A 135,018-nucleotide genomic window follows, 5' to 3' on the forward strand; every position below is an offset into this window, starting at 1 on the left:
TACGTTTAATGAAAACCCCAAATTCAGTATCTCAGAAATAAGACAATAGTGGGAAAAAAGTTGACTATTGTAACCTGATGTCACACTCGCATGTCTGGTGATTAGAATTCATAATCATATTCTACTTTATTGAGATGCACCTGTGTATTTTTTCATGTGAACTGCTGTGCTGAATGTCTCTACTGTGTATGAAAAACAGATCTTTTTTTTGTTTTTGTACAAAATAATCTTGTTTGTAGGTTGATATGTGAAACACTCCTCATCATCCATTGTTAGACTTGGTGGGTCAGTTGTTGAGTCTGAATCATGGTGTATACTATACGTGGGTGGAGAGTGAAGGCTGTTTCTCCTCAGGATGACTGAACACACTGGACCTCGTGATGGCACCAACTCAGCTTTTACAGGAACGAGCACAAACCATAAAAGGCAGATGACACGTTTAGGAACAGTGAGTAAACTATAGATCCAGAGCCTCATCACACCTCTCATTTCTGTATTCAAGCTTTGTTCAAATCATGAATGTCCATCATTTCAGCGGCTGGTTAAAAGGATAGTTAAACATTTTGGCAAATTGGCCTGTTGCCATAATCCCTCTAGTGATAGCAAGAGGTGCATTACCTTAATTGTCAGTGCAAGCTGATGGCTTATGGTATTTCCGGGTTTTCCTCATCAAATTCACAATCCAACAACTCCAAAACGCTCTGGTGGACAAGTTGTGACCTGCACATTCAACATATAATCTTGTAACATTTCGACACATGAAGCAAATACTCAGAACTACCTACTTGCGCTTTTGAAATCATTCTGCCGAGCAGCCGTGTTTGGAATGTAGTTCCGGCTATGCATATCCCTCTAAAACAACTCTGTCTGGTAACGTTGTGTTATTATCTCATAGCGTGGTGAATGTGCAGGTCACAACTTGTCCACCAGAGTGTTTTGGAGTTGTTGGATTGTGTATTTGATGAGTTTGATGAGGAAAACCCAGAAATACCATATGCCTCTGTAGCGTTAGCTGAGCAGCTCACGTCTCTGCCCCGCCGATCTAAAAAACAGCTTGCATCGAGAAATAAAGGTAACGAACCTACTGTTATGACTATAGGTATTATTGCAATTTGCCAAAATGTTGAACTATCCCTTTAAGGGATGGTTACTGTAGTGAGTGGAGCAGAGGTGAACCTGGATGTGACAGCATGACTCAGCTGTTAGTCAGTAGTTTTCCTGCTGAAGCATTTTTCCCTCCACACACCTCAGTCTGGATTCTAGATGTAGGGGAACACTGACATCATCTGCTGCTATCAAGTAGAACTCAAACAGAAAACAGTTTTCACCCAAAATATGAAACTGCAGGCCAAAATAGACCTGATGACTTGAAATGAAATGTTTTTCTTGGAGCCGACAGAGCTGGGATGTTCCAGCAGAGTGGCAGAGGGAGAAAGGATGATGATGTGGCAAAGAGCCTCAGCTCAGATTTAAAGTCCAGGGTGTAGACTGATCCAGTCACTTCCTCCATTCTCTTCCAGTCTCAGGCATCATGTGCACTATTGTTTTACCTTCACTCTGCTCCAACTCATCCCAAACCATCTGGTTTAGGTCAGGTGACTGATAACACTTTGGTTTTAATTAACACTTTTGTGTTTACTATCTGCACTTGTGCTCATAAGTTTACATCCCCTGGAAGAACTTGTAACTGTACCGTTCTTTAAGGAAAACATGAGTGATCAGACAAAACTAATTTCTCTCATTTTTAATGGGATTCTAATTAAACAGTTGAGACATCCCAAAATAACACAATCATTATTAAAAAAAAACTGATCATCAGAGAGTCAGACCAACATATTTTTGATGGTACCAGACTGTGGCTTGGTATCAACAGAACCCTCAATTCCCACTTTTATGACAGCTTGAACTCTGCTGATTGGTTTTCTTAAATCTCTGGAATCTCTCTTTTTATATCATTTTTTCTGTTTTATAAAGTTGAACAACCTTCTCCCTCAGGACTTTTGACAGTTCTTTTATTTCCCCATGGCTCAGAATCCAGCACAGTCAGTGCAGCAATGGATGAAATGAGCAGGTGTTTGTCAAGAGCCCAGAATCTCATTGACTTTTTATACACAGACACTAATTACTGAACCAAGTTCTAGGTGTGGACAGTTTCCCTGAGTAGCCATTTAAACCAGTCTGTGTCAGTCTGTGTGTTTATTATCAGGGTCAAACTCTGAGGGCATGTAAACTGTTGATCAGGGACATTCTGGTGTTTGCACTTCTGATTAGGATCCAAACAGATCAAACACAGTTGTGTGATAATAACCAGCCACTAACTCTGAATAAAAAAAGTTTTGTTGCATTATCAATTATATTTTCTGAAATGTAGCCAGTATTTCACAAATTCTACCAATATGTCAACTTTTGAGAACACCTGTATATCCATATGAGTCCTGGAAGTGATGGTGTGTCCTCCACAGAGCCCTGAGTCTGTCTGTCTCCATGAAGAGACAGGAGGACCAGAGGACGCCTCCATTACTCTCCTCCCAGCTGAGCTCCTCTAAAACCTCTACCTGGAGGAACTGATGCTGTTTTGAAGGCAAAGGCTGATCCCACCAAATACTGGTTTGATTTAGATTTCTCCTCTTGTTTATTTACTGCATTTTATTAACTGGTGAAAATAAACTATTAACTACATTTTCAAAGCATGCTTAGTTTAAAGCCTGTTTTTATACCTGCCTTAAATCGATAGTAGCATTTTTTTTAAAGTGGGGTTGTATGATCTACAAATAGCCCCTAAGTCCTTTAATTGCAGTAGAAGACTCTCTGCACTCCTCCCGTTAGCAACGCCAGCCCATAGCCCTGCCCAGAGATTTACAACATACAGTGTTGTGAACAGACCCAAAGAAACGGCCTATTTTCACGGCCTAAAAGAGGTTTTACCTGAAAAAAAATACACAGTTCCAGTTTTTATTTGGACCCAACCAAATGCTGATCGGCGGACGCTAACTTAATTCCAATAAAAAAGTTTTTCCCGCACTTTGAGTGGCTGGAAAAAATTATATTATAGCGAACAATGGAACTGTGTATTTTTTTTCAGGTAAAACCTCTTTTAGGCCGTGAAAATAGGCCGTTTCTTTGGGTCTGTTCACAACACTGTATGTTGTAAATCTCTGGGCAGGGCTATGGGCTGGCGTTGCTAACGGGAGGAGTGCAGAGAGTCTTCTACTGCAATTAAAGGACTTAGGGGCTATTTGTAGATCATACAACCCCACTTTAAAAAAAAAATGCTACTATCCCTTTAAACACAGTACCATATGTACAGTATATTTAAACTCTAAATCTACGATGCTGTCCCTGCACAGGCCGGTGTCTGCTCTCATGTGGGGGACGTAGTAAATGAGACAACACATGTAAGACCCTGAGCAGGTCCATGTGGTCCCTGCTGGGGGGGTGGGGGAGCTACAGGAGCAGCAGCCACAGTGAAGTGGTGCAACAGGTGGGAACTACATTTGTGGTGAGCTGACTGTGTCAAAAGGAAGTAAGTGTTCCTGTCTCACAGGACAGGTCCAGTCTGAAAACAGCACAGCCAGGGAACGTCTCCAGATTCCTGCTGAGTCACCGATGAGGATCTCCACAGAGTCATCCACACTTCACTCACACTCTGTCTCCACCTTTTTTTCAACTCTCTTTATTGATTTACATCATTTTGAACATAAAACATAACAGACAGTAATACAGACACCATACACGTTTACATATAAAGGTCATTTAAGTTGCATGTAGCCTATCTCAAAATGAAAAATAGACAGATGAAGGGGATTACTGGGGGAAAAAAATGTTATACATACACGTACACTCACAAAAAACCTAAACAAAGACAGTAATAATAAATAAATAAAATAAAAGTAAAAGTTCTGTCCTTCTATTGGGGGTTCAGAGTACTTCTAAACCTTGCCATCAGACGGTGTTGTGCTGTGGCTTTCTCCACCTTACTGTCAGTGAGTGAGGAGGTCAAGAGGTCAGAAGTGTGATGTCATGTTGTGTGAAGCAGAAGACACGTTGGACCTTATGGGTCAGACTGCTAGTGAGTTGTTTCTTACTGAGTCATCCAAGCTTTCTCCTGTGCCACGTCATGTCCTGAGTAATCATGAGTCAGCGTTTACAGGTAAGTGAACGTGTGAAGCAACAGAGTTTATAGAGTGATGACAGGTTTAACATGAAGGTATGAGACTGGTTCCACTGAAACTATCCGTTCTCTAATGTATGGGTGTGTGTGTGTGTGTGTGTGTGTCTCCATTGACAATCCGTCTCTGCCTGTGCTGTGGGACATGCCTGAACCTGTCCTCTTGACGCGGCTCCATGTGTAGAGCTGTGACATCAGAGTGAGTCAGCAGCAACACAGGAAGTGACTCCACCGCATCATCTAACCACCATCATTAAAATAGTTCAAATTCAAAAATTTTCAAATTCAAAACAACTTTATTAATCCCACAAGGGGCAATTCATTTTGAGCAGCAGGTTGTCATGGTTTGTATGGCCTACATGGCCCACAATAAATAGACAATAAATAGATAGTCAGTACAACACACATCAGACAACAACACGGAGCTCGAAATGGGTATAGTATTAAAAAAAAAATTACAAAAATAGACTCACATTACTACTCACTACTCACTACTCTACTCACATTAAAACCCTAACACTAACTGACACCAACCAGAGCATCACATCCACTAATCTATATGGAGGTTTTTCAAAGAGGAATAATGTCTATTCTCATGCCATTTTATTTACCTACCTCCTTTTACAAATTATTATTATATTGTAAATACTATTCATATCCTTATGAATAGTAAACTGAGTTTTTTCTTCTTCTGATATACATGTAACATTGGTATAAATAGTAGATGAGCTGACAGACAAATTAATTTCCCTTTGGGGATTAATAAAGTAATTTGTATTTGTATTGGAGCACCTGTCTGCTGTTGTTTGTAAAAAAAAACATTCTCAATAAAGTTCATTGAGAAAAAAAAACATAAAAATAAGATAATTAAAGCAGAAGTGAGTAATCCGGTCGTTTTCGCTAATGCTGCGTTCCAGGCAGGCTTTTGAAATCGTAAATTACAGCTTCAAGTCACAACTTACGACTTTGTAGCGTTCCAGGCAACCCACTCGTGTTTTTCCGACCTGTTTTACCGGTGAAAGTCACTATAACGGCCACTCGTAACTTCCGACCGGTGAACTCGTACCAGATCGAACTGGTACGACTTCACGGTCGGAAAAATACGAGTTTCCTTGAACGCACCATAACAGTCCTCGTCGCTACGTCACCACATTCACGGCGTTCCTTGGCTGCACACACAGCCCTGCCTTCCGTTCTCTCTCCTCATTGGATAAAAACTGTAGGATACGATAAATGTTTTCTCTTCAGCTCAGAGCAGAGCAGAGGGACTGACAGACCCGTGTTTCAGACCAAACACTCTATGTAAGTGATTGCTGTCGGAAGATATAACTATTTAAGACTTATATTAACACAAATATATCACTCACTTCTGCTTTAACTCCAGGTCAGAAAATTTTCTCAGAGACCACAACCAGCTTCACAGTTTGATAGAATGTAATCAATTTTAAGGATTTGACCCAGAGGAATAAATGATGATAAATCATCATCATCATCATCATCATCATCATCATCATCATGCAGGAAGCACAGACAGACTCTCTGGGTGGACATGTGTGGAGGTTTCTATTGGCTCATTACTCTGCACTAACTCGGGGACATAAATCATATATACATAAATACATCCATAGCCTATCTATATATCTATATACAGTATATGGATGTATTTGTGTATATATGCTCAGTAGGTTGGTCCTGTATTATCACCAGAGTCCCTGAAAACTGTTGGTCCCTTCTCAGTGTCGAATGGGAATCTTCAACATGAAATAATTATAATAATTATAATGCATTTTAGAAAAAGAAAAAATCTCACTCAAAGTACTACAAAGAGAATCATACTAACATTTCCTGTTGTTCTAATCTACACCGTCTCCTTGATGTGATAACGATCCACTCTGTCACTCATTTGCATACAGTGCATGTGCAGCAGCATGAAGGAGACCTGTGTGGAATGCAGGCCGACCTGCAGCGTGAGCCGAGTGCTGAACCAGTTCCCTTCCCTCTGATTCATCATGTGATCAGACTCAGACAGCAGAGCGGGTCAAGGTGCAGCTCCAGGGCCGGAGCCAATCCCAGCTGACAAAGGGCGAGGGCGTGGTGCCCCCGCTGCACAGCGCCGCCGACATGCACAGACATTCACACCTACAGGCGTTTCACACTCACCACACTCATGCTCCTGACATTTGGAGGGTTAAAGGGATAGTTCACCCAAAATTGAAATACTCCCCCTCATGTGGACTAAGGGCTGGGAGAAGTTTCAGAGTCCTCCGTGGCTTCTCTGAGTTACAGGGGGTCTCGGCGTAGCAGTGCATGTCCATACAACGGTTGCAAATGGATACCAACTGTCTTCGTAACAAAAAGACACACCAAAAAACATCCAAATACCTCCATGCTGCTCGTATGTAATGTCCGTCTTGTATTGAAGCCCCAAAATGCGAAATTGTCCTGAAAACAATTAAATAAGTCTATATTTCAAGCTTGTTTTGTAGCGGAAGCTTCTCGAAGCTCCTCTTCCCGGTGCGTCTTTTGGGAATTTGGACGAACCGGGAAGAGGAGCTTCCGCTACGAACAAGCTTGAAATATTAATATACTAAATTTTTTTCGGGACAATTTCGCATTTCGGGGCTTCAATACAAGACGGACATTACATACGAGCAGCATGGAGGTATTTGGATGTTTTTTGGTGTGTCTTTTTGTTACGAAGACAGTTGGTATCCATTTGCAACCGTTATATGGACATGCACTGCTACGCCGAGACCCCCTGTAACTCAGAGAAGCCACGGAGGACTCTGAAACTTCTCCCAGCCCTTAGTCCACATGAGGGTGAGTAGATAATGAGTGAAATTTCAATTTTGGGTGAACTATCCCTTTAATGACTTTTGTTTCTGTTGAGAAGCTTTAGGATGTGGGAGTGGCTGGTCTTCTTCTGCTCTGCTGCTGTCGGCTGTTGAATGTGAGCGACTGAAAACCAGTTTTCCCTGGATTCCAGCGATGGGAAGGAAAGTTAGTCAACTATCTGACCTTTACAAAGAAAACACTTCTCAAAGATCCACGGCTGAGGAGGTTGATCTCTTCTATACAAAACCACTCACTAATGATTCAGAAAATCATTAGCAAGAACAGCAGTGGTGAAAGTTTGGCCTGAATAATATGAAACTGGCCTGCACCTGCTTCAAATGAATCTTTTTTAAAGATATTTGGGAATGAAGTGAGGTAGATATCATAAAGGGCGGGAACCACCTGACACCTCCAGATAAATCTTCAACTGATGCGTGAAGCACTGATTCAAAAGAGGCCTGTCAGTCACTCAGCTGTAACCTGCAGGAGGCTCAGACACCAACAGTTTAACTTCACTTCAGTTTAAAGGGATAGTTCACCCAAAATTCAAATTCACTCATTATCTACTCACCCTCATGCTGACTAAGAGCTGTGAGAAGTTTCAGAGTCCTCCGTTCCTTCTCTGAGTTACGAGGGGGTCCGCGCAGCAGTATTTGTCCATATAATGGTTGTGAATGGATACCAACTTTCTTTGTCCAAAAAGACACACCAAAAAACATCCAAATACCTCCATGCTGCTCGTAATGTCCCTCTTGTATTGAAGCCCCAACATTAGAAATTGTTCCACCGGTCAGTGCAAATCACGCGAGATTTGCACTGACACAGGAAGAGCAGTGAACTGAGACACTGAGAGCTTCCGCTACAAACAAGTTTAAAATATAGACTTATTTAATTTTTTTTCTGAACAATTTCTCATGTCGGGGCTTCAATACAAGAGAGACATTACAGACGAGCAGTATGGAGGTATTTTAATGTTTTTTGGTGTGTCTTTTTGGACGAAGAAAGTTGGTATCCATTCACAACCATTATAGGGACAAATACTGCTGCACAGACCCCCCGTAACTCAGAGAAGGAACGGAGGACTCTGAAAATTCTCACAGCTCTTAGTTGACATGAGGGTGAGTAGATAATGAGTGAAATTTGAATTTTGGGTGAACTATCCCTTTAACATGATGGAGATTACTAGTCATTATATAAATGAGCCATGATTTAAATGTTGCTACGTCCAATAAACATTCAGACAGTGGAACTGTGACCAAGTAAAGAAAGTTTGTGGAGGGAGAGGAGATCAATACAATCCTGATCATTTAGTCTGAATATTCCACTCCACTCCAACATGGTGCTGCCACTGTCCAACAATCTGACAAGCTCGATTCCACACAGAAGAAGAAAGGCTGAACATGGTGTCTTGCACAGTATGTCCATGGAGGAAATGACAGAATGTTCTTATGAGGACATGTGGAATCCATGGAATGATTCCATAGAGAAGTGAGGGGACTATAGGGGACTCAATAATGCTAATGGCTGTAAAGACGTGGCTCACAATAATCCCTGTTTCCTGGTATTTGTAAATGTGTGTTCTGTTACAGAGACATGACATGATCTGGTTTTACATTTAGAGAAAGAAGAAATATCCAAGGCACTCACACAGTTAAAACGCCTTTATTTCTATGGTTTGGTCATGTTAACCTTATCCTTTTAAAGGTTAACATGACCAAGCCAGAGCAATAAAGGCTGTTTAAATGTTCACAGATATTTCTTCTTTTTCTACTAGCATCAGCTCCATCCAAAGAGCAGCTCAAAGAAAAGATGTTTGAGTCCAGAAAGTTCCTACACAGTCATTCTGTATTCACATTTTTTATTTTTTTATTTTTTGGCTTTTATGCCTTTATTTGATAGCCATAGTAGAGATAGACAGGAAAAGGAGAGGCAGAGAGAGGGGGAATGACATGCAGGAAATATCTGCCCGACGCGGGATTCAAACCGGGGACGCCTGCGTTGAGGACTGTAGCCTCTACATGGGGTGGCCTTAACCACTGCGCCACGCACCGCCCCATTCTGTATTCACATTTGTTCTAAAACGTGATCAGATCCTCATCAAAGTGACTGTGATAAACAAACACAATCTACTGTGACTAATAACAGACAGATCAGTGTCTGGAGCACAGACTAACAGCAGCTACCTGGACTCAGAAGCCACAGACCTGGGGTCAGTCAGTGTAAATGTGGTGTGAACCAGGCCTCACTGAGATCCCAGAGAGTGAGGAGGAGGAGGAGGAGGAGGAGGAGGAAGGTGGGGCTTGCTGCCTGCCTCATCTTGTCTCTCTCTCTTGTGTAACAGCCTCTCACTTTCTCTGAACTTTTCTCCATCGTTGGTGTGAAGCTCCTCACTCAGACCTCTGTGTCTCATGTGTCCATGTCCACAGGACACATCCATACAGAGTCCTCGTGTCCCCAAGCACCTAGTTCAAAATCCACAGTACAAAGTAAATAATAATGTGTGTGTGTGTGTGTGTGTGTGTGTGTGTGTGTGTGTGTGTGTGTGTGTGTGTGTGTGTGTGTGTGTGTGTGTGTGTGTGCGTGCGTGTGTGCTGCAGTGTTGATGAGTGACTCCATCAGGCCTGTCAGCAGCTCCATGCTGCAGCTGCTCCACCTGGTGGCCACATGTTGGAACTCCACTTCACTTCACTTCAGCTTTATTCAAATATGTGACTATAACAAACAAATAATAGGTGAACAGATGAACATAAAAGGACCATGAACAGAAAGTAACAACTGGTATACTGGTATATCCCCATACAATAATAAGTATATATGGGAAGATGTATGAATTTATTTAATCCCACACTCTAATTACAATACTGCCATATCTTTTTAGCTTCCTGAAAAATGTCATATAATTACTAACTTTATATACATACACATACATACTTCATGTAGGGACATACCCATACATACGTACACACACATTTTATATGATAAATTACTACATCTAAATATGAATAAAATATTAATATGAATATGAAATTATATATCAATATGTATACATACATAGATACTGCAGCCTAACTGCTTCATGGCTTCTCATGGTTCAGACCAGTAGATCCACATGTTTCAGTCTGTTCAGACAGTGGAAGAGAATCATCAGCTTCACTGACCGCAGCACTGACAGGACTCTAATCAGGAGATTTTCCTACTCTATCCTATCCCCTCGTGTTTCAGGTCACATCCCTGTTCATCAGTGTCATGTGAATTTGAACCATTTGTGTGAAATGTTGTCATAATTACTGCGTGAAGTGTTGAGTAATGGCTGAAACTGTAACCCTTGAATGTTTGAACCAGGGTGTGTGTCCATGACAACAGACCAACATCCAGCCAGCTCTCAGAGCAGCCTGATAGGCTAGGCTACATCCTGATACACCTGTCCTCCTTCTTCTAATGTAGAACCAGTCCAACCGGTCCAGGCTGGAGTGTGTTGTGTTGCCAGGTATGAACCCCCTTAGCAACAGGCAAGGCAAGGCAATTTTATTAGTATAGCCCGTTTTTACAAACAGTTTGTCTCAAAGGGCTTTACATGGCATCATAACAACATCCTCTGTCCTTAGACCCTCACATCCACTGAGGAGAAACTCCATGGAAAACCCTCAGTGTGCTGCAGCAGTGTTAGAAACAAAGAGCCAACATTTGTCCATCTAATGCACTAAATCTGCTGTGTCATAACAAACATACAGTATCTGCTCCTTCGTCTGACAACCCCTCCAAATAATCTGATCAGAGACCAGTCCCAGGAGGCTTTTTTTGTTTTTAAGGGATAGTTCACCCAAAATTCAAATTTCACTCATTATCTACTCACCCTCATGTCAACTAAGAGCTGTGAGAATTTTCAGAGTCCTTCTCTGAGTTACGGGGGGGGGTCTGCGCAGCAGTATTTGTCCATATAATGGTTGTCAATGGATACCAACTTTCTTCATCCAAAAAGACACACCAAAAAACATCCAAATACCTCCATACTGCTCGTCTGTAATGTCCCTCTTGTATTGAAGCCCCGACATGAGAAATTGTTCCGAAAAAATTAAATAAGTCTATATTTTAAGCTTGTTTGTAGCGGAAGCTCCCAGTGTCTCAGTTCACTGCTCTTCCTGTGTCAGTGCAAATCTCTTGTGATTTGCACTGACCAACAATTTCTCATGTTGGGGCTTCAATACATTCTCACAGCTCTTAGTTGACATGAGGGTGAGTAGATAATGAGTGAAATTTGAATTTTGGGTGAACTATCCCTTTAAGTATCAATGTGTCTGGTTTATTTATTTTTTAATTTTTTTTCATGTGTAGCCTACCTTTTTTTTCTTCTGTATTTTCTTTTCAGACAAATAAAGTTTATATGGTGCTGAGTGTGTTATTGTGTCAGGGGGAGACATTGCTCTGAAAAATTCAAACACAGGAAATAATTCTTTATTTTACTAAAACTTTATTTAAATGAAACAAGAAGCAGAAGTCATGTAGCTATATGACATCATACACAGGCCATGCTGCAGGAAGCGCCTCCATCTACTACAAATCATGGAAGAACACAGAGACCGTGGAACTGCTGATAAGCCCCACCCCCAAGAACAGTATTTCCAGGAATCCCCCTTTCTGATAGGTCAAGGGATTCCTGGGAAAACTGGACCCCAGGAGAGAGGAGGAGAAAGACGGGCGGTCAGTGAACTCTTCCTGCTCTGATGTCATCCTTCATCATCATCATCATCATCATCATCATCATCTAGCGTGGACCATTCACAGAGTTTTAAAGGAGTAATTCAAGGATTTCATTTCAACGCCTCACACATTTTTTTGGGGGTTGCCAGGTTGTGACGTGTCCCTGACAACCAGAATTTCTGTCCTCCGTCCCGAGCTACAGTGCTTCATCTCAGACTACCAACTGACCAGAGATGCAGCACTGCACCGTGGGCCGCAGGGAAGAGCAGGCGGCCGGTCCGGTCTGGTCTGGATCGGGACAGCTTGAGGTGAGACCGGCGTCTTCCTATCAGTACTTTGTCATTTCCAGGGTTTCCGCAGGTCATTAAAAAGCATTAAAAGTCATTAAAAATATATTTTGCTGAAATTAAGGCCTTAAATGGCATTAAAAGGCATTAAATTCGATTCTCAAAGGCATTAAAAAATTGATTTAAAAATGGATTGATTCATACAGTGAGATTTTGATATCATTACATCCCTATAGAGCACAAAGAGCCGAAAAATAGGGGGATTATATAGTTAATGTACAGTAAAATTAAACGTGGGTGAAGAAATTGAGAATTTTCTAAATTCATATTTTTAGGTGGTGGCAGGCTACTGTTGACTCTTTTTTTTTTTTATCGCTATCGGCAAAAATCAGAATCGGCAGGTCAGGCTTTTTAAAAATCAGTGATAGGCCAGAAAATTGCAGTCGGTGCACTCCTATTGGTGTGATAAACATGCAGAACCAAGTAATTGGGTGTGTGTATGTGTATATAGGTAAGTGTATGTACGCACACGTATAGTATTTGCAGTCACGGGCATTAAAAATGTTTGAAATGGCATTAAAAAGGGCATTAAAAAGCATTAAATTCGATTTGCTGGTACCTGCAGAAACCCTGATTTCAAATAAAACTTTATTCAACTTCAGTGAGCCCCTGCAGCCAGCTTTTTACACTGAGAGAGAGGTGTGGGGGGGCTCGGCCGTGGAAGCAGTAACACAAACATTTTGTTGGGGCGGGGTAAACAGGAAATAACTTGAACCCCCAGTAGACTCCCATAATACCCACTTCCTGTCCTGCTGCTGCTCCGTCTCACATTTCACATGCACACACACAACCACAATCATAGAGCGTGTGTGCATAGTTGTGTGTGTGTGCATGTGTGAATGTGTGTGTTATACTCACCTTTTGACTTCATCTTTGACATCTGAAACACAACACATACCCTTTATTAAATGAGACACAAACACACTGATCTCTTCTGACCTGTACTTCCTGTATTACAATACAACCAACAGCACACAGTGGTGGACGGACAGGACACGTCTCTGTCCTCTATGTCTCACAGTGGTTTCATCTGTTCTTCAGGCCTGGAGCTTATCACCATTATTATTTTTGGGGGCCACTGTATGCCTTTAAAAGCTCAGAGGCTATAAAGCAGCTACAGTCACATGATCTCATCATCATCGCCATTAAAGTGAACTTGTAGTTTGATTCAGCTCTGAGTACTGAGTATTAAACTCCCAAGTTTATGACTTACATTAAGACAAATCATTTTTGTATTACAAGTTTTGTCAAATGTTATGTTTAAATATGTAAATTAGGCAATATCTGATGAAATATGTACTAATATGCATACATTTCCAGAACTAAATTCTTCAGAAGTTTTTACTGAGAGGATTTTGGATATCTCTTTTTATCACTCTGTAATTGAAAAAATACTATCACCAACCCAAAAAAAAATCCAATTTCACCCTGTTTTTAGGATTCAAATGTTGTCAGGCTATGCATGATATATCAACAAACTCCTCTGTAAAAACCTTCAGAATATAGACAGGTTTGGTGTCTGTAAGTGCTGCTGAAGTGGAGATTTCTAGCTCAGAGTCTGAGTCTGAAAAACTCATTTTGAGAAAACAAAGACTTGTACTGTAAAATGTCATAGATTGTTAATGTAAATCATGCTTTTACGATTGGTTGCAGATGCGAAAGGAAATGACCATTTTTGGAGCAAAACAGTGTTTTTGCCTGTAGCGTCTCACCTTAAGTTATTCTTTGGGCGTTGCAGAGCACCTGATTCTCACCTGTGACATCATCCTGGGTCAGGCCTGAAATGAAATGAGATTTTTATTTATTTTATTTTTTATTGTATATTGCTATAGTTTTTTTATTTTGCCATTGTTACTGCTGTTCTTGTTTTTATCTATATGTTTTAATGGCTGAGAGAGAGCCAGGGCAGAGTGCATTTCACTACAGTGAATGTAGGCTACATTGTACAGACAAATAAACTCAACTGGAACTTGAACTTGAATATTGTGTAATTGCACAGTTGAAAACTTGTCAGCAACAGAAGAATTGTAAAATGATATCATTACTAAACACAATATTCTAGTATAAGGTATGAATATAAGAGACAGCATTGTGATGGAGCACGTGGTGTAAAACCTCCTGGAGATGCTGGTGTACATCCCATCCTGCAGCTATGGCAACATGTGATGCTGTTTTGTGGGTTGTGTGTTTATTTAGAGTCTAACCTGCAGCTCTGTCACCCAGGATTATTAGCAGGACTGCGAGGAACAGCCGGAGCTCAGGGACTTCAAAGCCTGGGCTGCGGAGAGAGAGTTTCCTGTGACCTCAGTAGGATGAGATGTTGTTGTTGTCGTCGGTAACAGGCCGCTCTGTTTGTCCCCGGCTTCGGCTGGGATGTGCACATTATTGATGTTGAACGATGTAGAGAGTGTCTCCTCTGCAGCAGCAACCTGTTGGAGGAACAGAGTGTTTTATGGAGCTTCTTTAAAATCAACTGGTTAACATGGATGTGTGTGAGCAGCAGTTTCTAGCCGGCTGTATCACTAACTCATCCAGAGGGGAGAGAGACATATAAAGACAGAGGAGAGGGAGAGGGAGAGGGAGAGGAGCCGGGTGTTTTCCAGGAATGTTCTGACTCGGCTGCAGCTGGAAACTCCCAGTCTGCCCATGTAAGGCCTGAGCCGGCCCTCAACTACTGGGGGATCATGGAAAATGGGATCGCTGCTTTGGATAAACATTCCCTCTTCCAGTCTGTGATCGCTCCCACTGATAGTCTGTCACCCCCCTCTCCCCCTCTCCCCATTCCCCCCCCCACACACACACACACACTCCCCCCACCTCCTCCTCCTCCTTCCAGCTGGCTACATACATTCCCTTTTCTAGTCACAGTGAGGAGAGACTCTCTTAAAAGGCAGCAGGCAGGGGGAGAGGATGGCTTTATCTCACCCAGTCCTTCTCCCTCTGCTCCAGGCTCAACAAGTCCATATTAAGAAGAAAGACTCTCTCTCTCTCTCTCTCTCTCTCTCTCACACACACACACACACACACACACACACACACATGCACACATACTCACTGAAAGAGAGAGAGAGAGACAGTAGGTCATGTCTCGGAGGAAGTGTTGCCCTTGTGTAAACCAAACTAACAAACAAATCTGCCTTCTCCCACCATCACTGTGTATGTGTATGTGTATGTGTGTGTATAACATGTGTGTGTGTGTGTGTGTGTGTGTGTGTGTGTGTGTGTGCGTGTTCTTCCTGCTTCTCAGATTCCTTCACTCCGTCTCCATAACGATCATCGTCATGCCGTGTGTAACTTTCTAACCGTTGCACAACAGTGCATGGTCTGCAGCTCCATTAGACTGGGAAGAGTCTGATCACATGATGGAGAGAAGCTGTGTTATCTACTGCTCTCTCTCTCTCTCTCTCTCTCTCTCTCTCTCTCTCTCTCTCTCTCTCTCTCTCTCTCTCTCTCTCTCTCTCTCTCTCTCTCTCTCTCTCTCTCTCTCTCCGGGGGATGTGAGGATGATCAGGTCATGAGTGGAGAGCAGACTGCTGCTTTCATGGCGGGGTTCTGCTGCAGCCTCACCACGGACGCACACAACTTCAAATTGTAAGCAGGGTATCCGCAGGGTCTTGAAAGGTATTAAAGGGATAGTTCACCCAAAATTCAAATTTCACTCATTATCTACTCACCCTCATGTCGACTAAGAGCTGTGAGAATTTTCAGAGTCCTCCGTCCCTTCTCTGAGTTACAGGGGGGTTCGCGCAGCAGTATTTGTCCATATAATGGTTGTCAACCAACTTTCTTCGTCCAAAAAGACACACCAAAAAACATCCAAATACCTCCATAGTTCTCGTCTGTAATGTCCCTCTTGTATTGAAGCCCCGACATGAGAAATTGTTCCACCGGGACACAGGAAGAGCAGTGAACTGAGACACTGGGAGCTTCCGCTACAAACAAGCTTAAAATATAGACTTATTTAATTTTTTTCAGAACAATTTCTCATGTCGGGGCTTCAATACAAGAGGGACATTACAGACGAGCAGTATGGAGGTATTTGGATGTTTTTTGGTGTGTCTTTTTGGACAAAGAAAGTTGGTATCCATTCACAACCATTATATGGACAAATACTGCTGCACGGACCCCCCCCCCCCGTAACTCAGAGAAGGAACGGAGGACTCTGAAAATTCTCACAGCTCTTAGTCGACATGAGGGTGAGTAGATAATGAGTGAAATTTGAATTTTGGGTGAACTATCCCTTTAAAAGGTGATAAATCAATTTTGGGAAAATTAAGACCCTTAACAAGTATTAAAAAGTATTTTCATGACATTTTGAAGGTACTTCAAGATTCCTGTATATATCCTGGTAAGTGATGTGATGTTTCTGAGCTGAAGACACTGTTGTCCAAGCTGTGATACAACATGAGACGTGTGTGGACAGAGGTGAGGATGTTGCTAGGAGACAGACTGTGATGGCTGGACCTGTTGTGTTTCTGTGTAGCTCTAGTTTACATGTGAATATAGTTTGTGTGGGATTCTGAACATGTGACATTAACCCTAACCCTAACACAACTGTGAACATCTGTACAGCATCTTCAAGATCCAGATGTTTATTGTCATATACATGCATTGGAATTCTGCCTACACATTAGAAAACACAATAAATATTTAAGATTAAAAAAAAGAAAGAAAAGAACAATCACATGTTCATAATATTTGTGTTACTGCCTGTACAATCAACACACACACACACACACACACACACACACACACACACAAGCACACACACATTGCCTGACTAACTCTTACGTTTTAAATGTATAGATGAGCTGAAGCTGATTTACATCCCATCAGGATCTCAGTGTCACAGTCACAGTCCAGCTACACACCACCAGGCCCCAGTGTGTGTGCGTGTGAGCGTGTGTGTGTGTGAGTGTGTGTTTAGACAGGCTGTGATAACAGTCAGAGCCATCTCTCCCCGTTGAGCCAAACATTGCCTAATATGGTCGTCTTTCTCTTTCCCCTCAGCTCTGTAAATCACACACAGGAAACCCTCTCTCCACTTCACCCCATCTGTCTGTCACACTAAATGTCTCTGGTACTCTCACACACACACACACGCACACACACGACACACACACACACACACACACACACACACACACACACACACACACACACACACACACACACACACACACACACACACATAAACACAGAGCGGAGTGACGCCTGTGTAATGTAGAGTCTAATTTGCTGGAAGTGAGGAGCTGCAGGACAAAGTCAAACAGTTAGATCCAGTCAGATGAACTGCTGCGGTGACGTGGAGTCCACACTCCGAACCAGGTCTAAGCAGAACCAGGTCTACAGAGAACCAGGTCTACAGAGAACCAGGTCTACAGAGAACCAGGTCTACGGAGACACAGCACATTAAAGCTGCTCTGAACATGGATCTTAGAATCAGTGACCAAACATGGCAATGCTGAGCAGCTGTGAGTCAAAGACTGGAGCTGGATCAGAGATCAGAGCGGCTATAGGAGGAGGGGGGGGGGGGGGGGGGTCTGACTTGTTGGTGGGAACCGAGGGAACCTATGAGGACTGGGACTGAGCCGGGGTAAAGTGTTCCCATGGTGGAAGTCTCAGAGGTCACAAGATGATGAGGACAAATCTGTGACCACACTGAAGGTTCTGGATCCACAGGGACCGGACCAGGGGGGGGACAGGGGTTCTTAAGGGTCTGGGGGCTGACAAGGTGCTGGACCTGTAGGTCCAGTCCAGAGGAGAGCAGAGATACACCATGAGGTACCGGGGGGGTACAGAGGCCAGTGCTGTCCCCCTCCCCCTCATTCTCCCATGTGAAATTGACCCAGGCAGTCCCGGTCTCCTGGTCCCAGGGGGACGGGGGGGGGGGGGGGGGGACTGGTATGAGTGTGTGTAGGGGTTATGTGAAAGTCCTCCTAACCCACTGCCCTTAAGACTTTTGACTGCTGGGTAAATAAATACAGCATTTCCTCCTCTCTCCCTATGGACACTTTCTCATGTCCATGTCCAGTACAGGACGGGACGGGACGGGACGGGACAGGACAGCAGGACCTCAGTCTGACACTTCTGATACATGAGCTTTAAAACCATGAACAACGCAGCAGGCGGCCTGTCAGGACCAGGACCAGGACCAGGAGCCAGCAACAAATAGAAGGTCCTGCTACATGGACCATGAGACACTGAGACACAGACTAGATCCTACAGTGCAGTGGTTCAGAGGTTCAGGTTAGAATCAAGTTTATGTATCAAAGTCAGCAAAGCGCATGTGAGTCTGAGTCTTTCAGTGTGTGTGTGTGTGTGTGTGTGCGTGTATGTGTGTGTGTGTCCTCTTACCTGATCTTCTTCACACCTCCTCCTCCTCCTCCTCCTCCTCCCTCTGGACACACAGGTGGATCTCTGTGGAAACACACATGTGTTGAGTGAGTGTGTTGGTAGATCTCTCAGAGCACCCCACCCTGCCCCCCCTGCCCCCACCCTGCCCCACCCTCCTGCTGCAGGAGTTACACTGTTTACACCACTGAGCAGCAAACACACACACACACACTTTGTGCTGCAGAAATATTTGCCTCCTTCCTCATCCCGGTAATCATCAGACCTTCCTCACTGACCCACTGCCCTGGTGCTGTTTGTGGCTCGGTGTGTGTTGTTCTGTCATTTATAATCCATATCTATATCTATATCTATATCTATATCTACTGTATATCTATACCCATACCCATACCCATATACATATACTGGTCAGACTAGTGCGGACTAGTGAGACCGATGCGTATGAAGTGATGAAGCCCCTTGGATAAGAGGCAAAACGTCTTCCTAGACAAATACAAGTCCAGTTGCCTACAATTCAATTTGAGAGAGAGATATACACATATAGCCTATATCATTGGTTCTCAAACTGTTTTACCTCAAGGACCCCTAAACTGACACACATTAGACCAGAAATACAGAAATATTTGTTTTCAGACTGAATAACGTTACTTTTTTTAGTCAGTGTAGGTTCAAATCAGTGCCAGTGGCAGGAACTTTTGGAAACATTTTAAGAAATCTCTGGAAGAAAAATGTAATATTTCTGGAAAACAACTGTGGTAAAAAAAAAATTGAGAAGAGTTGGGGACCCCCTTGAACCCACTCAAGGACCCCTGGGGGTCCCCGGACCCCACTTTGAGAACCACTGGCCTATATTCACAAAGATATCCCATATGTATGAACGGGTCAAATGATGTTGGTGTAAGTCTGAGATGAGTGATGCAGAGCTACAGTCACACACTGAACTCCTTTGACTAACTGTTTGTAAAAATGGACTATACTAATACAGATTGCCCTGCCTTGTCAAAGAGCAAGTTAGATTTTCTCTGTTTTTCCCCCCCTGACAGTCAGAACTCAGGTCTGAGAGTCACACTGAGTCACATTATCACAGTCTACATATGAGTGAGGAGGTCTCATGCTCTGAGCTGGACGTCTGTGTCCTGCTGGCTGCTGGACACCTGTCAGTGTGTTCAGAGGACAGCGTCCCAGACCAGAGGTGGACAGTAACAGAGTACATTTACTTGAGTACTGTACTTAAGTACATATCCAGAGGATTTGCACTTTACTTGAGTATTAGATTTCTTTGGTACTTATTACTCTTACTTGAATACATTTCCAAGACAAATATTTTTACTTTTACTCGAGATCAGTGCAGCTGCTTTCAAAGAGTTCATTCTCACAAACAAGAGTTAAAAGCTCCTTAAATTCATTTAGAAACAATTATAGTAATTCATTGATGTGAAAAATAAGAAATGTACTCTTACTCTTACTTTTACTTAAAGTACATTTAAAAGCAAGTACTTTTTTACTCTTACTCAAGTACCTAACATGTCGACTGAGCTACTTTTACTTGTAACGGAGTACATTTTGACCAGTAGTATTTGTAGTCTTACTCAAGTACTGGGGTGGAGTACTCTGTCCATCTCTGTCCGAGACCTCCTGACTCCGACCACACTGAAACACTGAAACACTGAGACACATCTAAGTACTAGACCCGTCCCCGTCCCCAGCGCTGGATGTGGATGTGGTCGTACCTGACTGAGCTGCTGCACCGCGACGTCTCCTCCTGTTGTCATCAGTCTGGCTGCTGCCTCACTTCTCCCAGCTGACTTCTCTCTTCACTATAAGGCTGGGTTTTTTTGTTTTTTGTTTTTTTTTTACTACAAGCTGCTGCTGCTGCTGCTGCTGCTGCTGCTGGAGATGATGATGATGATGAAATAGGAGCATTTCTCTGGAGCTCTCTGAAACTCTCTCTGACAGAACCTAAAAACAGTTTTCAGCTGAAAGGAGACAGAAATGAAGCAGCTGATCAGCGTGGGACACCCTCCTCTCTTTGTGTGTGTGTCTGTCTTATGAAGCAGATGCACTGCCAAGCCAAGCATTCCTCTCTTACCTTGTATGGTCACCGGGGGGGAGGGCCTTACACCAGGGAATGCCCCCTCCAGACATGACCGATCGGCTGATGTCAGAGCAAGACCAAGAAGCCTCGACTGGTGACCTGTAGAGTCCGTCTGGGAAAAGATGGAGGACGGAGGGAAAAAGGAGGGAATGGGAAGGGAGAGGGAGAAAAAGAGGGGAAGATTAGAAGAGAGTTGGGAGAGGAAGAGGAGAAAAGAAAGGAGGAAGGGAGGGGGGAGGGGGAGAGAGGAGGAGGGAAGAGGAGAGGGGAACAGAAGATGGGAAAAAAGGAGGAGTGTGTGTGTGTATGTGTGTGTGTCGGGTGGTATATTTTCCTCTGGTTAAAAAAAAACCTTTGACAATTTTCATATTTCTTCTAAATTTGGGCTTTTTCTGCATCAGGCAGCTGACTGGACGGCAAACAGAGATACCATGTCCATGTGGAAGCTATTACACTGCTGGGGGGGGGGGGGGGGCAGAGAGAGGGGGGGAGGGAGGGAGAGGAGGGAGAGAGAGGGAGGGGGTGGAAAGGGAGGGAGGAGATGGAGAGAGAGAGAGGGAGCAGGAAGAGAGCAATTATTTAGAGTAACATTGTTTAACTGCTTTCTCCCTCTTAAACACACACACACACACACACACACACACACACACACACTTAACTCTGTCTTTGTAAGGACTCCCATTGAAATGATACATTTCAAGTGAACAGAGACAGAAACAGGACAACTTGATGTCATTGATTGTTCCCTTGGTAACACAGTCTGAGGCCACTGCAAGGTCTAACGGCTGAAATCAGTGCATGATAGAGAGAGAGAGAGAGAGAGAGAGAGAGAGAGAGAGAGAGAGAGAGAGAGAGAGAGAGAGAGCGAGAGAGAGAGAGAGAGAGAGAGAGAGAGTTAGTGAAAAGTATTTTGTTTTTGAGAGAGGAATGTGTGTAGGAAAACTACACTAAAGACACACAAGCAGCTACAGGAGGGTGATTACAAAAGACGGTAACACTTTACAATAAAGGTCCATTAATTAACGTTAGGCTAGTACATTATTAAGCATTAATTAACTGTTTACAGATTATTATGTATTACTTAGGATTAGGAAAAACATTAATTAAAGGGATAATTCACCCAAAATTGAAATTTCTCATTATCTACTCCCCCTCATGTGGACTAAGGGCTGTGAGAAGTTTCAGAGTCCTCCGTGGCTTCTCTGAGTTACAGGGGGTCTCGGCGTAGCAGTGCATGTCCATATGACGGTTGCAAATGGATACCAACTGTCTTCGTAACAAAAAGACACACCAGAAAAAACATCCAAATACCTCCATGCTGCTCCTCTTCCCAGTTCGTCAAATTTGGACGAACCGGGAAGAGGAGCTTCGAGAAGCTTTGAGAAGCTTCCGCTACAAACAAGCTTGAAATATAGACTTATTTCATTTTTTTCGGGACAATTTCGCATTTCGGGGCTTCAATACAAGACGGACATTACATACGAGCAGCATGGAGGTATTTGGATGTTTTTTGGTGTGTCTTTTTGTTACAAAGACAGTTGGTATCCATTTGCAACCGTTATATGGACATGCACTGCTACGCCGAGACACCCTGTAACTCAGAGAAGCCACGGAAATTTGAATTTTGGGTGAACTATCCCTTTAATGTAGCCTATTAGTAAGCAGTTAATTAATGTTTACTACTCAAAGTTAGTTAATAAATTATTAAGTAATAATAAAAGTTGAACAATGTAATTAGTTATCATTATGTATGCATTAGCCTACTCAGCATTAATTAACACATTAGTTTATATATTAATGCTTAATAATGTACTAACTAACATTAATTAAGGGACCCTTATTGTAAAGTGTTACCCTAAAGACTGACAATAAACGATCAGTCAGTCAGTTTACAGGAGATCAAATGTCATTGATTAGAAGCAGAGACGTGTCAGTGACAGTGTAACGGATGTGCACTCACTCCACCCATAAAAGACGTGCTAACCAACCCACCAAGTGGTTGTCAACCTCTTGGCGAAGAGGTTAGCATCGTCGCCTCCGGTGCGGGAGGTCATGGGATCGAACCCCACCTTGGGCAGGCCGTGAGAAACACAACGCAGAGGGCCAGATATGACATCGGTTACAACAGCAGGCTGCTGAAATAACCTGTACAACCAGTCACACACACACACACACACACACACACCTCTTCTGAAGGTGACATGTCTATAACACAGACCTGAAAAAACAATGATAAATGACATATTCTTCATTAGAGGTGGACGGTATAAGCAGGAGGAATTCCATAAAGACACATGCATATTTTGGACCAGGTCCAAGGATCAGGATCAGAGTATGTGACCCTGTCCCACAGGGGACAACACCGACACCAAAGACATTTAGGTTTAGCTGTCTTTAAGCTGACAAGTGTCACTAGGTGTTGGACGTGTCTTATCAGCTGATGAGACCTGAGACGCATCACACCATTTTCAGGTTTTAACTGTGACGTCTGGAAAAACGGCCAAGGACAACCAGTCTTCTCTCTGTTAAGTTACCTGACAGAGTCTGTGTTGATGGTCCAATCAGCAGCCATACCAAAGACACATTTTTAAAGCTACAGTAAGTTTCTGACACTAACACTATTAAATAAATATCCAAATGATGAGTCACTGTTGGTCTATCAATGTTACATCTAAAGAAGTTCAGTCAGTTTACAGTGGACTGCAGGTGCTCTGTGCTGTCCCTGGTCTCACATCATCTGTCATAGAGGCACAGCACTGTCTTGTTATATTGAGTTGTAACCCTGGCAACAGCTGCCAGAACTGAACCAGCTGACCTGAGTGGTCTGTAACACTCACACTGCTGGTTTGGACTAAGATGTGCAGCAGCCAGGGGTTTAAATAAATTCAGAGATGTGATGTTTTGTGGTTCCGTCCCTCTGGACAGACTCCAGCTGATGCTAGGAGCTTGCCTTGGACTTTTCACGGACAGAGAGACCTCAGCTGATCTGAGCCAACAGTAACTTTGACTCTTTCTTCCTCAGAGATCCTACAGGGCCGTTGCTAGGAATTCTGGGCCCCCTTAAAGAATACTAAAGTGGGCCCCCTTTTTTTTCTTAGACTACCATTTTTTATTTAGCCTACTTTGTTCTGATGCTAATGCAGCATTACTATGAGTATTAGTCAGGGTCTTATGCAGAATAAATCAGTCATACAAAGATTAGACTACTGGGGTTTTTTGTGGGCCCCACTGGGCGCTGGGCCCCTAGAATTATCATCACATTTCTCCCGGCCCTGCAAAATAAAACGCACCCCCATACCAGCAACTCCAAAGTAAGACTCCATTAAACACTGAGCTGTAGCGAGACGCTAGCAACTTTACAAACCTGGTTCAGCCACAGGCAGGTTTTTATCAAGTCCTTTTCTTACCGGCTGAATTGAAAAATGGATGATTTCTCTCTCACATGCAGTGGAGTTAGAGTACACACTGCAGAACAGTGACGTGGTCATAAAAGATGTTGATGATGATGTTATGTGGCTTTTACCTGCCCCTTGTTATTTGACTGGGTGGACCTGTGGAAAACTGCACGTCCCCTGTTTCATGTTCAATCCTAGAGCTTCTGACATGTTCTGTAACATGCTGCTGTGACTTTTAAACCTATATTCTTGGCTTTCAGTCAGGCCCAAATTTAGGCTGTCTGATGGATGGCTGGAGCTGGAGCTGGAGCTCTTCAAAGCGTTTCCTCTAAAGTAAAGTATCATCTTTATTTTAGCACAGTGAAGAGGATTATTCAGACTCTCTGTCTGTTCTGTCTCACGTGTCTTAATAAGGTAATGTTTGGAGATGGTTCTCTGTTTACAGCAGCCCACAAGACCGGCCTATTAGCAATGACAGCCATGCATGGACACACATACACATGCACGCATTCGCAGCAGCACGCGCACACATTCACTCAGTCACACACACACACACACACACGTGCAGGCATGCGTGCACACACACACACACACACACACACACACACACACACACACACACACACACACACACACACACACACACACACACACACACACACACACACTTACGTACATTACTCTTTACTGAATGAACAGTGAGTCTCCATGAGGAGCTGCTCCCTCATATGGAAACTCTCTCTGCAGAAAGTCAACCCTGATGAGAAGCAAAAACCTGATCACTCTTCTAAGGTGAGTGACGGAGAGACAGGTCATAATGTCTCACATATTTATTCAAGACAACAACAACAACAACAACAACTGATCCTGCTAACCAGCATTAGTTTAGTTTAGTTTTTCTAGGATAATGTCAGATATGATCAGAGATGGACAGAGTACTCCACCCCTGTACTTGAGTAAGAGTACAATACTACTGGTCAAAATGTACTCTGTTACAAGTAAAAGTAGCTCAGTCGACATGTTACTGGAGTAAGAGTAAAAAAAGTACTTGCTTTTAAAGGTACTTAAGTATCCAAAAGTACATGCTTTTACAGTAAATGTACTTTAAGTAAAAGTAAGAGTAAGAGTAAATGTCTTATTTTTCACATCAATGAATTACTATAATTTTTCCTACATGAATTTAACCCTAGAACACTAACGTCGGGTGATTTTCACCCATGAAATATTGTTTCATAATTTTCATTATGTTGCTGTTGTCTGAGTTTCATGGGTCCCTGTGTAGCTTCATACTGCTCAGTGACGTCATTGAAGGTAGGCATGTTACCCTGCTGCCATCCCTAGTTTTTTCAGCAGGCACATGTTCGGGTGGATTTCACCCGACGTTAGTGTTTATGTATTAAATCTGGCGTCCGTTTCTGGTGATGCTGAAAATTTTTCTTTTTCCTTTTAACTCCACCAAATAAGTCTCAAATGTCCCACAAATGGGTGGTCTGAAGGACAAAGTCCCAGCTCCATTAGTTTTTTTTAAAGGAAGTTTTTGTTAAAAAAACAAAAAAAACCCACAAATTTTGGACATTTTTTTATGAGGTCACCATGATACCTTTTTTTCATTTTGTGAAACATTGTATAGTGGAAAATTAAGGAAGTGTACTTCAATTTGCCATGAATTGTTGTATTTTAATATACATTACTTAATATACTTTTTTAATATACTTTGATATTTTTTTATTGGTATATTATATCGGGTAAAAAATACCCGGCGTTAGTGATAATGTTACTATTTTAACGTTAGTGTTCTAGGGTTAAGAACCTTTTAACTCTACTTCACTCTTACTTTTCATCCTTCCTAGAAATTAACTTGAGTAAAAGTAAAAATATTTGTCTTGGAAATGTATTCAAGTAAGAGTAATAAGTACCAAAGAAATCTAATACTAAAGTAAAGTAAATCCTCTGGATATGTACTTAGGTAGGCTACTGTACTCAAGTAAATTTACTCTGTTACTGTCCACCACTGGATATGATGTGAAACCACATGCATGTACCTATTAGATGTCATAGTCACAAAAATCAGCCTCTACCTTCCACCACTCTGCATCACTTTGTTTCTGTCTATTCAAAGTGTAGCTGGTCTGTCTCCAGCAGAGGGCAGACACCGCTGATGGCTCTGTTCACAAAGCCCCAAAGTCTTACTCTTGTCCTTTTTTGTCCAGACCGGTCTGACTCTGACGTGCAGGATCGTCCACAGCGATGGCAGCGTCTCCTGGGGCCAGTTTGACTGTGGCTTAGTCACCACAAAGAGTCAGAGAGAAAGACTCCAATGGATTCTAGGTAAATTAAGACCTTTTCTCTGAACTCCTGACAATGACTGCAAGCCACATACATGTGTTATATGTAAATGTGTTGTTGGAGACTGGTCAGTGCAGGTGTATTTCTAAATAAATAAACTTGTATGAGCAACATGAAAACTGGAGCAACACTGCAACTGGTGTGAAGTCACATCTGATCTTAGAACAGGTGTCAGTCCTGCAGTTGGGGAAGATATTCAAAACAATCAACTGTGTGTGTGTGTGTGTGTGTGTGTGTGTGTGTGTGTGTGTGTGTGTGTGTGTGTGTGTGTGTGTGTGTGTGTGTGTGTGTGTGTGTGTGTGTGTGTGTGTGTGTGTGTGTGTGTGTGTGTGTATATATAGCTGTACATACACTGTATATCAAGGCTGCACAATATTAACATTGCGATATATTTCTTTTCCCGAGTGACCTGATGAAACGTTGTCCGCTTTATTATGATAGAATGAATTCAATTTTTTGATTGGGAGCAGTTACAGTGTTGCAAGTCTCTTTCTCTGTTTTTATCACATTTTTTGGACTCCACCTGGTAACATGATGTGCGTGTGTCTACCTCCCCTGATATATTTATTTCTTATATTAAGAAATACAATACATGTATATATTATGTACTTATACATATTTACACTCCCAATTGTAAAAATGAAACTGTCAAATGTCCTCTGTCTCCCTCTGAGTCTCACATGTATCACATCAAAACATAGTTGTAAATGACACATGTGGCCATCCAGACCAGACTGCAGAGACAAACCATCAAGTGTGATTGGTCCTCTCTGCTTCATCCAGACCAGGGAAGTGTGTAATCTGACTGTTAGCTGAACATTTACAGACCTATGACTACACAGTGCACAGGGCCACAGGGTTACACCACAATGCCTCATGTTTAGCCGCCACCTTATTCTCAGTAGAAGGAAAAGCAAAACTGTGATCTGGTGGACTGGAGGAGACCATCATGAAGAACTTACCCTGTGCTCATGTCTGGCTATACAACAATGTTCAATGTGAGGAAATGTTCTGGTTAATTTCAACATAAGGAACTTTACAACTGGCCTACCTCAGAAAACATCAGCTACATATTAAAGGTCCAGTCTGTAAAATGGGGGAAAACCAGCAAAGTGACGGTGGCCTCTGAGGACAAAAAAACTTTTGGTTTACCACGACTGTGACGACTGGGAGTATTTCAGGAGCATGGAGCGATGAGGTGAAGAACTAAACCATTTTACCATATGTCTGCTGTTTCCTCCTCCTTCTTCTTTGTTGGTTTATTTATGATCTGGAACTCTTGAAACGTGCTCTCTGATTGGCTGGATTTTCCATTCGGACTGCCGTACAAACATGGCGGCGCAAGATGGCGACACTCTCTAAAGCAAGACCCTTGTTATATGTATATATAAAAGAAAAATTATAAGGCTACGAAAACCAAACAAATTTAATTTTATAGTGATTATATACTTAAAGGGATAGTTCACCCAAAATTCAAATTTCACTCATTATCTACTCACCCTCATGTCGACTAAGAGCTGTGAGAATTTTCAGAGTCCTCCGTTCCTTCTCTGAGTTACGGGGGGGTCCGCGCAGCAGTATTTGTCCATATAATGGTTGTGAATGGATACCAACTTTCTTCATCCAAAAAGACACACCAAAAAACATCCAAATACCTCCATAGTGCTCGTCTGTAATGTCCGTCTTGTATTGAAGCCCCGACATGAGAAATTGTTCCACCGGTCATTTGCACTGACATAGGAAGAGCAGTGAACTGAGACACTGGGAGCTTCCGCTACAAACAAGCTTAAAATATAGACTTATTAAATTTATTTCGGAACAATTTCTTATGGGCTTCAATACAAGAGGGACATTACAGACGAGCACTATGGAGGTATATTTGGATTTGGTGTGTCTTTTTGGATGAAGAAAGTTGGTATCCATTCACAACCATTATGGACAAATACTGCTGGACCCCCCCGTAACTCAGAGAAGGAACGGAGGACTCTGAAAATTCTCACAGCTCTTAGTCGACATGAGGGTGAGTAGATAATGAGTGAATTTGAATTTTGGATGAACTATCCCTTTAAACAAATATATTCGTGGGTAGTATATTCAGAATTTGCCAATAATTGTCAGTTATTACACATTGGACCTTTAACAGTTTAACTAACAAGTTAAACATGAACAGATATTATAGCCTAACTGTTGTATAGATCTGTGAGGTGCAGGTGTAACGGAGGGATATATGGGTGCACCCAACTGCCGAGATTGACATCGGCTACACAGGCCTGTCTGGCCCTGTCCTCCCCTCCTCTCCTGACACAGACAGATAGCCACTTGATGCTACACCACAGTCACTGCTGATCATGGGTGCAGATCCCGGGGGGGACGGGGGGGACATGTCCCCCCCCCCAATTTCTGAAAAACATGAATTGTCCCCCCCCAATAAAAATACCCTTAAATGATTAAAAATTGATTAATGTATTTTCAGATTTCACATTTTTCACTTTTTAGATTCACACCTAAAAATAAATGATTGAAATGGTGAAATAATGTTTAACAAAAATATTTCTGACTCCACTTTCCATCAGTGGTCTCCTCCACTACAATGCAAATGAATGGGTAGTTTCTTACACAGATGCCGATGACATCAGCAGGCTTTAAAGAAACAACCCCCTCAATCTTAGGGCTTCATTTATTGATATTCATCCATATCAATTAATCATGCATAAAGTCCCATACACTGGGAGAAAAGGAAGATGGTGAGAAGAATTGGGGATCTGGGAAGGGGGAGGTGAAAAATAAGAACGTGAGTAGACATTACATGACCCTTAAAATGATGATTTACTAATATAACAGTTGAGTAAGCAGTGAAGTTGGCTGTTAAGGACAAATAAACGAGAAAGGTAAGCACAATAAATGATTCCCTGTGCAGTACTTTTTGAATGATATGGCCAGCCTCTACCAAGTTGTGATTTATGGTGGCAATATGAGTTGCATATACCGGCAAAAAAAAAAAAAACTTTTGTGCCCCCCCCCCATCGGATCTGCACCCCTGCTCCTGATCAATCTGACACATCCTCTGATGTCGCTGGCGTTGTGTGATCACTGCACATCGATTGGGAGCACATTTTCTGGCATCACCTCCGACCTCCACCTGTCTCTTTACTTTCATCACGCACGACTCTTATGTAACCAATCCTGTGGCTAATACACCATAAACATGTGTTGTGTAGAGGGAGTGTGAGGCTGTTCAGTGTCAAAGGAAGTCCAGCAGAGCAGCAGGAGGCTGTGGGCAGTTTCACTCTGTTTACATTCAGTGACAGCAGCACACCAGTTAGAACAGTGTGTTTGTGAGAGAGAGAGAAAGAAAGAGAGAAAGAGACTCCATCTTGCTGTACTCCAACTTGTCAAAGCAGGAAGAGCAGAGATTAGTGGATCCAGAATTAGAACGGTGTGTATAGGTAGACCTGCTCTGTCTCTGCAGCTGCCACAGTCGTGCTGCTCTCATCTGCTTTGCATCAACTTCACCATGACCGGTACGCTCACAGCACGTTCATTTAAAGCACTTTGACATTTACTGTACAGGTCTAACAGTAACATTTTAGTCAAGAAAGACATCACTAGTGAACAAAGATGCAGATGGTTCATATGAGGACTTCATCAGTCAGACAGAGCATAGGGAAACACACTTTATCTGACATTGACCTTATTTAACTTCATTTATAATAATCAGTCAGCGATGAAGTCCTGACTAGTTTATGTTAGGGTGAAAATTGTCTTAACATTGAATATTTACCTTTACTAACTGAAGTTGATATTGTGCCTTACTGACTAACAAATAAAACAGAACACCATTGTCTCACTGACTGATGAGATAGAGCTGAGCCTGTGTCTTTACACTGGAGACTGCAAAACTCCAGTCACATTATCAGAACTAACACTGAACATGAACATGAATATTCTCCACTTTGACAGTACTGATCAACACTGAATATATCTCACTGATGACTGTTTTATTAGACTGAGCACTTACTCATTTTACCCAATTAAACAAGTTAATCCTGCGTGGTGTGAAACATTTGCCTTTATGTAGGCTACCTGTTTATGCATTCACTTTAAAGGTACATTGTGTAAGAATTATAAGCGGTGCGGTTGTAGATCGCAAGCAACTCAGTCGTATGTTTCATGCTGCATTCACGTGAAATCGGGCTTAAGGCAGACGGACAACAGCCGCTGCAGGTAACGGCATAAACAAGCCTCTGTGTAAACAAGTGGTCCGTCAGGACGAAGCAAAACAATACACGTGACAATATGTTGTCATGGCGATGTCATATTGTTGACCTGACCCACGTTTTACCGTCTTTCTCTGGACTTCTGTGAGTAAAATGACATCTGGTTTGTTAGCGACGTCCTCACAGTCCTCACTGCGTTACCGCGGTGACTTTTCACAGACGCCACCTGGACCTGAGCCGACAGCTCCGGTGTCTCCGCTGAGTTTCCGTGGTTTCCTACCGTCACGCTGCCACTGAACGTAAAAACATGGCGACACCACATGGCAGCAGCACCGAGCTTACCCACTCCATGGAGATATGAATGATATGAACGGCTCATTCAGAGCTGAAAGGAACACTTCACTTTGTTGATAGGGGGGATTACTGGTTAATGAAAAACATACTTTTGAACAAAATAATCGATTTTCGTGAATAGATAACAGGAGAAGTTACACAATGTCCCTTTAAGTAGTAGTAAAGTTTAGTCTCATGTTTTAACTAACCTATTGTGTCTTATATTTTTGACTAACCCATTGAGTTATAATATAATGCAATGAGTAGGCTACCAGTAACCTGTTTGATCATTCAGAGGCAAAGTTGAGAGCACACAGAGCCACAGGGAAAGCAAAACATCTCCAAGGCCGAAGGGAGGAGAGGATGAGAGGCCTGTGAACTCTGCTGAATGCAGCATTGTGAGGAAGAGTTTTAATGGTCTGTATTATCTGCCCTGACCCCTCAGACACCTGGGATGGAAAGTTATGTCAGTGCAGGGAGGGTTTTGTTGTGTTTCAGGTCCAGAGGTTCGTGTGCTGGAGAGATGGGACCAGCCTGTGCCAGCCAGAGGGCACCAACGAAGGGAGGGCTAAGTTTAAACCACAGCCACTCCCCAACTGTTTCTGACCAATAAGAGTTAATTACACACACATAGTGCGAATTTTATTAAAATGAATGTAACGTTTTTGTCTTGAACAGATGACAGAGAATTCTTGCTGTCTTGGGATGGTGGTTGCAGCTAACTGCTTGCAGACTGCGATTTCCTGAACGGGAGAGTTTTATGTATCTGATTCCTTTGATGATCCAATTTAATAAATAGTTAACCGGAACGTCGTTGTTTGTCCTCTCTTGGAATAAACGCACACGAATGTCAGCTTTCCTGTTTTTTCATCCTGACATTTACCACTGGGATTTTCTGACCCCAGAGTAGTTGCAATGAAGGAAAAGACTGTGGAGATTCATGCTGGTTAAAAGATTCTAGTTCTGTGTGTTCCAGGTATCCTGCATGTTCTCTGTGCTGCATGTTTTCCTTTATGTTGTTCCTGCTGTGGGCACCTTATCTATTAGCTTTTTACCTCCCTGCATATAGTGACTGTTTAATTTCAGAACAGGTGAAATCTGGCAAGTACATAGAAATGGAAGGAGTCGATCCAAAGTGGCAGTCAGTGAATGATGACTTGCGGAAAACTATCTGTTACAGCATTTCATTTGACAAATGGGCCTCCAGCAAGAAGCAGCCCATCAGTTCATCCCACATGTGGAAGTAGAAAGGGTGAGTTAATGCAACAATATTTAATTTCACATATAGCAAAGTGTCAATTGTACATAATAGTCTGTGTGTCACACAGATATTATGGCCAAACGTATGAGTATACAATTGTTGTGTGAAAACAGCAGGATTCAGAATGAAGAGACATAAAAGAGGAGGGTACCTTGAGACTGTATAGGACAATCAACACCATGAAGAGACATTGGTAACACTGATAACTTAGTTTTCTTAATCATTTTATTTCTCTGTATTATTGTCAGTATCACCTATCAGAATTGATTTTGAGCTTGATCATATCACTTTTCCAAAGAAGTTTGGTCACATCTCTCCAATGTCCCACCAAACTGATGGTGGAAATGATGGTGGACTTTTATAAAACAATTTTATTAATTTATTTTATTTTATTTTTATTTTACTTTTTGCTTTATTGGTTTCATTTAACACACATTTGTCATTCTTTACTTGGCATTGTGTTATTTTATGAAAAATATGTCTTTTCTCTCTCAAGCATGTGAAGCCCTTCAGTCTCTACGGAAGAGGACAATTAGCCTACTAAACCCCAAAGTTCAAAGACACAAACACTTTCCAAATGCCTCAAATAAACTAAATACTAAAATACTAAATACTCTACTGTCATGAGTTCTGAGGGACAATTACATTAATTTACAGTATGCAATTATTTATTTACTATACATTGTTTGGTTATTCTTTGAATGCCTCAAAGTAATTATCAAAAAGTATTATCGTTATTATGATTATGATTATGATTGTTATTATTGTTATTATTATTATCCAATTATTATTATATTATTATAATATAATTGTTAAATATAGTTAAATAAGTCATAAATCCAGTTAAAGCAGAAGTGAGTGATATATTTGTGTTAATATAAGTCTTAAATAGTTATATCTTCCGACAGCAATCACTTACACAGAGTGTTTGGACTGAAACACGGGTCTCTCAGTCCCTCTGCTCTGCTCTGAGCCGAAGAGAAAACATTTATCGTATCCTACAGTTTTTATCCAATGAGGAGAGAGAACGGCATGCAGGGCTGTGTGTGCAGCCAAGGAACGCCGTGAATGTGGTGACGTAGCGACGAGGACTGTTATGGTGCGTTCAAGGAAACTCGTATTTTTCCGACCGTGAAGTGGTACCAGTTCGATCTGGTACGAGTTCACCGGTCGGAAGTTACGAGTGGCCGTTATAGTGACTTTCACCGGTAAAACAGGTCGGAAAAACACGAGTGGGTTGCCTGGAACGCTACAAAGTCGTAAGTTGTGACTTGAAGCTGTAATTTACGATTTCAAAAGCCTGCCTGGAACGCAGCATTAGCGAAAACGACCGGATCACTCACTTCTGCTTTAAATAACTCATAAAGTAATTTATTGTATAGACTATAATGACTAGATAACTTGATAGATAATTTATGAATAAGGGGTGGGAGTAAATAAGTTTTACTTCTTCCCACTCCTTTTCGGATATGAAAAAAAACAAACAAACAAACAAATCAAATTATCTCTATTTTCAATTTATTTTATTTTACTTTATTTTTTTGTTCATATGTTGTCTTTGCAAAGTTTTTATTTGTTATGTCTGTCCATTTCTGTATTATGTTTTATTTCTTTTAACATGTCCAAAATAAACTTAAACTAAAACTAAACTAACTATTATTATTATTATTATTATTATTATTATTATTATTATTATTATTATTATTATTATTATTATTATTATTATTATTATTATTATTATTACCCATTATTGCATTTACAAGTTCTTCGGTGGGCATTATAAACCACTTGATGTTTTATGTTTGAACTAGTCCCAGCAGTTCTCCTCTCGGCCACACTCCGCACCAGCCGGGGGCGCTAAAGTTCCGTCTCGTCGTTCGCCTGCCGCCATTAAGCAGTGGAAGAAGAGGAAGAAGTGATGAAGACTGCTCCGTGTTTGGCAGTAAAGCTGCAGGATGGACGCAGAGCCACATCACAGCGGCTGTCATAGAAACAAACCGGTAGGTTAGCGGCAGCGCCGAGGGCCCCGCTGAAGGCCGGCCACGGCCGCTCGGTGTGTTGACCGGCGCGGGCTAGTCTTTGTGTACACTGTTAGCTGCGGCTATGCTAACCGAGCTAGCTTTGACAAAGAGCAGGCTAAAGTTTGTAGCATTGGGACGTGTGGCCGGTGTGACAGGTGTGTTCCTCCGCTTCCATGTCGGTGGTCCTGTTGTTAGTGACGGTGTAGCTGTCAACCGGTCTGTGCCCCGGTGTGGAGCCGCTGGCCGTCGACGTAACAGACGTAACAGCGCTGTCTGTCTCCTCTGTCTGTCTGTGGCTGCAGTGACGGAGTGTTTCCGTTAACCAGCCGGTACACACCGACCTGTTGTCCCCCCCACTCCTCACCTGTCCCCCCGGGGTCCTGGTCCCAGACTGAAGGCTCCAGACCTGCTGCTGCTGCTGCTGCTGCTGCTGCTGTGGCTGTGGACACACGTGGAGACACACCTGCTGTGTGGACAGGACACAGTGTCCACTCACTCATCCTCAGACATGTTATTGTAGCTCTAGAAACCTCCCTGACCTGTGCTCTGTGTTTCCACTACTGTATTAACAGCATTGTGACAGAGCTGTAAAGTAAAGGTAACATCCTCTCATCATAAACCTGTGAAGAATAAAGAGCAGCATCAGTGAGCTGCTGGTCTGCTTCCTGTCAGCTGGTCTCTGTCTGTCCCAGACTCTTGGAGGACCTGCCCCTGTTCTCCTGTGGGTTTTCATCTTCCTCAGTGTCTCTGTTTGTTCATGTGATTCCAGACTGAGTGACTGATGATGATGATGATGAGGAGGAGGAGGAGGAGGAGCTGTCTGAATCTGCTTGCACCCTACTGTAGATGGTCCAACTGGACAACATCCGTCCTCTGTTTGCTGAAGGTTGCTAAGCCCAAGTCTGTCCCATCGCTGTATGATAGTGGATCACAGCAGCAACCGGTCTGCTTTAAGAAGCAGACTCTAACTTCTTGTCAGAGACAGCGACGCTCCTGCTAAATGACCGTCACTACTAGGAGAATATTTACTAAGACCCCTTTTCACACAGGCTTTCTGTCTTGAGGTGTGTTGTGACTGCTCAAGGTGAGATCATCGCTGTGACATCATCATATTGTGTAGCGTTGTCCTTTTGACCTGTACTGGAGTGGTCATTCTCACAGGGAGGGAGACGAATAAGCAGGAAGAGACTTACTGAGATGTCTTCTGTTGATTTTGTCTTTTCATCTGCCACCGTCTGTATTTGACTGTTTCTAACAGTGAATCAGTTTTTGTGTCATCGCTTTGTCGATCAGACAAAACCACAATTTCAGTGTTGTGTGCAAACTGCAGCATCCAGTAAGATGCAACACAACAGTGTCCTGATCACATGGAAGGACCACCACCAACTACTGGTTTTCCACTGACGTGTCCTCCCGTCACAGTCTCATTATAAACCACCATGTCATCATTTACAGACCAACTTCCAGCTGACCACTTGACATCAGACTAGTGAAGACACAGGTCAACACCTGGTTTGATCAGGGCCAAAGGTGTCAGGACAGATCAGACAAATGAGAAACTGCTGCCTTTATCCTGCTGCTACTAACCTGTCCCTCTCTGTGCTGTGTGTAGAACTGAGGTTCATGCTGAGGAATCGATCCTCCAGGCTGCAGGAGGGAGGAGGTGTGTGTGTGTAAGAGCCTGAGCAGCGACATTGAAGTGATGGGTCCGAGGAGGAAGGCATCTAAACTCCTACCTGTAGTTGGCAGCGGTGGAGGGGAGCCGGTCCTGAGTCCCAGCGAGCCCAAGGACTACATCAACGAGCTGTCCCATGAAGTCCTCTGTCATATATTCAGGTACACACACACTGGGCTACGGGCTAGCTACACCCCCCTGTAGTGGTAGTACTGCTTCAGACAGGCTTCATGTGTTTCTGTTGTCATGTAACATGTCAGCACACTGATGAACTCTCCCTTTTAATCTGATATAAATCAAGGTACTTCATCCTCCATGTAAAATGTATAAACACTGAACACAACCCTGTTATTGATTTAGGACGATGCTCTAATACAGCTAGAGTTTTACAAGAGTCCCACCCTGAATGTAACAATAAGTTGTTATGAACTGCACATCACAGCCCCCCCTTGTGGAAGTGACATGATTTACACTGACATCTACTGTATAAACTCTACATCTGATGATCTTACAGCGTGTCATTTCAGCAGGATGGGGCTTCAAATTAAGGCGAGACACTACAGGCAAAAACATAGTTTTTTTCATGCACTGCCTGGTCAGTTTTGAGATTTGGGGCTATTATTTTTCTTCTTTCAGAAAAGTGGAAAAAGAAATGGTAGAAAATCCACATTAAGGTTTTTATTTCACTTCATTTTGTCTCTATCGTCGGTAGATTTCTCCTAAATTCAACAAAAGTTAACCTGCTACTGTGACATACTGTGCTGTGCTTGTTGTCTGACCCAGGTCATGTCAGGTAAGGCAAGGCAAGGCATCTTTATTTATATAGCGCATTTCATACCAAGGCAACTCAATGTGCTTTACATAAAGACAAAACCTTAAAAAAAGAAGCATAAGACAGAATAAAAACAAACAAAACATTAAAAACAGAGTTAAAACAAGAGCAAATAAAAGTAAAAGAAAAGAAAATAGATAAAGTTTTAAGTTCTCAGCTATAAGCACATGAAAAGAGAAATGTTTTTAACCTGGATTTAAAAGTGCTCACAGTTGGGGCTGATCTCAGTTCTGCTGGTAGTTTGTTCCAGTTGTGTGCAGCATAACAGCTAAAAGCTGCTTCACCATGTCTGGTCTGAACTCTGAGCTCCACTATCTGACCAGTAGACCAGTAGTCAGTAGATCTCAGAGCTCTACTGGGTTTATACTCTAACATGTCATTCATGTATTCTGGACCTAAAGGTATCATTCACAGGTATCATTGTAAACTCTCTCTCTCCTGAACAATGATGTAGACTCCAAAAATGGTCATTTCCTCCATATCAGTCGTAGTTTTTAAGTCTTTAAAGGCCGTTTTCTCAAACTGAGTTTTTCCTCAGAGTCTGAATTATAAAATCTCCACTTCAGCAGCACTTACAGAGACCAAACCTTCCAGTTTTATCACTTTCTATTCTGAAGGTTTTTACTGAGGGGTTTGTTGTTATATCATGACATTCACAGCCTGATTTATACAACATTTTATTCCTAAAAACATGGAGAGATTAGATTTTTTCAGGCTGGTGACAGTATTTTCTCATTTACAGAGTGATAAAAAGAGATATCCTAAATCCCCTCTGTAAAAACTTCTGACTCTAATATATGTCAACAAAATAAAACAAGAATTTTGAAAGTAGCTTTATCCATTGTTCAGATTTCTGTTCTGGAAATCCAAATTAGCACATATTTAGTTAGATATTGCCTAATTTACATATTTAAAATTTGACAAAACTTGTAATACAAACAATATTTGTCTTAATGTAAGTGATAAACATGGGAAGTTTCATGGTCATATCTGTTAGTTTATAGTAGTGTCTCACCCTAAAGAGGAGGTGGCTTTATTTCCTTACACTCCTTAGACGCCCACATTTAAAATATTTCCCTGAATGTGCAGTTAATCATCTCACACTATGCACATCATCCCTACTGTTGGTGGTTTTACAGAAATAACTGTGACTCCTTGACAACAGGGTTTTGACAGTTTGAACACTGTGGTGTTTTGCAGGTACCTTCCCATGAAGGATATCATGTGTATGGAGAGTCTGTCCAGGAAGCTCCGGGAGGCTGTGACTCTGTACCTGCGCGTGGTCAAGGTGGTGGATCTGTGTGCCGGGCGCTGGTGGGAGTATATGCCTTCAGGTAAAGGTTTGTAAGTCTACAGACTGATCCTAGTTCCAGCTCGGATGAACATGTGACTAGAGTTAGTCAGACAGAACATGTCCTGCTTGGGTTTGTTTTTTAATCCTTAATGTTTGGTGTTTGGTTCTCTTTCTGTTTCATTCACAGGGTAACATGTCTTACTGTTCTGTTACTGTGAAAAGTTCAGCAAGTGGAAGATGAAATGATCTTCTAAAGGCATAAAGTTACAGATGACACATTCCCTTTACATTTGAAACTATATTTTTCTATTTTCATCGTTTACATTTTCAAAATGACAGAAAAGGAAAAGGGCCCTCGGCAAAGGTTTGGGCCCCCTGCATAGGTAATACCTAGTAGCCCCCCCTTTGTAAACCACCACAGTGTGTAAATAGTAAATATCTTATCTGATAGCTTGGTCAAAGTTATCTGTCTCCTGGGTGAAATGTTGACCTTTTGCATTCTACTATACCACCTTCAATGAAATCCCCTAGCTGCTCGCAGCCTCTGAGCCGCTCAGTGAATGTGAAAGCGGAGTCGAGGAGGGCGTGTGGTTAAAGAAATGAAGACCCCCGTACATGCATAAATGGTTTAGGCAAGGCAAGGCAATTTTATTTCTATAGCCCGTTTTTACAAACAGTTTGTCTCAAAGGGCTTCACATAGCATCATAACAACATCCTCTGCCCTTAGACCCTCACATCCACTGAGGAAAAACTCATATCTTATCAGCTGATGATGCAGTACAGTATCTGGCGGCGTTAGGAGGGTCTGATGTCTCAGTGTGTCTCCTGGTTCAGGCTTCACAGACGGCAGCTTCCTCCTCCTGCTGAAGAAGATGCCAGACTTGGAGCAGCTCTACGGCCTCCACCCTCGATACCTGGAAAGGAGACGAGTCAGAGGCTACGAGGCGTTCAGTATCCCTGGAGTCCTGGAGGCGCTGCAGGCCTGTCCCAACCTCCTGGTCAGTATGCAGAGAGAGTTCTACATCACATGGATCTGGTCTCACCAGCAGGATTCTACTCATATCAGGCCCACGTCCCTTTTTGCTGACAGTGTTTTAATCTGTGAAATGAGCTGGAGTATTTGTTTTACTACAAACTAGTGTTCAACTGTATGTTTAGTTGTGTCCTTTGTCAGCTGATGGGGATGTTATCGTCATAGCAACTGAGCACACTCTGTCCACCGAGGCTACGTCTGTGACAGCGACACCCACAGAGTTGCTCCCTAATTGGGTGTCATCAGCCTTCATTAACAGTGGTTACATGATAATGAATTACAAGTGTTACTGGCCATGTTTTCTTTGCCAGCAGCTGTTGTTCAGTTCACATGAACGTACATGTTCTATGTGTTTTCAGGTGTTAGTTTGGACAGAGATGAAAATGTGATGTTAGAATGAAAACATAGCGGTGTGGCTGTAGCCTGGGGGAGCTAAAAGGAAGAAAGCCAGTAAGTGGACCATAAATGAAGACTTCCTGTTGTCAAATACGTGTCTTTACTTGACGTTAGGGTGTGGAGACGTCCCATCTGGAGCTGGTGGAGGCCATATGGAACTACATGCCCCAGGTTCACATACTGGGGAAGTTCCGCAACCGCAACGGAGCTTTTCCCATTCCTGCTGAGAACAAACTGACCATCCCTATAACTGCAAAGATCCAGACCCTGCATCTAGTGGGTGAGTAGGATCTCACAGCGAATCCATACCTGACGCTGCTGCGTCCACATCACCCCGGTAACACATGGTGCAAGTCTGCATCTGGAAAAGTTCATTTATTATAGTAGTTCAGTTCAAATAGTGAAACTCATTTATCATATAGATTCATTACACACTGAAGTATTTTATATTCAGTGTGAAATAGTCTTTATTTCTTTTAATTGTAATGATTATGGCTTACTTTTAAAGGGACAGTTCAACATTTTGGCAAATGGTCCATTACCATAATCGCTATAGTCATAGCAGTAGGTTTGTTACCATTAATTGTGGGTGCAAGCTATTTTTAGAACGGCGGAGCAGAGCGGCGAGCTGCTCAGAGCTACACTACGGAGGCTAATGGGATTTCTTGGTTTCCCTCATCGGAGTCATCAAATACACAATCCAACAACTCCACAACACTCTGGTGGACAAGTTGTGACCTGCACATTCACCACGCTATGAGATAATAACACAACATTACCAGACAGAGTTGTTTTAGAGGTAAATTCATGCAAGACAGCTGATGTGCTTTGCCTTCAGGGACAGTTTTTCATCAAGCAGTCTCTGTATTTACCTCTAAAACAACTCTGTCTCGTAACTTTTCGTTATTATTGTATCTCATAGTGTGGTGAACCAACAATTAAAGGAAACGAACCTACTGCTATGACTATAGGGATTATGGAAATGGGCCAATTTGTCAAAATGTTGAACTATCCCTTTAATGAAAACTAAAATTCAGTAAATCAAACAACTATAATATAGTGAAAAAGTTCACTATTGTAACCTAATGATGTCACACTCTAACACACATTAATAGTATGAGTTGTTGTACACATCATTAGTCTGGTGCACTAACGTACTTCACGTGATGGTTGTGTGTTGTAGGTGTGAATGTCCCAGAGATCCCCTGTGTGTCCATGCTGCGCCATCTATACCTGAAGTGGGTCCGCCTCACCAAACCTCAGCCCTTCAAGGACTTTCTGTGCGTGAGCCTGAGAACCTTCGTCATGAGGAACTGTGCAGGACCGACCAACTCCCTCAAATACGTCCCCCTGGTCACCGGGCTGGCTTCAGCCAGGAACCTGGAGCAGCTGGAGCTGGTCAGAGTTCCCTTTCTGGGAGGCTTGATCCAACATGTGGTGGAGGACAGCTGGAGATCAGGTGAGGAGAGTGGCCTGAATGGTAGTGTGAGGCTGTGGGTGAAAAATGACTTTTTCTGTCCCATTATATTTGTTGGATGTCCTGTATACTGTTTATAGTCAGATTAATACTGACAGTGGCTGTGACTCTCAATTTGAATTACATCTTCCATTACAGGTTCAGTCTGTGTCTGCAGGCAGTTTTTTATTTTAAGCAATAATCAAAAAGGAAAATAGAATAGAATGCTTTTATTGCCATGCATGTTCAACATACAACAACATTGGTTGTCTGATAAAAGAAACTGTATCCATTCACTCTATTGGAACACACACACACATACACTCAGATAGTGCTGTTTAAAGTCACCACCACTGTTAACAGATAGCTGTTCACCCTTTCATCATATCAGTTCATTTTCTGCTGCAGGGTGGAGCGGATGTTAACCAATTCTAGCTGTTAACACTACAACCTATTCTGACACATTCATCAGTCATCACTGCTGCTGGACAAATCAATCTGCCACAGACATATTGACCATTATCAGATACAGGTGCATCTCAATAAATTAGAATATCATGGAAAAGTTAATTTACTTCAGTAGTTCAATTTAAATAGTAAATATATTATACATTACACACAGACTGAAATATTTCTTGTCTTTATTACTTTTAATTGTAATGACTATGACTTGCATTTAATGAAAACCCCAAATTCACTATCTCAAAAATTATAATATAGTGAAAAAGTTGACTATTGTAACCTAATGGTGTCACACTCTAATCAGATAATTAAGTCCTAACACTTGCAGAGCTTTCCTGAGCCTTTAATAGTCTCTTAGTCTGGTTCAGTAGCTCCACTATCATGATTTCCATCATAGTCTGCTGTAGAGATGCACCTGTACATATCTCTATGCAGCTTGTAGGCTATTGATGTAATGATTAAGAACAAAATAACCATACATACATGAATAATGTGATAGTTGTTTTACACATCATTGATCTCTAGGCTTGAGGGCATAAATGTGTGTCAACATCCACCAGGCATCAAAGAAAAAAAATCATTCATAGATATTCCAGATCTAACTTCTTCTGTCAGAGAAATAAACACATAATAAACAAACTGTCGGTCTGTGCTGGCATCATTTTACACTTTCCTTGACACACTATCCTCTGGGATTTTACTTTGAAATATTCATGTCTGTTTCATGCCACTTTTCTATAGACTGCAATTTAACAAGAAAAAAATGGAAGAAGGAATTTACAAACACACATTTTTAATTGTGACAATGTTTAGGTATAAAAACCAATAAATGAACTGCCTAAATGTTCACTAATTATGACCATGTCTCTTCTTTATGCTGGTATTCAGAGTCACAGTCTGTGTCAGTGTATTAGATGATGTCAGATTATTTTCATCTCCGTGTGTCTGTGTGTTTCCAGGAGGATTTCGAAACCTCCACACCATCGTGTTTGGAGCCTGTAAGAACGCTCTGGAGGTGGATTTGGGTTACCTGATCATCACCGCTGCACGCAGGTTCACTTCCTTTATCCCATTAGCATCAGTTCAGCCTGTAACGAAGTGAAGTGAAGCATCAGAAGTCTGATGTCAGTGATGCTCTCTGTCTGTTAAATGTCTGTGGACAGAGAGACGCACCATCGTTCTGTCCAGGTGTTATGATGGTGTATGTGGAGCCTTTGTGTAAATGGTTAATATGATAATATAAGAGTCAGCATTGAGCAGGGATCTTGTAGCTTCAGAACAGATCTTTAATGACTTGACTTGTGGCTGTTGACAGACTACATGAGCTGCGGATCCAGCCCTCGCTCACTAAAGACGGAGTCTTCTCAGCTCTCAAGATGGCCGAACTAGAGTTTCCTCAGTTTGAGACCCTCCACCTGGGATACGTGGACGAGTTCCTGCTGCAGTGTAAGTGCTAGCATCACCACACTCTGGGTCACTCCTTCACTCGACCCTCTCACATTCACTTCCTGACTCATTAGGTAGCCGGTCCTCCACTCTCCTGCTGGCTGCTCAACTAGCCTCAAAGCAGATTTCATCACAACTTAGAGGGGGGACCGCAAACATGACATTTTCTTAAGAGTATTTTCTAGGGGAGACAACAATAATATCACTAATATCAACATAAAATAATCTGCTGTGAAAGACACTTCACAAAGCCATTCATAGTAGCTCAAAATATATATTAATGGCCAGGCCATCACTATACATATTATCTTATCATATAGTAAATATATGTAAATAGGACACTAAGTAAGAAGTGTTTTTTGTTTTCTTTTTGTTAGTTTTTTCTGCATTATATGAATTTATTTGAATTTAAATGTATTTAAGTGTCATGCACCAATTAAGGCACCCAGCCTATAAGGGCTTACAAGACACATTTCATATTTACTGTAGACGACAAACAAAATCATCAGAGTACAGACAAAACAAAAACCACTTGGAATTCACATAAATAATTCACTTTTTCTTAATGTCCAGGCACTTTTTTATGAAAGTAGCTATAGTAAAGACTTCTTTTCTGAAGAACCATTCCAACTTTACCTCATCATCAGCCCGAAACAACTCAGGCTTCACATTTAGCATTTTCTGAACCAAAAACTGCCTGTTCTGGCTTCATCATATAACGGACAGTGAAACACAAAATGCAGTTCATCCTCGATTACATTTAGATTACATAATGTGCATAGTCTTCCCTCCTCAGGTACTGAGTTAAACCGACCTACTTCTAATGCCAGGGGGAGAATCCCAGCCCTCAACTGGGCACATAAAGATCATTATATATTGCGATATTAATGGGGGGTCGACTCTGAGCTGAGTGGAGCTAAAGTTCTCAATGGGCCCGACTGGATGTGATGGTTTAGGCCAAAAAATATATACCGTAAAATTCGGAATATAAGTCGCACTGGTATATAAGTCGCAGTCTATTTTTGAGGACCTCAAACTGGGAAAACAAGGTTTTCTATTGCTATTTGGTAATAAAAACATTATACAGGTTCCACATGTTTCTGTGCTACGGTGTAGCTCTTTCTTGTTATTTTATATTTAAAAAGAAAAGAGATCGCGGGGTAATTAAACACTGTACATTTAGCGCGATATAGTGCATAGCGTTTATGTTCCATGCGCACGTGTGTGTGTGTGTGTGCCTGCGAGCGCCTGCTCGAGAGAGAGACCAAGTCCAGCAGGAGGAGGGGCTGACTGACAGAGATGAGAGACGGTGGTTTAAAAAAAAACCCCATAACAATAATATTATTTTATGTCTGACTATGGCGGGCCCAAATGAGTCTTGTTAATTACCGTCATCGGAAACGCCGTTCTGCCCGCGTGGTCGTATGCGGATACAGGACGCATTACCGCTTACACCTGTGTTCACACACACATATGGTCACAATGGCCCGACCGCCTCCGGGAGGTGGTTTGGCCCATCGGATCACAATCCGTCCTCAATGCACCCTGGTTGCCTTACTTTCAAGTGGTCCAGCTCTATCTGACTGCAGTCTGATCACTGAGAACGCATGTTAATAACAGTTTTAAACGGGGTTGACATTTACCTTGGTCTATAGGTTGCACCGGTGTATAAGCCGCACCCAACTTTTTAGATGAAAAAAAAAGGAACAAAAGTGCGACTTATACACCGAATTTTACAGTACATGTGGATTTGGATGTGTGAAGTCCTGTGTGTGTGTTCCATGCAGGTAAGATGAGTCACTCGGAGCTGGTGAAGTACGGTCTGGCCGACGTCATCGAGAACCCCGGCATCATCACGGACATCGGCATAAAGGTGGTGAACGAGGTGTTCACTAACATCAAGTACCTGCTCATCTACAACTGCCCCCACCTGCACAACCCTCACCACTGGATCACAGGTGAGACGCTCCTCGCTCGCCGTCACCGTCACCGTCGGGCTTTCGAATCAGAGAGTTGACCGCTTTGTTGACTCTGCCGCTGTCTGTCCTCAGATCAGTCCAGATGGAGCCGCCTCGTCGACCTCACTCTGGTCAGATGTCATGCTATCAAACTGGAATCATTCTCTCAGTTCATAGAGTCACTGCCCAGTTTGGAGTTTATCTGTCTGGACCAGATGTTCAGAGAACCACCCAAGGTATACAGCATAACACACACATACACTGTCATACCCTATGTCCTTTTTACATTCATTACCTAGACAGATGTACAAACTGAGGGAAAAGAGTGAAGAGAGATGTTGTGCAGATATTTAAGATATTAAATGTATTTATTTTGTTGTTTCACACAGTTTATATATTTGCTACTGTAAATTAATCAGCATTGCATTCATGGTCATTATCTTTGCTTTGAACAAGTTTTGCAAAGATAAAAGTATTTACAGAATTAGTAATTATATATGGCTGTCAGAATAGAATAAAGGGAAGGAAGGAAGCCTGGAATCTTAAAGGGATAGTTCAAAAATTTTTCAAATTTGCCTATTGCCATAATAGTCATTGCAGTAGGTTCATTACCTTTAATTATCAGTGCATGTTGTTTTGAGATCAGCGGAGCAGAGACGTGAGCTGCTCAGTGAACACAATGAAGGTGAACGGTACAGGTCCCCTGTCCCTCATCAGAATCATCAAATACACAATCCAACAACTCCACAACACTCTGGTGGACAAGTTGTGACCTGCACATTCACCACGCTATGAGATGATAATGTATAATTATGTAACATTACGACACATGAAGCAAATACTCAGAACTACTTGGGCTTTTGAAATCACTCCGCCCAGCAGCCGTGTCTGCCTCTAAAACAACTTTGTCTGGTAACGTTGTGTTATTATCTCATAGCGTGGTGAATGTGCAGGTCACAACTTGTTCACCAGAGCGTTTTGGAGTTGTTGGATTGTGTATTTGATGACCTTCACTGTGTTCACTGGAGATCTGCGGGGCAGAGACGCAAGCTGCTCAAACAACATGCACTGACAATTAAAGGTAACAAACCTACTGCTATGACTATAGGGATTATGGCAATAGGCAACTTTGCCAAAATGTTGAAATATACCTTTAAGCACAAACCTGAGGTAACAGAGAAGGAGGCTCCTGGAGTAAGGTTGTGTTACTTAACAGTCCAAGTCCAGTCAAGTTTCAGCAGTAACTATTAATGTTAGTGTGACAAAATAAACAACAGATAAAATCATTTTCTTATTACTCTAACTGTCACTAATATGAACAACATCACATGCAGCAGGGTTGTGATGTCGTACTGAATGTCAGCATGTCAATCACTGATGTGTCAAGTACACACTAACGTTATATTGTCTGTGTGTGTGTGTGTGTGTGTTAGGGCTGTGCCAGGGTGGGCCTGAGTGCAGGAACTGGTATCGGCGTGTCGTCAGCACTGGTCAGCAACCAGAACTCCAACAATGACAACGACAACAACAACAACCACCATCACCACAACAACGAGGCTAACCTGCCCCCAGCTCCTCCACCTGTCAACAACAACCAAAGACCACAACCACCGCCACCACCACAACCACAACAACCACCACAACCACCACAACCACCGCAACCACAGCAGCAGCCACCGCCACCGCCACCACCACCACAACAACCACAGCAACAACAACAGCAGCAGCAGCAGCACAATGGCAAGTTCTGTCTGCATCTTTACTGTGTATTCACACCTGCAGTGTTAGTGCGCACTAAATCTGGTCCAGTTTGGGTCAGTGTGAAAGCACATCGCACTCTAATGCACCAAAACTAGTGCGGCCTGAGGAGGTGGTCTCATCTCGGTTCGGCTCCAGCCGAACTCTGGTGCGCACTAGTTGATGTGTGAAAGCAACCGCACTCTGGTGCGAGCCAACTGCCAGGCGAACTCAACAAGTTTGAGCTAAAAGGGCTCCCGTAGTCGTTGACAACGGGTTAACGCAGCGGGGAGACTGCCCGGTGCTCCGGTCCCCAAAAACGAAGCAGCAGCAGCGGGGCAGCCGGTCGCTGCGTGTCCGCTGAGTCGCTCAGACACCGGACAGGTCGGCGGGTCTGTCCCTCGGGTCCGCGGAGCAGCTGATTACCGAGCAGCGGAGGTCCGCCCGTGTTTAACGTTTAACCGGGAACTAACGGGACCGAGCTGGGTGAACGCAACCGGAAACCAGCCGGAAGTACCGAACATAGTTATACATGCAAACAATATAGAAATAAATGACCAGAGCTACAACCGACCCTACTGGAGTCTCCATCATTAAAGTTTTATCAATCAGCGCTTCCAGATTTCAACCGGTAGTCATGGAGACATGACGATCTCCAAGTTTGGTCCCGAGTGATAAAAAACAGGTGTGAAAGCAACCGCACTCACTGAAAAATGAAACAATGTATAATTTTAACATTCATTGCGCACCAGGGTGCGCACTAAACAGGTGTGAATACAAGTCATTTCAACAGCAGCTTATTACATCATGGGCTGTAGTTACTTTAGCTCTCTTAGTTGCACCTTTTTTATCTTTGATTATACTGTCAGCAACAAGCTTTATAAACAGGGTGAGGCTCCACAGAGCTGAAGACAAAGTGAGCAACATGTGAAGGCAGACGCTGCCTGTGATGCATGAGCCTGGCTAGTGTCACTTACCTGCACGTGTCTGCTCACACTGGTTGTGCCATCACTCTGCATAAACTTTACATAGGGCTGGAATGTTGGATTTCTATTCATTATTAATTATTTTATTTTCATTTTTGAGAAGAAATGTCTGGAAAATGTTCAGGTGCATCTCCATATGCAGCTCTTGAAAGACCTAAAGACTATATTTCTATTTTTATTCCATTTCTGTCTGTATCCTATTCAGATTCAGCGGGACAGCTACATTGGAATGTGTCAGTTTTACGTGACGTCATTCTGACTTTAACAGTCACATTTTGAAAAATGTTGATGCTGAATCTCTAAACTGTTTCCACTGTAACCTATTCAACTAGCCACTGTTATGAACATTTTGTTATGGCTGCTCAAACTGAATGTTATCACCACAGCGTCATTGTGTGATATGTCAGCAGTCGGTGAAAAGAGGTCAAGAGGTTTTTTTTTGTTTTGTTTTTGTCACAGCTCCAGTTGAAGTGAATGGGTTGGATGATGATGATGAAGAAGAGGAGGAGGAAGAGGAGGAGGTGAACTTGGAGGAAGAGAACACGGAGGCTGAGCCCCGGATAGAGCTTAAAGGAGCCGAAGGCGGGGCGAGGGCGGAGGAAGCTAACAGGGCTCCTGGAGCCAGTCGTCCAGCCGGAGCACCACAACCTCCTGATGAGGAGCAAGCAGGTTGGAGCTGCTCGTCTTTCTTTTTTTTTTTTTTATCAGGGAGAAACATACAAAGTCATTTCAGCACCATTACACTCATACAGAGCAAAACAAAAACAAACATATTCTCCAAGCTATTACTCCCCCTTTCATTTTACAATGTTTTAAATAAGAACATTTGAACAAAAGAAGTCACATTTACTCATTTTTCCATCAAGATTAATAGACTGGTACTTCAAGCCATGTAATAGAGGTACTTAAAGCAGTTCAGGTCTCCGTGATCTTATATATCTGATCCACTTGGACCACCAACTCTTAAATTTCTCCGAATGCAGTTTTAGAGCGAATGACAGTCTCTCCATGATGTAGATTTGGTGAACAGTCCCTTGCCAGTCTTCAGTGTTGGTGCGTTGGGTTGTAGCCATTTCCTTGTTATAGCTTTCTTTGCTCCAATCAATAATATCTATTAAATATTTGTCCGCTATTGATTGGATATGTAATGCCGTGGTACAAAAATACATTGAGCTGACATCAAATTGTATAGTCATTTGAAACATATACTCCAGACAATCAAGAATGTCATGCCAAAAAGATGAAAGTTTCGGACAATCCCAAAATAAATGATAATGGTTGGCTACATCTGAACCACACATCCTCCAACAATTTGTTCCACTACCCTGGTGTCTCTTCTGAGCAGGTGTTATAAAAAATCTCACTATGTTTTTCCATCCAAACTCTCACCAGTTATGTGAAGATGTGGTTTTCCATTGTAATGTACAAATGTTTTCCCATTCATCCCCAGATATGACCAAATTTCCCTCCCTTTCCCATCTACATTTAATATGCAGGCTGTTGGAATTTGAGGCGTCTTGGAGACTTTTGTATAATCTACATATTAATTTCTTTCCACACCCAGACTTATAAATTGAAACAAAAACCTTCAGGATGTCACTTCTCTGGTCCTCTGTCAAAATTGTATTTAATCGATTCCTTACTTGGAGGTATCTGAAGCTGCTCGTCTTTCACCATCAGCAGAGGTTAAAGCACGCGGTTCATCTCTGATGCTGTCTCGTCTCTGTACCTCCAGGGCCCAGCGGTCTAGTCCAGCAGTGCCGACCAGCTAATGCTGTTGTTTCCAAGCCCCCGCTGGTCATCTCAGACTCAGACAGCGAGGAAGAGGAGGGTCTTGTGTCGAGGCTCATGCCAGCTTCCTGCTCACAGGAGCCAGCTTCCTGCACAGAAGGTGTCGGCACAATACACAACAAACACAGCACTCACCACGGCAGCCAGGGGTCCAATCAAATGCAACGCAGCTTAAAGGGATAGTTCAGCTTTTTTGAAATGGGGTTGTATGAGCTACGAATGCCCATTAAAGGGATAGTTCACCCAAAATTGAAATTTCACTCATTATCTACTCACCCTCACCAGAAGTTTCAGAGTCCTCCGTGGCTTCTCTTAGTTACAGGGGGTCTCGGCGTAGCAGTGCATCTCCATATAACGGTTGCAAATGGATACCAACTGTCTTCGTAACAAAAAGACACACCAAAAAACATCCAAATACCTCCATGCTGCTCGTATGTAATGTCCGTCTTGTATTGAAGCCCTGAAATGTGAAATTGTCCCGAAAAAAAATTAAATAAGTCTATATTTCAAGCTTGTTTTGTAGTGGAAGCTTCTCGAAGCTCCTCTTCCCGGTTCGTCAAATTTGGACGAACTGGGAAGAGAAGCTTCCGCTACAAAACAAGCTTGAAAAAAAAACAGTACTGCCTGTGGCTCAGTGCAGCGTGATGCATCTGTGTTTCTCAGTGGTGGATAGCAGAGACCTTTCTACTGCATCTAGTGTATTTAATGGGCATTTGTAGCTCATACAACCCCACTCCAAAAAAGCTGAACTATCCCTTTAAGAAAATCAGTGCCTTAAAACCACTGCAGAAGAAGAGGTCATGATCAAATCAGGATTTAAAACATAATGGAGGACTGTTCAGCCTCCTCCATCTCACACAAATGTGATGTTTTGTTCTCATGCTACGCATACACAGTTCTTCCCTCAGTGTGGTTTTAGCCACACTACATTTGCACCATAACTTTGTTTTGATGTTTTCTCTCAGGTGTCTGTATGTGCAGTTTACTTTGTGAAGTTCTTTCTGTACAAGCAATGACCTGTGTGTGTGTGTGTGTGTGTGTGTGTGTGTGTGTGTGTGTGTGTGTGTGTGCTTCTAGGTAAGGGGAAGACTCCTCTGCGGCGGAGCAACAACGGGCCGGTCACTGTGTCTGTGGAGCAGACCAAGCTGCAGGTGTCAGACAGCAGCTGTGAGAAGAGCTGCCAGGTGACCAGCGAGCAGATCAAGGCCGACATGAAGGCTGCCGGGGAGAGCAGCAGAAGGACTAGCAGTAAAGGGATTACTACTGAGGGGGGGGAGACGGCCCCCGACGCTGGGCCTGCTCAGGGCGCTGGGAGTTCTGGGGCGGCAGTGAGGACCGGAGTGAGGCCGGCAACCGGCTCTGTGCTGAGAACTGGAACCGGGGCGGTGGCATCCAGGCCGGAAGGCGGGTGTGGGAGGGTGGTGGCCGGCACCGCCCGCAGGACCGCCACAACCACAGACAGAGCCACCGGAACCGGCAGGACTAACGACGGCACAGAGGGCCCCTCCGGAGCACAGAGCGGGGACGCTTCCACAGGGGGGGCCGTGGGGATGCTCAGCTCCGGTCCTGCAGGCGTGGACGGTCTGGAGCCCAGAGGCGCTGCTGTGAACCCCGTTCCCAGGAGACCAGTACAGCAGGCCGCTCACAGAGAGAGACAACCTGGGCCCGCTACTGGATCAGGGCCACAGCACGGTCCGGTCAGAGACCAAGACTTTGTTCCCAGACGGCCGCTGACCCGATCTCGCACCCGTATGTCTGCTGTGTCCCTGGTACCTGACACAGGTGAGGCCCATGCTGCAAACACTAAATGCATCCAGTGTGTCCACTAAGGCTGTCTTCACACTGCATGGTTCAAGTGGCCCAACTCCGATTTTTTCCTCTCAAGTGGCTCAGATCGGATCTGTAACATGAATGTGTAAACGGGACAAATGCACATTGAATCAGATATTGTCAGATCAGATTCAGGCCCCGTTATATGTGGAAATAAATCAGATACAAATCGGATATCTGCCAATGCGTCTGCAGTCTAAACAGACAGATCGGATCTTTCCTGGCAATGCATGTCATACGTCATCAATGATAATATTAATTCACGTGCTCACGCGTCTCGCTGAACCTCCGATGTATCATCGGATGTATGAATGTGTGTGAATGATTAGTTTCCAAAGCCTGTCTGCGAACAGTGCTGTATGAATGTGTGTGAAAGGTGCAATCATTACATTGTAAAGCACTTTGAGTGGTCCAAGTGACTAGAAAAGCGCTATATAAGTGCATTTACCATTTTAACCTCTGTAGCCTGTGATTGACACGTGGGGCTGACCTGGTCTACTGTGGCCAGCTGTGGTCACTGTCACAGACGTTACAGTGTTTCATTTTTGTGGTGTCCGCGCGTCTGTTTTTTCCCCCTCACTAGTTCTTGTTTTCATATAGACCTACAGTAACATTCATTTCTATGCGGATCGATACGAGGGCAAGCGAGGGAGTGTGAAAAAAGAGAGCGTGCGAGATAAACACCAGATTTCACGTTTTCCTACCGGCAAAAACTGAATCGAGCCGATAAGAAATCAAGAGAGGAAAAACAAACAATGTACACAAATGTGTCCAAGAGGCTTTGTCCCGTCCTCACTACGTAAGCGACGGAGGATCGAACGATGGCACAACATTACTGTTACTGTCAGCTGCTCATCTCACGTAGCCACTTCACTAACGTTATTTTGTAACGTTCACTTTGTAAGTGACGTCGTGTTGGATATAAACTCTGAACACCAGACTCACCTTCATTTAAAAATATTATGGAATCATAACGTGACAATCTCCTGTAGCCTATTAAAAAAGAAAAAATCACTAGTTTATTTCCAGCGGGTTGTTTCATGCAGGCACAGCAGGTGTAAATGCAGATATCAGATATGGGTCACTTCTGACAGTCAAAAAAATCGGATATAGGCAACAAATCGGAATTGGGCATCAAGGCCTGCAGTGTAAAGACAGCCTAACATGCAACGGCCTGAGTCTGTATCGAGTGTTGATGTGTGTTGGAGAGTTGTGTGCAGAGGTTCAGTTTGCTGCCAGTGATTCTGTATAAAGTCCACATGTCAAATTCCCACACGTCCTGGAAAACCTGGAAAATGGTTGACCAATTTTCCAGTCATGGAAAATAAGAAAAAAAGTCAAATGTCCTGGAAAATGATTTATCAAATTATTTATCACATTGTGACATCAGCTGCCAGAGCTCTGTTTGACTTTCACACCCTTTTCAGGATTTCCTTTCCAAAGAAGTGGTGAGTGAGAAAGTAGAGACTTTGAGTTGATGAGTGTTTCCAGGATTGGACTGCAAGCATGAGGGTTTTCTCTCCCGCAGTGTGGTTTAAAAACAGAAACACCATGTTTTTGCGTCGTTCTATGATAAATTTGTCACAGTTTCTAAGCATGTAAGAGATTATTTCATCGATAAGTTAAAGAGCCAGGGACTGCACACCTTTAAATGAGACTTCGGGGGGTGAGAGAGGAATAAACATAGAAACAATCATGTTCAAAATAATAATAACTGTTGAAAGAACACATCTGGAAGAGAGAAAATGTCCAGTTTCCTTCAATAGCTGATACAGGAAGGTGATTTCCACTAAAGTGTGTTGATTGTGTGACCTCCTGTTGTTGTTTGATACGTCTGCTGTGTGTGTTGTGTAGATCTATCAAGAGTCAGACCGCGAGTAGCCGTGAAGAGGAAACGAATGTCTGACAAATCAACCAGCACCTCAGACCCAGTCACCGAGGACGACCACGTACAGGTACACACACACACACACACTCCTGTCTGTAGACATTTTTTAATGTAATGTTACAGTTTTAAAGCTCTGTGAAAATGCAGATTATTTTTTTATAATTATAAAGCTGCTTTATAAGGTTCTATATTAAAGGGATAGTTCACCTAAAATTCAAATTTCACTCATTATCTACTCACCCTCATGTCAACTAAGAGCTGTGAGAATTTTCACAGTCCTCTGTGCCTTCTCTGAGTTACAGGGGGGTCCGTGCAGCAGTATTTGTCCATATAATGGTTGTCAATGGATACCAACTTTCTTCGTCCAAAAAGACACACCAAAAAACATCCAAATACCTCCATAGTGCTCGTCTGTAATGTCCCTCTTGTATTGAAGCCCCAACATGAGAAATTGTTCCGAAAAAAATTTAATAAGTTTGTTTGTAGCGGAAGCTCCCAGTGTCTCGGTTCACTGCTCTTCCTGTGTCGGTGCAAATCTCGCGTGATTTGCACTGACCGGCGGAACAATTTCTCATGCCGGGGCTTCAATACAAGAGGGACATTACAGACGAGCACTATGGAGGTATTTGGATGTTTTTTGGTGTGTCTTTTTGGACGAAGAAAGTTGGTATCCATTCACAACCATTATATGGACAAATACTGCTGCGCGGACCCCCCCGTAACTCGGAGAAGGCACGGAGGACTCTGAAAATTCTCACAGCTCTTAGTCGACATGAGGGTGAGTAGATAATGAGTGAAATTTCAATTTTGGGTGAACTATCCCTTTAATACTGTGAAGATACCAAACCCTCAGTCCACAGACAAATGCACACAGCCTGTATTCAGAAACTGAGCCTTAAAACCAGCCGTCAGGACTTCTGTGACTTTGTGATGTCACAGTCACCGCCCCCTATGCCCCACCCACCTCAACCTGTGGTTTCTGAGTGTCTGAAATCTGCTACATTTTTATGGGATCACTTGTTGCATTTGTGGTATTCTGATGATTTACGTTTCCTGTTTTATCAGTCGTGTTGTTTTGATTCACACTGGACAAGATATGACTGCCCCTTTGTGACAATAAACTGAGTCTCTCTTTGGTTTGGGGACAAAACAAGACATCTGAGGACGTCATCTGGTGGTTTGGGAAGCACTGATACAATAGTTGACTACAGTCTGTTACCTGTGGTTTTGCTGGACATGTGTCAGAACACAGCTCAGTCAGAGCCACAGTATTTCTGTAGGGTCCGGTTCAGTCCAAGTCCAGTATACAGGTTCTGATGACATCCTGTGATGCTTTTGCAGATCTTGTCTCTGAAGAGTAAAAACCTGGTGGGGATCACTCTGACCAACTGTGGAATCACCGACCTGGTCCTCAAAGACTGCCCCAAGATGATGTTCATTCATGGTAACACACTGACTTGATATCTGATGACTCCATTCATGTTTTTCTGGAAACGTTCTGCATCATATACATAATATAGAGGAGCCTTACAGTCTGACTTCCATACCCCCGGTAATAGGTGTTATTTAGTGTCTGATTATCATTTCTCCACAATTAAAGGGATAGTTCAACATTTTGGCAAATTGGCCCATTGCCATGATCGCTACAGTCATAGCAGTAGGTTTGTTACCTTTAATTGTCGGTGCAAGCTATTTTTAGAACGGTGGAGCAGAGCTGTGAGCTGCTCAGAGCTATGCTACCCTATGGAGGCTCATGGGATTTTTTGGTTTCCCTCATCAAACTCATCAAATACACAACCCAACAACTCCAATTAAAAAATTAAATTCAGTCCACCCATGGACAAGAACCATATCCTAGCAACCTCTGAGCAGCTGCTGCAGTGCAGTCCAACAGTCCTGTCCCTCACTCTCTCTTTCTCTCTGCAGCCACCAGGTGTCGTGTGCTAAAGCAGCTGAAAGTGGAGAGTGCCCCCATAGTGAACAGGTTCGACTATGCTCAGTGCAAGAAGTTGGATATGGAGCAGGTCCTGGATCAGATTTTGAGAATGCCTCCAGAGAGGAACCGTATCATCTACATGCGCCCCATGCATCAGGTTGGTAACCAGTGATGACCATCATGTGAAGCAAGTGTTTCCTTGTGCTCTCATGACATTAATGGTCCTACTTGTCTCTGGTCTCCACCCTCTGCTCCCTGTCTGGACACTCCATGTCTTCACTTGTTGTCAGATTGACTCGGTGGCGCTGGAGCGTCAGCTCTTCCAGGGGCCGTATCCCTACCACATCGCCATAGTGCATGAGTTCAGCAACCCCCCAAACATTCGCAACAAGGTTCGCATCCGCAGCTGGATGGACACCATCGCCAACATCAGCCAGTGAGTAGCATTCACACAACAGTTGCCTCTGTCTCTGTTCCACATGAACACCATTAAACCAGGGATCTCCAACACGTCTCTCGCTAGCTACCAGCAGCTCTCAGTCCCTCTCCCAGTAGCTCGCCAAAGGATAAATGAATCATACATAAATCTGACTTGATTGGTCACTTGGCAAACCTGCACCTTATATCCAGGATGTTTCCTGCCTTTGGCGCCGCCTTGGTTGAGACGTGTGTGTGTGTGTGTGTGCATGCATGGGGCCGTTCAGATGTAACATGTAGACGTGCGTCATGTGTGTTCACAACCAAAGTGAAGCCGTAGTGGAGGCAGACGGTGCGTCGTGACTGTTTTTCATGCATTTCCTCATGTCCAAAATCTCAACTTTTTGGGAGGCAGCAAGCGAACTGCATGTCATGTGATAAGAATCGACCAATCAGCTCCATGGACCTGCTTCCCTCCCCTGTCCAGCTGTTCCTCTCCTACTGTTTCCCATGGAGCTCTGTCCCCAGATGTAGAATGTGTTGTATAGAAGAGAAACACACATTTCAGGACCACTGACGTGTATCATCAGAACAGATGTGTCCTGTGATTCATATTTAATAGAGGAGGGACAATACCTGACAGTAATCATTTCAGTTATCACTATGGTAGAGGCTAAAAACAGACTATTTCCATGAAGACTGGGAAACACTGTTTTGTTTTACAAATGTAGAGAATCCCACCCGGTCCAGAAGCCCCAGCAGAGCCTCCTAGTTTCAGGGGACCATGAGGTGCAGCAGAATAAACGTCGTTTTCTGATGACGCGAGACAGAGAACATCCCAACATGCTGGCCGCAGAGTCTAGAGCAGCACGGCAGATGAGAAGAAAAAGCAGCTCAGTGGCTCATCAGCCCCCCACTCCCAAACTTGAGACACCCACTGAAGCCAGCTGTATTGTGAGAGACATGACATATCCAGTGTTTCCCACAGGTTTGCACGGAGACTGTGGCGGGAGATGGACCATCTGCGTTTGGGACGTTCAGACCTTTTACCGCGCACTACTGTCATGCATGTGCACTCGTCTGTGTGTGTGTGTGAACGACAATTGCAGAGATGAATGAACGGAACAATATTGCATTGGTTGAGCCAAAAGCAGAAAAATCTATTCGTGGCAGACATAATTTATTCGTGGTGGGCCGCCACGAATAAATGAATGTATGGGAAACACTGTTGTCCACCCTCCCCACAGGCTCAGGCTGAGAAACAGCTGGATTCATCAGTCTGCCTACAAAGTTCAGTTTAGTGTTGATCATCTTCATGTCATGGTGAATTGTTAAATGTGGGAGAACTGGGGGAAAAAACTGTAACAGCTCAACTTTGCCTCTGTGTGTAAACACACACACATTTGTACAAACTATTCATATGTATGTATATGAAGATATGATGTCATTTCTCTCACACTCTGTCTCTCTCTCTGTCTCCCTCTCTCTCAGAGAGTTAATCAAGTATGAGTTCTTTCCTGAGGCCACCAGGACAGAGGAGGATGTGAAGAAGTATCCCAGTTACCCCTGGGGCAGAGACATCTATACACTGGAGGGTAACCAACCACACATGTTGTGCTCTGTAGCCTCTAGCTGACCTGGTTGTGTGTTGTGATGTCCCAGTAGGCCTGTGGTGCTGTCAGCTTCACTTCCTGCTCCTCTTCCTCCTGCACTCAACTGTAAAGAGCTCCTCTGGGATGTGTAGTTTGTTTTTTATGACCATAGACTTTTTTTCCCTTACTTTGGTACAACCACTATGGTCTTCTGTCCAGTGGTTTAACTGACTTGAAGTTATACAGAGAAAACCTTAACGCTACAGTTGCTAAGTCGATTTTGTCAAATTTCACCATAATCCCTATAATCTTAGCAGGAGGTTCATTACCTTTAATTGTCAGTGCAAGCTGTTTTTAGATCAGCGGGGCAGAGACACGAGCTGCTCAGCTAACTTTCGTCTTTCCCTCATCAAACTAAATACACAATCCAACAACAAACACTCTGTTGACAAGTTGTGACCTGCACATTCGCCATGCTATGAAATAATAACGTATAATTATGTAACATTACGACACATGAAGCAAATACTTGGAAATGCGTTTTTGAAAACACTCCGCCCAGCAGCCGTGTCTGGAATGTCGTTCCGGCTGCATTTGCCTCGAAAACAACTCTGTCTCGTAATGTTACGTTATTATCTCATAGTGTGGTGAATGTGCAGGTCACAACTTGTCCACCAGAGCGCTTTGGAGTTGTTGGATTGTGTATTTGATGAGTTTGATGAGGGAAAGACGAAAGTACTGTTTGCCTCTGTTGCCTTAGCTGAGCAGCTCACATCTCTGCCCCGCCGATCTAAAAACAGCTCGCACCAACAACTAAAGCTAATGAACCTACTCCTAAAACGATGGGGATTATGGTGATTGGCCAGGTTGCCAAAATGCTGAACTATCCCTTTAAATGCTGAAGTGAAGAAAGGAAGTAGTTAAGAATGTTTGTGCAACTATTTTTTGAGTTGAGTTGAATCCAGTTGAAGTGGACTGACAGGAAGAGTCTAAGCAGCAGCTTGTGGTGTTGTGTTCAGGCGTGGTGGACGGCGCCCCCTACAGCATGATCACAGACTTCCCCTGGCTGAGGACGCTGAGAGCAGCCGACCCCAACAGCTACGCCCGCTACGACTTTGAGGACGATGAAAGCAGTGAGTCAAGTCACGGTGCAGTTCCACTAGGCCTGTAACGATACACCAAAGTCACGATTCGATTTGTATCTCGATTTCTGACCCACGGTTCGATTCACGATTTGATTCAATTTGAATTTTATTAAGGTTAAAAAAAAAAAGAGATTTTGATAGCAAAAACTGGATTATTTATTATAACAACAATATATAGCCTAACATTAACTATTATAACTAGGGCTGCCCCCAAATAGTCGACCAAAACATTATTCAATTCAATTTTATTTATTAAGTACATGCACAGGGCAAACTCAATGCGCTTTAGCCTACAATAGTTAAGCAATTACAATACAATGCAATTTAGCCGACCCAAATCTCATTGGTCGATTGGTCGCAGGAAAAAAAAACATTTGGAGCCGTGTTTTGTCAAAATTAAGTCAAAATCAATATGACTGGACTGTATATGAAAGGCTATGGGGCTTTTAATTGAAAGGGCCAGATACAGGAAGTCGTGACACGCGATCGCTGTCAGTTTGTGTTGTTGTTGTTGTGGTGTTGTTGTTTTTTACACGGCACGGCAGGTCTGGTCCCTACTTTTTTTCCCTCGTCAAGACCGACTTTAAACGTTTCTGGTTTGGAAGCACGTACCACCGCTGTTTTCAACATTTAGCGGGCGCTGCTTTGAGTCCCGGCCCCGTCCCACAGCGCTCACCAGCGGTCGTCACGGAGCAGAGACATGACAAATCGCGTGGTCACCATATGTAAACATAATGTTGATATGGTGAAAATAGGCTTTTATCAAGTTGTAAATTGCGGTCACTTCCCCACTGTTTTGCTTCCTCCCGTCCTGTACATTTGTTTTCAATGAAGCCTTTCAGAATCAATCAGTGGATCGATGGATTATCGTTACAATTTGTGTATTTTCGTATCTGTCATAAACAAGAGATTACGGGCAGGGTGTATTAGTATAGCGCGGACTCTCGGTGCCGGTCAGTTTGAGCCATGGATGGATATTATCGGTTTGAGCCTCCACTGTCTTTGTACAAGTTACAGCTGCTTTCCTGTTAGGAGTGATATCACCACCTACTGCTTTGGAATGCACATGACATTGTTTGAGACGGATTTGCAGTCTCATGTGGACGGAGCAATTTTTTATCACACCGGTGGTGTGGACGCAAATTTTTTTTTAACCGGGGTCCATAAAAGTTCGGTTTCAAAAAATACCCGTGTTCGTGTGGACTAGGCCTTAGAATGTCGCGGTTTCGATTTTGACACGTGTATCGTTACAGGCCTAAGTTCCACCCACCTGTCTGAATGCTTTTGCCTCTAACCAAACGTGTCGTGTTGTGTGTCAGCCACCATCTACGCCCCGAGGCGGAAAGGCCAGCTGTCGGCCGACATCTGCATGGAGACCATCGGGGAGGAGATCTCGGAGCGTCGCCAGAGCAAACGGGGAGTGTTCCAGAGGGTGGTGGTCCTCTTCCTTCATCACTGTGACACGCCAGGCGAACCTGTGGACGACGACTACATCTAAGACGGCACAAAGCTTTTCCTGTCCACCCCCCGGCCCCGAGCGTCTCGCTGCAGCACCGCTAGAAGAAGAAGACGGAGAGGCCGCGGTCCGTCTGTCCTCACACACTGCCATGCACATGAGAACTCAGAGACTGGGCTAAGCTTCACGGAGAGGGAATAACTCCAGAGGAGGGAGCTCCTAAACCTCAGCCTCAGGTTGAAACCTCTTCCAGAGAGGAGCAGGACAGACTGAGATTTGGATGAGTTTCATGACTCATGTGATACTGATTTTTCTTGAGGCAATTCTGAGCGTCCCGGCAGCACAGCAGCACGTCTCTAATAAAAGCTGGGTGGGAGAGTACAGCACGGAAGGTGGTAACTGGTCAGTGTTGAGTGAGTGAATGAAAGCAGTCCCGTTCTGACAGCTCATGTTCATCACACTGGCAGTGAGAACCCTCTCTGTGCTGATCTCTCATCTTTCCACTACCACAGGCTTCCTACCTCTGAAATGGCCTTAGACACAAATGTCAAACAAACTATGCTTTTTATTTCAGTTTTAAGTTGCTTTTTCTTTTTCTTTTTTTCTTTTTTATCTCGACATGCTGAAGCGTTGGTGGATCTGGGTCGTGGATTTACCTCAGCACTAAAAAAAAAAAGAGATGGGTGTTGAACATGTCTGGCCCATCAGATAGAGATGCGGAAGCTAGACTTTGTAAGAGCGATGGATCAGATCTGCTCCGTCATACAGGTCACAGTCTCACACAGCTATGCAAATATGTTGTGACCTACTTGGCTCTGCCTTGTGAATCAGCTGCAGATACCACTGACTCAGCAGCAGCAGAGAGGGAGCTAGTCTAACCCAGCACAGATAGAATGAACAGATCTGGAGCTTCACTTAGCTGCTCTGTTTTCTACATCATCAGCTGGAGCCGTTTGCTGGTCCTGCTGATGATGCAGCTTTATTTTGGTCATGTTGCTTCAGCTTTATTTTTGACCCATGACAAGTTTAAACCAGGACCAGGTGAGAACCGATGTGAATACTGAATTTTGAGGATAAGTATTCAGAGCCTTTTTTTTTCTTTTTCTTTTTTTTTTTTTTTACCTCGGAGAGAAATCAGTTTTGGACTGTGTGTGGTGTCCTGTCTCTGACACATTTCTGGGTCAGCTCTGTTGCCTAAAAGAAGCTTGAACATGAAGCGAAGCCTTTTTTGAGGTTTACGAGCCCACGGGGGCTGGATTAGTTCTTTTGTTTTTTTTCCCTCTGGTGTCTTGCAGAGACCAGAGAGCTGGTCGTCTGATAGAGGATGTGAATGGTCAGGGATGTGGATGGCTCCGACACAGCTGAGGTTCAGGTTCCTCACAGCTGGAGAAGATGGACAGTGAATGTTCACTATCAGGTGATTAGAATATTCAGTGTGCAGGTTGGACTTGATACAATGAGTTCACCTGTCTGTGTACTGATGACTGTACAGGTGTCATGGATGATGCTCTGCTTCCATGGTGTTTATATGTTTATAAAGAAAGAACAAGACTATTTCACATACTGAGAAATAAAATAACAAGAAACAACTTCTGTCTTGCTCTTATTTCTGAATTTATTAGATTCTGATTTAGAAGGTGGTCACAAACGATGGATAATGTTTTTCATATACAGCATAGAACACAATGGCTCAGACATGACATTATAATTGGTAGGTAAGAATAAAATGAAGGCAGGATTTCCCTCCTCCTGGTTGTTGTAGGAAACATGGTCCCCCCTTCCTGACTTGATTATTGCTAGAACGTTATGATGTTACAGTAGAGCTGCTCAGCTAACACAATGGAGGTGAATGGTTTCGCCTTTCCCTCAAACTCATCAAATACACAATCCAACAACTCCAAAAAGCTCTGGTGGACAAGTTGTGACCTGCACATTCACCACGCTATGAGATAATAATGGAACATTACGAGACAAAGTTGTTTTCGAGGTAAATGCGTAGCCGGAACTACATTCCAGGCATGGCTGCTGGGCGGAGTGATTTAAAAAACGCGAGTAGTTCAGAGTATTTGCTTCATGATGTGTTGTAATATTACATAATTATACGTTATTGCATCATAGCGTGGTGAATGTGCAGGTCACAACTTGTCCACCAGAGTGGTTTGGAGTTGTTGGATTGTGTATTTGATGAGTTTTGACTCGGGGAAAGGCAAAAGTACCATTTGCCTCCATTGTGTTAGCTGAGCAGCTCACGTCTCTGCCCCACCGATCTAAAAACAGCTTGCACCGACAATGAAAGGTAATGAACCTACTCCTAAGACCATAGGAATTATGGCAATAGGTGAATTTGCCAAAAATGTTGAACTATCCCTTTAAACAAAAAAAACAAACAAAATGACCAAAACTACAGTCTTCCAGTGTGGGTGTATATGTTTATCAATAAAGTTTGAAAGAAAAAAGCGGCAGCAGAATGACAGCTCGCTGTGATTGGCTGACAGCTGACCAATGGTGAGCTGACAGGAGGCGGTGTAGCGAGGAGTCGGAGGGAGCTGCTGCTGCAAAATGTTTGGAAAAGTTTTCATTTCGCTGTTTGTGCTCTCGGTTTTCCACCATGAGCTCACCGACGCTCAGAAGAAGAAAGAGGTAAGACACGGTCACCGACACACGGCTCAGGAGCAGCACACACACCGCAGGAAAGTTGAAAGTCTGTCTGTGAGCCGCGTCCGTCCCAGCAGCAGCAGCAGCTAGGCTAACGGCTAACTTAACGTTAACTGAGCGGAGAGCAGCTAGCGTCAGGCTGCGGATGTTAGAAAGTCAAACAAAGTGCAGTCAAACTACTGACAGCGGTCACAGTGTCCGGCACACAGCCTGGTGGTGACGCTGAGGAGCCCCAGGCTCTGCAGGGGAACGGGTCGGACTGTGAGCGGCACAGCTCGGTGTGGAGGAGTGGAGGAGTGAACCTGTTCACCGGTCAGGTGCTCTCGTTAGCTCGCGTCAACAACAGCAGAGGAAACAGCGTATGACTGACCTGAGATCAGCCCACACACCTCCACTCTACCTGCCGCTCTCTGTCACAGTCACTGACAGCAGGCAGGGCTCTGTCACCGACTACCTCCGCTACTCTTGTCAACATTTCCATGTTTCCCACATTCTGTGTCATAAACTGTAAACTGTTTTCTTGTCTGTAACAACATCTATTGCACATCTGTCCGTCCTGGGTGAGGGATCCCTCCTCTGTTGCTCACCCTGAGCTTTCTCCTGGTTTTCCCTGTTAAAAGGGTTTTCTATGGAGTTTTTCCTCAGTGGATGTGAGGGTCTAAGGACAGAGGATGTTGTTGTGATGCCATGTAAAGACCTTTGAGACAAGCTGTTTGTAAAAACGGGCTATACAAATTGCCTTGCCTTGCCTCCTGGCATCAGAGGACAGAGTTGCCTCATCAGAAATCTCTGTCATTACTTTAATATCCCTGCACGTGCCCTTCAAGTGAAGCATAAAGCAGTGTAACGTTACTAGATGAACTATGTATCTGTGATGGGCGTGGACCTGGCGTGGCCTGGAGGTCCACTAGTGGAACTGGAAAGGCTGGTGCAGTTCAGGGAAAAGCCAATAGGTGATTAATTATAAAGTACATCAGGACTTGTTGATGGTCCAGACAAGTTGTGACCCGGACATTCACCACGCTATGAAATAATCATCTAACATTAGGAGACAGTTGTTTTAGAGGCAAATGAATAAGAGGATTCAGCTGTGACTGGATGGAGAGAGTTCTGCTGCAGCAGAGGACGAGGATAGAAAGGAAGCATCACATAGAGGTTTATATCATGACTCTATAGTAATTAATATATAGTATGTGTTTGCAAAGAGGCAAAAATTAAGTAGGCCTACATATAACTTTCCATTAGAAGTTAAAGGTGATAGCTCCAACCTTCCGTTTTACTGGTTGCCAGTTACAGCAGTTACACATGACATCAACGTTCTAATGCTGTTGCCTGAGATCATTCCATGCCGACGTTGCCAACGTAACCAGATGTAAATATTTATATACTTTTTTTAATTATTATTCAGTAAAATTAATACTTTTATTCTGCACCCCTCTAGACATTCTGTGGATGCATTATTTTTGAAAAATTTATCCTTTTGATGAAAAAGTTGTAGCTAGCTATAAGGAGAAATTTGGAAAATTTCAAATTGGAAATGTGGGGTGAACAAACTGTATTGTATCCAAAACACAAAAATAAATGTTTAGTTCTGTCATAAGCTGACATCCATGCAACATACAACAGTTAAAAAACATGACATTTCAACAGATTTATTTGTGAGTAGAACTTTAAAATTCTTTCATTCTTGCATTGAACAATCAATCCCCCACCATGTAGGGGGTTGTGGCCTCAGCATCCCTGCAGTCAGCTGTGTGCTGCTGTGTGCTTGCATTAATTGGTTGTTTTAGCCAAGATTATGCTACAATATATTTTTTTCCCCCAACTCTAATGCAGACTCTGCTGTCGGAGAAGGTGACTCAGATGATGGAGTGGGCCTCCAAGCGCTCAGTCATCAGGATGAACGGAGACAAGTTCCGCCGCTTCGTCAAGGCTCCTCCCAGGAACTTCTCAGTGGTCATCATGTTCACGGCGCTGCAGCCACAGAGGCAGTGTGGCGTCTGCAGGTAAGAGGCTGGAGCTCCGGGAGCTGCTGCTGCTGCTGCTGCTGCTGCTGCTGCTGCTGCTGCTGCTTTTCCTACTGAATGTCCCTTTTCATTTCAGACAAGCAGACGAGGAGTTCCAGGTGCTGGCTAACTCCTGGCGCTATTCTTCTGCCTTCACCAACAAAGTCTTCTTTGCGTCTGTAGATTTTGATGAAGGCTCAGACGTCTTCCAGATGGTGAGACTGCTTCCTAAAAGTCTAAATACTGTTAATACATTATCCAAATGCAGGAAAAGCTGGTAGTGAAGTGAGCTGCTGTGGTGTTGGACTGAAAACCTGCTGAAGTTTCATCAGCTGCCTCTTTGGATCCACTCATCCTGTTCCTACACATCTGCCTCATACACATGTGTTGATAGATAGCCCCAAAAAAAGAACTAAGTGACAGAGAGGTAAATAAAGGTTTAACTCAGTGAACCAGACCAGAACCAGTATCAGGTGTTGAAAGATGAACCTGTGAGACCAGACTGGAAGAAGAAGCACCGACCCCAGTGTGATGCTCTCTCGGTGACTGACTCTGCGTTTGTGTTTCAGCTGAACATGAACTCTGCTCCGACCTTCCTCCACTTCCCGTCCAAAGGGAAACCCCGCAGGGCCGACACCTACGAGCTGCAGGTCCGAGGCTTTGCGGCCGAGCAGCTGGCCAGATGGGTGGCGGACAGGACGGACGTGCAGGTCAGCGTCAGCCTCGGCGTGGGCTCTGTTTTACAGTCTGTGTGTTGAGTGAACACTACGAGCACGGTGCTCTCTGTCTGGTCTGTGTTTCAGATCCGGGTCATCCGTCCCCCCAACTACGCAGGGCCTCTGCTGCTGGGCTTCCTCCTGGCTGTGATCGGAGGACTGGCCTACCTGCGGAGACACAACCTGGAGTTCCTCTTCAACAAGAATGTCTGGGCCTTCTCTGCACTGGTAACTGCAGCCAACACACACACACACACACATTCTTACATTCAGGATGTTTGGTTTGAAGCGAACTGCATGTCGGTGTTGTGTCAAATCCCGGTCCCCTGTCCAGCTGTTCCTCTCCTACTGTTTCCCATGGAGCTCTGTCCCCAGATGTAGAATGTGTTGTATAGAAGAGAAACACACATTTCAGGACCACTGACGTGTATCATCAGAACAGACGTGTCCTGTGATTCATATTTAATAGAGGAGGGACAATACCTGACAGTAACCATTTCAGTTATCAGTATGGTAGAGGCTAAAAACAGACTGTTTCCATGAAGACTGGGAAACACTGTTTTGTTTTACAAATGTAAAGAATTAATGTTATAAAACATGAGTAGCTCTCGGCCATTTTCGTTTTGTAACAGTAGCTCTCAGAGGAGAAAAGGTTGGAGGCCCCTGATCTAAGGCCTTGTTCAGACTGCAGCACAAGTCCCATTTTTTGGCAAATCTGATCAGGATCCAATCTCACTGACTGTAAAAAATTTTTTTGCCAATAACGGAATAAATTACAACATTATTGGCTGGTTATTACGGAAGCGCATTTCATTCACTGGATAAAAAAATGTAGACACCATATCTCGTAATTAGGAGATAAGAAAAAGGTGCCACATTAGCCACTGCTTCACTCAGAACCACTAACTGCAAGTCATCCACGAATGGCAAGAACCCAGATATTAGCGTTAATAACGTTATTAGCCACACAAGTTCTTAGGACAATTTAGAATTATGAGCTGACAAAGTCTGTGGACTAAAGTCTGTGTTGTAGCCAATTTTCCCGTGTGTGCGGCTTGTATGTTGTTGTTGTTGTTGTGACGTCACCTGCACAGCTGATCACACGGTGGACAGGGAAGCCACACAGTTTTGCAACCGTGTGTGTGTGCAAGAGAGTAAATATGCGTTTTATCAAATCACTGCGAGTTTTATTAAGTTAAGGAGCCTGGGCGAGCTAAACGTTTGATGTCATTCATTCATCCAGAAATGACAATGTTGGGGAAAAAAGCATGGAAAAGTCATGATTCTACTTATTTGGTATATAGGGCTGCACAGTTTAAATAAAAATGTATAATTGCAATTATTTTGACTGATTTTCAAAATATAATTTGATTTGTAAAATTAGAGGAGGATGTTAAGATGGAGAGGAGGAGAGGGATGAAAAGTGCTTTCTACCTGAACAATCCTAAGGACTTGAGATACCTGCGTAGTGTTGACATACTAATAGTGATACCATCCTCATTTTGAAGAAACATTAGTATCTCCCAGTGTCTCAAACCGAGAAGGAAGTAGCTATTGGCAGATTAACTGCGATGGCGCCATCATTGCCACTGTACGCTTCGTACCACTGAGAGCGGAAGACGTGTTTTTCTTTATCTCGTAATTACGAGAAAAGATCTCGTAAGATAAGGTGTCTACATTTTTTTTTATCCAGTGAATACAATGCGCTTCCGTAGGTTATTATGTTATTGGCGTAGTATTAAAAAAGAAAAAACTTCTGACATTGTAATAACATTGTAATTGATAATGTAATAATATATGTATCACTATATGCTATTTTTTCAGGGTAGAAGATGTCACAGTTGTGAAACAGTTAAAGTTGTGCATTGTGTTTAGTGATACATATATGATGATGTAATTTCAGTTTTTTTTTAATACTAGGCCAATAATGTGATAACTTGTTACATTATTGGCAAAAAAAAAAGTGAATATGTTGTTGGCTTTATCACATTTAAAATGGCCAAAGTTATTACATTATTGGCTGTTTTTTATGTTTTGGGTCGATTTACGCCCCTACATTTTCTGCTTGTGCTCCTATTAAAGATGAGTTAGTCTGAAGCCCTGAAGCGCCGAGCTGTGCCTCCTTCCATGCGATGTCTTCCGTCTCTCCGGAATGACGTTGTCCATCTTGTATCTCGCTGCGAGTGACACACAGGACGCTCCCAGATCCTGTTTGAGCAGCGACATTGTTCGCATTGAATCAGAATTAGAATCAGAATCGCATTTGAAACTACCTCCGTATGCGGTTTGAACCTGTTTCAGAAAAATCGGATCTCATGTGGTTTTTGGCTCAAATCAAACTAGACACAATCTGGATATGACAAAAAAATCAGATTTGGAGCGACAGTGTGAACAAGGCCCAAGTCTCACATACAGTGACTGAAATGATGTAATGAGGTCAACATCTGTAACACTGTAATACTATCAGTTCTTTTCTAAGTAAAACTCACAGACAGGTGGAGTAGAAATGAAAAAAGTGCACACTGATTTTTGCTCTCTGTGGCGTCCTCTCTGTGTTCTCGTGTGTGTGCGTGTGTTTTTTCAGTGCTTCGTCCTGATCATGACTTCAGGCCAGATGTGGAACCACATCAGAGGACCACCGTATGCACACAAGAACCCCAGCACAGGACAAGTGGTGAGTCAGAGCCTCCAGCCCACAGCACAGTGTGACTGACAATGTGAACAACTGACCTCAGATCTGATCTGCTGTCCTGCCGTCCACAGAGCTACATCCACGGCAGCAGCCAGGCCCAGTTCGTGGCTGAGACCCACATCGTGCTGCTCTTCAGTATCCTTCAGCTGATCACACACACACAACAACAACAACAACAACAAGACAAGCTGAGGAGAGGGGGGGTCAGAGCCCAGGAGAGGCTTTAACTGTCATGATGTCATGGATGTGTTTCCTGTCTGAACCTTGACCATCACTATCAGATGCTGCTGTTACCATGGGAATCGTGCTGCTGTGTGAGGCTGCTACCTCGGACATAGAAATAGGAAAGAGGAAGAGTATGTACACACACACACACACACACACCTACATAAAACAGAGGGTGTTCTGCACCATGCTAATGAGTCTCTACCTGAGAGTTTTTTTCAATCTGTTTGTGTCCCTATGTGTGTGAGAGGCACACTGGAGGTCATGTGGGTAGATTTAAAGGACATCATCGTCATGGAAACATTTTACTTATAGAGGGTATGCACGTGACGTCACGGTACTCGGAAGTCGCTGTGGAACGTCCACTGAGTGGCAAAAAGACGAGTGGCAGAGCCGCCAAAGTTTCAAAACGACGCAGTAACGAAGTGATTTCCTCCGAGCCCACACAAGTCTGACATGTCTAGCTTTACCAGCATGTACAGCAGCATGACCTAACAGAGCTGCTAGAAATCTTGAGGATACGTCTCACTCTGACCGAGTTACATTCAAGAACCTGTTCTCAATGACGGAAAGTAAATTCACTGGAGCGGTCATTTTTTTCGATGGATCAGCTGCGTTTACAGTTTCAGGTGTCGTAGTTCTGATGTTTAGACAGATAAATTAGTCCTCTAACACATCCTACAGTTTGACTGGTCAGAGTTTTTCAGAATAAAAGCAGCTCGTGTTTAAGCGTCGGGAGTCACTGTCAGGACGACAGTAACAGCTGTAATCTCCTCCCTCTGCACAATAACAGTGAGCCTGTCTGTCACTCCGGTGACACTGTGTTACAGGATTGTCAGTGACGTGTCCGTGGAGCAGACGGTTTTGGGGAGCTGGTTGTCGATTCCTTTTGACATCAATTTGTTTTGATATACGATATTTTATCCAGTTTACGAGTCCACCGCTATCCGCCAGCACGTTGAGGGAGGTTTGTTTTGCCACTCAGTCCGATTGAACAGGGCGTTGCCGAGGGCAACGTGACGTAAGCGCATACCCTCTATTGAGAAAAAGTCCTGTGTAACATGATGGAGCATGCACTTACCAACACACATTGGAGACCAGCCGGAACCTTCAGCAGATCTAACCCCAACTAGATTGGTCACTCAGCAAACCTGCACCTTATATCCAGGATGTTTCCTGCCTTTGGCGCCGCCTTGGCACACACACACGCTTTGTAGATGTAGAATGTGTTTTATAGAAGAAAAACACACATTTCAGGACCACTGACTTGTATCATCAGAACAGACGTGTCCCCATAGAGGAGGGACAATACCTGACAGTAACCATTTCAGTTATCAGTATGGTAGAGGCTAAAAACAGACTATTTCCATGAAGAGTGGGAAACACTGTTTTGTTTTACGAATGTAAAGAATTAATGTTATAAAACATGAGTAGCTCTCGGCCATTTTTGTTTTGTAACAGTAGCTCTCAGAGGAAAAAAGGTTGGAGACCCCTGATTTATTGACTACTCTCAGGATAGAAGGACCATTTCACCCAGTACAACAAAACAAGTTTTTGGACAGAATCACCAACTATAACTTTAAGCCCTGAAGAGAAATTCCTACAACTTGTTTCTTGCTGCTTTCTAGCTTTTCTTGAAATTCTGTTGACGCCCAAAGCGACACCAAATTTATATTATTCTTCAGCAGAACACTCTTCTTCCTCCTCCTAACTCGTCTTCACAGCCTGGAACACGAGGGTGCAGTTTATTATTGATAGAGAAATGAAGATGATTATGAACTGTGTGTGTGTGTGTGTGTGTGTGTGTGTGTGTGTGTGTGTGTGTGTGTGTGTGTGTGTGTGTGTGTGTGTGTGTGTGTGTGTGTGTGTGTGTGTGTGTGTGTGTGTGTGTGTGTGTGTGTGTGTGTGTGTGTGTGTGTCAGTCATGTGTGTAGCAGGTATTGGTCTGGTGATGCTGTTCTTCAGTTGCCTTCTGTCCATCTTCAGAGCCAAGTACCATGGATACCCATACAGGTCTGTCTCCTTCTAACCTGTTCCCATTGGTGGACACGGTGCCTGCTTTCCTATTGGCTGAGAGTCTCACCCTCTGTGTTCCAGCTTCCTGATAAGTTAGAGCCCACCACGTCGACAAGGAGGTCCTGTCATCGGGACGGGACGGGACGGTGTCCACGGCGACGGTGCCACACCACTGTCTGCTAAGCCATGATTCGTCTTCTGATCTTCATCGTCGAGTGTGTCCACACACTCACACTCCCAGACACACACACTGTGCCTCTACAACAGCAGGACTCGTCACTGATGTGCATCCTGGACTGTCTGCTGCCAAAACCACTTTTCTACACCACAACACAACACAACACAACTCCATCTGACTTTCATGACTCATCTGATGGGTAGTGATCAGGGACTGACTCAGTGAGTGAAGCTGTTGTTAGGACCACCTCTCTCTTTCTCTCAGTGTGTGTGTTTTAACAGAGTGACAACACTTAAAGACTGTTTGAGGGCTCAGGCTTGTACTTAGGAAGGACCAGGGAGTGTGTGAGTGTGTTTGTGTTTGTGTGTGTGTGTGTTGGGGGGGGTGCTGGTCACATGTGACTATAATAACCTTCACGGTCTCGTGATTTTTTCTTTTCTTTTCCTGACAACAGTCTCATGAACATGATGTTCAAACATCAGTGCAGCCTCACACACTCAGTTTCCTAGAAACCTGGACCGGTACTAATGGATGGACAGCATCACCCCTCCCTCCCTCCCTCCCCCCCACCCATCCATTCCTCCCTCCCCCCCACCCATCCATTCAGTCGTTTTCACTTTGCCAAATGAGAGTTTGTTGTCAGAGAATCATTTGTGTTTGTCTCTAATTAAGAAGAAAAGTCTTAACAAGACGAACTGTCTTTTATTTTCTGTTGTATAAAACATTGAAGTGCTTTAAACCTTTATGGAAGCCTCCATCAGGTGCCAGGACAAAATATTTGATCTGAGGTTATTTCTGATATTAAAGTGCCTTAACTGTCATTCAGTCTCATCCTCGTTCTTCCTCTTTCCTTCAGGACTGGGGGCAACCAGTCATGTGAAGTACCATCTATAAAATAAACACTGAAATAAATAAATGAAGTGATGTCTGTGTAAATATATAAGGGAAGCAATAAATAAATAATCATATAAATGGTTGGTAACACTTAACTTGACGCCTATCTCTATAACACATTATAACCATACTTATAATGAGTTATAATGCAGCTATAGCACTGTATAACTATAGTTATAAACACTCATAAATGATCCTAATGCTTTATAACAATAATCATAACACACTATAAAGCATTTTATCATGACTTATAAGGTCAAGTATTATAATATGTTATAATTGTTAGTAACTGGCTGACAATGCCCACATCGATAATGCATTATAAATATAGTTATAATGTGTTATAATTGGCTTATAAACGTGTATAACTATCATTATAAACACTCATTAATTATCATAAGACTTTATAACAATAAGCATAACACATCATAGAGCATTTAAATGGCTTATAAGGTCAAGTATTATAATAAAGTTATAAGTGTTAGTAACTGGCTGACATGCCCACATTTATAATGCATTATAAATATAGTTATGTGTTATAATTGTCTTATGAACGTGTATAACTATCATTATAAACACTCATAAATCACATAAGACTTTATAACAGTAAGCATAACACATTATAGAGCATTATAACTCTATTATAATACTAAGACCTTATAAGCCATTATAAAATGCTCTATGATGTCTTAGGCTTATTGTTATAAAGCCTTATGATAATTAATGAGTGTTTATAATGATAGTTATATACGTTTATAAGACAATTATAACACATTATTAACTATATTTATAATGCATTTTTGATATGGGCATTGTCAGTGAGTTAGTAACAATTATAACCTATTATAATACCTGATCTTATAAGTCATGATAAAATGCTTTATAGTGTGATCTTATGATTATTGTTGTAAAGCATTATGATCATTTATGAGTGTTTATAACTATAGTTATACAGTGTTATAACTGCATTATAACTCATTATAAGTATGGTTATAATGTGTTATAGAGATAGGCGTCAAGTAAAGTGTTGCTTTAGGTTCCTGATGTTCACACAGGGACCTCTGCTCCTTTTCCTTTAGTAAGACCACAGAAAGAGGATTAAATTAAAAAAAACAATAAACATAAACCTCCACTTGTAAAACAACACCAACATGTCAGTCCTTGTTCAAACTGCACATTTTACCCCCCTATTCCACTGGTCAAAAAAAACACCTGCATACTGTCACCTGACCACTGCTGTTAAACCCAGACTCCACAGCTACAAAATGAGCTTTAAAGGGGACATATTATGGAAATATATACTTAATAATTACTTTTTTGAAGGCTCTTTAACATATATTTAGGTGTTTGTTTTGTCTTCTAGCTCCTAAAATGTGAGAATTGACCAAAAAATCTGTCATTTTCAGGCTCCCTAGGTTTAAATCCACATGGTTTTATGAACTGTTCCCTCACTTGTCTTTCAATGATGTAACTAGTTTTTGAATCTGCATAACCCCACCCCTACCTGGTACCAGTAGAAGGGGCGGGGCAAGCAGTGGTTCATTAGCATTTAAAGGGACAGACACTGAAAGCAGCCGTTGTGAACAGAGCTGTTTAGAGAGGATGAAAATTCTTTGGCCGGCGCAAGACAGATTCATGTTTTCATTCATCAAGAATTAAAGTCAGAGGTTGGAAGACGATCACATACCGTCGTAGTTCCGACAATAAACGGAGATTCGGCGGCGTTATTCTCATGACTCGCCACGAAACCGAAAGTAAAGAAACGCTGGTTGGCTCGACCAGCATTTCCACCACCACTAATAATAACAAAATAACGATAGAGACAAAACGATATTTATCGAAAATGTGCCCATTAACAAGTGGTAGCGTAGATTCATCCACATTAATAAGAGACTTTTTTATTGTCGCAGAATTTTTCGTTCTGCCGATGGAGAAACTCCTCGTTGTCCCTTTAAAAAACACACACACACACACTGACTGAAGCATGTCACACTGACGCTTTGACACTTTCACAGGAGCTCTAAGTATCATTACAGGACAGCTAGCAGCTCACTGTGTGCGTCATGTGAAGTGCACGTGATGACACACTTGCAGCTGTGTGTAAGGTCTGAACAGACAGACACACCACTGGCAGTGAAAGGGACCAGCTGGCTTTTGTTAGGTTGGTTTAGAAAACCCAATGGAACAGGCTCATCAATGATGGATCCAAAGGTCTTGTCCCTTTGAGCTCCTCTTGGACTGATCTGGCTGTCCTACTGTGTTTTGGCAGTGTGTCTCATATGTACCATGGTTTCTCATTGTTTCTGGATGAACCATTAATATAAGCATGTGTATAAATTCCCTACAGGAGCCCATGTTGCCTTGTGGCTCAAATGTGTCGGTGTTATTCATGCCAAAGATAAAGGTTGGTTTGATCAGTCTTTATTATCCAGTGGGTGATAGAACAATGACACTACAGAGGGCCGCTGCACTGTGAATGACAAACATGAGAATCAGCTGTAGTGTCGTTAAACCAATCAGAATTCAGCAGACTGGTCATGTGGTGCTGCAGTGGGGATCAGGAGTGTGAAGAGTTCCGCCTGTGGGCTTATTAGAGTAGAAATGAAGACAGAGGTGTGTGTGTGTGTGTGTGTGTAACAGTTAGCCCATGTTGTGCCGGTTTCCATAACCCCTGCGGTGAGTGTCTTTCCAGTCGTCCCAGTTCCTGGCTTTCAGCAGAGCCTCCTCATCATCCTCTTCAACCTTCTTCTCCTTTTCCTCCTCGTCCCTGTCCTGTGCCTCGGTGTCGTCGTCCACGGCGACCCTCCTGGGGACGCCCTGGTCGGGCAGGGCTCCCTTTTTCCTGTGCTGTTCATACCAGTCGTCTACTGTCATGGTGGCAAGGCTGGGGTAGCCGGCCCCGAAGACCCGGGCCTGTGGAGCAGACAAACACACAGTCAGGCCTGTGTTAACACCAGGGATGTGCACGGTTACCCGAGTACCCGGGTACCCGAGTAGGCAATCTGCTATCCGGTTATTCATTTATTATCTGGTTAACCTAGGATTAAAAAAACGGCACGTTAGAGCAGCAGTCTAGTGTCGGATCAAACTACATCATCATGCCATGGTTCGGCTTTTTGTAGTGTTAAACAGTTTTGGATCAAGCAACGTGATTTTCTGCTGTGAAAAAGCGTTTTTGGATCGAGCCTCGGACTTTCAAACCTTTTACAATAATCTGTGGTGGTTCCCTCGGCGTAAACCGTCAGGAGGGAGACGACAGGTGTCAAGTCTGTTAGAAAATATGCTTTCAGTTTACAAACATTCTGAAACCTTCCCAGTTATTTCCTGAAACGATGCGAAGCAGAGAGGACCGGAGGCACCAACATGTAGTGTGGACTAATAAATAAGCACCGCTAATGATTTTTTTTAAAAGAAAAAAAAGTTTTCTCCTACATTATTTTGGAAATCATAATAATGTACACACATTATATATATATATATATATATATATATATATATATGTATAATGTGTGAGACTGTCCCTGCAGCTGCTGCCTGTTCATCACTATGGTGACGAGTTGGGAGTGCAGGTAAGACGATGGTTAATCATTCATTTGAAGGGAAACTAGTCAAGGCTGGTCGCTTCTCCACTGTTTTGTTAACCCTCCTCCTGGCCATGTGCATTTGTTTACAATGAAAAAATCAATACACAGAGTGGTGAGTAAAGTTATTTAGGTAATATACAGTATAAGCTACAATGTTACAACGTGTATAGCTGTGTAGGCTAAACTATCAGAAACAAAAGATTGCAGGTTATGGAAAGCGTTTGTGTTGCGGTGCCCCAGACTCATGGGTAGGAAGGGCAGGTCGGTTTAACAGCACAACACAATCCAACAACTCCACAACACTCTGGTGGACAAGTTGTGACCTGCACATTCCTACCCCTGGTTGAGAAACCCTGGTTTAGATTTATCAACTAGTTACTATATCTATTATATATTGCAGATTAAGGGTGACATGGTGCGACTATGGAACAGACTCATTAAAATGCCTGACAACAGACTTGTCAAACAAATTTTTTTGTGGAACATTTAAAAAAAACTGTCGTTGGACAAGGGAACTTATTAAAATATTTGATGAAGCAGATTTTCAATATATATATATATATATATATATATATATATATATATATATATATATATATATATATATATATATATATATAGAAATAAATTATCTTGTAATGTTAGACAAATTAAGATGATATTATTTGAAAATTATAAACAGCAGAAGAAATTCTGCACAAACCTAAATTAAGAGTGTTTTGTTTGATAAAGTCTGTTTACCAAGCAGAGCCTTATGTCACCCTTAACCTAACTAGAGCGCAGAGGTCTGTCTGTGCCCAGTTGAGATGTGGTATCTTGCCTCTGGTGGTTGAAACGGGACGTTTCCATTCAATCCCAGAAGAGAATAGAAAGTGTCACCTGTGTGACCTGAGAGAGGTAGAAAATGAAATGCATTTTTTGTTTTACTGTCCTTTTTACCATGACTGTAGACATAAGCTCTTTCTTAAAATGACCCTGGACTGTCCTGATTTCTTTTCTGTGTCCGATGACTGTAGTGAAAAAGTGTTTTATTTAGCTCAGTATGTGTTGATTGCTTACCAAAAGCACATGGGCGCGCTTTATGTTTGATTGTGGATTGTGCTTTCTGATGACTGTAGATCCTGGATCAGTGTATGTGGAGATGTTCTTTTGTTTATTGTTCTTTATTTCTTTTGGTGTGTCTTGTAAGCCCATGAGGGCTGGGCACCTCTTTGGTGTATGACACCATGAAAATAAAAAACTAACTAACTAACTAACATATCTATTAGGCTTTTTGCCTGTTGAGTCTGACCTGCATGGCGTCCTTGGTGAGGATGAAGGGCTTCATGGGCGGCCTGGCTGGCGCAGCCGGCTGTGTGCTGGCGCTGTGCTTCAGGACGTCCATCCTCTTGAGGATCTCCATCTCCTGGTCGATGCTCTCTATCTCCTCCAGACACACGCCCACCCACCGCCGGACGCTGAGGAGGTAGAAGTCTCTGCTGACCTCGTCGTCCGCCTGCCCGCCGTCCACCAGCCTCCGGACCTCCGCTAGCCGGGCCTCCAGCTCCTTCTTCTGACGGTATCGCTCGATCTTCGCTTGTCTCTGTGCTGCCATGGAAACCAGGTCTGTTGGGCAGGGCGCGGGCTGGAATGACAAGCACACGGCGGATTTCAGTTTCCCAGTGTACAGGTAGTTACCGCTTTATTTGGTACACATTCTATTGTGTTTGAATGTTTTTATCAGTAACTAAACAATAGGAACACAATCCCCAACCTCCAGCCTCCAGAAACCATCCAGCCAAATCAACATCCACATCAGAACCACCGACACATCCTGATCCAACAGTCAGCAGGTCAGCTGGTCTGTGCTGCTTCAGTGTTGCCTGCTTGTTGTGGTCAACCTCATTAGTGTTATTTTGAACAACAGCACTGCCATAGTCAGCATTTACATTTCTCTTAGCATCTCCAACTTAGCCTACTGTATATGTCTATATAACACTGTATTATACAAACCAGATGATCATGTTTTTAAAGGTCCAGTGTGCAAAATGCAAAACTGTGACATCTCATGTTCATATGATTGCAGCGCTCACTCCCCCCATATCAAAAATGTCTGGACACGCCCCTGTGACGGTGATGCTGACCATAGACCAGTGGCGTGCACAGGGGGGGGGGGTTCCTAAAGTGCCCTCTAGGAGCCAAAACGCGTGCTAAAGTGCCCTCTTCAGTGGCGAGGACGGGCTATATGTCCCCATTAAGCTGGCCAGCTCTCCCTGCCCCCCCTCACCAGAAGCTGTCTTCATCAACTCCTGTTAACATTTCCATGTTTCCCACATTCTGTGACATAAACTATAAACTGTTTTCTTGTCTGTAACAACATCTATGTCACGTCTGTCCGTCCTGGGTGAGGGATCCCTCCTCTGTTGCTCACCCTGAGCTTTCTCCTGGTTTTCCCTGTTGAAAGGGTTTTCTATGGAGTTTTTCCTCAGTGGATGTGAGGGTCTAAGGACAGAGGATGTTGTTGTGATGCCATGTAAAGCCCTTTGAGACAAACTGTTTGTAAAAACGGGCTATACAAATAAAATTGCCTTGCCTTTTTTTTCCCTTCTCGCCCCTGCCCTTCAAAAAGTCTGTGCACGCCACTGCCATAGACCTGACTACACTCAAACACCAGCTGACACCACCTGCCGCTGGCTGTGATGCTGAGTACCGGTCCAGCTAGCTCACCTTGGCCGCAGACAGTCCGTTCTCTACGGCTCCTTCTGGACTCGTGTCTCCCTCCGCTGACGCCGGCAGCTCAAACACCGTCACGTTGTATTCTTTACACCTCCGCAGGTAGTCCATGAAGTAGGCCCGAGCCGTCTGTACTATGTCCAGCCTCTTGTCCCTGCTGGTCTGCTTCATGGTCAGAGCTCCGAGCAGCGCGGGCAGCAGCAGGTACCTCAGGTCCGCCGTGGCCACCTCCTCCAGCTCCTCGTTGCGGCTGAACAGCTCGACCTGCGCCGCCATTCTGGACGCTTCTTCCAGCATCCCGATCCCGCGCTTCACCTTCACCTGGATGCTGGTGGCGCCCAGGGCCTCGTTGGTGCTGTCCACCTCTTCGAACGTCTTCCAGCCGCGGTCGAGCAGCTCGGATAATTTGGGAGGTCCAGAGTCTTCTGAGTTTGACGTCTGTCCAACAGCGCTACTGTTTTCACACTCCGCCATCTTGTCTTATTTCCGGGTTCCGTCTTCTTTGTCTTGTGTTTTTCTGCTGCGTAGTTCTTAAAGGAGGCGTACCGCCCACTGCAGGACACACGGGGAAACTACACTTGATGTAGTTGATAGCAGTGGTTCCCATATTTTTACCATTGTAAACTTTGGTGACCCCCCCCCACCCCCACCCCCGATGAAAAATAAAATAAAATAAGGAACATCATAACTTATTTTACATTAAAGCAGAAGTAAGCGATATATTTGTGTTAATATAAGTCTTAAATAGTTATATCTTCCAACAGCAATCACTTAGTGTTTGGACCGAAACACGGGTCTGTCAGTCACTCTGCTCTGCTCTGAGCCGAGGAGAAAACTTTTCTCGTATCCTACAGTTTTTATCCAATGAGGAGAGAGAACGGCATGTGTTATATCTATCGCTCTGGCAGGGCTGTGTGTGCAGCCAAGGGATGCGCGTGAATGTGGTGACGTAGGGACGAGGACTGTTATGGTGCGTTCAAGGCTGCCCGTAACTCGTGTTTTTCTGACCTGTGAAGTCGTACCAGTTCGATCTGGTACGAGTTCACGGGTCGGAAGTTACGAGTGGCCGTTATAGTGACTTTCACAGGTAAAACAGGTCGGAAAAACACGAGTGGGTTGCCTGGAACGCTACAAAATTGTAAGTTGTGACTTGAAGCTGTAACTTACGGTTTCAAAAGCCTGCCTGGAACGCAGCATTAGCCAAAACGACCGGATCGCTTACTTCTGCTTTAAATACTTTATTATATTTCAGTAATTTAATAAGAGGCGTTCACGTCGTACACGCTCTGTTCCTCGTGATATGATACTCATTTATTTAACATTTTAATTACATTAAAATTATTAAACCCCTTAAAATCAAGAGGGCTTTGCGACCCCCCCCCCCCCCCCCCCCCGGATCTTTGGCGCCCACGCCCCCGGGCCCCCCAGGTTGGGAACCACTGCTTTAGAGGATCAGGTCAAAATCGAGCTCATCACTGCTACAGGATAGGCTACTGACAAAGACTAAAGAGTTCACATGGAAGTGAGAAACAGTAAAGAGACAGAAAAACTAAAACAAAACATTATTTAACATTTATTGAAAGATTGATTGATATCTTTATTTCGATCATGTAAACGACAATGTAATGTAAATAAGATAAAATAATAATATAATAATAAGGAAATAAGTGAACAGCAAAAATGTATACACAAAAAAAATAACATCTCATAAGCAATGCAGTTTACATGAGCGAAAAGGAGTAGGAAGAAGTATAAATTTATCTAATCCTACCCCTATAACTGATATGTTCTAATTAAAATCATAGCACAAAGACATTTATTATTTCATTCCTCCATTACACTATGTACCATTTCCTGCCACATTTTAATCCAGATAGTAAGCAAGCAAACACCTTGTGTGAATTATTCAATGTACCTCTGGAGAATCATTTCTTTATGTCTCTTTTTAAAGCAGAAGTAAGCAATATTTTTGTGTTAATATAAGTCTTAAATAGTTGTATCTTCCGACAGCAATCACTTACATAGAGTGTTTGGACCGAAACACGGGTCTCTCAGTCCCTCTGCTCTGCTCTGAGCCGAGGAGAAAACTTTTCTCGTATCCTACAATTTGTATCCAATGAGGAGAGAGAACGGCATGAAGGGCTGTGTGTGCAGCCAAGGGATGCGCCTGAATGTGGTGACGTAGGGACGAGGACCAATAGATCCATGACGAGGGCGGGGGCTGCTAACTCCATCGGCTGACAAGACGTTATGGTGCGTTCAAGGCAACTCGTAACTCGTGTTTTTCCGACCTGTGAAGTCGTACCAGTTCGATCTGGTACGAGTTCATGGGTCGGAAGTTACGAGTGGCCGTTATAGTGACTTTCACAGGTAAAACAGGTTGGAGAAACACGAGTGGGTTGCCTGGAACGCTACAAAGTCTTAAGTCGTGACTTGAAGCTGTAATTTACGGTTTCAAAAGCCTGCCTGGAACGCAGCATTAGCCAAAACGACCGGGTCGCTTACATATTACAGCGTATTAATCCTTAAATAATTATGAACATAAGTCGCCATCTAAGTAATGTTTATAGGTGGTTTATAAACCAATTATTAATCATTTATTAAGTATTACAAACATCAGTTGCAACTTTACGATAACCATCTAAGTAATGTTTATAGATGGTTTAAAAACCAAATATTAACCATTTACAAAGTGCCACTGATACACATTTTAATCTTTATAGATGTTTTACAAACCCTAATAAATAGTCCATTAATAATTAATAAACATTATTAATCATAATTTAATTGCTTGTTAATTGTAGATTAATTATTAAAGGGATAGTTCACCCAAAATTGAAATTTCACTCATTATCTACTCACCCTCAAATAAACTACCTATTTGCCAATTATAAATGATGGTTAAACATTAATAAACTATCTATTTACCATTTATAATTGGTCTATATGCTGTTTATAAATGATGATTAAACATTATTAAACTATCTGTTTACTATTTATAAATGGTCTATTTTATTTACCATTTATAAACTATGGTTATTGTAAAGTGTTACCGAATAAAGCAGTATAAACCTGTATAAACCGGAGTAAAGTGGTCTAAACCGGCATAAACTGGTATAAACCGGAATAAACCAGTATAAACCGGAATAAACCTGTATAGACCGGAATAAGCCAGTATAAGGCGGAATAAACCGATCTAAACCGGTATATACCGGAATAAATCTGTATAAACCGGAATAAGCCAGTATAAACCGGAATCATCCGGGATAAACTGGTATAAACCAGTATAAACTGGAATAAAGCAGTATAAACCTGTATAAACCGGAATAAACTGGTAAAAACCGGTGTAAACCGGAAGCTCCCATTGTCTCGGTTTACTGCTCTGACCGGCGGAACAATTTCTCATGTCGGGGCTTCAATACAAGAGGGACATTACAGACGAGCACTATGGAGGTATTTGGATGTTTTTTGGTGTGTCTTTTTGGACGAAGAAAGTTGGCATCCATTGACAACCATTATGGACAAATACTGCTGCGCAGCACCCAGGCTCTGGAACAAGCTTCCTAGACACATAACATCTGCTGAAGATGTTGTGCAATTCAAGTCTTTGCTCAAGACCTACTTTTTCTCGCTGGCCTTCAGTGTGGGTTAATTTGGGAAACTCAGCTATGTATGGCAAGGCAAGGCAATTTTATTTGTATAGCCCGTTTTTACAAACAGTTTAGTCTCAAAGTGCTTTACATGGCATCATAACAACATCCTCTGTCCTTAGACCCTCACATCCACTGAGGAAAAACTCCATAGAAAACCCTTTTAACAGGGAAAAAATGCTGTGGAACTGTTTATTTGTGCATGCTTATGGATCTGGAGTCTGAATGTGTCTGATATTATTATGTGTCTGATATGACTTGTACAGCACTTTGGTCAACAATGGTTGTTTTTAAACGTGCTATATAAATACACTTGAACTGAACTTGAACTGAACTAAAGGGTTTCACAATCACAACCACGCCCACTCGGGAGACAGGAAATGCAGATCGTATCTCTTTATATGTCTATGGCATCATTGAGCTGTTTTTGTGTGTGTTTTGTTTTGTTTTTGTTTTGCTGTATTTTTGTATTTTTCAGAGTATCTTTGGTGCAGTCAGATCTTTCACTTATCCATCCTCACTCCCTTCCCTTCGGCTGTGGCGGTTACTTCTCACAGGGAAACACTGAAGACACTTTTATTTTGAATGCACCGGAAGTTCAAACACAAACACACACACACGGCCACTGCAGCTTGACTAACGACCTTCTGGGGACGACAGTTGGTAGCTAACTAACCTGAACACACACAAGTCCTCAACGAGGCAGGAGCCGTCCGAGTCCAGTGTGAGGTAGAGTAACTGTCCTGTGTGTGTGTCTGTCTGTCTGTCTGTGTGTCCCTGTCCACCAGTCTGTCTGTCTGTCTGTCCGGTTTATGAAACAACCTGAAATGAATGGACGCGGCTAAGTGAAGTTAGCTAGCTGAAGTTGAACTTCGGACAGTGATAGTTTAGTTTGACAGCCTGTCCCGCCGGCGGAGCAGAGATGAGCTATAATGTCCTGTCTGTGTCTCACCCCCCCACTCCCACTGTGACAGTATAATAACGGTAGATAACAGTGGAGAGGTCACGCTTTGTCATCTGGGCCACAGTTAACAGCTGTGCTCCTAACGGTAGTTCAGCAGCAGCTATAGATAGCGGAGCGGAGTGCTTCTCATCCCTCACATTGACTTCATTGTGTCTGTGTCTGTCATGGCGAACAGCATCTCTGCTGCTGTCTTGCTTCCTCTCATCTTTCCAAAAAGGGGAGGGAGGGGGGGGGGGGGGGGGGGGGGGGGTCATGTGAGGTGACTGACTGACAGACACACGGTGCAGCTACAGCCAGTCTCTTTGGCGGTTGACATTATGGTAAGGTAAACAATCACGTCGGTCTTTTACGTGATGTCCGTAAAGTGGTCTTTTGTTACCAGACAACCAGAGGCCTCGCTCGGAGCCTTCAAGTGCTCTAGTTTAGGAGTAGTGAAATTTCCAGTGACTTCAGACGAGTCAGTGAACGCAACACTAGTGACCTCGGTGTGCTGCACCGCCGTCACGAGACCGGGTCAAAAGGTCAAAACCTGGGTTATTATTATGGGCTGTGTGTGGTTATTGTGTTTTTCTGACATAGTTGAAAACAGTTGTGAACTATTATTGGACATGGAAACCACTTAGGATTTGTTTTGTTATGATGTTCAACAAATAAAGTTAAAAAACAAAACAAACGCATCTTGTTTCAGATGTGTCTGCCTGTCTCCTGTATGGAAGCCCAGGCAGGCCATACTAGCAAATCTTTTTTATCTGCATCTTAAGGTAGTGAAGCTCGTAGATGTTTTTTTTTTTTTGGAGAAAACAGTGTTTTCAGCACTAGAAGTTGTATCTGGCACTGTACTGGCACTTATAAGTTAAAGTTTCTAACTGAAGGATTTTTTAAAGTGCTTTAGGAGCTATTTATTTGTTGTAATTGTTGTAATTTACTTGTTTTGCTAGTAACATTGTTTGATTTCATTATAGTATTAGTTATTATGTATTTAGTTTGCTCCTTATTTGTTCAGCTTAGTTGTTTTTTGTTGTTTAATGTATGTTTAGCCTAATATTTTATTTAATTTGAGCATACTGTGGGCTACAAAGTTGTATAAGCAGGTAAGGGACCAGAATGCACCTGGGTGGGCTTCTTTCTTCTTCTTTTTTTTTTTTTTTTTTACCAGAGCATGACAGGCCTGCAGGATTCCTTTGTTCTTTGGTTTGCTTGCTTACTTTTGGCAATGCATTTTTGAGTGGGCGTTGAGCTTCTTTTTCCTGCTACTGAAAAGCTCCATTCACAAAGCTGCTGAGGCCAACTCTTGCTTAGGAAAACTGAAAACTCTAACCTTTACTCTTTATGGACAGGCTTGCTTGGAACCCCAGAAATTGGTAACATGATAATAATAAAGTAACCAGTAATAACAGATTAGATCCTATTTATAAAAAGCGTGTTCTCCAAAAGGTATCTGTCTGATAAGCTTTGGGTCAACCCAGAAGAATTTAATTCTGTAATAAAAATCTATCTATCTATCTATCTATCTATCTATCTATCTATCTATCTATCTATCTATCTATCTATCTATCTATCTATCTATCTATCTTTTATCCATTGAGTGAATTGAAAAGAACTCATCAGTCATAATCATTATCTAACACCACTGTCCTCTACAGTCTGTTGTACCTGCTGGAGTAAGATGTCTTTGTCCATTCAGTTAGTGAATCTTGTGTAAACCCTGGCCAGTATGGTTTCATTCATTTATTTTTTGTGTGTGCATTTACAAATCCTTACTTGGTATAGTGCTTTTTTGTATTTATTTATTTTACATGCATTCCATTTATGGCACTGATCACTGATCACTGATCACAAAGCTGCTTATATATCTCTGTGTGTGTGTGTGTGTGTGTGTGTGTGTGTGTGTGTGTGTGTGTGTGTGTGTGTGTGTGTGTGTGTGTGTGTGTGTGTGTGTGTGTGTGTGTGTGTGTGTGTGTGTGTGTGTGTGTGTGTGTGTGGGGAATAGCGATATGACAGGTGGGGCGTGAGCAGCTGACTTAGACCACTGTGGCCAGCTGTGGTCACTGCTCACAGGAATTATTACAATGTTTCCACTTGGTGGTGTCAGCGCGTCTGTTTCCCCCCTCACTATTCTGTTTTGATAACATTCATGTGTTATCACATTCAATTTATTTCCTATGTTATTGTTTTTAAACTGTAACAAATTTCATTTCAGTTAGAAATGAAGAGAGGAAAATCATAGAGAATATAGGCCTACAGAGTCTCCATAAGACGTTGTCCCGGGAGGGAGGGAGGGAGGATCGGACGGTGTCAGCTGTCAGCACATCTGTCAGCAGCTCTAGATAGATAGATAGATAGATAGAACGATAGAACGATAGAACGATAGATAGATAGATAGATAGATAGATAGATAGATAGATAGATAGATAGATAGATAGATAGATAGATAGATAGATAGATAGATAGATAGATAGATAGATGCCTTTCCAAAGGTGGACAGTTTTTTTCAGACACTTGACAAACTTTATATTGGACAATCTAGATGTTGAATTTGTATATATGTTGGATATAAACACAGAGCAGTTCATAATGATAATGGAATTTTGATGTGACAGAAATCTGTGAATATCCATACACGTCTTCTCTGTGCTCACATCCAGTATTCTTATGGACCAACATGTTAACCAGTGGTCACTTCAAGCTGCTGCTCTGCAGCGTGGAGGGAAAGCTGCTCTGCCACAAAACACTTGCTTCATATTGGAGTGCTTTCTGAGGAAGAAGTAGAACAAACTCAGTCTTCAGGCAGTCCCAGTGTTTCCTCTACTGTTGTACAGGCCTGACAGGTTTGGGTCTTAAAGGGATAGTTCAAGATTTTGGCAAATTCACCCATTGCCGTAACCCCTATAGTCATAGGGCAGTCAATCTCGGCAGGAAGTCACACAAAGAAACACGAGAGAATCTGGTCAATTTTCAAAATAAAACACCGCGATTGACACATACGTGAGGCCAAAGTGTGTACGTTTGTAGCCTATTTGTGTTTATTAATCTAAACAGAGCGCGAGAGATGAACACACACACACACACACAGGGGCAGAAGCGCTTCTTTCTCTATTTATTACTTGTGATGTTTTATTCTTGAAAAGGGGGTTATGATATCATCATATAGTGTGGTTTTAATTGCAGTTATATAAGCATGTTGTCTGGGAGAGGGGTACTTGTATTAAATTTGGGAAAGGGTAGGCTACTCAAGCCAAACAAATATGGTGTCTATTGTATGATTATAATTATTTCTTAGATAGAAAATCGGTATCAGAAAAACCGGTTTTGGCAGGTCAGACCTCCTTAAAAACCGGAAATCAGTATCGGCCAAGAATTTAGCAATCGGTGCATCTCTATTAATTAATTAATTGTTTTGAGATCCGTGCGGCAGAGACGTCACGTGAGCTGATGTTGAACTATCCCTTTAACCTCATCAGTTCTGTACTCCAGGTACCAGCAGCTAAGTGGACTGTTTATTTAACCTTTAGCTCAGTGTAGTCCACCCTAACAAAGGAATGGCTGTGCTGAGCTCTGGGCTCTTTGTAAGCCACCGAAGCCAAAGAACACCTGACGCACATTGTGTTCTTCTGTGATGCCAGATGATGCTAGAGAGAGTGTTCTCAGTCAAGTGTGTCTGTCTCTCCCTGTAGATGCCAGGTGCTGGTCCATGGGTGTGAGCCGACTGGATGTATTTTACAGACGGCTGCTCCTCACCAAACTCTTCATTGGAGGATGGGGGAAGCCTGAAGACCTGAGGAGGTATGGAAAACAAAACACAACAAAATACAGCTGTTCAGGACACACAGGAGGCTCCTCCAAATAAATCACATATGCACTTACTCCAGCCTGTCCTGGGAATGACTGTGCAACATATCAGTCATTAAGGATTTCATGTTATCTGAAGCAAGTTGAAAAAAAAAAATTGTTATAAATTCAGTTAGAATCAGGGTCAGGGTTTCAGGACAGCCACAGCAGCCATGGCCGTCGTCATTAAAGGGATAGTTCACCCAAAATTCAAATTTCACTCATTATCTACTCACCCTCATGTCAACTAAGAGCTGTGAGAATTTTCAGAGTCCTCCGTTCCTTCTCTGAGTTACAGGGGGGTCCGCGCAGCAGTATTTGTCCATATAATGGTTGTGAATGGATACCAACTTTCTTTGTCCAAATAGACACACCAAAAAACATCCAAATACCTCCATACTGCTCGTCTGTAATGTCCCTCTTGTATTGAAGCCCCGACATGAGAAATTGTTCAGAAAAAAATTAAATAAGTCTATATTTTAAGCTTGTTTGTAGCGGAAGCTCCCAGTGTCTCGGTTCACTGCTCTTCCTGTGTCAACCGGCGGAACAATTTCTCATGTCGGGGCTTCAATACAAGAGGGACATTACATACGAGCAGTATGGAGGTATTTGGATGTTTTTTGGTGTGTCTTTTTGGACGAAGAAAGTTGGTATCCATTGACAACCATTATATGGACAAATACTGCTGCGCGGACCCCCCCGTAACTCAGAGAGGGAACGGAGGACTCTTCTTCTAAGAGCTTCTCACAGCTCTTAGTCAACATGAGGGTGAGTAGGTAATGAGAAATTGAAATTTGAATTTTGGGTGAACTATCCCTTTAATATTCAGCTCAGAATGAAATTCCTCACATATTGGATGATTTTTTTTCAGTGTGTTTAATTTTCACTGGAGAAATTTCAAAATGATGTGATTTCTGCACTTAAGATATTTTTCTCTTTACATCCAGAGAATATGATTTGTAGCTTGGGGTTCTCTGCAGCACCACAGTGCTCATGGTGTTAACAAGATGCATCAGTGTTGTGACCAACTCTAAAAGACCTACTACTTCATTGATAAATGTTTTTTACGCTCTCTTTCTTTTCTTGTTTGTGTTTTGCAGAATCTTTGAGTTCCGTAAGCTGATTGGAGACAGAGAGAGATGCAAGGCTCTGGTGCCTGAGAACTATCCAGTTTACATCAACAAGGTACTCACCCTGCTCTCTCTACTCACCACTGTACAGGAAGTGTTTTCTTGTTGGGAGTCTCACTGCTTTGCCTGTTTGTGTCCAGACAGAGGAGCACTCTGACTGTCTGATCCATGATGGCTTCTTCATCTCTCCTCTGGAGCACTTGGTTCCAGGTATCCTGCCAAAAGAGGCCGTCAAAGCCAGGTACACCATGTGACGTGGTCCACTCCATCTCCACTTCTAATGTGATGGTGTCACAGAAGGAGACAGGAGACCTGGGGTTGCTGGAAGACAGCGTTTCCCTTAGAAGAATCAATATTAGAATCAATAAAAAGCTGCATTAACTGTGCTGTACTGACAAGATACTGTAGGTATAACATAATATTATCGATTCACATAAATATCGCGATATCTTTTTTGACGGTTTTTTATTTGTTATTTTATTTTATTTTTTTAAATATTGTGCAATGTGCATTTGTTAGCCTTTTTTACATACAGAGAGTACAGGTTTTGAAAAGGGTTTAAGTTCACTTTATAATGGAGTATGTTAATTTATAGGCTCCTACAGTATTTGTGTGCAGATAAATGTTAAAAATGCAGACAAAGAATCGAGAGAATCGGCAATATCGTAGAATCGCAATTTAGATCGAATCGCCATCCAAAAAATCGTAGAAGAATCGAATCGGGAGAAAAGCATATCGTCCCAGCCCTAATTATTATTAACATTCACTCAGCATCTGACCAGTTGACCTGTCACAAGGAGCGGTGGATACATGAGCCAATATGTTGATGATTGACTTTTAAATCAACCCTGCAATATTTGTTCATTCATGGTAACTCCTGTTGTCATTGCAATATTGCACACCAATTTTCCTGATACCATGAAGGACCTGTATTAACAACAAAGAGATTTTAATCCAAGAATAGATTTATGGTACAGATAAGACTGTATAACGTGGGGAATTTGGTTGTTACAGTAGCATTTGTAACATACAAAGTAAAAAAGTAGAGGAATAGCAAATATAGAGATAAAGAAATGATGTAAGACAAACATGTTTCAGTAATTACATGTATATATGCACAGTTATTTACAAGAATAGAATAAAACAATGTCCAGCAGCTTCATTTCCAATGGTGTGCAACAATATGTTAATAACAAAGTTCTTTTGTTTCATATTGGGTCAAAAAGCATTTTGTGCACTGGTCAAAAAACCTGCTAACATCTGGCTTTTGTCAGCAACGTGAAAAGGAACAATGGGCATTCACTTCCTGGTCAAAGAATACACAAACGTTCAGCCCTTTTCCTGCTGCCACACCTGTCACCTGTCCATCATGGTGCCGTTAAAACCAGAAACAGCACAGACACACACACCTCTCCCGGTCAGAGTGCTGCCTGCATTGTGCTGTAAAACGGCTCAGAGCAGCAGTGGCCCTCTCTGCCTGGAGACAGGTGAGTAAGGGCTGATCATGCTGCGTCCCAGCCCGGCCACCTCTGGACACCCTGGATGACAGCTGGACAGTTGCACTAAACCCAAACCACTAACTAAAGCCAGCTACAGTAAACCTTTGTCTGTTGATGACTCATGATGTGTCTGTGTACTGTGGTCCTCACAGTATGTCTGTTGTTCCAGGTTTCAGTTCATAGTTCCCAGGAAGTGGCAGAAGAACAGACCAGTATGTGTCCACCTGGCTGGGACTGGAGACCATGTAAGCCCCTCAACCTCCACAAGACCTGATTAGCAGGATGCATTCAGTCTGCACTATCTCAAGTATTAAAGGGATAGTTCAACATTTTGTCAAACTGGCCCATTGCCATAATCCCTATAGTCATAGCAGTAGGTTCGTTACCTTTAATTGTCGGTGCAAGCTATGTTTAGAACGGTGGAGCAGAGGGGCGAGCTGCTCAGAGCTACGCTACGGAGGCTTATGGGATTTCTTGGTTTCCCTCATCAAACTCATCAAATACACAATCCAACAACTCCAAAACGCTCTGGTGGACAAGTTGTGACCTGCACATTCACCACGCTATGAGATAATAACACAACGTTACGAAACAGAGCCTTTTTCTAGGTAAATACAGGGTAAATACAGAGTCTGCTTGCTGAAAAACTGTCCCTGAAGGCAACACGCATCAGCGGTTTTGCATGAATTTCCCTCTAAAACAACTCTGTCTGGTAACGTTCTGTTATCTCATAGCGTGGTGAATGTGCAGGTTACAACTTGTCCACGACAGCGTTTTGGAGTTGTCGGATTGTGTATTTGATGAGTTTGATGAGGGAAACCAAGAAGTTCCATGAGCCTCCGTAGCGTAGCTGTGAGCAGCTCACGACTCTGCTCCACCGTTCTAAAAACAGCTTGCACCGACAATTAAAGGTAACGAACCTACTGCTATGACTATAGCAATCATGGCAATGGGCCAATTTGCCAAAATGTTGAACTATCCCTTTAATGACTGTTTGTTGTCTGTGTGTGTAGTTTTTCTGGCGGCGGCGGACACTGATGGCCCGGCCCATGATCAAAGAGGCAGGAATGGCTTCACTGCTTCTGGAGAATCCTTATTATATCCTTCTGTTGATTGTCATCGGTCAGTTCTGCTGGACAGACACCCCCTGATAGACCCTGATAGACCCTGATAGATGCTGCCTACAGTGTTGCATTAGAAACACTGTTTGGATTGCACAAACACTAGGTCATTGTTTGAGTGTGTGGGTGTCTCCGTCTGCTGTTTATAGTTCATGTAGCAGCAGCGAGTGCAAAGTGCAGCTAGCTGGGTGAGATCAGAGGACGATGATGTTTGATTCAAAACATTTCAGCCAGTCACATCACCGGTCTCATCCTTCTGAACCAGCTGATTCAGCCGCAGCCAAACATGACAACAGGCCACTGAAGGAGCAGATGAAGTCTAAGTCTTTTGCTCTCTAAGAATTCAACATGTAACACCACTTTGTAAAGAGAAGGAACAATGGACATTGTGTAATGTCACTGCACTCTGACATTGCCCTCTTCCTTATCAGGCTTGTGTTTCCATGCTTTGGAAGCTAACACCTGATGCAGACGATAAGAGGCTGTGTTGGTGAAAGCAGATCAGGGATCAGTGTGTATAAGGAAGACATGCAGCGTCTGTTCAGCTCTGTTATCTAGTCAAATGTTTGTGTTATCTTTGCTGCCTATGAACATGTGTCTGATCCTTGACTGACCCTTCACATGGCTACCGTAAACCCAAAGACCAACTGTAAGTTCAACCTGTCGCACTCTATTGACTGTATGAGTTTTTATTTTCAGACAAGTAGAAAAAAAGGAGCTTTTCTTTTTTAAATGACAAGTAAATGTAGAAGAAAAAGCAAAAATGCTACAAGCTGCGTAAATGTTACATTTACAGATGAATGAAATAACTGAAATAATGACTTCATGTGTGTGTTGCCTATGAGAACTATGAGTGTAAATCTGAAACTCTGGTGGCCCCTAAGAAGAAAGTATAAACATTAAAGGGATATTTCAACATTTTGGCAAATTCGCCCATTGCAATAATCCCTATAGTCTTAGAGATAAAAATACACAATCCAACAACTCTGGTGGACAAGTTGCGACTGGCACATTCACCACGCTATGAGATAATAATGGAACGTTATGAGATGGAGTTGTTTTCGCAGCAAATGCTGATCGGCGGGTGCTAACCCTGGGCGGAGGGATACGTGAGTTGGTTAGGTCCAAATAAAAACTGTGTTTTTCCTGCACTTTGAAGGGCTGGAAAAAATTATATTATAGCGAACAATGGAACTGTGTATTTTTTTTTCAGGTAAAACCTCTTTTAGGCCGTGAAAATAGGCCGTTTCTTTGGGTCTGTTCACAACACTGTATGTTGTAAATCTCTGGGCAGGGCTATTATGGGCTGGCGTTGCTAACAGGAGGAGTGCAGAGAGTCTTCTACTGCAATTAAAGTACTTGGGGGCTATTTGTAGATCATACAACCCCACTTAAAAAAAAAATGCTACTATCCCTTTAATGATGTATGTGGTTTGTCCTCATAGGCCACCGTACAAGACTTTTAAATCTCTATTTCAGAGACTTTAATGGCTTCAGATATTCAAGCTGAAATAAATGCAGTCTGAAGTGAATGTAAACATTATGTGTGTGTTGTTTAGGAGGTCCAGTCTGAAGAATGTGTCGGACCTGTTTGTAATGGGAGGTGCTCTGATCCTGGAGTCAACAGTGCTGCTCCACTGGCTGCATGGAGAAGGATACTGGCCTCTGGGAATGACTGGCATCTCCATGGGAGGATATGTGAGTCCCCAGAGTGGCACACACACAGTCTTTTTATCAAAGCTGTCACGATCCTCTGAAGTAGATGCCCAGAGATGGGCTTTTTCGTGAGCTGTGTTGTTTTCCTCTGTGTCCAGATGGCGTCCCTGGCAGTAACAAACTGGCCAAAGCCCATCCCTCTGATTCCCTGTTTGTCCTGGTCCACTGCCTCCAGTGTCTTTACCACGGTAACACACGCTCTGTAGTTTCCACACAGTGACAAGACATTTAGTTACCAGGTGACATCATCAAACAGTGTAGATGGGATGATGTAACTGTCTCTCCTTCTTCCCGGTTGTTTGGAGCCGTGACTGGTCCAATGTGGTCTCACTCTGACCCACTCTAAATCTATACTTCTGTGTTTCAGCAGTAGAAAGTGTCAGGTGGTATTATAACCATTTTAATGTTTCAGTTTAAATAACTGTTAACCTTTTGAATCATTATGAACAGTAGTGTTCTATATTTGAAGGAATAGACCGAATCGCCTTGTTGTTTACATTCTACTTCCGGGTAGAAAACCAGCACGTAATTTGAATGAGAACAGTAGTAACGAACGAGAGTTTAGCTATATATCATATTTTTCACGCCCTATCACCGTTTAGACAAATCTGAAATGATTGAAGAAACATTACTATTTCTGTGTGTGTGTTTTGTGTTGCTATGTGTTGTATTCATTCAGTTTGGGGGAATCACAGTGTCTAGAAAGCATCAGTGGCTCAGCTAACAGGGGCAGCTGACGGCGGTAGCTAAGCTAACGGCGGAAGCTAAGCTAACACCAGGACGTCAGCTGTTAAAACCCTCCCGTTGTGGGACACGACATGAAACTACTCCAGTTAGCTCAGTCATGTTGGAACTCAGATATCTGCTGGAGAAAATATTTTTTCATGGAGCGTTTATTGAGTCACTGAGTTATTAAAGTTAAACAGCTAGCTAACCGTTAGCCCAGCTAATCTATGATAACCATGACTAATTACAAACATGTGCACACATAAATAGTAATGTTTGTCCAATCATTGGTTTTATAAACTTTACAAACATCAGATTAGTCTAAACGGTGATATAGTGACATGAAAAATTAGATATAGCCTAGTGAAACTCTCGTCCGTCACTATTGTTCTCATGCTGGTTTTCTACCCGGAAGTAGTTGTAAACAACAAGGCGATTAGTCCTATAGTCCACCAATGTCAGTGTTAATTAGGAATATAGCAGCAGATAACTGTAAATAAAATTAGCTGGCCTGGCATGTAACTGCTATAAAACATTTACTACATTTAGCTATTGACCAAACATCTAAGTCGGCACACTGAGACTATTATTCAATGATATGGTCTCATGTGACAGCCAGGCAGCTCAGAATAAAGCAGCTGTCCTCTGCCCATACCAAGCAAAGGGACACTGATATGGTCTGGTTCATTGTAAACAGCTTTAGTAAAATTATTTTCTTTAGTAATTAAGTGCTGAATCAAGTCTTGGAAGCTCATTTCCTGTTCCTTTGTGTAGAACTAAAGAGACCAGTCAATTATCAGTCAGTGGTGGCATGAATTCATGACAGAGAAAAAAGTATCATATAAAACAGTGCATTCTAAAGACTTACATTCAATAAAAAATATTGTCACTTTCCTGTAAAAAATGTGTTCACACTTTAAACAGGTCACTCGTAGACTGTTACATCCATTTAAACTTTGATGGCTCTCACTAGTTTACCTTCTCATTTCCCATCTCTGCATACAATTCCAGCTGCTTCATGCTAACTGCAGCCAGCAGTGCAGTTGAGCTGCAGCAATCACATTTCAGATATTGCAGTTTCTAGTTGTATTTGAATATCTATTTTTAGCACTGTTGGCCTTGTTTGCCCTGCTGTGTGCATTCATCCACAGCATGCAACTCTCAAGCTGCTCTCTCTCACTCTAACACTACAGTGACTTACTAAAGTACTGGAACGCCGCAAGATACCATTACACACTCATATAGGCATCTTTGTTGTACACAAGGAGGGAGGAGAGTGGACATCTCAGAGTACATACAGGCATGTTTGTATTTTTTAGATTTGTTAAATAAAAAATAAAAAAGTAATGCTATCCTTTCATGTGGGAGAGAATGGGTTCAAAAGTACCATGAAGCCCTGCAGCAAAGACAGGTTTTAACTGTCATTTAGGATTTTAGCCAGTGGTGCTCTGTGTGATGGTGTGTGTATGTGTGTGTGTGTGTGTCCAGGGTGTGCTGAGTAAAGCAGTGAACTGGGCAGAGCTGGAGAAGCAGTATGCTATCAACTCAGTGTATGAGGAGGAGATCATCAACCTGTTGGAGTACTGTGGGGTACGTTGCCGTTGGCTTTTTTCAACATTCCTTACTTATCCACTTTTTCCGAACGACAAAACGGTTTTGCACTTCCGGCGAAATTGTATGTTTATGTTTCCATGGCTTCAGTCGTTGTCATAGTTGCGGTAAACACATGGATCTATTAAAGGGATAGTAGCATTTTTTTTAAAGTGGGGTTGTATGATCTACAAATAGCCCCTAAGTACTTTAATTGCAGTAGAAGACTCTCTGCACTCCTCCCGTTAGCAACGCCAGCCCATAGCCCTGCCCAGAGATTTACAACATACAGTGTTGTGAACAGACCCAAAGAAACGGCCTATTTTCACGGCCTTATAGCGAACAATGGAACTGTGAATTTTTTTTCATGTAAAACCTCTTTTAGGCCGTGAAAATTTCTTTGGGTCTGTTCACAACACTGTATGTTGTAAATCTCTGGGCAGGGCTATTATGGGCTGGCGTTGCTAACGGGAGGAGTGCAGAGAGTCTTCTACTGCAATTAAAGTACTTAGGGGCTATTTGTAGATCATACAACCCCACTTTTAAAAAAAATGCTACTATCCCTTTAACACTGGCTTTTAACATGGATGTCCATTTACTGTATGTGGTATCCATTGTATCCATTGTAACGAGTAGGTAGCAGATTTTTCAATCAAGCAAAAGACATTTTTTTGAAACGTGATGTTTCATGTTGGCATTAAAGTGATAGTTCAGCTTTTTTGAAGTGGGGTTGTATGAGCTACAAAGGCCCATTAAAGGGACAACAAGGAGTTTTGGAAAGCAAAGTGTTTCCACACTACATTTCCCATGAGCCTCCGTGCGCACCGTAAAATTCTTGGACCGGCGCAAGACGGACGAAAGCCAAAACATTTGCCAAGAATGTTCTCATTCATCAAGAATAAAAGTCAGAGTTTGGAAGACGATCAGATACCGTCGTAGTTCCCACCATAAACGGTGATGATGGGCAGCGTCCGCAAAACCGAAAGTAGGAAATGCTGGCCAGCTCGCCCAGCATTTCCACCGCTAATAATAATAACAAAATAACGATAAGGACAAAATGATATATTTATCGAAAATTGACCCATTAACAAGTGTGGGTAACATAGATTCATCCACATTAATTAGAGACCTTCCCAGTGCATCTAGTGTACTTATTGGGCATTTGTAGCTCATACAACCCGACTCCAAAAAAGCTGAACTATCCCTTTAAACTACAATGTATTTATTGCTTGTTTCATCAGGACACGTTCCAGATCTTCATAGATCTTAATGGTGAACAGATAAACATTTGGAGGAACTGTCCATTGATAACAAACACTGGTACATTTCAATGACTCTCGAGGAAGCTCTCCCTCTGATGTGTGTGTGTGCTCTCATCCATCAGGCTGATTCCTTTAAGATGGGTCGAGCCATCATGAAGAGCGGCGAGCCTATAGAACATCTGCTGGGTCTGTCTGGAGGAGACAAAGGGGAATCTGTGGCTGGCCATGGCTTATTGTTTGGTGGAGACCATTTATTATCATCCGTCAACAGTAGAGGGACGGGCTTGGACTCTCTCCCAAGGTAAACAAGAAAATTCACTGTGAATAAAAACTTCTCAATGTCTCATGCACTTAAAATGTAAAAACTTGGAAATGTTCTATGTGTAACAGCCCCTTTTACTCAAAAATACACCTGTGACTTTCCTCTTACGTTCCACATGCTTCAGTGACACAGCACATTCTAAACATAACATTGGTAAGATCAGAAGAATGAAACACCTAGTCATTCTGTACATACTGTATGTCTCGCTAAGATACTATAGTCTATAATTAGGGCTTCTAGCACATGGTTCTGATAGATGCCAGTGTTATTAACCCTAACCCTATTGATAATTGCTTGCTTATGTAGATGCATATTTTTTTTTTGGGGGGGGGGGGTCACACATGAATCAACATTACTGTAAGTGTGTCAGTGTTGTATGTTGCAGATGCAGTGAAAGACTCACTCTGTCACTTCTGCCTCTCAGCAAACAAAATAATAACGAAAGATGCCTTTGGGTGACATTATGAAATATCTGGCCACCATGGGAGTGGTTGCCTCACCTTTACCATAAGCCCCTCCCAGTTTGGATTCCTTCAGGGACAGTTTTCAGGAGATCAAACACCTGTTGGTTATGTTCCAGTGAGCTGACTCTTGTTTCAGTGTTGAACCTTTTGCTTGAGACCAGGCCAGCTTGTCATGCACCACTGTGTGCATGACAAGACTAATGATCATTTGATACTTATATAGTTTTGCTGCTGATTCCCCATACCTAAGACGTGCCAGGTTGTGTCTAGTTATTTCTGTTCACGTTGGAACGATTAGGTAGAATCAAAGATAATACCACATTAGCATCGGAATGAACCATTTCTCCACACACGTGGTTGGATGCAGAGGATGTCCTTGTGAAAAATACTCAAACTTAAAACCATCTTTCTGTGACTCACATTTTTATTATGTCTTATATTTTACAATAGAAATGATGAACAGTATCTCTAAGCATTAAAGGGATAGTTCACCCAAAATTGAAATTTCACTCATTATCTACTCACCCTCATGTCGACTAAGTTTCAGAGTCCTCCGTGGCTTCTCTGAGTTACAGGGAGTCGCATTTCGGGGCTTCAATAAAAGACGGACATTACATACGAGCAGCATGGAGGTATTTGGATGTTTTTTGGTGTGTCTTTTTGTTATGAAGACAGTTGGTATCCATTTGCAACCGTTATATGGACATGCACTGCTACGCCGAGACCCCCTGTAACTCAGAGAAGCCACGGAGGACTCTGAAACTTCTCCCAGCCCTTAGTCCACATGAGGGTGAGTAGATAATGAGTGCAATTTCAATTTTGGCTGAACTATCCCATTAAAGAATAAGGTAGTAGATTGACTTGACAGGGGGCCCAACACAGTGTTGGTGTGGCTGAAGTAAAAACAGTGAGCTTGTCCAATGTCCACTGTACCACTGTTACAGAAGGAATCACAGTCCATAAACATCAGAATAGTGTTTATGACCACTTGTGTAGCACCACCATCACCACATCCCTCCTACATTCATAAATGCAGCAAGGTCAGAGAGATATTTAGTGCAGAACTTGTTGAAGCAGAGGTATAATACAAATCAATAATAGAAAATAAAGAAAAAAAGCGATCCGCAAATTAGTCCATTACGTCCCTGTAATGAGTCAAACTGCAGAAACCTTCCCCCTCAACTGTCTTCTCTTCTTGTAGACACAGCTGTGGATCAACAAGCTGTTGATGTGTATCTATCATTGTTGCATTGAGTTTGGCAGCTGCTTTGTCTTTGGTGGACTTAGTCTTTGCATGAATATAAATTACAGAATCATCTGCATATGACTGAATTTCACAAAGTAAGTCATTGCACCTGTGGGCCTGCCGCTCTGCATCCCATCAACAGGCCGGTGGCTGTGAGTTGTGTGGGGGACATGAATCCTGCCAACACCTGCCTGCAGGTATACGAGGACCAGCTTCCTATAGGTCGTAGACAAAACAGGAAGTGTTGTTGCTGATGCAAAACCTGTTGTAGTCTGTCATGCGTGTTAAATGGCTTTACAGTGTACCAGCAGGACAGCATGGTACACCTCCAAGAATATCATTGACCCTTTCTCAGTCCATGTGTCTGTTTACATTCATGTGCGTGTGTGTGCAAGCGGTTTAGTAGTTTAATCTCACACTGTTATTATCACTTATTTCACAACATTTTGTTGATATCTGATTCATCGATTTTTTTTCCATCAGAATCACATCAGTGATGTTATATTTACAATTTTGATGACCTTGTTAGGATTTTCATGCTGCTGCTGTTACCGGTTGCTCCAATGACACAGTTTGATATTTTATCTTTTTATTCTTCTCTTAGAAGCTTTCAGGCCAACAACACACTGCACAGGACGAAGACAGATCCGGCCAAATGCTCTCGGCCATCACTGCACAGAGAGTCAATAAGCTTCATGAAGGGAGTGATGGATGAATGTACACACATGGCCAACTTCTCTGGTGAGTTCTTTTTCCCTCCTCTGTTTAAAAAAAAAAAATCACTTCCACACCAGCACCAAAAAAAAAAAAATCTCTGTTCAGATGTAAACGCGAAAAAAACGCTGTACATTGCAGCCACACCAGCAGGCGGAGATTGTTTGTTTTGCCTTCTGGCCCCAAAATGTGAGAATGTGAGAACCAGCCGTTGTGAACAGGGCTGTTTTGAGAAGATGAAAAGAGCTGTGATGTTTGATCCTTGGGGTATTTTGACTGAAGCATGTAACAGACATGTCTTTATACACCTGGGAACTATTTTAATTTGTGGAAAAGGAGCATGATATGTCTCCGTTAAAGGGATACGCCAATTTTTTTTTTTTTTCGTGTCTTGCCTCACTCCCGAGTCCATGACAAGCACATAGACACCATCCTTTCGACTGTGCATGCAGTAACAAGGGAGATACTGGCAGAGCTGGTGCACCGCTAATTAGCTTAGCTCAAACACTGGAAGTGTATGGGTAGTGTTAGCCTGCCTCCTACCTGAGCCAAAATCAGCAGTCAGAAGCTGATTTCATTTTAGCTCTAAACTCTGTAAATATATCACTTTATCCACATTTCAAACATTTTTAGGTGAGAAAGTAGCCGTTTAGATCAGCAGTGTGTCGTTCATTTGTCTAAATACCATTTTGTTCGGACGAATTCGGCGCTACTCAAGCTAGCCGTTGTGACCAACGCACTTCCGGTTACTTTCACAAAATAAAACACCCGTTGCCCTTTACATACAGAAAACCATGACGATAGAATTTGTGCTTTTACTTTGAAATAGGAAGCTAACCTACCCTCGATGTAGCTAGCTTGAACCAGAATAAACCGTCTTTGCTTGAACCCTCCGTTTTGACCGATCTCGTCCTGTTAGCGGCATTTGACCGCTCAAGATGCCTTACTGTGCGTTCAGACCGAAAGCGTCGAGAGCGTCGCGGTGGCCGGAAGTCATTCATTTTCAATGAGAACCAGCGTCGAGGAGCGTTGAAGAGCGTCAAAGGCGTTGGCGTCGCGTTTTGGCGGCGAGAGCGTCAGGAGAAAGTTGAAATCTCCTGAACTTTATGCTAATGAGCGATGATGCGGAGCAGCGGCAACCAATCAGAGTGTAGATGTCCCCCACTCAACCAACCACAACCGACGTCAACTTCTTTGACGCGCGTCAAAAACGCCAGGGTGTTCAGACCACCAGCGTCGCGGAAAAGCGTCAAGAGCGTCAAGAGCGTATTTTGAAGCTTTTGGTCTGAACGCCCCATTACCGGAGAGTTTTGTCAGCTCTGAGATGAAGATCGGTCCGCTGATTTCGGCTTGGGTAGGAGGCAGCCTAACGCTACCTACGCTACCTTCCAGCGTTTGAGCTAAGCTAATTAGCGGTGCGCCAGCTCTGCCCATATCTCCCTTGTTACTGCACGCACAGTCGAAAGGATGGTGTCTATCTGCTGGTCATGGACTCGGGAGTGAGGCAAGACACGAAAAAAAAATGTTGGCGTATCCCTTTAAGGACCGAAAACACAGTTTACATGTGGACATGGTAACAGTGTTCCTGATTATCATGACAGAGCTAGCTGTTCCAGCTCAGAGGACAGGACCATACACACTGCATCCAGTCAGCAGTCAGGCCTGTGCTGAGCAGTCTGCCCTGCAGCTTCCTATCACTGAACTACTACTAACATTATACAAGCCCAGACTTCTGGTAGAACAACTCTAATGACCTGCAGTAGAATCATGCTCCATGTCACACTGGTTTCACCAACACTTGCGTGTCATTTGTCAGTGTAAACAAGTATCATAAAAAGGTATCTGTCCCTGTGTCCCAGTCCCTGTAGACACCAGTCTCATCATCGTGGTCCAGGCCAAAGAGGACGCCTACATCCCTCGTACAGGAGTCCTCAGTCTGCAGGAGATCTGGCCTGAGTGTGAAGTCAGATATCTGAATGGAGGACACATCAGTGCATACCTATTCAAACAGAACGTATTCAGGTAAACCGCTGACTTAAAGCAGAGCAAATCAGATGGGAGGTTGTGTGTGTGTGTGTGTGTGTGATGTAATAGTCAATTTGATCTTACTTGATATGTGTCTCTTTGGTCGTGTGACTGTCAGTGTTGAAGGTGTGTTGTTTTGGAGGAGTAAAGGGTCAGTCTGCTGAGACCAGAAGCGCAGACCAGCAGACAGATCAGAGTCTGCTAGCATAGTTAGCATCTTTTACACTTTTTCTCTATTGCTAAGACACATTTCTTGAAACCTTCCATCCTTTTCTGCAAACTGTAAACACAAAACCCAGTTTTCAAACTACATTCACAAAACCTCTGACTCTTCTTGAAAAACCAAACTATTGCCTCAAAACAGTTCAAAACGGCTCAAAACAAACACTGTTGTCAGATCAGACCCCGAGCCAATCAAAATGAAAAACACTACTGAACAGTCATTACACACAACATAGAAAAAAGGAAATCACAAAAGATGTAGAAATAATCTTTATGTTCACAATAGGAAAATGCTTTTTGCAAAACAAAAATCTGTTTAGCTCTTCTAGTTAAAAAAAATATATATATATGTATATATTCTACAGGGGGTCAGGACACAGGACTCACCTCTCTGATTGTTTCTATAGTGAAACTTCAATAACCAGGGCTCCTGAACTGGTTTATACTGGTTCCTTCACATCATTAGCTACAGTGTGATCAGTTTTGAGTGCTGTGTTTAAGTTTAGACTCCTGTGCTGTAATTGAGTTTCACTTTTGCTACCTGTGCTTACTATAATGCAACACAAGGGCATCACAGTGCAACATGTGTTTTTAGTGGGTGAGAATATGTTTGTAAGTTGTGTCTAACTAAAGTGTGTTAGGTTCTGTCAAAAGGGCGAGCAGTTCAATAATGGGTTCAGGTCACTGAGCATGTGGTTCAGACAGTGTTCTAGCAATTGAGAAAAACTGTATTGTTGTCTAAAACCCTGGCTGTCTGAGTCTCTAAGGTGGAAACACTCAGTCATGGTGCTGACTGATTGTTTCACTCATGGATCATACAGCAGCTTGTCCTTCTGGCAGTGATTCTGTTTGGTTTTGCTTGAGTCAACATCTGCATTCTTCCTTCATCTGCATGAGTGGAGGTGAATTTCTCTTTTCATGGAGAAAACAGATTCTCAGATTCACAAACTGTTTACTGTTGGACATGATTATTTCTTTGCCCCGTTCCATCGTTTCAGAGCTGAATCTAGTTTAGTTTATTTATTTATTTATTTCGGACATGTTAGTTGAATCAGACTTCATCACACACAATTTCAGTTACACAATACAATAGGATACGATATGCTTTTCTCCCGATTCGATTCTTCTACGATTTTTTGGATGGCGATTCGATTTAAATTGCGATTCTACGATATTGCCGATACTCTCGATTTTTAGTCTGCATTTTTAACATTTATCTGCACACAAACAAATGCACATTGCACAATATTCAAAAAAAAAAAAAAAAAAAAAAGAAATTCAAAAAAATAATCGATTTTTGAAAAAAAAAAATTAAAAAATCGTCTAAAAAGATATTGCGATATTTATGTGAATCGATTTTTTTCCCTTCCCTTACAATACAAGCACATGAGCGAAAGGGAAAACGGGAGAAGCATAAAGCTTATCAGGTCCCGCCCCAATTACCATTCAGAATACATACATTTCATCACAATTTTTCTTTCTTTTTAGTATACGTGATACAACAGCAGAGCACATTATATAGCCTGCATAAAAACAATGAAAATAATGAAATTAACATTGTGCAGGAGGAGTAGAAGCCAAAAAAGGCTTATAAAAATGCCTCCCCTATGTACAAACAACAGCAGTGGTCTTCCAAGTAAAAAACATAATACAGAAATTCTTAACATAAAAAATACAAAAAAAGAAATAGGAGGAAATGAAAGATAAAGATTGACAGGTCCAGAAGTACCACACAAGACTTGACTAAAGAATGATTAATAATGAATGATGAATGACTGTATATCTGCTTCATTTCCAGACAGGCCATATACGACGCATTCAACAGATTTTGCCTCAAATATCCCGACCTGCACTAATGGAGTCAGCCTGCAGCCTGAAGCCCCAAGCCTGTCCACACATCAGAGGCTGCAGCGTCAAGTATGACAGTGAGGATGTGTGTCTGTCAGCTGATGGTTCCATCTGCCTCTGCAGAGGGATGGCTGTGTGCCTTGGTACCCACAAACTAACAAATATGTTGTGAAGGTTCCCACCAGAACACTTAGACCTCTAGATTCACTCTGGACCACTGGACACTGAGCAGTTCCTCCAGTCCAGAGATGAACACAGTATCTGATAAACATCAGTACTGACTAGGATATATCAGGAATGTAAAATATGACAGATATGATAATAAATGAGAACAGATTTCACAGTGATTTATAATCCCTCCGATTTTTGATAAAATTTATGATTGACTGAATTTATTCGTACTCAGTATTTACTGCTCAGACAGTGGCACAGTGTGTATTTTGTCTTTACAGGACCCCACTGCTGTGTTTCAGCCTTACACAAATCCTAGGCCAGTAGGACCCAAAAGTATTCTGGACTGTGACCCAGTCTGTGTGTCATGTCATTGATTATTCAGAGGCAGCTCTTCATGTTTTGGGTTTTTGGAGGACGTTTTGACTCTTGGGTCTTAACCTATACATTTATATGAACCATTTTCTCTTCATTAAGACAGTCGATGCCGACTGGATTACACTTTTTTTTTTCAAATTGTGCAGAAATGAATGGAGGAGCATTGTTTTGGTCAAGTGATTTGTAGTGAAACCAGTGGGACGGTCCTGTAAAAACCTGCTGAAGCCGCTTCCTGCAGCGTCTCTCCTCCATCCGACAGTGGAAACTCTTTTATGACCCTTTGACATCACAGCAGGAAGCTGAGGTTAAGCCGAGAGAGAATGAACTCTGGCTCTGTTGATGAATCCAGGGCAGAGGGCAGAGCTGGATGTGGCTCATCTGAATAAAACACAGCTGTAAGTAATGCTGTGGATTCCACCTGTGCTTCTTCTGCTGTGAGGAGAAAGCAGCAGAGTCTGTACAGCTTCAGACAGGCCCAACCTCACAGGGAGAATTCCTCTCTGACTGAACTTGTGTGTGTGTGACACCTTGAAGCTAAACTCTTATCGGATCCAGCTGACTGATGAGCTGCTGTGGGTGGGGTAAGCAGAAAAACCTGTTTTAGTCACTTAAAATAAGCCAACAGCAGCTGAAATGTTTGGTTAATTTGAGATATTTCTGCTGGCAGCTCTTTACTGTGGTGCACCTCTACAGTTCAATGTGTCAGAGCCCTGAATCTATAGATGAGCAGCTCCCAGAAGACACAACACCCTCATTTCTAAAACCACATGTGTGTGTACAGAGTGATCAGATTATAGACCTGTGCACTCTGCACAACTTTCCCTCAGTCACAGTCAGATTGAAAATGGCTCTGTCTGTCCACAATGGGACAGTAAACCAACACCGTGGTCCCTGATGAGTCTGAATTGATGTGTATGTTGTTGCTGTGGAGATGGAGGCAGACACACACAACAGCACACACACCTCTGGGTGAAGGGGGCGTCCTTCTCCTGGACTCCACTGAACACAACACGCTGACAGCAGCACGGTCCTGTCCACTGCCATGAATTCACACACATATTATTAAAACCTACTGACGCTCTGTTCTGCAGTGCTTTAATGCTGCTTGCTGCTGTTAATCAGTTGACCTAAGTAATGAAGATGTAATGAAGGCTTAAAGGTGATAGCTACAAGTTTAATTCCTCCTGTTCCACTCACACTGCCTGCTCTCGCTCCAACCTTCCGTTTTACTGGTTTCCAGTTACAGCAGTAGACACATGACATCAACGTTCTAATGCTGTTGCCACAGAGATCATTCCATGCCGACGTTGCCAACGTAACCAGATGTAAATATTTATATATTTCGGACCCGCCAAAATTTATTAAACAATTATTTATATACTATTTTCTTTTTAAAATTCAGTAAAATTAATACTTTTATTCTGCACCCCTCTAGACATTCTGTGGATGCATTATTTTTGAAAAATTCATCCTTTTGATGAAAAAGTTGTAGCTATAACCTTTAATATCAGAGATGAAGATGATACATTGATCCGAATTTGAGTTTTAATTGTAATCGGAGAATAATTCTGTCTCACTTCCACAAATGTAATGCTGAACTGGATGTTTGAGTAGTGTGTGATGTTCATGGAGACAGTTTAGTTAGAGTGAATGAGAGCTGATGGACAGAGAAACACAGTCTGATGAGCTGTATCAGGCTCTTCATCTGTCATGTCATGTCGGTGTCAACTTGTCTCCGTCTGCCACATTCTCACAAACATTACTTCTGTTCTACATGTTCACACTGATGTCAAGTTTTACAAAGTATTAACCAGCAGCTCAGAGGTTTAAAGGGATAGTTCAGCTTTTTTTTGGAGTGGGGTTGTATGAGCTACAAATGCCCATTAAGTACACTAGATGTCAATGAGAGACGATTAATGCTGCGTTCAAAGCAACTCGGAGGTCGGAAATCCCAACTCGAAAATTTCCGACTTCCGACATCATTGCGTTCACGCTGCAGGAACTCGGGAGGAAAAAAACATGGATACCTGAAGGAAGTTTGGCGTATTATTGTGGCTCATCGCTGAATACGAAAAATAAATGCAGCAGCAAATGAAGTTTATTTTGGAGGAGAGGAGACGCTGCAGATGAGTGCACATATAATGTTACAGCCTTGATAACAGTTAAACGTTATTTCCGTCACATACGAGGAACCGCAATTTCACACCATACAACAATCACAGCTTAATATAAACGTTTTTCATATAGGCTACTGCAATAATACACAACAAATATGCATTCAAACCTCAACAAATAACTTCAAATGTCTAAATTCTAACCGTTTAAGACGAGGGCCGCCATGTTTTGATGTTGTCGTGACGTTAAGTCGGAAAGTCAGAGCTCTGAAATGATACCCGAGTTTCCGACCTGTAATTTCCGAGTTCGACGCCGTTCAATTCATTTTTTACAACTCGGAGCTCGTTTTTTTCCGACTTCCGAGTTGTCTTGAACGCAGCATAAGTCCCTCATTGAGTCCCATCTCAAACTAATACACCAGCTGAAGAGTACGATACAAAGTACACATTTACAGTGCATCAGCTGGTCGGATAAAGCTGAACTATCCCTTTAAGGGTAAAAGTACAGCCAGTATCCAAGTAGTGGGAAACCCTGGCCCATGTACTGTATGTTGGCACTGAAACCACTGACAGCCTCCTCCCTACAGACGCTCTACAGCAGTCTGGATGGAGCAGAGAAGAACTTAGATGTAACATTACATCACATGTTTGGACAGATCCTGATCATTTGCTATAATGACAGTTGTTTGGTGTATTCTGTTTGACACTGGCCTCTAGTTTAGTTTGGCTCATGTTTCTGTGTAAGAAGTGCTGTCATGTTTAGTTTAGTTTAGTTTTCTTTGAGCCTCACTCATCCTCCTGATAACCGTGCCATGTTGTTCCATTTCCATGATGTTGTTGCCGTGTGCCACTGACACATCCCACCTTCTTAGTCCTTTAACCCCCACAACACCTGACACGTGGGTGAAGTCTCAGCAGCTCCTTTTTTCTTTTTATACCTCTACATTTGTACAATTTTGTATGTCAGAAATTCCTGCTGATTGAAGTTGTTGTTCTTAGGACCTAAAAGTTTGTGTTTTTTAATCAGTATCGAAATCCACATCTGTTAAATGATCCTTATTGCTTCACAATTAAAAGACAAAATCTCCACATATAGTGTTATCCACCGTGAGTGTTTCCTGATGATGTGTATTGTGTGTGAGAGTGTGTATTGAAGCCTAATGTATCTGATTCCTCTGGTTTTAATAACAGTACTCATTGGTTTATATCTGCTTAACACAAAGTGTTGGATAAAATAAAATGTTGATCTGTTAAAACATCAGTGACATGTTCCTTTATCACCACGCACACACACTGTGGTTTATTTAGACATGGTGCCACACACACACACACACACCTTCTTCTGCATTAAAGGGATAGTTCAACATTTTGGCAAATTGGCCCATTGCCATAATCCCTATAGTCATAGCAGTAGGGTCGTTACCTTTAATTGTCGGTGCAAGCTATTTTTAGAACGGCGGAGCAGAGCCGTGAGCTGCTCAGAGCTACACTACGGAGGCTCATTGGATTTCCTGGTTTTCCTTCATCAAACTCATCAAATACACAATCCAACAACTCCACAACGCTCTGGTGGACAAGTTGTGACCTGCACATTCACCACGCTATGAGATAATAACACAATGTTACCAGACAGAGTTGTTTTAGAGGGAAATTCATGCAAAACAGCTGATGCGTGTTGCCTTCAGGGACAGTTTTTCAGCAAGCAGACTCTGTATTTCCCTCTAAAACAACTCTGTCTGGTAACGTTGTGTTATTATCTCATAGTGTGGTGAATGTGCAGGTCACAACTTGTCCACCAGAGCGTTGTGGAGTTGTTGGATTGTGTATTTGATGAGTTTGATGAAGGAAACCAAGAAATCCCATGAGCCTCCGTAGTGTGGCTCTGAGCAGCTCACGGCTCTGCTCCGCTGTTCTAAAAATAGCTTGCACCGACAAATAAAGGTAACGAACCTACTGCTATGACTATAGGGATTATGGCAATGGGCCAGTTTGCCAAAATGTTGAACTATCCCTTTAAATAATCACCACAGGTGCACCAAGTGCAGATGAATCTACTCATTGATTCATTTTAGATTATATTTGATATAATATACAATAATTTAGTGCACTCAATGGGGTGCTAAAGTGTTGGGTTTTTTTGATGATAAAATACTGATGACTTATCTGGAAAAAAATCCATGAGTCACTTGGACTCAAGGATGAACTGATTTTAGTGATCAAAGGTGAAATGAAGGCCAGCGTAACCCCACACAACACTTTTCAGCAAAAAGTCCCACAGCAATGTTGCACAAATGTTTCATACAGTATGACTGTGGATAAACAGGGATGTGGTATGGAACCAGTCTGACATAGTTTTATATTTTTCTAAATACCTTTGGATCTCTTTGTGAGAGGATGAGCTGTCCTACAGAGAAATAAGATTTTATAGAAAGCCAATATGTTGAATTAATATGTTGATGTAAGTGCCTCAAATCTGTCAGTGGGTGGGAAACACAGACGGACAGAGCTGGACAGAGGGCACTCCTGATCTGATCTGAGACCTGCAGGTCACACAGACAGTGGAGGGACTCTGCTGGTCATCTGACACTGACTCTCAGTCTGATCCTCCCACTCATGTTCTCTCCTGCTGATGACAATCTGTGTTTTCACCTTGACATTAAACACACCAACAGACAGCCTGGTGCTCAGACTCTTCATGTTTGTTTCCATATGAATGAAACTGCCTTGTAGTCAGGATGTATTTGCAGAGCATGGAACAGCCCTTCTAAAGACAAATGATCCTAATGATGAATAAAGATCATTCATATGAAGATGATGTTGGACCTGTCCGGACCACATCATGCCGGTGTGTTGCTGTGGCAACGACCACCTCATCAAATGACTTTTGAAAACAGGGTGGCTGCTGTCTTACAGGACCAGGCTCCTGTGGGACCAGGTCCCTCCAGACTCAGAGTCCTGTTACTCATAGAAGAATGAACCACTCACTTGATTAGCATGAGGTCAGTCGTATCAAACAACAGCCGGGGTCTGTAGTTCTTGGGCATCATTCACAGTGTGTGTTGGCATTTGTTCGGATGCTTTTAATTGTATGTTTAAAGCAAAAGTAAGCTGAATATTTGTGTTAATATAAGTCTTAAATAGTTCTATCTTCCGACAGCAATCACTTCTATAGAGTGTTTGGTCTGAAACACGGGTCTGTCAGTCACTCTGCTCTGCTGTAAGCCGAGGAGAAAACTTTCCTTGTATCCTACAACCTTTATCCAATGAGGAGAGAGAACGGCATAAAGGGGCGGTCCTCTCTGTGTGTGCAGCCAAGGGATGCGCGTGAATGTGGTGACGTAGGGACGAGGGCGGGGACTGCTAACTCCATCGGCTGACAGGAAGTTAGACAAAACCACCGGATCGCTTACTTCTGCTTTAATGTTTCCAATTTTTTATATTTTGAGTTTCATTTTAATGATTAAAAACTGTATGTTTTTATGCTGTTTTTTCCCCCAGTTCTTACTGTTGGTTTTGTCTTTATGTGAAGCACATTGAGTTGCCCCTTGATGCGTTTTATAAATAAAGATGCCTAGTTTGTGACATCATAACTACAGTGGAGGCCACTCATAAGAATAATAAAAATAAGAATAACTTTATTCATCCCAAAGAGAAATTCATTTGCAGGCAGCTCATCTATTAGGCTAGAAGAATTAAAAGTACCGGTAGGTAGCCTATGAAGGATCTTCTGTATCTCTCCGTCCTGCAGCAAAGAGAGAGGAGTCGTCCACCACTGCTATTGTTTTTTATCAATCAAGGTGTTATGAGGTGGATGATCTGAGCTGTTCAGAATGGCCTCTAACTTCTTCAGTGTGCATCTCTCCACCACCTGCCCCAGCGTGTCCAACCTGGCTCCAATCACAGAGCCAATCATGGTCCAGCATGCTACTTAAACTTGTAATTAGGGAAGCTGAACCTGGATCTGACAGGGTGGAGGGGGAGCTGGACTTTTTTTTTTATATATATTCAACTCCACCACCTTTCATAATGGAAAGCACATTATCAAAATTAAATATGAACACATCTGTCATCACTGACACAGCTTTGTCATATTTTTTAGCTGAAAAGCTGAGTTACTGTTATTGATCCCAAATTCACACCACATTGAGTAGTTATTTTAGTTATTTGAGGTATATTTAACCCTGTTGTCCTCCTGGGTCAAGGAAGAAAGGAAGGACGAAGGAAAAGAAGGAAGGAAGGAAGGACAAAGGGAAAGATGGGAGGAAAGAAGGAAGGGACAAAGGAAGGACAAAGGGAAAGATGGGAGGAAAGAAGGAAGGGAAAAAGGAAGGAAAGCTAGAAGGAGGGAGGGAACAGATTGGGTCAATTGAGTCAAAAAGGAAGGAAGAAGGACGAAGGGAAGGGAGGGAGGGAAAAAGGAAGGAAAGAAAGATGGAGAGAGGGAACAGATTCATTCAAGGAAGAAGGAAGGAAGGAAGGAAGGAAGGAAGGGAAAAAGGATTGTGGAAAGAAGGAAGGAAACAGATTGGGTCAATTTGACCCAGAAGGACAACAGGAGGGTTAATGTTAATTTGAGGGATTATATAATGAGACACACTCAGGTCATAAGCAACTAACTGGAGTCAGGATCAGATCTGGGGTCAGTCAGTGAAACCAGTCTGGAGGCTGTGAGTAAAAGTAAGAGCAGAGTAATAGCAGAATATTTTTTAACATAACTGCATTAACTTCCATAACAACCAGACTTAGCTACCACTTTGCTTTGAATGAGGCAACCACACCACCACAACAACAATTCAAACAATAACAATTATTATTAATATCATTAGTAGTATAGTTGTTGTTGTTATTAATAATAATAATAATAATAATAATGATAATATTATTATTATTCTAAAAAACATTATCATATTTTTTTCTAAATCAGTAAATTATGGGACAAAGTTTTACTTTGAAGCTTGTTTACAAGTGTGAGGTGGAGCCGGAAGTGACGTCAGCGCCTCTGTGTACAGCAGCTGATCGCAGCAGGTCACAGCGTCTGTGTTGTTGAGTGACGGTGAAGAGGAGCGGGGCCTCACCTGGACCTGGACCTCACCTGGACTCCACCCGGACTCCACGCGCTACCTGCCATCGGCGGGAAACCGCGGCGGCGCGTGCAGCTGCCAAGTGGAGCTGGGCGGCGCGCGGCCTGTGTTGCTGTGGCCTAGCTACCTGCGATGCTAAGCTAAGCTAACGTTAAGCTAAGCGAGCTAAGCTAGCTGTCACCGTCAGCAGGGTCCATGAGCAGAACCCGCAGGTAGACGGTCGGTCAGGGAGCGTCCACTCCGCAGCGCCGCCCGGACGGACATGACGGTCTGACGGACCCGGACCCGGACAGAGCCCACATAGAGACTGACAGCCTCCCCCCAGACCCGGCCAGCTCCGGCTCCAGGTCCAGGTCCAGCTCCGTCCACGTCGGTCCAGCTGGAAGATGTGGCTGAAACTGTTCTTCCTGCTGCTGTACTTGGTGGTGCTGTTCATGCTGGCCCGGCTCTTTGAGGCGGTGGTCTGGTACGAGACGGGAGTGTTCGCCACTCAGCTGGTGGACCCGGTCACTCTGAGCTACAAGAGGCTCAAGACCATCCTGGAGTGTCGGGGTCTGGGCTACTCCGGCTTGGCCGAGAAGAAGGATGTGAGCGAGCTGGTGGAGAAGTCAGGTAAGGGCCAGGACCAGGACCGGGCCGGGACCAGGGCCAGACCAGGACTGGAGCAGGGGCAGGCAGTCAGCTGGTCCATCAATACTTAGATAATAACTGATGGATTGATGCTGTATGTTTTCAGACAGGAACACTGGATATTGTCCAGCTCCAGTTTTATGTCAGATTCATTCTGAGGTGTTGAGATATTTCATGGATGCGGTCAAAGCTGTCACAGTGTTTAAAGGTGCACTGAACCCAACATCCAAACCTGCAGGATGTAGCCTACTGTAGTTCGTCTCAGTGTTTACCAGAGATGTGCTATGTTTTTATTGGATTACGCAGAAAACAGTCAGCCAATCAGAAAAGAGGTTCATAGCCTTCTCTCCTCTGATTGGCTCACTGGCCCAGAGCGAAGGGAAAGGGATGTAAACTGCACACAGCTGGTTCTTGGTTCTTAAAACCACTGACATCTTGTTATGGGTGGAGACTGAGAGTAAAATATGAAGCTTTAGAAAAAACACAAGCTCTGTCTCTGAACTCTCCTCTTCACCTTTTGCTCCTGCTGTGAAGAAACGGGTCTGACCTCTGTGTGTGTTAAAATGAGACAATTACACATGTGAACTTCAGTTGACACTGTTTTATAAGAAGAGGCAGAGTGTTTGGAAGCACCCCTGTCTGGTGGTGTCATGTGATGACATCATGTTGACTCTTTCACAGACCAATCAACTCATGTCTGTCAATCATGACAACAGGTTTTAGTAGCAGTGCCTCATTCTTTCTCATTCTGGATTCTGTCAGAGAATTCAACTTGCCTCATTTTTAGAGACTTTATTTTTAGTAAATGCAGTTTTGTATTTTATTTTCCATTATGATTTTGACCTTTAATGATTGTGGAAACAGGATAATCAAGACAAAATGATCATTGTTCCGCTCGCCCCTACAATAACAGTAAGCCGTCGTCTATGGGGTGTAGTTTTAACATATGTGTATAGGAGCGTGTTTCAGCTGTCTTTTGAAGTCACAAAGCAGAATATGATGAACATATCTCATCAAAACATGAATTTATTTTTTGTTCTCTCAGGACGCAGGACTCTGAACTACAGCATAGTTGATCTAATTTATTTAGCTTTCATTTATTTTAATTTATTAGTTTTATAAACTGAATATATACATAGTTTTCAGTCAGATGTGGATGTTTCCTTATGTTTATATCAATTTTTTTTATTATATATGTTTACTTTCCTGCAAAGGTATTAATAAAGTATCTTTAACTTTAACTTAACTTATATTCCATATTTATGATCACATTCTTATGTTTTGAAGTTGTTTTTCCAGTAGTTGTGTTGTGCTGCTAAATGCTATACCCTCGTCCCAGATGAGGTGTCTGCATTGCACTTTTGTTAGGAAATATAAGTGGACATGAGGACTGTGCTTAAGATAATAACCCCCCCCCCCTCTCTCTTCACAGGCGAGCTGACACAGGGGGAGCTGTACTCGGCCATCAAGAAGGAGAGGGAGCAGACGGAGGCCGGAGACTCCAGCACCACACACTTCAGTGGAGAGATGCACTTCTATGAGTTAGTGGAGGACACTAAAGACGGGATCTGGCTGGTTCAGGTAAAAGCACAAAGAGTGAGAGGGAATGTGTATGGGGGAAGTGGATTTCTACAGTCACAACTGGAGCAGCGATGTCTCCTGCTCTCATGTGTCTCTGATCTGGACTGTTCCATCAGTCTCTGGAGTCCCCCCCCCCATGTACAAACACACTACTTCCACACTAGGGCTGGGACGATATGCTTTTCTCCCGATTCGATTCTTCTACGATATTTTTGGATGCCGATTCGATTTAAATTGTGATTCTATGATATTGCAGATTTTCTCGATTTTTGGCTTTTGAAACCTTTCTGACAAAATGAGATATAGACTGAGATAAACTGCTACATTTTAACATTTATCTGCACACAAATACTGTAGGAGCCTATAAATTAACTCCATTATAAAGTGAACTCCATTATAAAGTGAACTTAAACCCTTTTTCAAAACCTGGACTCTCTGTATGTAAAAAAAAAAAAAAAAAAAAAAAGGCGAACAAATGCACATTGCACAATAAAAAAAATTAAAAAATCTATTTTTGAAATAAAAAAATCTATTTTTGAAATAAAAAAATCTATTTTTGAAAAAAAAAAATCGATTTAAAAATTGTTCTCCCACCCCTACTCCACACTGTGATGGGGTAACATAACATCTTGTTACAGTCAGGGTGGTTGTGTACTTCCATCATATCCAACAGAGTGGTACCTCTGCTCTCTACATGGAAAAGCCCATCTCAGTTTCAGGAATTCCTCCACTCAGACTTTGATGTATTTACATGTAGGACCTCCTCTGGTTGGCTGCAGTCCCACAGCTTTAGAAACAGCTTTGTAACACTCTCCAGACTGGTGTCAGTGATTTAGTTTTTTCATCTGTTCTTACATTTCTTCAGATCGCAGCATGATGTGTTGGTTTTTCAGATCTCTCAGCCTCCTTCACTTTGTCAGACAGGTTCTATTGAAGTGATTTCTTGATTCAACAAAGATAGCGAAATTGAACTCAGCTTTCCAAAAAAAAAAAAGGTTTATTTCAAGATTTAACAAGGTACATTTGGATAGCTTTTTTTCCCCTTAATAAATGAAATCATCATTTAAAAAACGGCATTTTATATTTACTTGGGTTACCTTTTTATATTTGATGATCTTAAACATTTAAATATGACAAATATGCAAAAGAAAAGTCAGGAAAGAGGCAAATACTTGTTCACAGCAGAGGGACACACTGATCCTGTGTGACCTGACTGACCCTGTGTGTGTATGTATGTGTGTGTGTGTGAACCTGCAGGTCATCGCCCAGGACCGGGAGGCCCTGCTCAGTCAGTCCAACTGGGGGAAGATGGTACAGAAAGTGTCTCAGTTTGGGATCAGAACTGGAACCTTCAACTGCTCTAATGACTACAGGTGAGCAGCAGGACGCTGTGGCTGCACTGCCGGTTTGAATAGAAAGTGATCCTGGACTTAGACCTGATTTTGATTGGGACACGGTTTGGTCTGATGTTTTGCTGACTTGGCATAATCCAAATCCAGATCCACCTGAATTATGCTCATAGAATCTAGCTGAGCCCAAGTAGACTGCACTAGATGGGTCTGGTGGCTGCTTCACGCTGCACCTGCTGCTTGTTTTTGGAACAGGGCTTCCTCTCACTAATCAGATAGATTTTCTTTGACTTCCAGTGTCAGTAACTACTTTACTCCTGAACCATTTATCTCAGCTGTCGACACCTGAGCAGCAGAAAAGACTTAGTCTTGCTGGCCTCCATGCTGCTCGTGTGTAATGTCCGTCTTGTACTGAAGCCCTGAAATGCGAAATTGTCCCGAAAAAAATTAAAGAAGTCTATATTTCAAGCTTGTTTTTTAGCGGAAGCTTCTCGAAGCTCCTCTTCCCGGTTCGTCAAATTTGGACAAACTGGGAAGAGGACAGACCCTGGTTCGTCCAAATTTGATGAACCGGGAAGAGGAGCTTCCAGACAGAACTGAGCTTGCTTTTGAACGGTAAAATATTAAAAAATAAAGCGTACAAAGGTCCATTTACAACTCTATTTAAAGGTTATAGCTACAACTTTTTCATCAAAATGATTAATTAAAAAAAAAATAATGCATCCACAGAATGTCTAGAGGGGTGCAGAATAAAAGTATTAATTTTACTGAATTTTTTAAAAATAGTATATAAATAATTGTTTAATAAATTTTGGCGGGTCCGAAATATATAAATATTTACATCTGGTTACATTGGCAACGTCGGCATGGAATGATCTCTGTGGCAACAGCATTAGAATGTTGATGTCATGTGTAACTGGCAACCAGGTTGGAAGGTTGGAGCAAGAGCAGGCAGTGTGAGCTCTACACCTACTGGCCAGAAGGAATTAAACTTGTAGCTATCACCTTTAAGTACTGCTCTACTGAGCTGATCTGCCGGGGCCAACCTCCGTCATCCCGGGGGAGAAAACGAGCCTTTCATACTTTCAATAAAAGTTTTAGGTTTTTTGGGTGGTGGTTGACCAGGAGGTGCAGTTGGAGGTCAGAAAACCAGCTGGTCCTTCGGCTGTGCCATGACGAATTCCTAGCTTTCTAATTGCGGGCTGGCTGGCTGTGATGTGCTGTCAAAAAGTGTAGCTACAATCAAAGTGCTTACATACTAGAGCGCATGCGCAGAACAGCGTGTGCGTTGATTGACAGACGGGCCATCCAACCAAAGTTGTCTGAGACTAATTTGATTGGTCGGCCAAATTCTAGCCCCTACTCCTTACACAGATGACCAAATTTCGTCATTGATATGTCAAATCACTTATGTCATCAATTACTGTCTAATACTTAACCGATATAATGAGATTTTTATATTTTTGCCACAAAATGAGCCGCCCGGGATGGTACCTTTAAGTGCAGCTAAGAAATTTGTAGCTATGAGGTGGAAACACCCTGTTAGCTGTCAGTGAACAATTGGATTCTCACATTTCTTGGTATAATTTACTTAGAGTTTTCCACTGCTCGTGTGATGCCCTGGGGTGGAGGTAAGGAGGGGGGATTTATTTGGTGTTTTTTCTTTGCAATTGTGGCTACACTTATTTCTCGTCTTCTCATTGTTATGTCTGTCACTATGGTCACTATGACTATTTTAGGTTTGTGATCAACATGTACTACCTTTTTTGAAGTTTAATTAAAAATTTGATCACAAATGAATGAATTTCATTTTTTGGAGAACTATTCCTTTAAGAAGCCCTGCAGAGAACACATACTACCAGTTTCCTCTGCCTTTATAACAAGTGTGTGACACTGACGTGGCCCCTCTCTGCTCTCTCACCAGGTCGTGCATCAAGCGCGGCTGGCAGCGCTCCACGCTCATCATGTCCGTCCCTCAGACGTCAGCGTCCAAGGGCAAAGTCATGCTGAAGGAATACAACGGCCGGCGCATCGAGACCGAGCACATCTTCCGCTGGATGACGTCTCACGTGGCTCATCGGATCAAGACGCTGCGTCGGTCCGAGCAGCTGGCGGAGGAGTGGCGCTCCGACCCGGCCCACCCGGTCAAGATGTTCCTGTTCGCCCGCCTGTCCCAGCCCCCCGCCTTCTTCTCCTCGCTGTCCGTCAAGTTCACGGGCAGGATCGAGTTCATCTTCGTGGACGTCCGTCACTGGGACAACCACAGCAGCCTGATGGAGATCGGTGTGACGCAGACCCCCGCCTACATCCTCAAGATGCCTGAGGGCATCTATCGCTATGGCAACAGGTGATAATTAAATATCACTTTTTGAAGGCTCTTTGACATATATTTAGGTGTTTGTTTTGCCTTCTGGCCCCAAAATGTGAGAATTGACAAAAGAATCTGTAAATTTTAGGTTGAAATCCACGTGGTTTTACGAGCTGTTCCCTCGGTTGTCTGGCAATGATGTCATAGGTTTTTGAATTAGCATAACCCCACCCCTACCTGGTACCAGTAGAAGGGGCGGGGCAAGTAGTGGTTCATTTGCATTTAAAGGGACAGGCACTGAAACCAGCTGTTGTGAACAGGGCTGTTTAGAGAGGATGAAAAGCTGTGATGTTTGATCCTTGGGGGGATTTTGACCAAAGCATGTCACAGACATGTCTTTAAGAGACATAGGAACTATTTTAATTTGTGGAAAAAGGGGAAGAACATGTCTCCTTTAATCATGAACATGATAGGTACAACACTGATCTCCGTGTCTCCTGCAGTACGGGAGAGTTCCTGTCTCTGGCTGCCATGGACACTTTCCTGCGTTCAGTCCAGCCGGAGGTCAACGACCTGTTCGTCCTCAGTCTGGTCCTCATCAACCTGCTGGCCTGGATGGACCTCTTCATCACACAGGTCACACCTCTTCTTCCATCCCACTCAGCTGGAGTAGAGCACAGTCGGCTGAGATGTTACCCAGGCTCTGTGATGATGATTGTCTTATTCATCTGTGGGCTTCTAAAATACATAGAGAAGCACATGACCAACATACAAACAGTAACCATGTCTCCATCCACACGTTTTTATTAGGGCTGGGTAAAAATATCGATTCAGCAATGCATTGCAATTCTTTTCTCTGCAATTCAATATCGATTCAGCAATCTTCTGAATCGATTCAAGCCCCTGGCCAGTGGGGGCGCTGCGAGCAACACCCTCGTGTGATTCGCGCTGTACGGACGGGGGCCGCACTAGACCAAACCATAACAATATGGGAGTGAGTAGCAGCAGCAGCGTTAAGCCAGCGCCTTCAAACCTGAAAGCAGATGTGGGGATTAATTTTGTATTTATAGGCGCCGATTCCGTGGGTGCTCCGGTGCTCAAGCACCCACTGACCAGGTTGAGCCACCAGATGCACATTTCTCCGTGCCGCGAAAAAGCTAAAGTCAGACCGACAACTGCCCCCTTGTGTTAAGCACACGTTGTTATTGATATTGTAGCGTCAGACCCGACGACAAGTCAACAACATAACACAAACTTATCTGACAGCTGCTCTCACTTCTTCCTCTGCTCCTCCTCACTCACTCACCTACACACAGACAGGACTCTGTCTTCCTCACACTCACCCCAGCCCCTCAGTTTCTCATCCCACCTGCCCGTACCATACACATTGACAGTCAGTCAGAAATCACAGAACTTAAACATCATAACAAGAACCTTACTGCGGGGTCGCTACAATATTTTCAGTTGTGCAGTAGGCTATTATTAATAATATTGTTTTGTATTGTTTTATTACTCAAAATGTTATGAGTTATTTTCCAAGAGGAAAGTAACACATAGCCTAATGTAAATTTAGCTGCACTGTAGTTCAGTGTTAAAGCAGTGTCATATTTTGTTATGCTATGAGTTATACTATGGCTGTTCATAAGGCATGAAACTAAACAAATAATTATTTAAAAAAAAAAAAATCTGGTACTCTTATTTGTGTATTTCTGCTTGATACTGAATCGATATCGAAGCATTTCAATCAATATCGAATCGAATCGATATCGAATCGAATACCAGCCCTAGTTTTTATTTGCATTAAGCAATATCAAATTAAAAATGCCTGATGGAAACAGTAAAGTTCCATTAAAAATCATCGATAAAAAGTTAGCGTAATACGGTCGATCTCATTGGAAGTTTATTTGACACATTTTGATGGAAACAGTTTTTTACTGGTTTCTGCTCCGTAATCCAGCTGTTCAAAGACACGGCGAGAGTAAACAAAGAAAGATGCAGGTGTACAGGACAGACTGGTTCATGTGAAGAGTCACCATCTCCCAGGACTGTTTGAAGCGCTGCCGTTCACAAACCACCTCTGGTGTCTGTAGGATGATCTGCATCAAAACAGTGTTTAGATGACTGGCGTGTTGTATTCTAAACACCAGCCTTTAGCCTGTAAGTTTCCTATTTACCAACTTAACTTGGCTGGTGTGCGTATGGCTCAGTGGTTTCAGGGCAACGACTTCAGCAGCTGGCCACACTGGGCCTGTCTGCAGCCCGACCTCAGATAGTGAAGATGAAGGATGGATGTCCTTTTATTTTGTGATTTAGTACAAAATAAATGGAAACACCTTACTGTAAATTGCAAGAAAACAATTAGATACGGCAACATGATCGCAAAACAGCACATGACGTCATTACACGCGGCTTTTTATTTAATTTAAAGGTCTGAGATGGAAACACACTTGAACCAGCATTGTTTGCATTCATATTTTTATCGATCTTGAGATAATTTGATGGACAAGTGGATGGAAACATGGTTAGTAGGACACTAAGCACATGGTGTGCCCACTGTGTGTGATGGGGATCTCTTATTATTATAAGTCCCACAGCGACGAGAGCTAGTGCAACTATATAACATGCAGATGGTGTGTGTGTGCACGAGGCCGTGAGGCGCTGCAGGGAACACACACATCAGAGTAGAAACAGGCCCAACCACCCACACAGTCAACATCCATCTGCAGCTTAAACAGCTTTACCAATGAATATGTGCACACAAACACAAACACACTGTTTAGTTGTGTGTTGACTGTTGTGTTGATAACATGTGTTTGCTGTCATGGACAGGGAGCAACAGTGAAACGATTTGTGGTTCTGATCCGAACACTGGGAACCTACAACTCCATCCTGCTGGTGTCCTGGCTTCCTGTTCTGGTAAGAGATCACCTGCACCACACACTCCTCCAACAATGTATCTTGCGTTGAATAAAACACAAGTCCATAAAATCCATTGTGAAAGCAATATATTCAAAAGCTGAAGGAACTATGTAGGATTTGTAGCCTAACTATACCACATTTTTACCTCAATTACACAGCTTCGGAGTAGTTGTGATCTCTTGTTTATGAGGGATAAGACTACACAAATATGCATGTGGTAACATTGTATATACTGCATATGTGTGTATAAAACACTAAAACACACTGTGAACAGGCCTTAATGTAGTGGGAAAACCACCCAATCTGGCAACACCAGCCACCACAGTGTCACATTGCTATTGTAAACCCTGGCTGGATCAGGATTCAAAGTTGGATACAAAGATGAAATCTGACACATAGTTTCAGTGTCTGTGATTCCATATGGACTGTGGCAATATTTTTTATTTTTTTTTTATTTTTAAAGGGACAATGAGGAGTCTTGGAAAAGCGAAGCGTTTTCACCAAGGGGGCAGTTGTCGGTCTGAGAAGTGAAGCTCACTTCCGCGTTCAAAAAACTGCAATCCCCTCGGCTGTCGCTGGGGGCTGGCTCCAGAAGGGAGCAACTCTAATTGAGCCCCATGTTAAAATAGCCGATTTTACAGCTTAAAAAAACATATTTACAGCCTGGTACATTTTATTTTTTTGGTCTCAACCGATAGTTTCTACCCCCGCACACACTCTGAGGGGGGTGAATTTTTTTTAAACTCTACCGTTTTACTATTATTAGGTTTAAAGTTCTGGCCAATCAGGGCGCGGAAAACGTTGAGTGACAGGTCCGGAGACCGCTGCTTCGAGGCCAGTGGGTGGGCTCTCGGCCGGCTAACGGCCGCACCTCTCCAAATATGGCAAGTCAAATCAAACATGGCGCGGTTCAAACCCCCGTAGTAGCGGCACAAAACAGACTCCCCCAAACCAATGGGTGACGTCACGGGTGCTACGTCCATTCTTTTTACAGTCTATGGTTTTCACACTACATTTATGAGCCTCCGCGCACCGTGAAATTCTTTGACCGGCGCAAGACAGACTCATGTTTTCATTCATCAAGAATTAAAGTCAGAGGTTGGAAGACGATCACATACCGTCGTAGTTCCGACCATAAACGGCGATTCGGCGGCGTTATTCTCATGACTCGCCACGAAACCGAAAGTAAGGAAACACTGGTCGGCTCGACCAGCATTTCCACCACCACTAATAATAACAAAATAACGATAGAGACAAAACAATATATTTATCGAAAATGGGCCCATTAACAAGTGTGGGTAGCGGAGATTCATCCACATTAATATGAGACTTTTTTATAACCAAATAGAAACTCCTCGTTGTCCCTTTAAATCTCACAGCAACGTATTGAAAAAAAAGAAGAATAGTTAATTTTTGGAACCGTGAACTTAGTTAAACATTTTTAATTATGAACTATGAATTGAATTAGTTTGTTTTAAAATTTGTGGACTGAACTTTGAACTAGTTTATGAAGAAAGTGAACTTTCCCAACACTGTTACGTTATCTACAACTCTATTGATTGATTTCTCGCCAGCTTCATTAAACAAATGCACATGACCAGGTGGAGGGTTACTGTAGCAACACAGAGGAAAAGCGACCAGACTTGCACATTTCCTCTTTAAAAGGACAACGAGGAGTTTCTCCAGCGGCAGAACAAAAAATTCCACGACAATAAAAAAGTATCATATTAATGTGGATGAATCTACGTTACCACTTGTTAATGGGCCCATTTTCTATAAATCTATGGTTTTGTCTCTATCGTTATTTTGTTATTATTAGTGGTGGTGGAAATGCTGGTCGAGCCGACCAGCGTTTCTTTACTTTCGGTTTCGCGGCGAGTCATGAGAATAACGCCGCCGAATCACCGTTTATGGTCGGAACTACGACGGTATGTGATCGTCTTCCAACCTCTGACTTTAATTCTTGATGAAAGTCTGTCTTGCGTCGGTCAAAGAATTTCACGGTGCGCGGAGGCTCATAAATGTAGTGTGAAAACACTTCACTTTTACAAAACTCCTCGTTGTCGCTTTAAATCATATGTGGTATTGTTTTTTTCTGCAGAATTGTAGATTTTACCATTTTCCACTAGATGGAGCCATAGTTGCCCTATGGAACAAATTCATGCTATTTTCTTGGTGTCAGCTAGAGGTGCTGCTGCACTAACATAGAGCACTGCTGGAGAGTGTATGAACATGATAATAACTGAGCCCCCCCCCGTAGGCTCTGCTGCAGCTGCCCTACCTGGACTCCCTGTACGGCTACAGCCTGAAGCTTCTCCGTTACGCCGACACCACCACCCTGGCCAGCATGGTGCGAGCCGACTGGACCTTCTACTCCTCCCACCCCGCCCTCTTCCTGTCCACCTACCTGGCTCACGGCCTGCTGGTCGACTACTTTGAGAAGAAACGCCGCTGCGGCGTCCGGAGCCGTGAGGACAGCACCACCAACCTGGAGTGGCTGGCCAGCCTGTGGGACTGGTACACCTCCTACCTGCTGCACCCCATCGCCTCCCTGCAGCACTTCCCGTCGGACCAGTCGGACTGGGACGAAGACCCCAACCTGCTGTTGGAGCGCTTGGCTTTCCCCGATCTGTGGCTGCGCCCGCTGGTCAACGTGGACTACATCAAAGCCCTGCCCACCTGGAGGTTCAGGTGCGCGGACGGGGACTGTGGAGGACAGCTGCTGCCCGAGGACACGGAGCCACATTCAGACACAGAGAGCAGGGAGCAGACCCCACCCAGCACCGCAGGCCTCCACAGGTGTGAGTGCGGTCAGGACAGCAGCGCCCGGCTGACCGCGCCCGGCAGCGCCGACCAAACCTGCACCTGTCGTCGCCGTCCTCACGGGAACGGGAGCTCGGCATCGGGGGACGCTGCGCCGGAGGACGGCGGCGGGCGCTGGTGGGCGTGGCCCCGCGGCGTGCTGCGCTGCTCGGAGTGCGTGGTGTGTCTGGAGAACTTTGTGGCGGAGGAGCTGCTGATGGCGCTGCCCTGCGGCCACGCCTTCCACCAGCAGTGCATCGTGGTGTGGCTGGCCGCCGGCCGGCACTGCTGCCCCGTGTGCCGCTGGCCCAGCTACAAGAAGAAGATGCAGCAGGGAGGAGCTCACAGCGCCGCCTCTGAAAGCCCCCCCCCGCAGGACTGACGGAGCCCCCCCCCCCCCCTCGTCCTCACAGCTCCGCCCCTGCTCACACACATCCCACTCAGTGTGAGGCGGTGGAGGTGATCAGGGCTGCTCCTACCATGAACCTCCAACCAGCTTGTTTCCATTCCTGTTGAAGGCAATGGGCGGTCACCATAGAGACCACAGAGAGTCACACACTAACCACAGGTGTAGTCATGGTTAAAGGGATAGTTCACCCAAAATTGAAATTGCCCTCATTATCTACTCACCCTCATGTGGACTAAGGGCTGGGAGAAGTTTCAGAGTCCTCCGTGGCTTCTCTGAGTTACAGGGGGTCTCGGCGTAGCAGTGCATGTCCATATAACGGTTGCAAATGGATACCAACTGTCTTCGTAACAAAAAGACACACCAAAAAACATCCAAATACCTCCATGCTGCTCGTATGTAATGTCCGTCTTGTATTGAAGCCCCGAAATGCGAAATTGTCCCGAAAAAAATTAAATAAGTCTATATTTCAAGCTTGTTTGTAGCGGAAGCTTCTCGAAGCTCCTCTCCCCGGTTCGTCAAATTTGGATGAACTGGGAAGAGGACAGACCCTGGTTCGTCCAAATTTGACGAACCAGGAAGAGCAGCTTCCGCTACAAACAAGCTTGAAATATAGACTTATTTAATTTCTTTCGGGACAATTTTGCATTTCGGGGCTTCAATACAAGACGGACATTACATACGAGCAGCATGGAGGTATTTGGATGTTTTTTGGTGTGTCTTTTTGTTACGAAGACAGTTGGTATCCATTTGCAACCGTTATATGGACATGCACTGCCAAGTCGAGACCCCCTTTAACTCAGAGAAGCCACCGATAACTCTGAAACTTCTCCCAGCCCTTAGTCGACATGAGGGCGAGTAGATAATGAGTGAAATTTCAATTTTGGGTGAACTATCCCTTTAACCTTTGTAGTGCAATAAAAGCCTGTTCCCTGTCTGTCTTTCTGCAGGACGGAGAGGACAGAGGAGCGTGTGAGGACTCATGGAGCTGCCGCCCTCTCCTCTCTGTCCTGGACCATGACTTCACCTACTAATGCAAAAAAAAAAAAAAAAAAAACTTCTCTGATGTGTGTGTTTGCATTGTAATTAGCATTTAGTTCAGGAATGAAAAGCCTCTCTGTCGTCCCGTCAGCACAGCAACACAAACATCAGCCACACAATCTCTACAGACTCTGATCCTCTGCTCCTCCACACACAGCCTCCGTCTTTACCCCCCCCCCTCCCTCCTCTGGCATCAGCTCCATCCCTCACAGCTGGGACTCTTCACTCTGCACCTACAGTACAGGAGCAGGCGCCACCTCCATCGCTCAACATTTTAAAGGGATAGTTCACCCAAAATTCAAATTTCACTCATTATCTACTCATATGTCGACTAAGAGCTGTGAGAATTTCCAGAGTCCTCCGTGCCTTCTCTGAGTTACGGGGGGGTCCGTGCAGCAGTATTTGTCCATATAATGGTTGTGAATGGATACCACTTTTCTTCGTCCAAAAAGACACACCAAAAAACATCCAAATACCTCCATACTGCTCGTCTGTAATGTCCCTCTTGTATTGAAGCCCCGACATGAGAAATTGTTCCGCCGGTCAGAAGAGCAGTGAACTGAGACACTGGGAGCTTCCGCTACAAACAAGCTTAAAAAATAGACTTATTTAATTTTTTTCGGAACAATTTCTCATGTCGGGGCTTCAATACAAGAGGGACATTACAGACGAGCAGTATGGAGGTATTTGGATGTTTTTTGGTGTGTCTTTTTGGACGAAGAAAAGTGAGTACCATTCACAACCATTATATGGACAAATACTGCTGCGCTGACCCCCCCGTAACTCAGAGAAGGAACGGAGGACTCTGAAAATTCTCACAGCTCTTAGTTGACATGAGGGTGAGTAGATAATGAGTGAAATTTGAATTTTGGGTGAACTATCCCTTTAATAGGCATAATCCATCAGTAATCAATAAATAATTCAGATTTAAAAATGGATTTCCAAAAATAAATCTCACAAGCCATGTATATTTATGTAAACATTCATCAGTTCATGAATATATAATAGAATTTGAGAAACTATTTGAAAATTCATTTTTAAAATAGACACCTGGATTCTCTCCTCAGTATCCCTCTGGATATCCATTTAAAAATCTGGATAATTTTTTTTTGATTCTTCATTTTAATGTCAATTGAAATATGAAATGAAGGAAATGCTTTATAATTCTCCCTGTGACATCCCTCACCTTAACACTAGCCCAGCTCCACACATACAGACGGAGCAGCAGGGTGAAGCCTGGTGGCCACAGTGTGGAGAAGTTCCCTGATGGAGCTTCTTCACTCAGTGACCAATCATGTAGTTTCTCCTTTTGATTGGATCCGTTACAGGGACGAGTGTCGTCCACAGCATTAAGTGGTGTGGTTGAAGTGAGCAGCTCATTACTCTAATCTATAATGAGAAGTTTGAATCGACAGTGAGCCAGCAGCTCTTTACTACATGTGTACATCTACACTCTCCTCCAGCCGGTCTTGTTGTGTGAACAGAGAGGCAGCAGTGGACTGACACTCTTCATGGTGGCTGCTGTTTCCTGGGAGTTGCCTTTACCAAGAATGGACATGTTAGTGTAACAACAGCCCTGAGTCACAGAGACGTGCATGCTTTTCTTTCTCCTTCATGAATCTCCAGGTCGACTGCTGGGTGACTTCACCGGCGGGGAGTCAGCTGCCTTGCTCACGGGCAGCGTTCAGCGGTCATCTCCTGATCCGGGTCCACAGGATACAAACTGGATGGGTTTAACACTACAAGAAACTAAAAGACTCCTTCCTGTGAGCTGTGTCTAGGCCGGGCGAGCAGCTCCTACTTCTGTCTGCTGCACATACTTAATGTTTTTTCTCGATGTATCCGGAGTAATGAAGGGACGTTTGGGGCTGCAGGTTTTATCTAAAGGATCTGTACAGCACCAGTGGCTTTCTTTCCGCTGCCGCCCCCCTCTGGCTGATGCAGGAATGGCAGCAGCAGGCCCATGAAGCATATCCTCTGTGTGGTGTCGGCGGAGGTTTGGGTTCAGGTTTACCTCTGAAACGTGAGCTTGTGACTCAGTCCCTGGCCCTGATCTGACATGTCCACAACTAACTGTAATCTATCAACTTTTAAGGTGCTTCTTTGTAACTCTCAGCTCATCCTGTCCTCTGTCAGTGTGTGAAGGGCAAGAACATAAAGTGATATGTAGAGCAGTAACACTTACCCAGAATAAAACAAGTGTTTCAGACCAGTGTGGTGTGGTGTGCTGTTGTCTTGTCCTCTTGGGTGGTCAGATACAGGAGTGAATTTTGTTGTTTTTCCTAAGGATTTCTGTAGGTGAGCTGTAAGGAGGAAGCATCTGGGATTAGAATGAAAATGAAGCTGATGCACACAGAGCATTTATGAGATTGAATTACCGGTATATCTAATATAAATAGATAGGCTTTACACAGCAGTGAAAGAGATTCATTATATTTACTCTCCTTACTTCACTGAAGCTATAAATCAGTCTTGTGATGAAATCTGGGTGAACCCGGAGCAGAAACAGATGAGCAGGGAGGAAACTGCTGCAGATCCACGTGGTCTGTGCAGCTGATTAAAGGAGACATATGCTGCCCCTTTTCCACCAATTCAAATAATTCCCCAGTGTCTTAAAGACTTGTCTGTGACATGCTTCAGTCAAAATCCCCCAAGGATCAAACATCACAGCTCTTTTCATCCGTTCAAAACAGCCCTGTTCACAACGGCTGCTTTCAGTGTCTGTCCCTTTAAATACAAATTAACTGAAGTAAAAAATTTCACTCATTATCTACTCACCCTCATGTGGACTAAGGGCTGGGAGAAGTTTCAGAGTCCTCCGTGGCTTCTCTGAGTTACAGGGGGTCTCGGCATAGCAGTGCATGTCCATATAACGGTTGCAAATGGATACCAACTGTCTTCGTAACAAAAAGACACACCAAAAAACATCCAAATACCTCCATGCTGCTCGTATGTAATGTCCGTCTTGTATTGAAGCCCCGAAATGCGAAATTGTCCCGAAAAAAATGTAATATATTTCAAGCTTGTTTTGTAGCGGAAGCCTCTCGAAGCTCCTCTTCCTGGTTCGTCAAATTTGGACGAACTGGGAAGAGGACAGACCCTGGTTCGTCCAAATTTGACGAACCGGGAAGAGGAGCTTCGAGAAGCTTCCGCTACAAACAAGCTTGAAATAGGCTATAGACTTATTTAATTTTGTTCGGGACAATTTCGCATTTCAGGGCTTCAATACAAGACGGACATTACATACAAGCAGCATGGAGGTATTTGGATGTTTTTTTGGTGTGTCTTTTTGTTACGAAGACAGTTGGTATCCATTTGCAACCGTTATATGGACATGCACTGCTACGCCGAGACCCCCTGTAACTCAGAGAAGCCACGGAGGACTCTGAAACTTCTCCCAGCCCTTAGTCCACATGAGGGGGAGTAGATAATGAGTGAAATTTAAATTTTAGGTGAACTATCCCTTTAAGGCTTCTAATGTTTCCTCTCTAAAACAACCTGTTACATAAACCATCCTGTTCTCCTTGTTTTATTCTGACTTCTACTTCTTGTTATGTTACAACTTTACTCTTAAAATTTCAGATATGTTTTCCCTTGGGACCCTAATCCAGTCAGAATCTTTCTCTCCCGTCAGTTCACTCACCTACCTCACCTCATCTTTTCCTCTTACTCTTGTTGATTTCAGGAGTCGATGTGTGTTGCTGTTTGATATCACCAGGTGGCGCTGTTGCATAACTCTAATCAGTTGGCTTACGTCCTCAGAAGGTTTTAAGGCAACACACAAGTTCAAGTGTATTTCGGAGACTGGTTCCCTTTAGATTCTACATCCTGCAGAGTTAGAGAAATACATGCGACGGTATTACACAAAATAGATCCATCAAAGCTTCATTCATAAAGACTGATAAGTTGATTTAAGGAAGTAGCCTAGGCCTATCAATGGTAGATCATATTCTAATCTGTATTTTGCTAAATATTATTAAAAGCAACATGTGATTAACAGCAAGGAGAAAGGCGGAAGAGGCACTTTTCACTATGTAAGGTTGTATGCTCCAACGGAATTCCGTTGTTATGACAAATAAATAATGATTGATTGATTGATTGATTGATTGATTGATTGATTGATTGATTGATTGATTGATTGATTGATTGATTGATTGATACATATTCTTTTATTGTAAATGGAAGGAAATTAATTATCCAGTTTGTTAACCTCCTGAGTCAAATTGGTATAAATAAGAGGAAGTCACTCACTTGAATGATGCATTTGTTCTTTTAAAATATTTTTTTTTTTCCTTTTTGGTTTCCTTATTGTTTCTCCTCTTTTCTGTTTACTTTCAGATCAAGAACTAATCTCTCTGATTGGATAGGCTATTTTCCAGTTTAAATACATATAAGGAAAAAAATCTAAAGTAGCCTATGCATGGTTTGTACATATCTCCTGCAGTCATGTCTCCTCTGGTCCCTGCAGTCTGGATCATGTCCATCATCATCTCTTATCATCTCTACATTTGCACAATCCAGTCATTGTAGACCACAACAACTGTGGTTTCCAACCTTTTTTGGCTTGTGACCCCATTTTGGCATCACAAACGTCTGTCAGTCAAGATGCGCCAGCTCAGATATGTTGCATTTTATTTGAACTCGATTTATATTTGAGAAAGTGAAAGTATAGAATACAGTTGTTTAAAGCAGAAGTAAGCGGAATATTTGTGTTAATATAAGTCTTAAATAGTTCTATCTTCCGACAGCAATCACTTAGGCTACATAGAGTGTTTGGTCTGAAACACGGGTCTGTCAGTCACTTTGCTCTGCTGTAAGCCGAGGAGAAAACTTTTCTTGTATCCTACAACCTTTATCCAATGAGGAGAGAGAACGGCATAAAGGGGCGGTCCTCTCTGTGTGTGCAGCCAAGGGATGCGCGTGAATGTGGTGACGTAGGGACGAGGGCGGGGACTGCTAACTCCATCTGCTGACAGGAAGTTAGCCAAAACCACCGGATCGCTTACTTCTGCTTTAAGATTGTGTGTGGTGTTTTCAATCATAATATTAAAAAGAATAATAATTCGTTTTTAATTATCTTTTTCTTTTCTTTTTTTTAATCAATTAGGCTACTGGACATTTCAGGCGACCCCATTTGAATTCTAGGCGACCCCACGTGGGCCCCGACCCCAAGGTTGAAAAACACAGCATTATCTTATTACTGTAGGAACATCTGACACACTCCAGCATGTTGTAACATTTCTGATTCATCTAAGCAGCAAAGCAGGAGGCTGAGAAGATTTCTTTTTCTTTTCTTTCTTCTTTTTCTTCTTCCTCTTCTTCTAATTGAATCTTGCTTGATGTAAAAATCGAATCAGAGCTGCTCTGACCGCGGTGCTGTGATGTGTCCAGTCCTGTCCTCTGAGTCTGTCCCAAAGTGTCAAGTGTTTAGTTGCATTAGAGCATGTTGTGTGACTGACATGGAGCGGTGTGAGGAGCTGGAGCTGCTGCACATGACAATGAGAATCTCACACACACAACTGTGAAAATCTGTGACTGGGCAAATTCAATCGAGCATGTGAGTTCCTGTTGTACGCCAGGACGTGACGCTGCTGAGCCGGTGTGTGTGTGTGCGTGCGTGCGTGCGTGCGTGCATGCTTGCTTGCGCGAGCGTGTGTGCATGTGTGTGTGTGCTTGAGACAGCTCCAGCCAGTCAGACGCCAGCAGTCAGAGAGAGAGAGAGAGAGAGAGGGGGCTCCCAGTCCCTCCGCTCCCTGCTCCAACGTTTCCAAAGCAGCAGAGACAGACAGACGCGCAGGAGGAGCAGGACCTGGAGGATCCACCGGTGTCCGCTCAGGAGAACCAGAACCAGAACCAGCACCAGGACCAGGACCAGGACCGTGTACAGCAAGTGACTTCCAGTGGGACACCGAGTCCGGCTCAGATCTCCCGCTGCGCACCTTCCAGTGGCAGCGCTGATACCGGAGCTGTCCTTTAATGGGATGTCCCGGTTCCGAGGGGACATTGTGAACCTGGAGTAGTGGAGACCAGCGCCAGATTCTCCCCCTTAACACTGTCACTCGACCCCCGAGGTCTGGTCTGTGAGTGTGTGTTAGTGTGTGTTGACTTGTTCATGATTGACCACATCATTTAAAGTGTGTGTGCGGTGTTTGACATCCTGTCCATGTCCCTGTCCTCTGTGTGGAGTCCAGTAGCTGCAGCCTGCAGCTCGTCCGCAGCGCTGCCTGTGCTCAGTGTGTGTATCAGTGTGGGTTATTCACAGTGCTGCTATGCAGACTGAGTGGAGCCACGGCTCAGACAGCTCCACTGTAACCCTGACTGTGCTCTCAGAGTGAGAGAGAGAGTCTCCCAGCTGAGGGGAAGGCAGGCTCCATCCAGAGGGGGACGACTTGTGCAGGAACACCAGATGTTACACAGCTTTGTGTATTACTGTGGATTATTCAGGATGCTGCTGTGCAGACAGAGCGGAGCCACAGAAAACCTGCTGCTGAAGTTGAAGTAACACATGGCTGTGCAGCTTCTGTCAGGCCAGTTGAACAGCTTGTGTTACACAGTTGGCAGCTGAAGGCCTGGCAGGAAGGCAGCAGTCTTGCTGAACAACACTCACACTGGTTCAGTGTGTGCACATTGGACGGTGGACAGTTGGACACGGACTGGGACAGAAAGTTTGAAGCTTTTACTGTAATGTTTTGTGCAGGTGAAGCTGCAGACAGATGACATGAGTGAAACTCTCTGTTAGGGTTTCACTTCAGCCTCACTTCCCTTCTGCAGCTGACACCAGATCTCTTGTTGAAGTTTAGTTTGTTAGTTAAAACTCATTGTTGGAGAATGAAGAATCCTCATCCACTAAGTGACACATGGAACAGATCCATGAACAAAGACCCGGTCCTGGTCTCTGTGCCAGGCCCCAACAAGAAGTTCAAGAGGAAGTCCAGGGAGCCTAAGAGGCTCCTCAGTGGACCAGAGCATGAGATGATGAGGATCCACCCGGCGGACTTGTCGGATGAGGACTCGGTGGACGACCCCCAGATGGAGGCGTCCGACGCCGGCAGGTTATTGGCTCCACGGCAGAGACAGCTGATGATGTCACAGGAGGCGGCGGGGACCACCACCACCTCGGGGACTCTGTCAGGACTACCGGAGGCCAGCAGCACGGCCCCGGCTCAGAGCGCCGCCATAGACATGAGGATCGGTATTAACGTGCCAACCATCACTTCCAAATTGTCCCAGTTCCCGGAGATCTCCCACTGGCCCACGGCCATCTCCCAGCCGCTGTCCAACAGACTCAAACTGGGCCTTTGCTCCACATTCCCCCTGTCCACATCCAGCAGCAGCAGCAGCCACAGCCACTCCCCCAGCCACCAGGCCTTCTCTCTGGAGCCGCCTCTGTCCGACCCGGCTGCAGCTCTGGCCAGAACCTCCCAGACCCCTCAGTGTCTGGACCACATGGAGCTCCAGGTCCAGTCTCCCAAGGTGAATATGTGAATATAGATGTTGGAAATGTGTTGTCCCCTCGGAGAGGTCACCCAATGTGTCTGTTAATGGGGAATGTAAGCAACACTCATTAAAGGGATAGTTCATCCAAAATTCAAATTTCACTCATCATCTATTCACCCTCATGTCGACTAAGAGCTGTGAGAATTTTCAGAGTCCTCCGTTCCTTCTCTGAGTTACGGGGGGGTCCACGCAGCAGTATTTGTCCATATAATGGTTGTCAATGGATACCAACTTTCTTTGTCCAAAAAGACACACCAAAAAACATCCAAATACCTCCATACTGCTCGTCTGTAATGTCCCTCCTGTATTGAAGCCCCGACATGAGAAATTGTTCCGCCGGTCAGTGCAAATCACGCGAGATTTGCACTGACACAGGAAGAGCAGTGAACTGAGACACTGGGAGCTTCCGCTACAAACAAGCTTAAAATATAGACTTATTTAATTTTTTTCTGAACAATTTCTCATGTCGGGGCTTCAATACAAGAGGGACATTACAGACGAGCAGTATGGAGGTATTTGGATGTTTTATGGTGTGTCTTTTTGGACGAAGAAAAGTGGTATCCATTCACAACCATTATATGGACAAATACTGCTGCGCTGACCCCCCGTAACTCAGAGAAGGAACGGAGGACTCTGAAAAATTTCACAGCTCTTAGTCGACATGAGGGTGAGTAGATAATGAGTGAAATTTGAATTTTGGGTGAATTATCCCTTTAAAGCTACAGTTGGTAAATTGACAAAAGTGAAAGTGAAGTCTTGGTCACTTGGACCACACACACACACACACACATGCAGGCACACACACACAAAGTTACCATAAACGCACCCACAGAAGACGGGAGGGGGGTTGACAGAGGTGAAAAGAGGGAGCTGACGGTGTATGGTCTTGGAATGTCTATTTTCACTTTCGTCAGACGTGTATGAGCTGTGATTGGCTGCTCCTCCTGCTCCCTCTACCTGACTGCTGGAGAACCTTTGGTCACGGTGGATTTAGGCAAATACAATACAGGCTTTAGGTGGAGCCAGAGGAGTTGGATTTTGTCCTAATTTACTCATTTAATGTCCGACTATCAGAATATAATGAACTTCCAGCAAATATGACTGAATCATTGTTACCAACTGAAGCTTTAACAACTAGTTATCAGTAGCCTACCTTCCAGTGTGGTCTCAAGTTGTTGTTGTTGTTGTTTTTTAAAATACCCACAAGAAAGAGTCTTCAAATCCCAGGTCCAGGTCCAGGTCTAGGTCCAGGTCCAGGTCTAGGTCCAGGACTAAATGAGCCTTCCTGACCATTGTTGTTGTGATCTGTTAGTAGTAGAGGATCAGTGCTGGTGTGCAGGGAGGTGGTTCCGGTGAACTGGGACCAGTCTGACACTGAACAGTGTTCCTCCTCGTTTCCTGGTTTCCATTCTAGTTTGGCTGGAACAGATCTGTGGCTGAGCCAGTGGTTTCCTCTGCTGCTGCTGCTCAGCCCAAAGAGTCCTCTGACTGTTCCTGATTAACAGTGAATTTAAGACATGACACAATATACAACACTGTATCAATGATACATCTGCTGATTTATTGGGATATTTAGAAGTTTGGCTGGTCAATGATGAGGAATTTGTTTTTGTTTTGTAATAAGCCACACCCACTTAAATCACCCAATTTAATAATTACCAGACATACCATAATGATCCTAGTCCTAGAATAGATCATCAAATGTTTGCATTTGTAGTTCCCCCTACAGGCGGAATATCAACAGCCTCATGTCTGCAGGTGTAGCTGCTGCCTACACTGGATTTGTGTAAAATTGGTCTTTAGACAACAGTAAACAAACTGAGTGCAACTCTTGATGTCATCAGTGTCTGTTGATGATGGAGACCGTGTCATTAGATCCAGATGAGTGGCCTGAGACCAGCTCCTTCTGGGTTTATGTCAGCCTTTTTGAAAATGGCTCCAAGAGTATTTTAAAAACCATTAGAGGAAGGATGCAGATCATTTTGGGAATCAAAATCGGTAACACTTTACTTGAATACGTATTCATAAGATTGACATAACACTGTCATAACCATGACATAACAGCTGTCATAAACATCAATGAATACTTATGACAGCTGTCGTTAAGTGTCATTCGGTAAGTTATGTCACGTTTAATGCAAAGTTGACATTATTTGAGATGTTTTTGTTCTGACAACTGGACATAATTTATAAAGTTTGGCAATTAGGTCTGCTATGACAGTTTAAATTGTCTTTATGTCAAGTTGTCAGAACAAAAACATCTCAAATAATGTCAACTTTGCATTAAAAGTGACATAACTTACTGAATGACACTTAACGACAGCTGTCATAAGTATTCATTGATGTTTATGACAGGTGTCATGTCATGGTTATGACAGTGTTATGTCAATCTTATGAATACCTATTCAAGTAAAGTGTTACCTCAAAATCTTATTAGCATTTTTACTCTGGCCCATCTGTGAGAAAATTGAGGGGGAAAAAAGTAAACATTTCTGTCATCACTGTAGTACCACCTGTCAGAGAGTTAGTAGAGGGTGGAGTGGCTTTTGAATCACTGATTAATCATCACAATCCTGGAGCTAATAAACCAATGTCAATAATAAACCAGTGGAACAGATGAGTGACTCATGTGTTCAGGGCTGGATCAGGTCTCTAATGTGGGTCCCTCTGGTCCTGTGCTCTCAGGACTCTCCCAGGAAGCGGCTCGGGATGAGTGCTGAGCGACCTGTACGTCTCCCAGAGGTCAAAGCCATCCAGCAGACAAGGAGACTGCTGGCCAACGCCAGAGAGAGGACCCGCGTCCACACCATCAGTGCTGCGTTCGAGGCCCTGAGGAAGCAGGTCAGACTCAGTTTACACACACAGTGCACACATGAACACTGCAGAGACACACAAAAGGTGTGGTCTTGTCTGTAACACACTGCAAATGGTGCATCTTACAGAGCAAGTTTCAACTCATAACGCTATGTACTTACTAAAAGTTTAACCATAGCAGAAATACAATAATAAAATCAATACACTCCCAAGCAAGAACAGATGGAACAATCAAAACAATCAGGTTCACACAATCTTCAAGGCACAGTTGTGTGTCATCAACAAAGAAAAGAGAAGAAAAGAACATCTGCACAGTGTATCTGGTTCACATCCGTTACACTGCGCCCTCACAACACAACACAACACATGTTCATCAGAGAAATAATTTGGGTGATTGAAGGCCCAAGGTCACGGTGACCTGCAGCCAGAACTGATGACTTCAAGGTAATTGAACCTGAGGCGTGCGACCACTGGACCACTAACATATAGTCTAATACATTAGTCAAATGTTAGTCTAATGTAAGTCAAATGTAAATCTAATGTTTGCCTAATGTAAGTCTTATGTTAGTCTAATGTAAGCCTATTGTACAGTCTAATGTATGTCTAATGCAGGTCTAATGTTATTCTAATGTAAAGCCTAATGTTAGTCTAACATAAGTCTAATGTTAGTCTAATTTTAAGCCTAATATTATTCTAATATTAGACTAATCTAAAGTCTAATGTTAGTCTAATGTACTGTAAGTCAAATGTAAGTCTAATTTTGGTCTAACATAAGTCTAATGTTGTTCTAATGCAAGACCTAATGGTAATCTAACATAAGTCAAATGTAAGTCTCATGTTAGTCTAATATTATTCTAATATTAGTTTAATCTAAAGTCTAATGTAAGTCTAATGTTGGTCTAACATAAGTGGTAGTCTAATGTAAGTCCAATGTTATTCTAATGTAAAGCCTAATGGTAGTCTAACATAAGTCAAATGTAAGTCTAATATTAGTCTAATGTAAAGTCTAATGTACTTACTTTGGAAATCAGACTGAAACAATAGAAAATCATTTTTTTCTCATTATTAATATTAGGAAACAATATGAGCCGTGTCTTCCTGTGGTTTGGTTCTTGTGATCAGCAGCACAGGTGTCCAGCAGTGTACCAGCGTTGGTCTGGACCTGGGTAAGCCTGTCTAACAGTCTGATTTACATCTCTGAGCCAAATGAAGACAGGACCACAGACCGGACTCAAATACCTTTGTGACTCCGGCCCCAGATCAGAGTGCAGGGCTCAGTGTCCTCCCAGCAGGAGGCCCAGGTGGAACAGACAACATGAACCATGTACCAGTGTCAGTGAACAGAGCTGGAACTGGTCCATGTTAATGGAACACAGCTGCTGTGGCGTCAGGACACAGCTGCAGGATGCCGTAGACACCTTTCACAATACCAACGCCTGCGTTGGTATTGTGAAAGGTGTCTACGGCATCCTGCAGGAGCCAAAAACCCATCCAATAAACCTTCACTTTTAAGAGAGGAAATATCTGTTAGAGTTTTCTAGGGCTGTAAACTAACAATTATTTTAATTATCGATTAATCTGTTGATTATTTAAACCATTAATCGTTTGGTCAATAAAATGAAAAATGTCAATCATTGTTTCTCAAACCACCAGACTATGTCCTCAAATGTCTTGTTTTGTCCCCAAACCAAAGAGAGACTCAGTTTATTGTCATAAAGGAACAAAGAAACCAGAAATATTCACATTTAAGAAGCTGGAATCAGAGAATTTGGACTTTTTTTTCTTAAAGGGATAGTTCAACATTTTGGCAAATTGGCCACTTGCCATAATCGCTAAAGTCATAGCAGTAGGTTTGTTAGCTTTATTGGTCGGTGCAAGCTGTTTTTAGAACGGCGGAGCAGAGGCGTGAGCTGCTCAGAGCTACACTACGGAGGCTAATGGGATTTCTTGGTTTCCCTCATCAAACTCATCAAATACACAATCCAACAACTCCACAACGCTCTGGTGGACAAGTTGTGACCTGCACAATCACCACGCTATGAGATAATAACACAACGTTACCAGACAGAGTTGTTTTAGAGGTAAATTACAGAGACTGCTTGCTGAAAAACTGTCCCTGAAGGCAACGCGCATCAGCGGTTTTGCATGAATTTCCCTCTAAAACAACTCTGTCTGGTAACGTTGTGTTATTATCTCATAGCGTGGTGAATGTGCAGGTCACAACTTGTCCACCAGAGCGTTTTGGAGTTGTTGGATTGTGAATCCCATGAGCCTCCGTAGCGTGGCTCTGAGCAGCTCACCGCTCTGCTCCACCGTTCTAAAAATAGCTTGCACCGACAAATAAAGGTAACGATCCTACTGCTATGACTATAGCGATTATGCATGGGCCAATTTGCCAAAATGTTGAACTATCCCTTTAAAAAAACTCAAACTGATTATTTGATTATCAAAATAGTTGACGATTAATTTAATAATCGATTATTGTGTGATTAATCGATTAATTGTTGCCGTTGTAGAGTTT

General features: G+C 43.1%; 6 protein-coding genes across 8 annotated transcripts in view; 5 read left to right on the forward strand and 1 right to left on the reverse strand.

The window, feature by feature from the left end:
- The first annotated feature begins 33,958 nt into the window (after positions 1 to 33,958).
- Positions 33,959 to 60,955, forward strand: fbxo38 (F-box protein 38). The gene is made up of 21 exons (XM_083980155.1): positions 33,959 to 34,049; positions 35,683 to 35,906; positions 37,778 to 37,911; positions 38,707 to 38,870; positions 39,416 to 39,581; positions 40,485 to 40,760; positions 42,179 to 42,272; positions 42,535 to 42,665; positions 44,453 to 44,623; positions 44,717 to 44,859; positions 46,057 to 46,243; positions 47,806 to 48,015; positions 49,082 to 49,237; positions 50,215 to 50,919; positions 52,822 to 52,922; positions 54,197 to 54,299; positions 54,782 to 54,948; positions 55,082 to 55,227; positions 56,700 to 56,803; positions 57,820 to 57,933; positions 59,265 to 60,955. The coding sequence occupies exons 2-21, from the start codon at positions 35,773 to 35,775 to the stop codon at positions 59,441 to 59,443; spliced, it is 3,585 nt and encodes a 1,194-aa protein (XP_083836281.1). The 5' UTR covers positions 33,959 to 34,049; positions 35,683 to 35,772; the 3' UTR covers positions 59,444 to 60,955.
- A 953-nt stretch (positions 60,956 to 61,908) lies between these two features.
- LOC310992139 (dolichyl-diphosphooligosaccharide--protein glycosyltransferase subunit MAGT1-like) lies at positions 61,909 to 70,710 on the forward strand. The gene is made up of 10 exons (XM_083980149.1): positions 61,909 to 62,041; positions 63,893 to 64,062; positions 64,160 to 64,277; positions 64,632 to 64,772; positions 64,866 to 65,006; positions 67,363 to 67,452; positions 67,542 to 67,605; positions 67,752 to 67,826; positions 69,618 to 69,708; positions 69,793 to 70,710. The coding sequence occupies exons 1-10, from the start codon at positions 61,961 to 61,963 to the stop codon at positions 69,806 to 69,808; spliced, it is 987 nt and encodes a 328-aa protein (XP_083836275.1). The 5' UTR covers positions 61,909 to 61,960; the 3' UTR covers positions 69,809 to 70,710.
- A 2,487-nt stretch (positions 70,711 to 73,197) lies between these two features.
- Positions 73,198 to 77,562, reverse strand: igbp1 (immunoglobulin (CD79A) binding protein 1). The gene is made up of 3 exons (XM_083980494.1): positions 77,074 to 77,562; positions 75,659 to 75,991; positions 73,198 to 73,696 (listed from the first exon to the last, which is right to left on the reverse strand). Exons 1-3 carry the CDS (start codon positions 77,551 to 77,553, stop codon positions 73,424 to 73,426), a joined length of 1,086 nt encoding a protein of 361 aa, XP_083836620.1. The 5' UTR covers positions 77,554 to 77,562; the 3' UTR covers positions 73,198 to 73,423.
- Positions 77,563 to 81,350: 3,788 nt separating this feature from the next.
- Positions 81,351 to 102,290, forward strand: abhd18 (abhydrolase domain containing 18). 2 transcript variants are annotated; one of them, XM_083980136.1, is made up of 13 exons: positions 81,351 to 81,458; positions 85,368 to 85,476; positions 86,622 to 86,706; positions 86,792 to 86,892; positions 88,320 to 88,395; positions 89,164 to 89,276; positions 90,831 to 90,969; positions 91,086 to 91,175; positions 93,202 to 93,303; positions 94,688 to 94,866; positions 97,202 to 97,338; positions 99,171 to 99,333; positions 101,357 to 102,290. In XM_083980136.1, the coding sequence occupies exons 2-13, from the start codon at positions 85,385 to 85,387 to the stop codon at positions 101,412 to 101,414; spliced, it is 1,335 nt and encodes a 444-aa protein (XP_083836262.1). In that variant the 5' UTR covers positions 81,351 to 81,458; positions 85,368 to 85,384; the 3' UTR covers positions 101,415 to 102,290. The 2 variants fall into 2 exon arrangements, with proteins under 2 accessions (XP_083836262.1, XP_083836263.1); XM_083980137.1 differs by lacking the exon at positions 81,351 to 81,458 and adding an exon at positions 81,979 to 82,013.
- A 6,804-nt stretch (positions 102,291 to 109,094) lies between these two features.
- Positions 109,095 to 121,330, forward strand: rnf103 (ring finger protein 103). The gene is made up of 7 exons (XM_083980119.1): positions 109,095 to 109,762; positions 111,213 to 111,361; positions 112,619 to 112,734; positions 114,635 to 115,057; positions 115,522 to 115,654; positions 117,848 to 117,934; positions 120,198 to 121,330. The coding sequence occupies exons 1-7, from the start codon at positions 109,537 to 109,539 to the stop codon at positions 121,119 to 121,121; spliced, it is 2,058 nt and encodes a 685-aa protein (XP_083836245.1). The 5' UTR covers positions 109,095 to 109,536; the 3' UTR covers positions 121,122 to 121,330.
- Positions 121,331 to 127,923: 6,593 nt separating this feature from the next.
- The window catches only part of atoh8 (atonal bHLH transcription factor 8), an 18,541-nt gene continuing 11,446 nt past the window's right edge, over positions 127,924 to 135,018 (forward strand). For both annotated transcript variants that reach the window (XM_083980148.1, XM_083980147.1), the window contains exons 1-2: positions 127,924 to 129,659; positions 132,369 to 132,524. In XM_083980148.1, the coding sequence (XP_083836274.1) occupies positions 129,015 to 129,659; positions 132,369 to 132,524 (801 nt within the window). In that variant the 5' untranslated portion in view covers positions 127,924 to 129,014. The remainder of the gene's footprint in view (positions 129,660 to 132,368; positions 132,525 to 135,018) is intronic.

The sequence above is a fragment of the Trachurus trachurus genome (assembly GCF_905171665.1).
Source record: "Trachurus trachurus genome assembly, chromosome: 10".
Taxonomy (NCBI): Eukaryota; Metazoa; Chordata; class Actinopteri; order Carangiformes; family Carangidae; genus Trachurus; species Trachurus trachurus.

What these genes read in the sequence shown, in the direction of transcription:
- rnf103 (XM_083980119.1), top strand. Translation starts at nt 109,537, where the DNA reads ATGTGGCTGAAACTGTTCTTCCTGCTGCTGTACTTGGTGGTGCTGTTC. An exon ending in ATCTATCGCTATGGCAACAG is followed by an intron (nt 115,058 to 115,521) that starts GTGATAATTAAA and finishes TGTCTCCTGCAG; the next exon opens with TACGGGAGAGTTCCTGTCTC. An exon ending in TGTCCTGGCTTCCTGTTCTG is followed by an intron (nt 117,935 to 120,197) that starts GTAAGAGATCAC and finishes CCCCCCCCGTAG; the next exon opens with GCTCTGCTGCAGCTGCCCTA.
- LOC310992139 (XM_083980149.1), top strand. Translation starts at nt 61,961, where the DNA reads ATGTTTGGAAAAGTTTTCATTTCGCTGTTTGTGCTCTCGGTTTTCCAC. An exon ending in CCACATCGTGCTGCTCTTCA is followed by an intron (nt 67,606 to 67,751) that starts GTATCCTTCAGC and finishes CATCACTATCAG; the next exon opens with ATGCTGCTGTTACCATGGGA. An exon ending in AGAAATAGGAAAGAGGAAGA is followed by an intron (nt 67,827 to 69,617) that starts GTATGTACACAC and finishes TGTGTGTGTCAG; the next exon opens with TCATGTGTGTAGCAGGTATT.
- igbp1 (XM_083980494.1), bottom strand. Translation starts at nt 77,553, where the DNA reads ATGGCGGAGTGTGAAAACAGTAGCGCTGTTGGACAGACGTCAAACTCA. An exon ending in ACGGACTGTCTGCGGCCAAG is followed by an intron (nt 75,992 to 77,073) that starts GTGAGCTAGCTG and finishes TTGTCATTCCAG; the next exon opens with CCCGCGCCCTGCCCAACAGA. An exon ending in TCACCAAGGACGCCATGCAG is followed by an intron (nt 73,697 to 75,658) that starts GTCAGACTCAAC and finishes TCTGCTCCACAG; the next exon opens with GCCCGGGTCTTCGGGGCCGG.
- abhd18 (XM_083980136.1), top strand. Translation starts at nt 85,385, where the DNA reads ATGGGTGTGAGCCGACTGGATGTATTTTACAGACGGCTGCTCCTCACC. An exon ending in AAAGAGGCCGTCAAAGCCAG is followed by an intron (nt 86,893 to 88,319) that starts GTACACCATGTG and finishes CTGTTGTTCCAG; the next exon opens with GTTTCAGTTCATAGTTCCCA. An exon ending in ACACATGGCCAACTTCTCTG is followed by an intron (nt 97,339 to 99,170) that starts GTGAGTTCTTTT and finishes CCTGTGTCCCAG; the next exon opens with TCCCTGTAGACACCAGTCTC.
- fbxo38 (XM_083980155.1), top strand. Translation starts at nt 35,773, where the DNA reads ATGGGTCCGAGGAGGAAGGCATCTAAACTCCTACCTGTAGTTGGCAGC. An exon ending in AGGCCTGTCCCAACCTCCTG is followed by an intron (nt 38,871 to 39,415) that starts GTCAGTATGCAG and finishes ACTTGACGTTAG; the next exon opens with GGTGTGGAGACGTCCCATCT. An exon ending in AGACATCTATACACTGGAGG is followed by an intron (nt 56,804 to 57,819) that starts GTAACCAACCAC and finishes TGTTGTGTTCAG; the next exon opens with GCGTGGTGGACGGCGCCCCC.